The sequence below is a fragment of the Macrosteles quadrilineatus genome, unplaced genomic scaffold (assembly GCF_028750875.1).
Source record: "Macrosteles quadrilineatus isolate MER2022 unplaced genomic scaffold, UCM_ALF_1.0 Scaffold_2__2_contigs__length_208266976, whole genome shotgun sequence".
NCBI lineage: Eukaryota > Metazoa > Arthropoda > Insecta > Hemiptera > Cicadellidae > Macrosteles > Macrosteles quadrilineatus.
The window spans coordinates 189,171,123-189,285,721 of record NW_026542595.1 but is presented as its reverse complement, the minus strand read 5'-3'; the positions used below and the strand labels follow the sequence as shown (position 1 = coordinate 189,285,721).

At 34.2% G+C, this 114,599-nt stretch overlaps 1 long non-coding RNA gene across 1 annotated transcript; it reads right to left on the bottom strand.

Annotated features, from left to right (window-relative positions):
• Positions 1 to 7,812: 7,812 nt before the first annotated feature.
• On the bottom strand, positions 7,813 to 105,304 carry LOC128987527 (uncharacterized). Its single transcript, XR_008490246.1, has 5 exons — positions 104,775 to 105,304; positions 80,095 to 80,126; positions 46,056 to 46,112; positions 20,584 to 20,634; positions 7,813 to 7,921 (listed from the first exon to the last, which is right to left on the bottom strand). It is a non-coding gene; the product is annotated as an uncharacterized LOC128987527 (long non-coding RNA).
• Between the last annotated feature and the right edge of the window lie 9,295 nt (positions 105,305 to 114,599).

The following is a 114,599-nucleotide window of genomic DNA, read 5'->3' as shown; positions in this document are numbered from 1 at the left end:
ATTTTACCAACCAAACGCGAATATATACGTTTTTAACCCCTTGGTATACGTTGCAAGAGGTCACTTATGAAATAAATCATAAACATTTTACTAAACTTCATTAGTAGTTTTACTTGTTCTTTGCGCCAGAGTTTAAGGTTAAAATTATAGATAGGAATCTCTTAGCTAACCCCAACTCTAGTTCGGTCAATTCAGGTTAATTTATGATAGTACTTTTCTCATTTCTCATAATTTACAATTTATGGAATAAGCTATTACCATAGACCTGAAGCCGGGACCAATTTAATGTTTCTGTAAAAAAATGAAATGTAAAAATATAAGCCCGTTAGCATGATGACTGTTAATTATTATAATTTAAAACCATCCGATGTTGATGGAATTTTGGTACAAACGTGTGAGCCTCTTAATTCAAACTATTCAAACTGAATTCGGGAACTAGCATGTTCGGACTAAGGGTTAGGGGTTATATTAGGGGTTTTAAGGTAAAAAGTTGTTTCCTGATTTTTACCATTAAAACATAAAATTTTGCAATTTGGTTCTCAAACAGTTGTGTATAATGAAAGCCAAGTAATTTAGTAATTAAGTATTTAGTTGATGTATCTTTAATGGTTTTTGAGGAAATAAAAAAAACTGTTAATTTAAAATGTTTTCTTATAGAGAATAAGTAAAAGCTTGCTTCTTTATCGGCATATTTTAATAACATTTTGAAAAATGTTTATTTCATTATGAGCTATTAACATTTTACTTTAAACTACATTATTATTGTATCGGCAACCCTAGGATACTTATAAACCCTAATGTTATTTTAAATTTACATTTGACAAGTTTAAGGAAATATATACTATGGAAAAGCCAACCAGAAAATGGAAATTCTCTTGGTCTGCAGGTTTGCTGCAGCGTGGGTATTGTTTGAAAAATTCCACAAACCCACAAATTTCATATTAACCTATCTGGCAATCACCATACCACTAGGTTAGCTTTATAAACAATTAAATATTACTGTATTTTAGTAACAACTTGATGACCTAACAAAGAAGACTGTTTTCATAACGCTTTCCTTAGTACTTAAACAAAATTCGAACATTGTTACTGGAGCTAAAAATAACAGATATGATTTGAATAGTAATTTTAATTTTAGATCACTTATAAAGCTTAAAGTATTTAAGCTTTTGTAAATGCTAAGCTTCTTTAGATTCTCGAAAATAAAGCTTCTTTAAATCGTTTCCTAAGGAATCAGCGCAGCAACCCTTTCCCGTAAAACGAAACGTATTCTAAATGGGACTTTATGACGTAATAAGAGGAGGGAATGTTTAAAGCATGTTAATCTGTGCAAAGCACCCGTTGCTGGAAACTGGGGACATTAAGACAAGGAATGGATTGTAAGACAATTATAAGGAAATTGGAACGCTCTCTGGAATACTTTGGACCTTGTTCGCAAGATTCGACGTCTTAAAGCAGAACAGTAAAGGGTGGATTTGAGCCTGTTAACTAAGATACCGGGTTTAATGGTCTAATTTTATTTCCTTACTGTAATAAAAAATGCCACATTTTATATTGAAGTTTTATTAGGAATTCTAAGAGTTGGGTATGTCTGCAAAAGTGTAAAGTTAGTAGTAATTACTGGAGTAGGCCAAGGGAACATATTTTTCATGCCAAAAATAAAACTAGCCTAATATCTACAGATCCTAATATGCCGATTAAGTTTACAAGTATTAAATCTCCACAAAAATTGGCATTTATTTGAAAAGATTATCTCCATGTGTTTTATCTAAGTGAATTTGTCTATGTTCAAAGAAATTTATAAACATTTAATTAATAGTCATGAAGATTATAATTGAAAATGTTCCTTAGATGTATTATGATTATAAAGTTTATTATTATAAACACACCGCATGGACAGTCCTTTGGAATTCTGTTTAACAGACATCAAAATGCATTATGCAGGTTTGTAACAACTATCATACATATTATTATAATATACAAAAATGTTAAACGATAATTCAAGGTAGGGTAACCCATGAGACTAATAATTTTGTACAAAATAATTACTATAATATATATATATATATATATAGGGGCTATTGCCCCTAAAAGCCACTAGTTGGCTTGTGGCTATTATACACAAGGGTTCATGCTATTATACAAACTAAACACGTTCTTTGAAATAACTAAATTTTGTCGTAATTATTGACAAGACATTTTTACAGTATACGTTGAAAAACATTTTGAGTCGTTGGATCTTGGTCGTTGATATACGAAAGTGTCTTTGAACTGTCAAAAAATACCACTTTATCTTTGAGACAAGCTATATCGAGTAGAGTTGGAATGAATATTTAAATTGTTCCGTTTAGTTTTGTGTTGTACATAAAAATGGTTATAAATGTACTAAGTCACTTGGTACCTTCCGAGCACGGTAGCTCTGTGGTAGAATAATTTCCAGGTGGTAGGATATGATACAGAAGACATTGCTCGTTCTAGGTCTTCCTTCAGTGCTGCATCACTTTAATATATACTTGCTAAACTATATGAGCTACCGTAAAGGTTACTTGCCGTCCCCATGTATTGCCACACAAATAAATAATCTATGATATGGAAAGATTGGCTAAAAAAACACGAAATGATGTTTCTCAAGATAGCTTCCTTCATGATTTGTTTTGAGACATTATTCACAAACTAGTAAATTAAAGTGATTAAGCCCTTGGAGCATAATTTAACGAATACATAAATTTCGTCCTTCATGCGATTACGATATTTATCATCATCAAAATACGATCACGTAAACTTAGCCTACAGTACAAGATTTTTTTCTAAAAGTATCTAAAGAAGTATTTTGTTATGTTCATGCACTCTCGCCAAGTCGAAAAATGTTGACCAGATTAATGAGTTGTAAATTTGTCAGAGTACGTTCGAAATCAAAGTTTGTGAAGAAAAATCTACATACTTTTACAAAAAGATACTTTACTTTCCATGTAGGGTACTTTCTAAGTTACTTACTTTGGGTTTTCAGTAGTGGACTGATCTTTTATGTATCTTTGTGGCTATCTTGAGGGGGACGGTAACTAAGGGACATTATAGCCTAAATATTATAAACGAGAAATGTAAGCAGTATAAAAGCATAGAGCTCTAAAAAAAAATTTGGTTCAGTGTGAAATTCAATTATAAATAACTACTTGGTCAAAATTAAAGTAAAGCATCTTTTAGTAAAAGTATGTAGATTTTTCTTCACAAACTTTGATTTCAAACGTACTCTGACAAATCTACTACACATTAATCTATCTGTTACCAACATTAAACCGAAATATTTCCCTCGAATGTATGAAATTATTGTGAAATCCAATACAAAAACAATTAACAATTAACAACACGAACTTTCAAGATAATCCTTAAAGATATGATTAATGTAATGTATGCCAAACAGCTAATCGTCAAAACAAGATCCATCAAATTTGAAACAGAACAATTATGACAATCTTTGTTACATTTGTAATTCATGATTCAATTAAAACGGACTGGTTGAGCAATTAGTACTCCTTAATCTGATATTAAAGCGGATTTATTAATTTATGAGGTAATCTATCACAGTAGCGCTCCTGGCGGCGGAGGAGCGAAGTAGCGTGATTCTGTCTCATTAGGCCGAAATCCCACATCACTCACACAATCTGACGGCAGCAAGTGTTTTATCTGTTGTGTGCGTGTCTACAGGGACGCAATGGTGTCAAGGGGAAACTGAATTTCCCTGGATGTCTAAATTAAAACATCATTGAATTATATTTTGAAAGTAATCAGGTAGCATTGGTTTCGTAGGATTCTGTGTTAATAAATGTGTCGAAAATGTAATTTTTTTATTTTTTCAATGCGCAACCTTACAAGTAAAATATAGACGAAATTTTAAGCGAAGGTAAAATTTGGGAGGAAAATGTTGGTAAAACAACTATATATTGATTTTAATATTGTATAAAAACGAAAATATTCATCCTTTGGATCATCTGAGAATTTAAGGGTATGTTTCATCAGAATTAACAGATAATTTGTTTGATATTAATCTCTTAAAATAAAAAAAATTACCCACATTATATAAACTAGATCTCTTTTTGTTAACGATTTCTCTCTCTCTCTCTCTCTCTCTCTCACGCATTCCAACCAACGAGTAAACACGTTACACACATAATTATACACTAAAATAAGAAAAACATTTATTTGATATGGGTGAACTTAAAGGTATTTGGATATGAGAAATACACCAACACAAAATTTAGGTAATACAATAAATTGGGGAATGGGGAACTACTTGTACTTGTATTAGGGATTTTCCTATACTAGAGAAAAAGGTTTCATTTATTCCAACGAGTTCACATGATCGGACTTTAGAATGAGCTTTTATAGGGGTGTTTTGGGAGTAAAAATGGGGGGTTTTAATTTTGTATTCTCAACACATCATATGTTCCAATTTCTTTGTAAACCATTTTCTAGAGCTTAAATAATTTAGTATATTTGATTGTTGTTTCATGTTTTATACGGAGAAAATGTGATAAAACTGCAAATTTTAGATTTCATCCTATTCTTATGGAGTATAGGCTAAGTAAACTGTTTCAGTTTGATTGCTTATGACTTTTTTTAACAACATTTCATAAACTAATTTATTTCATCCTTGGTTACTATAGTTCACTATAAGAAATCTGATTACTTTCCCGGTAGCATGAAACCAAAGTACTTGGTCATCTTAATGTTATTTAAATAGGGATGTTACATTTTAAAGCAATTATTCAAGCCAAAATTCGATCGTCAGGCGAATGGTGATCTGCGGGTTTGCTGTGGTATGGGGGGATTTGTCATATGCCTTTTGGTGGAGTTAGTTCTCTAATGGAGAGAAGATTCTTCTCACTTGAGACAAGTATTAGTTTTGTTTTCTAAATATGTAAAAATGCGTCTTGAATTTTCTATATAGCTGAACATTGGTGATTGGTGGGATTCAAAACCGGAACTGCTAGACAGAGGTCTCTTGCTTCAAACTTAAAACAGTTTCACACTGTTAATTATGATGTTCAAAGCCAACGCTACACCATCTTATTCCCACTAATTCAAAAATGTTCCAACAGTCCCAACAGAACTCCTCACCGTTGGTCACCGCCAGTGGTCAGCGGCGGCGCAACTGTCAAAAGAACAGCGACAGAGACAAGTACTTACTAATTACCAAAATAAATGGCGGTTAATGTATGGTAATGTATGGGAAAGGAAGCGGATCGGCGCTGCTATCTATGCTAATGCAGAGGAAGGAAGTGGTACATATTTCTTGCAACAACTGGTGCGCTCTGTCCTCACGTGGTCCAATTATTGTCTACTAATCCAATTATTGTCCACTGGATCGTCACAGGTTGGACACAGAGTAATTAAAAACCCCGGATTGGCGGGAATTGTGTTTAACAGAGCATTGTGTAATTTGTGGACACTTTGAGTAATTGAGGTTCCATTTTGTGTCTTGGAATTACTGCACACAAGTGTGTACTGTGATTAATTAATCTATATATTGAAAACTGGAATTGGATTGTCACAGGTAGGACAATGAATACACAGTAATACAAAAATCAATTACAAACTCCTGGTCAGGCAGTACGATTTCTAAAGGGTTGTTTTATAAACCACAGTCAATGAATAAGGTGTTTTATTTTATGCCTAAAACTACTATGTATAAGACATCTGGTCTACCAACATGGCATCAGGTGCATGCATGGTAATTAAAAACTCTCAGTTTATCGGGAAATATGGGTGAAGGAGTGAATTGTATCAAACATAGGTGTTACGGCATTAACTATAAACACAGTTGATGAATATAGTTTTTATTTTGCACCTGGAATCTCTGTGTAAGTTAGTGATGTAGGCAACGCTCCATGGATTATAAGTTTGAGAAGACCGCGGAATTTTTTTTAACATTTCTCTAAGCTCAAGCAGATTGTTCTATGAAAATTGTTTATGTTATATTCTAGAAGTAAATCATCTTTCACCTCATATTTTTAGCTACGCCAAGGGTGGTCAAGTAATACACATGTAAGACACAAGTAATTCTTTGTCTCATTTAATATTCATAGTTTGTAATGTAACTCTACAGTATCTAAATAATCATCGTATCTGTTTGTGATTAACTAAACATGCGTCTTCCAAATCTCACATATTCAAAGAAATATTTTGTTAATGCCAGTAAAGAGTATGCAGCTTTATTCAATTTACAATACAGTAAAGTTATAACTATACTGCTATTTTTCTGGACCAACTAAACAACAAATCTGGCATTAAATTGAAAGTTATGGATTAATTAAAGTTAAATTGAAATATTCTTACCAATTAGCCTGGGAAACATAAGCTTAATGTTTTTAGACAAGAATGTAAACTTTATTATTATTCTTTGGCTTGAGAATAACACACAGACAGTTTAGTAGTTAATTCCATTTATTGATAGTTAATTACCATAACAAAAAATACAGCTTCAATAAACAAAATAGTTTCATAAATGAAAATATTTAATCATGACACAAGTTGAGATAGAATAGGTTACGAATTTACACATGTATACAAATATTTATATTTTAGTAAATTACTATTTCTTTCAAAAGTATCGTAAAGATACTCTATTGAAGAACTTTATTTCCAGCATCCCCAACCGTAGCGTCAGCGCGATGTGCTACAAGCGTCAGCAGTTCTATCTGCTCAGCATGATGTATTACTCCATCCATCATACCGACGGATGCTGAGGCTACTCTGCTGATGGATGGACGGACGAATTGAATCCAAGGGTCCGCGAGGGTAAGACGCCATCAATCCGACGTCTTGGGTGTCTTCATTTGTTTACCAACCCTTGTGTAACAGGTGGGATGCGGTAAATAAGGGCTCGTCGGATTATCGGGTTGTAGACCTGTGGAATACGTGGTGGTTTGGGGGAGAATGTTTCATTGCGGTCATTTTATGTTGGAGTTTATGTTGGCAGTTTCTGTCAATATATTTGAATTTTGAAATTTGGTAGCTTGTCTTTAATTGTAGTTTTGCATTTTCAATATTCATTGGAATGAATTATGTGTTACATTTTGTTCAATTATTTTTTTATTCCCAGAGACAGTAGAACTGTATTGTATTTTTAGGTTTGTTTTGACGAAAGTCGGTACTAGCCACAAACAAAGTTTAAAAAATAACGCATATATTAAAATGTAAAAGGGGTTGGTTTTTCCAAGGATTCTTGAAATTTCAATCCTTCAGAATAAAAATCATGGAAATCCGTCAAGACTAATATTACAGATAATTATATCTAATTAGTGTTGACTTTGATAACATATTTTTTGTGTTTTTCTAAAAATTGTTATATTACAATTTTTAGATTTTTTTTGTAGGTTGTAACAACCACAAACACAACTAAACAGATATTTTATTTATTTAAATGTAGAGCCATTTAATTAATCTTATACAGATTCTAAAGCCTTATAAGGCTTATTTAGATTTTATTCTTTTAAGGTGCTTGAGTAATATTAAAGACCAAAAATGCCTCAAGTTGGCACTTTAAACCTGTTTAATAACTATACCATAACTAGAAAATACTGGAAACATTAATCACACATAATAATGATATATCATTGTGAAAACTTTTGGATGAATTCAAACCATTGAATCCTTTATTGTAAATGTTCATTTTAATGTAACGAATGATGGGAACATTATTCCTTACATTCTCCTTATACTATATAATAAATAATGTAACGTTGTACAAAATACAACATGAGATTATTTCATGAACATTTGTCTATGTATGGTGTCGGAGGAATAAAATACACATTTAAAATATATAACTTTATTTGTGCAAAGCCATATAAACTGTTTAATCTTGGCTCGTCTAGCGGCTTGCGTCTCTCACACCCCACTTGGCTTCTCTAGGAACCTGCAACTAAAAAAAACTCGTGAGACTGCAGCAAATAAAGTAAAATAGATTGGCTTGTGTCACTCTTATGAATAATAAAAAAAACAAAACGAATTCACAGAAATATTAGTTCACAGATATAACTACAAAGGTAAATCTTGCTCTCTAATCATAGTCCTGCTAATTGGTTGTAAAGTTGCCTAACCCTTATTTATGGAAGCACGGGAAGTTTTTGTTAAAGACGATCGTTCTACAAGTGAAAACACCAAACTCTAATAACGTATTAAGTTTTTCTTTATATTTTGGTCGCAATTTCCCCATTATTTAGAATTACAATGGTTAGTTTTAGAACCTAAACCTCAACAATAATAAAGACAACTTGCTAGTTACCATGGGTTTTTAACACTATGGTTACACCATAAAAATAATATTGGTTCCCTCTTTAATCTTGAATCTTTAACTTATTAATTAATTTGTTTGTGTCTGTATGGCGCAGCTTATAATTTGACGGCGTGTCTACTGGGCAAAAATATAAAGACAAATTCTTCATTTCAGAAATAATTTTGTTTGGAGCTGTTCCCAATAAAAAAGACCATGGTGAGCATTAATTGTTGCCAAGGTACGTAGACCAATCAAAGGTTCTATATAATAGTTCTAGAATAAAAATAAACTGAGATGAGCCCGAGACAGACAATTACTAATTAATGTTTTTACACCCATTTCGTGACGAATCCAAACTTGAAGGTAAATCTCTTGATCAAGCATTTTGTTGTGTGTAAGCATGTATAGACTATGAAAACCAGAAAACCATAATAGTATCAACAGGTAGAGGAGAAAAGCGCATTTTTGGCTGAGTCTCATTCTGTGTGTTTGACTCGAACCACAAAATTAGCTACATCCATTTCATATAGACCTGTCATCTTAAAGCATAATATTTTGGATACAAGGCTAGACATCCTATTTGTCCTAATTTTTCATTGATATAAGAAACATGATGGAATGAGCTCTTGACAGTGCTCTACCATTCTATATCCTCTCTTGAATTCGAATCTTTGATTAATAACGTGACATAAACTATGCTATGGTTAACGCTAAGTTGTACTCATAGTTTGAATAAGAAATTGGTTCATTCGACAGATTAGTAACTGACATCGACATATTCTTTTCGGTGATTTAATTCAAATGGGTCAATTCAGTTTAAAATTTGTTACAAGTTTAAAACGAAAATTGAATAGCCACTACTCTCCAAAGTCAAAAACCACATAAACCAAAAATTCAGTACCTGATTCGCTCTAATGTGTGAACACTACTTAAACCATAAAACCGCCTCAGTTGACAGGTGTCTACAACATACCCCTACAACTACAAACACTATTGTTGACAGCGCCTATGAAACAGTTAATCTATTATCTATGCGGGAATGCCCATCTGCCCGGTCAAAACCCACCCGCATCAGCCCAAAATCAATTACTTGCAGGTGAGCGTCCCAAAACGTAACACCTTGGGGCAGCTGTGTCGCTTTTTGCACCGGATTATATGTTACAGTCGCGGTTTCGGGATTTCTATATTAGGCCTGGCAAAAACGGAACATGAATCACCTGTCTCGTGGTTAACTTAGCTTGTTTAACATGCAGCTGGGAAAAATTTACGAATTAGCATTTGAGTGGCCACTTTGTATGGTAACATGTATATTAGTGATTATCGAATATGTTCTTCGAATATCGTCTTGAGTTGAAAAAAAAGTTTGTAGTGGTGATTTCTTTTGAAGTAATGAATTTCTTCTTTTATATTTTCAGAAAGCTTTTAGTTTGATATAAATTTCACTGAAGAATGTTTAGTTCAAGTAAGGATTACTTCTTAGCTTAACATTTTATGAGTTTTATAAGTTTATGAGTTTACTCATTGTGGCACTAGAAACCTTTCAATGTTTTTGTTTAACTTTGACCTCATAATTTTAGACGCAAATAAGGTGCTCATTATATGCCTTGTTTGTAGCCAAACTTATATCGTTGAATTTTAAAATGTAATGTTTATATCCAATTTATACGGTTGGACACATTTTATGTTTGTAAGCAAATGTATATAGTCGTTTTTTAAAATGTCCTGTTGGTGGGCAAATGTAGTTGACCATTACATAAACGTATATTTCAATTAAAACTATTGCTAGTCTAATCATCTGTTAGAATGTCTGATTAAATCTAGTTTAAAATTGACTAGAGGTTTTTTCTGTGGTTAATATTATATTATTGGCATGGTAATTATTGTAAAGATGTCATATCTTGACGACCTTTAAGCATAAACAAATACACTGAATACCTCTAGTAAGAAGTAGAGAATCGTCACAAACATGTCCAATACCAAAAATACTTATTTATAGTTTAAGGTTGACTTAATATTTAAATAGATGTTTCCTGTCGATCTAACTGATATCAGTAACTGTATTTGTTACAATAAATATTCTATATATTTCTACGATTTCAATAAAACTAATTGAATACTTTCTTTATAAGTATTGAACGTGATGGTAATATTATATGGATGCAATATAAAATACACCTTCAACAACACAGATTCTTACAGTTCTAAACTTTTAAAAGAGGAAAAGAATACATGAAAGATGCTACAATAATGATGTGGTTTGACCATTAGGCCCAATCGGGAACCCAAATTTATATTTATATTATAATTATGAGTGTAAGATTTATATCTTACACTCATAAAAATTGTTTTAAATAATCATTTAAACTACACAAATATATTAACAGTATTTTGAACCGATCCCCAAACCGTTCCACGACACAAAAACAGTTACAGAGTTAACCGCGGAACCGGAACGTTTACTGAGGTAGTAATTAAAAATGGGACCAAGATTAGTGATAAGCAGTAATTAGAGGAACGGCTGATAGCTGATGATTATGTACAGCTGGGCTGATTGACCGTGGTATGACAGGACTGATAACTGATCGTTCCAGTCACAGTTCCGCCAGCGGCGCTTGTAACCGGTCCCGAGCACCTGCTACTGCTGCTCAGGTTACAGGCGGTACAATGTTGCAAGGAATATTAGGAGTAATAGGGATTGCATTTCAGTATTTATAGATATTCTACAGATGATAGACTGACGTTTAGTCCAGGGGTAAAATTGGTTTGCCTGTTTTGCCAAAACAGGACAATCAATTCCAGTACTAAGGGGTCCGGATGGGACTGGCTGTCCTGCGTTCGCCTATGGCTGATCGTCTACCACCGTCAGAATATTTTACAATCTCTAGCAAGTAGAACCTGGGACTGATCAAGCAATTCAAACAATGATTTTAAACAATTGCAATATAGTGATCACCTAAGTCCTATAAAGGCTACGGATCGGTTCATGATACCCAGTTTACGGGCAATACAATCTTGCTTCAAGAAAGATCAGAAGACTAAAACTTGTATGAATTTTATTATTTCAGACTATAGATTTGAGTTAAACAAGACATACTATTCCAATGTTGAGGTTGAAGCCGGTTTTAGTATTAAAATTGAAATAGAGGTAGGTCTGTAGCAGTTGAATTTAGCCATGAACAGAATGCACAGGGATAAATTACTAGTGTAGATTCCTCTCGAATATAAAGCTCAACCAACTTTTTAACCATGCTGCACCGAAAATATAGCTTATTGCAATTTGTATAGTATCGTTTGTGTCACATAAACTATCGCAGTTACAACTACTTACTCTAAGAGTGTTCTTTAAAATATTTTAACATTTAATATAAATTGTATTTTAAAGATTTGTCTAGCGAGAAACCTTTTTTCTCAATGAGGTACTCGTTACCTCATTAAAAAGGTGTTAAAGTCTTAAACTTTTGCGATTTCAAACAATCGTAGTATACTCAATAGATCTGTTTTTCCTGAAAGTAATCCTATCATTAAAATATTAAAAATAGCATTTTGTACAAAACAATTCAAGACAAGATCCAAACCAAATAAAGTTTCAGGCGGTTTAATGGGTACTTAATAATTATCAAAAATGAAATATTCAATATTTAAACCTATTTAAAATATCCCAGATTTTAAAAGCTACAAGATTAACCAACCCTTTGACTCAGTCTTGATTAATAGCTTGAGAGGAATCAAGCAACTTGTCAATGGGGAGTATAGCGTCTGATATAAACATCCAAGCCGAGGCAATTAAGGGAGAAATCCGCGCCAAAGCTACCCGACTCAAAACTCATGCATTTTCATCGACTTGCTAATTAGAATTAACAAGCTGCAGTACTCAAAGCGGCCGGGTCAAAGCAACCTAAGATTTCGAAGGGGAGTTTGAGGGCAAAGGGCTGCGAAACCTCAAACTGTACAAACACACCGACATCTACACCATGATTATTTCTGCAAGATTATTTCACCGTTTGGGCTGTTTTGGTTAAGGATGAAATGGGTTCTAATTTTGTATAAGTACAAATCCTGTGTATTTATGATATTATGATAAGATAACAATTGCTTGCATGTATCCATTCACTGTATGGTATTAGAAATCAACAGTTATCTTTTTTATACTTTGAGAAGAATTTAGGTGAATACTGGTATCTAAGGGATTTATGCACACGGTGGACATAAGGACTTTATAATATTGTTCAAAACTACTGTAACTTGTAAACGAAGGGCTATTCGTCTTTCACAAAAAAGAGTTATGTAGCTGAGTGGTTATAGTGTTGTCCTGCTGACATAACTAAAAAAAGTCGTCGGTCTGATTCCGAGAAATGTAAGTAGCTTTATGATGGTTGAAAACTAAATCCAGCTGTTCTTTATCATTGGGCTAAGAATCAGCTGATCGAAGTCAGTAACGTTTCCCAGATGATTTAAATACATTCTACAGCTGATATTGGTGACAAAAAGACGCATGTCATCACACTCTATTCTACACTCACTTCGTCCATCATCCACCTCCACAAAACGTCTGCAAAACGTTCTTCGCTGTCCCTCCAAAGTAGAGAGCTTTCATAATGTATTTCACAGCTATATATACCACTTATCAGTTTCTTGTTCATAATTACAATGCTACCTACGAGTCTGCTAGCTCTAGCAGGAAGATTGTTCAGTATCTCTATACACGTCACTGATAAACTGATAACATTCTGCTGTCTGAACCTGCTACGTCATCACATGGAGTGACGTTTCCGCTGACACGTTTCCACGGCCTTCATTGTCCCGTTTCTTTTTTGTGACTTTGGAAACAAAAGGAGGAAATATCCGAGTAAAACTGTTCAGCGTTTTATATTTACCTACGCTGACGTTATATTTATGATGGTTATTTTCAAAATAATTGGTTGTAAAATGTATTATAGTATCTGGACTTTCCATAAATATAAGAATTGCACAAATAATTGGATTGAGCTCGGTAGCTAGTTTCTGGATCCAAGTTTCGCCGTCCTTAGACAAACCTTCACGTAGTAGAACAAAATCTATGAATATTACGACAGAAATGCATGAATCATTAACATTAACAAATTACGGTTATGGCCAGAAAGTGAACATATTTGTATTATATTTCAAAGAAACTGTAAAAAATTCTAAAAGCAATAATGTTGGTTATAAGTTTGTTTTGAGTCAGTGACGTCATGATTTGTTTGTGTTTATGATCCATGCATGCCGTTTCTGTTCTGATATCCGTGGTACAACCTTATGTGTACTTTGGTAACAAAATTAGTTGCTGGTGTTACAATTTTTATTTGTAATTATTTCCACTATTCTTAAGTCTATTTCTTCATTCAGTTGTGCGCTAATTTTGTTTAAATAATGAACCGAGTGCAGTGATAATATAGGAGTGATCAAGATAAATTTGTCGATTTGTGAGTTACAACAATAACTCAGGAGTGATTTCTTAAACATGTTTTAAAATGATAAACAATAATCCTTGGAACAATCTCTCAATTAGTTAACGTATTAAAAACATTTATTAATAACGTGTATTTTTTTTACTGTATAAAGTTCCCTTTAGAAAGGAATTACGACCTTAAAGGGCAATTTATGAAATAATGGATAGTTTTGCGCAAGGTTTCTGGTCATGACGAACATTTTAAGTATATGGTTTATGGGGGTGTGACTTTTAGTTTTCTCAAAAGTTCATGGGTAGTTTGGGATTCATACATGGATAATACACATTTGGTTGATTTTTTCATTGAAGCTATTGATCATAGCTGGGTCCAGTTATGGACATCAAAAACTTCTGGTTTTTCAAATAATTGAACTAATAACCTTCTGATCCACTATATATTCTCAGCTGCCCAGCTAGTTTCGAATAAATCATGTTTTGATTTTATGATCAAGAATCTTTTACTTGAACTCTTCCCAAGTATAAAATTAACTTTTCACAAAAGTGTTCTAACACGGCCGCACAGCAGCATTAACTGTTAATTGCACCAAAAAGGTTTTTAGCTAACGAAATGAAAACTGAAGTCTTACAACCACAACTGTGAAGTACAACAATTAATCGGACAGCAGAACGCTTTGTCCGGTGTAAAAGCCACCATCAGCCATATCAGCTGATCTTCTTATTAATATCACTAATTAAAGAACAACCAGCTGTCTTACAGGTGGGCTGTAATTGTTCCTGTGTGAGTGTGTGTGTGTGATAGCGTGTGTGTGTGCGTAGGCTCGCTCGCTGTATACCGTACGTACAGTCCCGATACGTAGCCTATACTGTCGTAAGATACTGTACAATATTTATGAAAAAATCATCTTAATGTACAAAGATGTTACGTATCAGGTAAGTTAAAAAAATTCATATAGAATAATATGTATATATTTTTTAACAAGTGTATACAAAAGTGTGATTATGTTCAAATAATTACCATAGATTGGACGTATTCCCTTTACAGATTTATCACCCTTATGGTATGTTTAATTTCGAAAATGCTCAGGGACTTTTTACATTAATTACATTATTTACATGCAACTTATCATACTTGGAAATGTCATTTTCATTTTAGCTAATAGTAAGTTATACAAGAATAAAAGGTAAATAAGAAGGTATATAATACAAGGTAACTTAAACAGCATTAACTAAAAAAAGTCAAACTTACTTTTGCACTTTGCAAAGTTGTACCTAAAAATATATTTTTATGCTTAAGATGAGAAAGTTGTTAATATTACACTTAAATCGATCGAAGAATTAACATAATACATTCAAGTTCATAAAACGTCTCCTCAACAGAATGGTAATATTTTCTTCATTGGTTTATTCATCCATTCATTATTTATTTAATCACGATTGTAAAAGCCCTGACAATTCATGAACTACGATTTCCACCATTTTAGTGGCATCCAAGCGAGTGTCTTTAAACATTTTTCCTCAGCTCGTGTACATTGCAGGGAAAATCTACGCATACTGTTAGAAAGATATTTTCCTTTAGATGTGCAGAGTCCCTTTATAAATTAATAGGCTAAAAAATAAGCACAAAAAATGTATTTACAAAAACATATAAAATAGAGACAAAGCTACTGAATTTGTAACAAAGTCACTGGTCATAAAAATTTATTACTATACTAAAATAACATAGAATAGTAATATAATAATTATTAGGAATAGTAATATAATAATATTATTATTATATTATATATAAAAATTATTATTATACGCTACCTCATCAGGGGGACGGCCGCTAGGTGTCATAAGAGTATCTTTAAGGTTAGCCTAGATCAATATGCACACATAAAAATAAAGGTATTTATTAGTAAAAAACAATGCCGCAAACCCGACCTCAAACGGACAACCGAGTCAAAAATGGCAACATTGCGATTAATTGATAAAATATCAACAATAATTAAGGTAGATTTTTAAACATTTTAAGAGATAAAGATGAATGAATGAATGAATGAGGTGCTCCGTTATCTTATCGGTTTAAAGGTCCCTTATCGCTACGCGCCATTCATTCGCGAAATAGTCATTGAGTATTTAAATTTATCTCTCATGGAATGTCATTGATTTAATTTAGACTTTAAAAAATCATAACTTCTGAATGAAACATGCTATTGGAGTCGGGTTTTCGCAGTTGTGTTCAGCTAAATAAAATCTTCAAACTAAAATGTATTTTTATATCATAAAATAATCCGGATATTTAAAAAAAATACACAAAAATACAGATTTATCTGGTTTTAATCCGTATAAAAGCTAATTTTAATTTTAGCTTTTACTGCAATTTAATTATCTTTTCCTTATTAACCAAGCCATTGCCAAACTTGTTTGAATTATTTTCCTAATGTCTCTTTAAGAGTCGTTAAATGAAAACAATGTCTGTTTGCTAAATATATTCCAAACGCTAGTGAAGGAAGGTTTTGGGAAGCGGTTTATGGGCGAAAAATTATTGATGAAAGCACTCATGAAGTAAACTACTGGAAATGAAAATTGTTATTGGGCTTATGAAATTTCAAAGCAAGATATAGAACTACACTGGCAAATAAAATAATTAGAATGTAAAATTATAAAAATATACAACGAAAAAGGAAATACAGTAGTCTTTACGGGCATTAAGAAACGACGCCTTCAAATATATAGAGGCAATAGTGGTACTGTATCCATTTTGCATTTTACGCCTTGAATATATTTTAGCAATTAACAAAACTCATGAAGGGACATTTATTTGGAAACGAAAGTTGTTTTATGGTATCAAACTATACTCATCGTGGCGTGAGTTCTGAATTACTGATGGCAACACATGAGTGCACTGAAATAAAACACAGCTTATATGTGGTAAAAATTATTAAGTATTATTTTTGGATGAAACATTTCTTCAAATGTTTCAAAGAGGGTATATTTCAAGGAGTTATTAAATATATACTTGAATAACAAATTAAATATAATAAATAAAAGTGAGAATGTCATTAATAAACGTAAATACTTCCGACGCAGCTAAACAAAATGTTTTCCTAGATCCAAGCCGCAAATAGCCTGCGATTGTAAAAGAACCACCAAGTCGGTAAACAAATACCAACAGATTATTTTAGATTTTTATTTTCATTTTAGATTTTCTGCTATGAGGAACACAGAAGATCTGGCTGGTTAGCAACAGTGTGAAAATGCACATTGCTTCCGGACTTAGTCCATATCAGCACAAATACGATATAATAAATTTTCCTCGTAAATAGATTAAGTAAAAATACAAACCTTTGAACTGTTTTGACTATTACATACACTAAACTATGTTCGGATGTTATCTAACAGCTAACACTGATCTATGTTTGTACAGATAACCTGTAATAGCGCTGCGACACTCAAGATCTAACCTCTATTGTATTCCAAAACTGCCACAATGACTAGCCTTGCCGCTTAGCAACAATGGTCGCGACCTTTGACCTTGAACGCCTGATAACTGATGACCTTGATGATAAGACTCGGTCGCCACCCGACTACAACACGGCTGTCAGCAATACCACACGCAATGGAGTTTTGTTTGATGTTGAAAATATTTCTCGTTTCCACACAATTCATCAAGTATGCTGAGATAATATTTAACGAAATGGCTAGAAAGTTGAGTTGTTGGAATACTACGGATTCCTTTTACTACTTCGTTCGTGTACAAATTTCGTAGAATATGCTCGTGACATATTCTACACAGGTCATTTATGCAAAAGTAATTTCGCGTTTTCTTATTCATTGGAGCTGGGATTTGGAGCGTCGATGATTTAGATTTTGAGGTAGAATTGAGTATTAGTTCGAATAGTTTTAATTTCAATACTAAGAAAAGAATATAACAAGAGCTATAGTTTTCCTACATTAGCCTAAAGATGTGGCCATTTTTTCAACATTATAAACAAACGAAATTCCTACACACTTTCCAAAGTTGCACACGTGTTTTTCCTGAACTACTGTATTTTATTTTACCAAACTTCAGATTTTTTCTACCCCCTACATAATCAGATGGGGTGGTCTTGTTGCACTATTATCGTCTCGATGCTATTAAACAGACATTTCTTTGTAAAAATGTTTTTATTATTTGACTGCTTTCGTATGTCTAATGTCTAGCCTGGAAACAGTTTATTTTTAAGAAATGTTTATGTTTGAGTCAAACAAAGGATCATTGTGAAAATAATAGCAATTATAATGCTTTAAAAAGGCAAATATATACTGTTCTCCACTTAAAGCGCAAGTAGTTGACTATTTTTAAACATTTCAAGTGAATGCATTAGCGAGCTTCTTCATGTCGAAAGTATTTACCTACGTAAGTATATAAAATAGACAAAATATATTGTAGATTGGACTCGCTTACGTCCTAAACGCTTTCCCGATTATTTATCTTTAAATACTTTATACAGTGGTTTAATTCAATCAAAATATGTAGATTTATCAAAGTAATCCAACACTAAGACGAACTAGCATGTAAGTAGAAAATCCAGATCCAAAACCCCAACTGATAAAGTCATTAATTCCCCCACACAATTTCTAAATTCCGAACAGACGTAATTGAGAGCAAAAACCAAAGCGTCGCCATTCCCATTGTCCCTGTAAACAGACTCGTCGCGGCAAAAACTGTTTAATTGGTTTATTCTTAGTTGTCGCCATCGTTTTGAAACACTGACACTTTTTATTGGCCGCCATTTTGCGGCCGGCCACCTGAGCGTTTCTGTGGTCTTTGTGCTGGAGCAGTCACCGGTGTGTTCGTGTGTGTATCGCTCCGTTGGCTACGAACTGTAACCCCCCCCCCGCCCCTCTCTAAGAGCTATAGTCCTACGGTTGCGGCCACCCGCGAATTTCATTTGCAGCTAGGGGTAATTTCATTTTTACTATCCGCTCCACGGCGCCGGGCGGGAAACAGTCCGTAAAGTCGGTGGTTAGGTCGCCATTACCAAACTTACTCACGGCTCGTTACTTCGGGAAGGTAGAATGCTCCATGAATATATGGAAGTGTTTAAGATTTACGGGAAATAATTCATCTTCAAACATTTTGGATGGAGTAAACATGAAAAAATAAAGTACAAAATTTGATAGCGGAATTCGAAATTAGATATGGATTTTCAGTAAAATTTAATTCACAGTCTTTTAGTATGTATTACAGGTATTTCAAAAGCTTTGCTGTAAAAGGGGGGTCTCTAAGCCGTGGCATTACTTAAAAACTTAATCAAACACCAATTCTATTTTGAAAGTAAAATTAAATTCCAATATTTCATGGATTTCTTTTCTACCCTTTTTGTTGTTAGAGTTTCTTACTGTTGTATTCTAATTTCAACCATTCTTAAGTGTTATATTATTTACGACAATTAACGTACCCCCCCCCCCAAATACTACTAGTTAGGGGTAACTAGCTCAAACCCCTAAAGCTTTTGCGTGTGTGTACGCCAGTGGCATTTTTATATTTTATGTAAGTGAACGGGCCAAATTCTTGTCTTGGTACTATCAATCGTGTAAATTAGCATCTTAAATTGATTGCCCATTAAAAAATGGCATCTGGATCCGGATTTATCTGGCAAATTTCACAAGCGACATATAGATTTTAAGCCAGCAATATAGCCACTTGACCAATCACACAAATGTAGTTCAGTATTTGTGGTTAGAATATTTTATCCTCAAGCCCTACTTTAACTAATCTAAGTCCTTATGTTACTACAGTAGTAATAATTAACATGTTCAACTATTAACCTATCCCTAATATTCTTGTAAGTTTATTGACCTGTTAACCTAACCTATCACTAACCTGCCCAACCCTAACCTCTAACGGGTTAGGATGCCACGAGTCAGTAGACGATATGTAGAAGCGCACCACAATCGCGGGAAGTGACAAATACGTGGCAATCAAAGTGACAAACACCACTACAAAGAAGACAAAACCTAACAATAACCCCATAGTAATGATCTACACCTGGGAATCAGCTGATGACAATGTTTGGGGGGAGGGGAGAGGCAAATGGGACACTTGTGGTGATGACACACATGCAAATTGGATCTTGAAAAAACAGATTTGCTTTTCAAATGCGCTGAGGCGAGGCGCTCGCCCGATTACGGTAAGCTGAGAATCGTCATTCGTAGCACATACGTATGTGATCTTATAAGTAAACATTAGTTGTGGCGGATTAGGAATATTTAAATTCCTGGTCGTTTAATTTGTGTGTGATATTCTCCATAGTGGTGATTTTTGGGTGTTTCTAGTTAATTTTACAATGCAGATTCAAAAGAAGAAACATAGCAGTAAATTTGCTTGGGAATAAATAAAATATCATCGTTTAGTTCACGGTTGTTAAGTTTAGGAGTTTTTTATTTCACTAATACAGATTCACCCCTACTTTTTATATAGTATCTTCGTAAATTATCTTTGGTTTAGACACGTTTAGCTTGGCCAGCTTTTATTTCATTTCTAAATATCATCCTTAATACCTCGAGAGCTGCGGATCACAGCCCTGGGTTGATACAAAACGTGAATAGAGCCATACTAATTGGGGGTACCTGGGTTAAAGGTGTATTTCTTGAGGAATCTGTAATTACCTTCTTAAAACTAGCGAATAACTAACAAATTGTTAAACTGTTTTGTAAAGTTTTTCAAAGAATTAAATAAACCGATTGTTATTTTATATTTTTTAAGTGTAAAATATGACTGTAAAAAACTTAAACGACTGTTTTACTAACACACTAAATTAACCAATGGTTATAATAAAACTCTAAAGTATTAATCAGTACTTCAATTTATGCTACGTTATACTTAATTACAAATTATAACTGTTCAACTTACTTGTTTTACCATTGTTGAATTTTTCAACTTGAGAACATGTTCACTGCCCATCTGAAACAAAATTATCATGGTTTTAGTACCACGTTATTAATGGCTTACTTTTTCTCGGTTTTCGTGAACGAAATTCGTTTCACAATATTCAATATCTTCTAATGTAATTAACTACTTTAGATTAACACTGTGAAGTATACAAGGTAAGATTTAGCATAACACCCTGTACAATCCCACATTCAGAAGGGAAGGACAGGATAATACTATGGGAACAAGACAGCCTCTCCATTGTAGATAGAAAAGCAAAGCACCTTAGCGGAGCGGTTTATGCATAATATATAGAGATGAAGCAGTGCTGGGCTTATGCAAATACAAAGAATGTAGCCCCAACCCTGGTAATGAACTCTTCAGCAATTTGGACCGACAAGGGTTCGTCTTGTCTGGTTGAGATCCGTCTTGTTAGACCAGACACAAGACGGGAGAACACTAGATGTTCATGTTGTGATAGGAAAGTATTTAGATGATTGTTTGTAAACAGATTATTCTAAATAATTATCAAAACGTACATAGCAAAATATAATGTATGCCTTGCAATTGGAAATCTTACTCAGTGAATCTTGGGAACATTTTTTTCATTAGTTATCTTTAGACTGCTTAAAAATGTCTAGAGTAATACCTATTTACAAAAAAGGTGAAATGAAAAATAAGGAGAAAATAAAAATATTTTGTAATATTATAATTAACATGAAAGCTGCCAGCCCAGCTGACAGTCCTTTGGGCTATGCTGATATAGTACAGTAAAACAAAACAAAATGATATTAAGGTAAAAAACGCTAGAATAAGTGTGATTCAAGGTTGTATGTAGATATTTTCTTTGTAGATTTACCTTATGGAAGAGTTATTTATGAAAAATCTTATTCTTTTGTAATGCATTGTTTTAATGAAAATAAAGCACTGGTTTCATTTCATTTTCATTTCAATACAGATAAACGAGAATCAAAATCCTTGGCATTCAGCTAGCTGAAGATACCGTAGATTGTACAAGTTTCTCCTATAAGATTTAAAGCGTTCACCAGCCAGGTTGAGGTTACACGAATCAGTGACTTCAAAGACCCACTACCACTACATCAGTGACATGAATATGCAGATCATAACAGGTCTGGCGAATCAATACTGATAACTACACGGCAACTCTTCATATAATGTATATACAGTGCATACTGTCTAGGGAATAAACGGTATAAGTCAATGCTGCACCTATTACAAGTGAGTTTTAGTATGTTACTAGAAGATTTGTTTAATCATTAGACTAATGTATTTATTTTCTTGTTAGACAAATTAAATGTGCTAAATATATTTTATCATGGAACCTGGATTAGAGTAAATTCTCATTATTTCTGTCTTGATCTGGACAGCAAAATTGGCTTTTAAAAATTACGTGTAGCCAATAAAACTAAAATTATTTTTAATAGGGTTTCTTCAGTGGTAAATTGTTTTTTAAATCTCATAAATTTACTTACAACAAGTAGGCCTACTAAACGGAATACGAAAAAAAATTCCCTTTTTAATGAAATAGCTTGAGATTAAATATATACCAAAATTTGACACATCAGTAAAATTTGCCAACTATTAAGACGCACTTTAAAATCAAAAATTTCTTGAATTCCTTTTATGAAGGGATTACAGTTTTTGTTCATTAACTTCCTTTGTTTATCGTTGTACATTTTAGTTGAATTAGAATAACCGTGTAAAGCTATATAGTTGAAGGCATTAGATAGTGTTAAAAATACTTATAAAACTTCTATAGTTTATAATAAACCGTATCGTGGAATATTTAACTAATTAGTACTCGACCTTAAAAATAAATGCATTGTTAGGGATTTGAAAAAAATAAGTTTCAGTATATATCTCCAATGAAGAATTCAATCAATTCATTACAGTCATAGTTTTGAATTTTCAGTTACAATTTTTACTTTTTCCTTTGAAATCTAACATGTTTCATAATACAGAAAAAAAACATGTTCCTTTAAATTTTAAAAACCATCAGCTAAACTTTCGACATCTTCACAGACAGCCAAAAAACAATCCAGAAGAGGGTACTGGCTGACTTCCACCGCTCATCATAGTTACCACCCAAAATTACTGTTATTATATTGTTTTTAAACCAATAAAAGTTTCTCTCTTTTTACAAATCTTGTTTTCTTTGTTATTGTTGAAATTATATTTACTGTTATTGTTGAAATTCATATATTATTGTTATTTTAAAACTCATATATTTATTGTTATTGTTGAAACTCATATATTTTTGTCGTTCATTTATATTTTCACTTACTATTCTTGTTTGTTGTTCTTGTTCATTGGTTGTTATTTAAAGTTCTGCTTTGTGTACGTCTATTTCGATACTGTTCAAATCAAATTGTATTCACTTACTGCGTGTCATTGTCAAAAATTATTTTGTATGTATATGTTTAAGTTAGATTAAGTCATCTATACAACATGTTGTAAATTGGTTCTTGACCGTTGGAAGGTAAAATAAAAAATAAAAAATAAATGGAATAAAAGCGTTGCGGCAGCTAATCACCGATTTTCCTGAGTGTCAATTTCATTCATGACCAATTTTCACCCACGGACCCAAATTTGAACCCCTGTATTCGGGCTCGGTGGTAACAGCATGTTATTGGAACGGCGAAGGGAGGATAAGCAAACAGACAGGATCAGCAATAAGAGAGAATCTGCATTGGGTGAGTCAACCGAATCGTACGATACACTGAGGGTGGAGTACCACAGGGGAGCATACTGGGGCCAGTGCTTTTAATATTATGTTTATATTTATGTCATGCTGAGTTTGCCTTGTATTGTTTATGCTGTACAATAAATAGAGGAATTATAACCCTTTAGATTTTGAAGATCGAATCAAATATTGGTAAAGTGATAACATACAGTGTGTCCATTTAAACAATGCTAAACAACGTAAAAGGAGTATTAGCATTGTTTAAATGGAGAAAAGTGGTCATACATTACGAAAAACAACACGTTTCTCTGTTATTATTTATACAATCTTAACAAATAAGGTATTATTGAAAACTTCATAAAATTTACAAACTTTTTTGTCTCTTGCAATTTGTTTGTAAATTTAACGGTTTTCGTGAAATTTGGCATCAAATCTTTTAAATGGCCGCCATTTTGAAACGGATAATGATCTTTTAGTATAACTCCTAACGATAATAGGTCTTAATAAGGTTAACACTTTTGCAAAATATCAAAGCTGTATCTCAAACCGTTTAGGAGTTATTAATGTTTATGTAAAAAACACATAAATGCCGTCAGTCAGTAAACTAGACACCACAGACCCATGTTCCTATGGTGAAATGTGTTTGTCTTGACCTAAGGAATAACGCTATATACAAGTGTTTAGAGAGTTACGGGACACACTGTATTACATTTTAAGTGGGAAAGGATGACTATTTATTTAAATACAACTTGTAATACCCAACATTTAGTGGAAGCTGATTCCAAAAGGTTATTGTATGGTAAATAAATACTGTATACCCAATCTTCCTACAGTCAATAAAACTATCCTATATATAAATTGTAAGTGGTCACATTTTGTAAAAAAAATTAAACGATTTCCAACTTAATGCCTTTTAATTTGCCGAGTGATTTTAATGTACGCATCTTTGAAGACTGTAGGAACAACAAAGTTAGGATGTATTATATCCCTGATGATTTTATTTTGCTAAAGCGATACAGTATCACTGATCTTGTGAAATTATGCTATCCAATCATCTCATGCATCACACAATAATTATATTTCTTCATTAAATTTAAGTTAAAATGTGCATGAATTTACTCAAACAAGTCATCATAATCTTTTAAAAGATTTCAATAGCTTAATCTTCTCTACAAGCAAGAAATGGGTTTTATGTAATTAGTATGTACTAAAGGTGGCTACTTTCTGATGCAGTCGATGGAGGTGGGAAATGCCTTTTACCGTACTACATAAACCGTATTTACAGTACTGCAAGTGAATACATTGTGAATATATTTGTGATGAAATAAAAACGAAAATTAAATCAAATTGAAGAAGTTCCAATCACATGTTTTATATACAGCGTGGAGTATAATAGATAAGTTTTCACAATCCATATTTTTGGTCAAGTTTTCGACCACTGGATCTTTAGTACCTATTATAGAAAGCGCACACCCATGTCACGTTGAACAAACGGTACATTAAGTACAGTTTTTATCGTACTCAGTACTTTCTCCCCAGCTAACCCTAGCGTTCCACTAAATCTTACTCCGGGTACGTGGACAGCGCACGTCCAGCAGCGCGGTTCTGGAGGGAAGGTCGTGACTGGCGGGAAAGGTTCCGTTGGTCCGAGACGCACGGAAATCACATTTGGCTCTTGTCTGACTACTGTCTCACAAGAAGACTAGAATACAAACTTGTTATAATTGTGGTAATACGTGTTTTGAATTTAGATCAACCTACTGGAAGACTTTGGCTCACTCTTGGCTCGTAAGGCAAATAAAAGGATTCGAGAAAAAACCTCAAGGGTTAAGAGTGATGTATTTTTAATCCCGGAGCATAAAAATTCACAAAAGATTACTAACTTCCATGTTTTATATCGTTTTACATCCAACCCATTTTCGAAGGATTTATTTATTTTTTAGGTGATGTTGTTTTACGCCTTTATCATATATTTCAACTCAATATGTCTATATTCAACCATAATAAGAGCTAAAAATCTCAGGGACAGCAAAGGCTACGAAGCAGTTTTCGGGGTTGATGTTTAAAATACGATGAATAGTTATTTGTGTAACTAGTTGGCAAAGTGGCCTACTACACCTATTTCCAAGCGTACACGGAATACGTGCATAATAGAACCTTATAAACCGTACGACAAAGTATAAATATGCAGCAATTAGCAGCTTTCTGTACTATAAACAGTACAATGACGCCAAATTTGTCGGGTGAGTGTAGGAAAAATGCTTTTTCACATAAAACACTAATACTATATTAATGTCTGTTTGCATAATTTAATAACTCCTCATAATCTTACTTTAGGTTATTAGTAAAAAATGCAAGAACTTGGTGAAAAGATTGCTAATTTAATAATGAAGCCCCGATAAAGAGGTAAGAAGTGAAAAAAATACTCAAAGTACTAAAACGTCAAGTCCGACAGTACAAGTGGTAAATCTACCATAAACGTACCAGGAAGGTAAATTTTAAATAAATCCATTTTCCATCATGCCATCACAGAAAACGTACTACTATTACGTTTTCTGTGATGCCATTAACATAGCTTACTCGTATTCACCGTATGGATTTATTATCAATCATAATATTCTATTATTATTATTGTTAGATATTTATTATTGTTAACTATTGCTAGTTTTGAAAAATATATATTTAATGATCTTTTTCTTTTTGTAAACTATCTATGCCATTGGAAAATAAATAAATAAATGAATTGAAAGGAATGAATATTATGTTAAAACTAAAACATTACTACCTGCACAACCACACACAACCTTTGTCATTTAATTCTATTTTGAACTCAGCCACAAAATCAATATTCTGTGATACAACTGAGCGATGATTTATTAGAAAAGGTTGACTTTAGTTATTATGTTGGTGTATTTATAGGCCTACAACTTTTAGAAAATTTCCCTCTGCACTTTATACACACAAGTTTATCAGTGGCCATACTACAGTACATATCGCACACTCTCGTGTCCTTGTATGTGTCTGTGTGCGTGTTCGTGTTGTGCGTAGGCCGGAAGTTATACCGGAAGACATTTCCATATTATCATAGCCACTGTCACATATAATGTACATATACATACATTAACGGTAGGTATTGTGTCTGGGGTGTTTGCAGGAAACTGACCCCCGCTGACCAATACAAAGAACACTGCAGCGGTGTAACTCGTTAAGACCCAAAATAAGTTAGGGGAAATTATCCGAAACGTATAAATGTCTAGTGGAAAGAACACAGCTTAAACCTAAAGGAGCAACACTACATTTTAAGAACAAACTTATTGTATGTTTTATTATTGATTGCACTTTTGTAAATCAAAATCTTTGTACAGCAAGTCAAACATATTTTTTATCATAGGTACTTATTTTGATTAGTCTTGTTTTTCTCAAACCGTAGGTATATTCTCACGAGAGGATTAACATTTCTGCATAACACCTTTTAATTACGTTATGCAGAAATGTTATATTTGTAAACGTGATTATCTGCATTAACGTGTGGTAATCAATTCCACTTCTGGAGTTGAGAGATTTGTCACTTCTTCAAAAATGTATTGATAATCCAAGCATCAATGGAAAGGTTTTTCTCAATTTTTGCAGTACGGTACAATGTTGTAAATTTATGGACGTGTGTTTTATTAGCGTTCCAAAATATATTTAGACAACGCTACTTCATTTATGGTTGTTGCGCAACTATACGTACACAAACTGGCTTGAAAATGAATCGTACAAAAGTGATGGTTGGATGAAATGGATAGGTTATCTTTATAACAGACTATATCCTTGTCTTTTTATCTGGTATATGTATCAAAAGTCCAATGATCAGAAACATTGAGAGTGTTTGGAATTGGTTGTGCAAAAATACAAAAACAACAATTTCAACTTTTATAAACAATCTAAATTGCTTGCTAATAATTATATCATTGAAAATTTATCAAGCAATTATTTTCTGCTCTAGTTAAAAGGACATTTTGCTTTCTTCTTATACGTTATCGTCTTGAATGCGTAATACAAGTTTATATTTCATAATTTTATAACTAAGTACTGTAAGCAAACCTAATTCCTAAATCATATTTGCTCCTAATAACGTAATGACAATATTATTCGGGTTGTAGAACGTTGGGTATTATAATATTTTATTTTAGAGCAGCGAGGCATTTTTACGTAATTTTAAAAAAGCAAAAAGTGACATAGGCGATCCTGCCAAACCGACGCTTCGCGTCCAAGTGAGCTTCCGGCGTCGCGGCGCCTGCTCTATATAGTACCACGTGACTCATCCCTTGCATCCCATTGGTCCAGAGTCCACCAACCCCAGCCAAGCGCGGCTTACAACAGTCTCATTGAATTGATCACGGTCTTACTTATATAATAATGTAATTCCGAAAAATACCGGGCGTCCAAGATGTTTCTCCACACAAATTTGAAGCTCTAAGCTCCCTCAATTGCGCCTGATAAGAATTTTTATTTATATTTGACAAAAATGAAGCAATTTATGTCACGTACGTAGTTTTGAAGTTTAATTGCAATTTTTTTACATACGAGGATGTAAATTTGGAGATTTTAGGTTAAATGATTTATTTTAAGTTTAGTTTTTTGTTGGATGAATGGAGTTTCATACATAAAACCCCGAATGAAAAAGTATTATAGGAGTTAAAATATGTCCGCACTATAAAAGTAAGAGGTACGTTTATAAAAAATAAATATATACACGATTACCTCTACTTTTCCAATCAACGATAAGAAATAAAAACGTTCACTTATATTGTATTTTTAACGTATTCATAGATAAATAAATGTGTAATACTGTAGAGTAATATTCCATGCGAAGGAGAAAAATGTTTATGTTAGGTTAACTAGGACAATTATTTTTATTTAGATCTTACATTACTAAGAATAGTCGGGCGAACTACTTGTCCCGGTAATTTTATGACATCAACTCTCAAAATAATATAATATATGAATTTGATGTTATATATGCGTTTGTATAAGATATTCGCATTAATATAATTGAGAAAACAACTTAATAACTCGTTTATTCAACCAAAGTAACAAATATAGATTTGCATTATTTATTTCAAACAAAATATATCTTTACATCTAAAATTAAAATAAAACAGTTGTGCTTCAGTCAAACAAGATTACGAGTGACAACCTTTCAAACTTAATTAAAATTAAACCCATCAGCGTCACATTCACGGACACTGTAGACACTTTTGGCCAAGAGTAATTTTTTACTTGCTTTTTGAAGCGGACCAAGTCCGGCTCCAGCTGAAGCGGGGGAGGAAGATGTAGCCAATATTCTCATGGACTTTAGAATATGAACAGAAGTAATTTAATTTGTATTAGTTTCACTTCGAATCATTATAAGGTGACATGTAAAATCTAACACGATTTAATTGATTACAGACGGATGCTTGATCAAGATCTGTACCAGTATTTATAGTTCTTCAATCCATCAGGGATGACTAGTTTGGCTAGTAAAATCCCATTATTCTATTACCTCCTTCTATACTTGAGACCAGTTTTATACAGGATTAGCTGCGTCATTATAATAAATATATATTTACAGAAGAACAATGTTCTTAACGAATTCACTCTTTATTCTGCTGTTTCATTTAGTTCCACTCATTTAAGCTAACTAATTAATTTTGATAATATTATAAAAGAAATACCTCTATTCCAAATTTAATAAACATTTTAAGTAATTTCGTTTAACAAATTCTTCGTAAAAGTATTTAGTTTGCAAGCTTAACATTCGTGTAATTAATTCGCGAACTTTAAATTTTCCCTTGTAGGTTTAAAGACAGAGCAGCACTCTCTGTCAGAACCAATAAAATTGGAATGAAGGAAGAAAAAAAGAATGCTCACTTAAGATTGAAAAACTAGCGGACAAATGAACAAGGAAAACCTACTATTTTAGCGTAATCCTTTTAGAACTTTTTGTTTTATGATGATAATTAAAATATATAGGGAACAATATTTGAATAAATATAACGAAATGGGTTATAGAGTGTTGTTGAATCAAAGAGACAAAACAGCAAATTAAAAATGAATGATTAAAAATTAATTCATAATTTTACTAAATATATTTAGAGTTACCATTTGTTTGTAAGCTAGCCTACTGATTTTTCAAGATAGCTTGCCATACATTTATTATATTATTAATTTATGTAAACTGTTCTATTTATACACATATTTACTTATTTATAAACTAAACATAATTAAATTCATATTGTGTAATAACCTAAATATTATATTCTATGCCATAATTTTATATGATTTTAAGTTCATCGTGATAAAAAAAATGGGTGAAATGCAAAAAATAGTTTGAGCACCATTTCATTCAATTTATTTAGGTTAATCATAGTTTACGTAAGTCTATCGCTAAATTATCTAAGTGTGTGTTATCTCTCAATCAAGTTGTACTATCTATACCAATAAATAGCCTATTTGTATCATATTTATGATCAGTTCAACCTCAGCAGTATACTTTTTCAATTTGAAAATGTTAACCCTTTCCATCCCCACCACTGCAGCTCACAATGGAAGCCATGCCCAAGGTCAGTGATAGTTACCATGAGACTCACGTCTGTAATGTAACATACGCGCTTGTGTGTGTGTGAGTGTGAGAAACGTGTCCGGCATCACGGTGCTGCGTCAAATCCTGTCAACTGTACAGCCATCTAGTTGTAAAATTTTACCCATTCTTTTGAAACTGCATAAATATATTTCACCTTTTTTGAGTGGGTGTTGTTGACACTTTGTTTATTTGAACAGTGTTCATTTTATTTTATAAACTATTTTGAACAAGCATTAAACTATTTAAGGGTTTCATTTAAAAAAATAGCTTAAAATTGTATAAACGTGTTAATTAAGGAAGTTTTAAATTTATCACTTGAAACTATTGAGATTAGGCTAAACGTTTTTGAAGACACATATCATGAATTCAGATTAATACAGAATACAGGATATTTTAAAAAGGTTTTAGAAAACTATTTGCTACATGGTTTAGTTTTATAGGAATTTATTGTGAATACGTCATTTATTGTATTTATTCACTTGCCAACGGATAAATTTACGGATTTATTTTTATTGTATTGTTATATTATTAATATTATTATTTATATTCACATTTATTTATAACATTTAGTTGATTTATTAGGTACTGAAATTCACCTAGGAACATAATCGCCGGTAACCATTTCTTGACATAAAACAAAATATTTAATCTTTATGAGTAGGCTACATACTCTTTGAGCTTGCAAAAGCACAATATTGATTATTTGCAATAAATTCATAATAACCCTAAACTGTGCAAAGAACAATGCAACAATGCATATCAGCTGATCGATATTGAAGTAAAGGAAGCAGGGCTGTCAACTTATAAACTTGTTTTTTCCCTTAAACAGTGTCTCTCTATTCTAATACTTGTAATTTAGGTTGCGCTAAAAAAAAATACCTGTATGTGGCAAGGGGGAAAACTGACAACCCACTAATGTTATAAACAAAGCAAAGTGGTATGCTTGTAATAAAAAATACAATTTAAAACAATCCAAATTGTTGATATTGTAATGATTTTTTATATTCTTGAAAATCTTTGGACAGAGCGCGGCCCTTGAAAATCTTGACATTAAAGTTGAAGAAGGTAAGGTGAATAAAACAATGGGAGCTCGTGCAACAATGGAAGGGGGTGTGGGTGTAGGTGGGGGCAGGTGGACTCGACCAATCATATCGCGCGCTCAGGTGCCTGGCAGCCCGCCGAAACAAAATGGTTGCCGAGCGCCGCTAGTTGCTGTCTTGGCCGCTAGGTCGCATCCACAGCGCTATTCCTGGTTTCTTGCTGTATGAGGTTGAATTAATTGGTGTGTACGACCTCGACAAATTTGTTGGTTGATATTGAATTTGTTTACACGTATTAAATTATTTAAGAACAATTTGTATGGTTGAAAGCAAAAACAAAGGCAGTTAACAAAAAATTTAATTTTATTATATAGAAAATGTAAGCATAAGATTTATCTTACCGTAGGCATAATTGATGTTTTGGCGAAACTGAGTCTTATTCTCATAAATTTACCAATTCCATAAAGCTACCATTCACATTACTAAAATTATCAGAAAATCAAAACTAAATGGAAAATTGTCCGTTCAGTACGTAAAATTGCGAAAGAAAAAGTACCGGTAACCATTAAGTCTATCTATTAAATTTGTATACATAGCAATGATTGCACTACAGTATTATCTATGACCCTCTTTTAGGCAGATCAATGAAATAACTGAAGAGTTATGGAAAAAGGTAATCAGTATTGATCGGTTGGTGAAAAATTTTAGATCGTTGAAAGTCCATAAACCTTTTTGAAGCATAATAACCATAAGAATACTGTTTTTTATACTAATACATATTGAAATGAAAACTGTTAACTATATTATGATTAACTTAGAAAACACTATATCACATTTAACTATTTATTCAGTTTGATTGTAAACGTGATTACAGTATGAATTTGGCTACTAATTGAAACAATGGTTTTGGCTAACTAGAAACTTATGTAGCTAAGCTTTATGTATGACTGAGTTGTCAATCATTGTTTTAACATGAATACTATATTTTAACTCTAAAACTGATCAATTTTACTTCAGAAGACCAGTGTTGAAATTTTCAAAAATTTTATTTGGTGAAATATTTGGCAAACATATTTGTTTTCTACGATGAACTTATTGTCAAAGCACAATTTAGCCAGGGAAATTAAATAGTAAATTTTTACAGTTTCATAAAAATTAAATGACATAATTTATACACAAAAATCGATTTATAAATATATTTAGAATGGATAGTTGTTTATAACTGACGATGGATCTATGTATTGTATAGATTTGAGATTTGAGATGTGAGTATCATGTATCTGAAATCTAAGTACGATCTATAATTACCTAACAAATAACCTTTACAATAGTTACTGTTGCTCAATATTTTGTGGCTATTAGATACAACATGTAACATACCATATATTCGCTGTAAAATGGTGTAACCGTTGAGAGGAAATAAATAAATAAATAGACTAATCGAATTAAAGTGGATTTGATGGATAACAATTTAAAATATAATTATAGTTTGACGAAGACACTTAGATAATAAATATATAAATAAAATACTGAATACTAAAAATATTAGTGCCCCTTAATAATCTTAAATATGTTATTTTAATTTATGATATATTTATTTAAATAAATATACTTTTATTAATAACACCAAATATAGCAAAAAATAGTTTTGTACTTCACCTGATAAAAGTAAAACTTCCTAACTTGTACTTTTTAAATATAAAATAAAAACTAAGCCATGAGAGTTTTCCATTTCATTACACGTGTACAAACTAATTACCTAAAAACAAGAGGTTAGCTTAGAATCGTTTAAATACATGGAAGCACTGAACAATTATGGTCGTAATCAGTATTTCCTTAGTAATGTTGACTATTACTAAAGGCTCTATTTGAACTTTTCTTTCTATGCATAATTTATTGTTCGTCATGGCCATTGTTTTGCGACTGATCATAAGCCTATCCGTTTATATCAGCATTACGAAGACTATCAATGGTAAGGTTTTGGAACTTAACATGCATACGTTTAGTAGTACCGAGTATTTATATTTCTAAAACTCAACACAGTTGTAAATCAGAAACCTAGTTAAAATTTCCGATTTTAAACCAAATTAAATATTCCTCGAAGGTTTTTTCTGGTTCTTGTGCCTCCAAATTCGCATCATCAAACTATACTCTTTCATTTCTGAGAAAATTTACTACAGGAAACCAATAATAGAAGTGTATACCTCTGTGTTGTATTTTCTTTTATTCTGTAAAGTAGTATAAAATGAGTTTAAAGAGCAAAACTACTATCAAAAGGCAAAAATAGAAACATAAATTCCAACTCGTAACTACATAAATTTATTTAAAACACTTCAGTATCAAATCAAACAATATCCAACAATTTACAAATCCTACAATTTCACAAAAAGTATAGAAATATAGAAACATCAACAACGCCCAATAATAATGAATCTTTTATACTGTTTATAGCCGAAGTAAATCCACCTTTCAAAACAGTCCAAGGAGCGGCAATAAACCATAACCAATAACACCATTAAATCAGCCGAACGACTCCACCACTGTGATTTAAACCCGTATTTATTTTCCAGAAATAAAACAGGTGCGATGGAATTATTAGCCGCTGTTACAGCGTGGCGCGGTAGCCGCGGAGATAAGAAAAAGAACAAGGCGTTCTGAATACATTATAACCGGATTAAAATATCCCGAGGAATATTTATAATGGAGTAGATATACGCGGCGATTCATTACTGAATCGAACGTGAAAATGAAAATATTGGTGCATCAAACGTGGGCGTTGGAGGGGGAGCCAATGCCTCATGAATATGCATGGAGAGCGAACGGCGACGAAATCCTCACAGCAGTGGCGGTGACTTGACGTCTGTTGTGCTGTTCTGATCGTTTATTTATATCGGGCCCTTTGTAAAGGCGATGTGTTTTAGATGGTGTTTGAAACTGGAAATCCTCTATGGCGGAAAAGATTGTTTAGTTTGATTTTCTTATTACAAGCTTAGGGATATGATTTATCTAGCTATATTTGTATATCATATTGAGCGATTTTAAACCAACTGGTTTCATGGTGGTTGATAACAAATATATAACGGATTTTAATCTATCTGAAAATTTTTAAAATTTGTGTTTAAGCCTACTAAGGTTTAACCTTTGACTATTAATAAAACTATACATTCCATTCCCATGTTAAATTTGTAGCCTGATTTTTTATAAAAAATTTCGTAGTTGATGTGAGCCACCGATAGATTGCACTGATCTTAATTACTAAATTCTGTCGAATAATGAACTTATTTACCAAGTCAAACTAAGGTAATGGCTTATGGTAAGCTATAGCAACTGTTAAGGTCAGAGGGAAAAGGTATCAAATAGAATTTTAGACACTAGCGCATTCTGTGACTGGCTCGAGGTGTACTTCAGAATCCAAAAGTCAATGGTTTAACACTGTTTATTTAGGCTGAGATTTATTTTGTGTTGTTTTGAATTAAAAACTATTAAGATACTAGAGTGCGCATAATATGGAAAAATATGTGAAAATATATAACGCACACAAAAAGGGTGTGTTCATAGTAAAAACCCACATTGACTGTACTGTATTTAAAAATAATATAAAACACGTTTAAATGCTTAAAACAAATCAATAAACCATAGGCCACATATTCTGATTTTATTAATTTATACGTGTCGTTGTTAATTATTATATTAAGTGATAATTTGATTTATTATTTTGGCAATACACACCTAAACAACTATTAAAGGTCTATATTCCTATTTTATTAAGAAATAATTACATATTATATAATCTAACCTATATAATTTAATTGTTGATGAATGTCATAAATATTATTATTAATTGAGTAACGCTTCAAAAATAGTTGCCATCTATTGTTTTTAATTTTACATAGTTCTGACTCGAAACATCGACATTCAAACTAAGTACTGCCACTTATAGTTTTTTACTTTAAACTACCGAATGGGAATTATATTAGCTATGTGAATCATATAACCTACAGTATGCTTATTTCGATTTATAACATGAACCAACCATATTTAATTATTTTTTGATTATATGTAAAACATGAGAATACTGTAAACTTATTTACATTTATAAATTTTATTTGAAACTATTTTATACCTTTTCAAACTTATACATTTTATTTTAAACCACTGTATGCTTATTTACATTTATATATTTTTATTTTAACCTAAACTGTATCCCTATTCATATTTGTAATTTTGTATTTGTAGCTACTACATAATAAGTATTCAGACTGATAATGTCTTATTTTTGACTACCGAACATATTTCCAGGTTAAACTTCTCAATTGGAACTAGTGAACACATACAAAGGTTTATAAAATAGTAGGCTTCTTAAAACTGTTAAATAGAATGTTTTGTATATGGCTTCTTATTTTTTTTAAACAACTGTATGGTAATTAAAATTTCGAACTTCTTATTTGAAGATACAGTACTAAATAAATATTTATATTAAAAACGTAAAATTTGAAACTGCTGTTCACATATTTAATTTTAAACCAATTATTTGAAGCTACTAATCGTTTTTGATTTATAACTTCTCATTTGAAACTACAAAATACATATTGAAAATTCATAATTCCTCGTTTGTGCTTTACAAGTATTTTATGTAGCAATAGTTTTGTCAAAACTCAAGGAAATCAAGTGCAGTATATTTATGCTCAAGAACATATTTCCGGCGAAGAATATAGAACCTCTCTTTTGCATCCCCTCTCGAGTCTTGGAGAGCAAACAACAAAAATGTCGCCTTTGATAAATTGAAGCTGCTGCTAAAGACAGCGTCTTTGTCCACAAAAACTAGAGTCGAACTGTTCAAAGCACCAGGTAATTATATACAAGTGCTTTTGAACAAAACGTTTTTAAATTGGTGAAGTTTTGTTTGGTAAAGTGTGTTATTCAATATAAGAAACGTGTCATGTAACTACTTTACATGCCAACAGTATTTCTCTAATAGGTTTGGAAAATAGTTCAATATAAAAGAGTTTGGTAAAAGTTTTGATTTATTTTACGATTTGATGGTACATAAAGTCATGTAAATATACGTGAATTTATTTAAAGGCGATTGTTTCATACAAATATTTTTGGTTTATGTAATTGGAGTAAAAATGTTTAAATACTTTATACATCCTACTAAGCACGAAACCCGACATATTACTATCAACAAATTAAAAATTGAGTTTAACCACCTAAAACCTGCTAAATAAAAATCTGTACATAATACATTTTTGCAAAATTACGTTTCACAGCTACAATAACTCTATTTTATGAAATACTCTATTGCCAGATTTAGTAATTGTAATTGATCTAACAACAAAGCCTTTAAATTTAGTCACTACTAAATTTTTTCAACCTCCTGATGTAGTTAAAAACAAAGTAGCAAAATACATTAAACGACTTCAGAATTAATCATACTTTTATTTGTATTGGTAAAACAAAAGAATACTTTGAGGTTTATCTACTTGAATACATTCTTCTTAATCTAAGTTAGTTCACAACCATTTAAAGAAATATGTAAATGTTAATCTACAAATAATTGTAAAAGCACTTTAAAAACTTTGCTACAAAAAGAGTTTGATATTCTAAAAAGTTAAAAACATTCACCCGATTATAGGTTAGTTTTATTAAATAATTCTATCTTTTATTGGAAAAATCAATAATTATTATTGAACAATTCTATAGTACAGTAAACCTAACTCATTTATATCATTAAAACTTTACTTCAGCCTTTTGCTGTGTAATTTCATTTAAATTTAATAAATTCAATATACGCCAACAATTAAAACAACATATTTTAAGTTCATGCATTAAAGTTGTATCTAAGCTAAGACTTCTTATCACATTAACGAAAACAACTTATTTTGTCGCGTTTCGTGTTGATATCGACTGAATACTTCTCTCTTATTTAAGGACACGTATGGGATCATCCGTTGTGGCCTGGTATAGTGAATAATTGGCTTATACAACACATTTATTCACAATATTAGTGCCGTAATTGTAGATAACAACATAACAATGTAATTTAGTAAACTTTACTGGGAAAAAATAATTTCAAATTTCCTCTTAGGGAATGCATACGTTTGCCTACCCTTATCCTACAATGGTTCACGCACACGCCGGTACAGATCACACGTATTTAATTGGTTACCGATGAGAGGGAGGAATGAAGTGGGGGGGGGGTGGGGGGGGTGCTTTGAAATATCAGTTACTTAGCAACGGGACGCTCTGCCTAGAACAGCGAGGATCAAAACGTGCTTTGCAACTGCCTACGCGTGCGTTCGTTGTTAACAAACAAAACAAGATCAAAGTCAACTCTATTGCAACTTTAATTGTTCGTTTGTATATGATCTAAAACATATATTTAAAATCTATGTAGCAATAGATATTCGTAATTGCGATAAAAAAATGCTTTCGATTAAACATTATCCATAAAAAAATGGATATGCTAACAATTAACTTTAAGGTTAGTTCCGTCCGGTCCAGGTAGTTAGGGGTTTTATGTGTACTAATCGGTTCTCGTCATTAAACTTTTTCAGAAGTATTTTAACGACATTTGGTTCATTAAAAGATCCAATCATGAACAATTAATTGTCTTTTCTCTGGTTTTATCAATAAAACACAAATCATAGCATAAAAAAAACGTGACTAAAGTGAAACCTACAAAAACAGTGTCAGACATACAAGGTGAGAAATTGATTTATACAAACAAAGTCAACGATTTTACAGTAAGACAAAGCATTACCAAAATACTCCAGAATGTATATAACAACACACGTCTGCACTTTGGAAGTTAAACGATATGTGTATACAAAATAAACGTGAATTACATTTTTTATTAGCAGATTCCTGGTGTCTGGAACGATTCTGAACTGCGAGTAGTTTTATGATTTAGTTGTAGTATCTAATATTGCAGTTACCGAACTCCTCCATAAAAACCTGAGAGCTTACACACCAGACTATGTAGATTTACACAACTAAATGTAACGTAGATATCCTCAGATTAGAAAAATATTCATTTTCTCCTAAGGTAACAAAACATTTTGTTTAAATGTTCAAAGCTGTGAAGGATAACATTTTTTAGTCTAGTTAATGGAAGTGTTTTGACTATACTACGTTTCCGAATGAAACGAAACTTCTCCCAAGTGTTAAAAAACAACATAAAACGTTAAGGTAGGTTAGGTTAGGGTAGTTAGAAGTTAAGTAAGTGTAGATGAAAGATTGTCACTTAAAGTAGTGTAGTCATAATACACCAGAAAAAGTCCTTAAGTAAAATTAAAACCAACAAAACAAGTCGTGCGAAAAAAATCGATTACGATAAATGATTATTTTTGGACCAGTAAATGAATTACATCATAGTAACCCTCAAGCTTATACACACTATGTAGTTTACACAACTAAATGTGGCCGTCTACCCAGCGTCCTTCCACGTCGTTTGAGGCGTCTGATTAGATTAAGCGCCGCGGCGCCTAACCGAGTTACCCAGCACAATCGGGTTATCATAAATATATGTAGGGTCCCCGGCTCTAACAGGCTCTTGTGGTCATTTGAATATCCCCCTCCCTTGATTGGCTCTTTTTGGGCCCTAATTTGTTTAGGGGACGCGCGATTGTTCTCTTCTCTCCGTTTTTGCTTCCGGAAGATAAAGCGATTTGGGTTGTGCAAAATTGTGATTTATCTGGTCTACGTTTTGGGATGGTTGAATTAGGTTTTGTTTGTGTGGTGGTGCAGGTACTAATTAACAGTTTTTGTGTGAGATGTTTGGCAAAATCATTGGTTTGTTGTTATATCGTGTTAAAGGTTGTTTTCGAATGTGAGATTATTTTGACTTTGGAGACTAACTTTACAGTTTAGATACCTTAACACGATCTGGAATATTCAGCATATTTCTAAATACACTCGTATACATATGATGGAGAGATAGACAGGTTTAATTTTTGTTTCAAGAGAACACAGCTTAATAAGATCAACCTAAACATTTAAACAGCAAACATTTCCCCTTACGTTTTTTTAAATTCCTCACTTGGACATTACTTGTGAGCGGAAAAGGTTTGTTTCCAAATTTAGGGATAGAAGTTTCTTAAAAAGCTTCTTGTAAAACAGCACACACGATTAAATAACATAACAAAAACCTCCATGGGAGGTTAAACTAACCCATTTATCAAGCCAATAGGCCTACAAGTTTTAATTTTCTCATCCAATATTTACCTGCATACCCAACAAATTCAAAACCAAAACAACTCCGACACGCAACAATACTAACCACTCGTAGCGCTAATGACGAAAGTAAACAGTTGAAAAACTAAATTGAAATCAATAAACACGAAAGGTGGTACCCCTGCGAGTGATTTGTCCAATTACCGACCTGGTAATCACCATTTCTCTCCAGTTGGTAGTTGGTACTGGCTTGAGTTGGCACTCCTGTCGTGGCGACATGCTAACCTCTCGTTACTCTACTAACAATACACTTGTTTTATACTCTATGTAATAATCCGCGCCATTCCCGCCTAATGAGGCGTCCAAACCACGTGGTTTATGCGGTTTCCGATATTCGTGTTCTGCAGGACCGTTCTCATTGGTCGAGCGGCGATGCGAAGGCTGTAAAAGGAGTCCGTAATGACCTTTGGGCTTCTGAAATGTCAAAATCGGAAAAACGTGATTCTGCGGTGCTGTAAATCTCGCTAAGTGAGACTGTAAACATTGTTATTTTATTGGATGTAGTTTTAGTGCGTAATTCGGAAAACGTGAGTAAATAACGAGAGGGTTAACGGTGCTTTACTTTATTTTGTATCAACGTCAGAAGCAATATTTAACTGAGAAAACTCTATTTAGGGAAAGCTTTTTAAATGCTAATTTTTTGTGCGTGGAAAAATTGGAAATAGTACTTCAGTAACGCAAAAAAATAGTTGTTGTGATACACCAGCGTTCTCTCATGGATGTACTGGTTTTGGAATTTCTTCTGAATTGTTCAATTAAACTCTCTACTTCGACTTCCAACACTTTAAACAAATCATTTCTTGCTTCCAGTCGAAGTACACACGCTCTGAGATGTAATGCTGGAAATGGGGTTCTAATAACCAATTGGCGATTTAAAAATCTGCCATAATCAATGGGATTTTAATAACTGGCCTGGTTAGTTAAGAAGCTAATCTTAAGTAAGTAACAAAGCTAAACAGGGCTAATTATCCCAAACTCGAATCAAATTAACATTTTTAGGTTTATATAATTATAGTTTATATAGAATATGGTTTAAATTTTTATAAGTCACCATCTCACAATAAGGACAGCTACAACAGTATCTTGAAATACTTAACGTTGATGCTAACCTAGCTTTTTATTAGGTACATCAAATTTCCTAATGAGTTCTACTAAACAACAACTCCGTATGCAACTCAAAGTAACATCCATACAAAATCACCGGGTAAGGGCAAAACAGTAGCGAAAATTAATACGAAGGTAGACCGCGAAATTACAGCCATCTCGGCAGCGCAAAACGAAGAAAAAACAGTGACAAACGAGAATACGCGTAAAATCTACGAAGATAACAATCATAACGATAGCCAATAATGGAACGGGGTAATTTATAGTGTCAGACAAAATATGTGCCATTAGCGTGGAAGGAGTGGTTGGCTACCGGTGTTCGGTGGATGGCTCATCTATATGCTACCCGTGCCCCACTGGCTCATTATACCGACCAATAATTAAAATGTAAAGTGATTAAACTCGGCCCGCAATGATATATAAGTTAATTACCTGGCTTCCTGCAATTCGCTTAATTGATATTCGCTTCGATTCTCCTATTCGTTTTGTGGCGGGTTTCAAGTTGTCTGGGTGACCAATTTGATGAAGAATTGTTGAGGTTTGGTCTGAGTTATTGGAGGAGGTGTTTTGGATTTGGTTAATCATGGGAATGTTTTGTTATGTGAAATGAAAATGGTTTTATTCTTTGACTTTACACATCGAAATTAGTATTGATTATTGGTTTGAATAGACGAAGAAACAATTTTCGGAGCATCGTGTTCTTATCAGTATTTTATCAAATAATTATAGCCCATCATTGTATAAATTGTAGTCGTTGTTTAGTTTATTTTTATATTTTTCGTATAAACTCAATTGGTTGCTTGTTTATCGTTATAGACCAACCTCGAGCACTGTACTTAATTCATTATTTCTTGAGGAAACAAAGAAGTCTTTACTGATATTATTTTAGAAACTATTCTTACATTTACTACGTTCATCGCAGCTAATTCACTAAAACAATAATATTTAATTTCGTATATTCATTAGTTTGTGATAATAGATGAGGCTTTTACTGTTTTATGTGTTCTCACAAATCTAAAGAGTCAGTGCTCCGTAGCTACAAATTATTCCTCAATTGCACTGTTTATTTAATTTCGCTTGTCAATTACAAGTAACATTTCATAATACTAATTCTTTAATTGTAACAATAACGTTTTAGCAGTCACTTACATTACAACACAATACGAAAAAGACCAGTTTAGATTCCAGACAGGTATTTGTCAATGATCGCCCGTGTGATATGATATACGAGCCCACCGAACCGCGTATTAACAGCTGATATTGAAACTCGGTGAAATAAAGAACAGCTGATTTATCGTCGGAGTGTCAGCCACAAAATAATGTCTCCGATAAATTGTTCTTTAAATACCTCGAGAGGAGCAACCGCCACCTGCGCAGGGACAATAAAGTGTCAATCGATGGGAGGAGGTTTATTGTTGGGGGGAAATGAGTATTAAGCTAATTTCATTAAAATTTACTACAAAAATGTTAGTAAATATAATTTATTTGGTTTAAGAACTCGTAAAAATCGATTTTGATTGTAGTAAATAATCTATACAGCATGTATTTATTAAAATTGGGTTAGTGAACAAATTTTCAACCGGGTGGGAGATTACATATGTTTACAAGAGATACATAATTTTAATGTAACTGGGTGTTACTACAGGACTAAATTTTAATTCACTCCAAGCGATTTCGTGCCTCCAAACAGTCGTAACACAAGTCACACCGAAATAGGACATATTTCTCTTGACCGTATCTGCATGAAAAGAGTAGCCAGTAGTGACTTGATACTCCATTCTGAGCTGTATTACAAAGCTGCCATCAAAAGATTTTTCAATCATTTGTCTAATTACGAAAGGCGACAGTTACGGTATGTATCTGTCTGTATCTCTGTATCTCTGTCTGTATGTCTGTATCTGCCCTAGTACCAACGTAAAAAGATTGAAGTCTAATAGGTCTAGTTAGAATGTAAATATTGGGTTAGCATGTACCGTATTAGGTTTGGTTCCTCCATGCATTTTCGTACCAAGTAAATATTACCAGATACCTATACCAACTTATATCTTCCCATTGGACATTGTTACTATCGATTTTTGTATTTTACGCGACCAGACCGTCCAATAAACTTTTCGGACCTATTGTTTAGGATAGAACAATCTACGTTAAGATGGATTTTAAGAATCGAGAAATTTGCGTATACTTTGTAACGGTAAAAACCATTTTAGATATTTTAGTACCTAGTATTAGTCTTTCCTATTACCACAGACCAAGCCCATTTAAATTTATTATGGTTTGAAATAAGTGTAACTTTTGTAAATTTGTAAATATTTTACTTATAAAATTTTAGTAGGCTAATAATTTGTATTTTATTTTTAGTCCAGATATTTAAATGGATTGTTCTTTTTTTGTTTGTTCTGTAAATAATATACACGATGTTTTTGTTAACGATGATTAATTTGACCAATTTTTGCTCACTTGCCCTGGAATTTTGAACATTTTGTACGTAGAGTAATTAAATATAAAGTCAATTTTGAAGTCTGAAGTTTTGTTAAAATTCCTATACTGCTTTAAGTATTGATATAATTTTGTATTGCAAGTCATAAAAAACATAGAAGTTTGTCGGCCATTTTTTCCAATTTGAGGTGTGTGGCTAACTGTTGTATGAAACAGAGATTACAGCTAATTTGTCATAGCAATCTGCGGTTGTATACAAAACTAATATTTATGAGCTTGGTACTAAAGTTCAGAGAGCTCATAAGCCCAGTAATATGAATGAGTGAGTATTGTAGAATTTGGAACGTATATATTCACAGTCACTCTTTCTAGCGGACTTTTTAAAACTTCTTATATTAGTGGTTTTTAAGCTTCATCTCCTGTTTTAGGTATATCTTTTCTCTTTACTTTCCTATAAATGATAAACATAACATAAAGTATAGCACGATTTCAAAGTTCAAACACAAACTCTCAGCCGTCAGGGCTGTGAGAGCCAAAATTGACCACTGCGCGGAGTTGGACATGTGCCGCGAGGGATCCGAAGTGACCACTGCGCGGAGTTGGATAGTCGGTTTTGACAGATTTCTGACCACTGCGCGGAGTTGGGATAAGCCCATCGTAGGGCCCTGGACTAACCACTCCACTAATGTTAGGGGGGAGACATTTACGAATCTAGTACCGAAAAGTTTATTTTAAATATTTCCACATCTAGTACTGTCTTTCCTTTTTATCTAATACCAACACATGCGTTTTCTATAACGTCAGACAATATTGTTTAGGCTTACTAGGCTGGATCGTACTCCGTTTAGTTCTTCAACACATTTCCGTATCTAGTAAATATTACCAGGGGCCAATACCTGTTTATTCGATATTAACTCGATCGTGTCACAGTTCGTTAAGTGGTTACCGTGAAAATTTCGGACCGCAACGTTTAGGCAAAGTCATACTAGGTTTAATTATCGACACTCTCGTACCTAGTACAAATTACTGTATAGAGACCGATGAAAAGTTACTTCACAGGTTAAGATAAACCGTAGGGTCCGCGACACCGAGATATTTTCGTACCTAGCACCGTCGTATTATAGACCAATACCCGGGTTTTCTATATCGTATCACCGATCTTGTCACAGTCTTCCTACGCGGCCGGACCGTCCCATAAACATTTCGGACCGTATTGTTTCCACGCCGCGGGCTGGGGCGGGACGAGCACGACACCGCGACAAAAATTATCTCCGTATCGGCTTTTTAATTCATTCACTCATCCCACGGGCACGGGGCATTATAATTACATATTATTATATTGTAGACCGTTTTATGCACGGTTTCAATTTTCGCGGTTGATCAAGCCTTGGGCGGGGACGGTTTTATTTTATTGGTTCTCGGTTGCGTCAGTCGTCCGCTAGGAGCGTCTTTGTTGGGAGGATCGAGTTGGGTGAATAGGAGAATGTATACAACCAATCATTTATAAGGGTTAATTTTAGATCTTAAAAGATTGACAAGTTGGGTAATGGGATTTTCAGTTTGTCATCTGAAATAGTTTAACGCAAAAATCTAAATAAGTAGTTTTTCAAGTAAATGATGTTTTATTTTTGTTTCTAGCTAGGTTTTACTATTAACAAAAACATTTTTTTTAACAACTCGAGCTCAGACAACTGAGGTCCACGATGGCAAATTTGTCTGTAGACAAGCTAGTTTAAAGGCAGTATTAAGAAGGTTTTAATTTGAAATTATTTATTTAGTTTCATACAACTTTATATCAATTTTTTTATTTTTCAAGCTGTACTTCTTTGCAACTTTTGGTCTTTTATGTTTTGGTTACGATTATTGTAGAATAACACTGATTTTGATTTGATTTTCACTTTTAGGATATAGTATTCTTGGAATAGGAAGGACTATTTCTACATTTTATGCGTTTTAAATATTTTAGCTAACGTTTTTTTTTCGTAAAAAAAGTAAACACTTTTTAGCGCTTGAAATAGATCTTGGTTTGTTTTGTTAGTATAATACAAGACGTTATGCAACACTAATTAATATGTTTACTGTAGATGTTTACAGGGAAATAAGTAGATATTAAATGTGTTACGATGGATAATTTCTACAATTAATTTTGTCAAAGTGTCTAGTACAAGTTACTGTCTCGTTTAAACAGTATGAGTGTAAATATATGTTTCAAGTGTTATTAGACGAATTTTTATTTATTCTTCGTAGTTATTCATACTAAGAAGTATTTGTTTCTGGTATATTTTTTTATAATAGAAAGCTAATAAGGAACACGAGCTTTTGACAAACCCGTAAGTCGCACACCTATCAACTGAATTTGAAAATAAAAGGTCTTTATGAGGAGTTTCTTTGAAAAATATCAGTTTGTGATAAACCCTTCCTTTAGGGCACGAACCTCAATTACAGGGCCAATATTTTAATCACTTTAAAATATTTATATTTAAATCCGCCAGCCACACATTTGTTTGATTCATAACTGTCTGTTTACTTTTCTCATGAGTAAAACTTTAGATTCTTAAACATTGTCTATGTCAAGATTAAGTTATTAGTTATTGATTCTGCCTCACATGTTATTAACAAATACAAGAAGAGATCTTCAATATAATAAGCAAGTATGATTGAACTTTACCTCTATTTTCCATGGTAAGTATGCAACTGTATGTAAAAATACATACAGTAGCTTTAAAGAACCACATTCATATTCACTTCTGTATTTTCACCTATTTGCCAAGCACAGACAAAGTAACTACTGTAGTAAAAGTGTTCTACTTCATATTCTACGAAGTCAAGTTTTTGTACAATTGTATGCATACGAATAAATAAAGAATATAAAAGACAACAATGGAGAAATAAAAGTATAAAATATAAAAAACGTGTATAAATCAATTTTAAAGTTCTAAAAGGATTTATACATCAGCTGGATGTTCGCCACCCGCACTGGCACTTTGCCCCTTGTTATTGTCAACTAGGGTTTATATCACTTCACCAACAGTTTTAAAAAGGTACGGTGTGAAAATTTGTATCAATAGGTTTTTCTAAGTTATGTAAACCCAATTATTTTTAAAGGGGTTATCATAAAAAAAAGGTTAATTGTTGAAGATGCCTCTTTTGGCCTGTTCATAGGGGCCTTAGGCATGCGTGAAGATAATTAAGTAACCAATATAATACAGTAGTAAAGTTAAATCAAATTTGAATTCTACCGATATTATGTCTCATAGTGGCATTAGGTTTGAACAATTGTGTTGACATACAATTCTTTGGTGGCTATATAGAGTTTGAAACTTACATTTTATTTCTCGGTAACTACGAGGATTTTAGTTCGAGGCGATCTAGGGGCGAGGACCTGAAATCAAAGACATAGTAAATAGTAATTTGCTTGAGATAAAAATGTTGTATATACTCAATAATTGTACTGCAGTATACATAGAGCACATTAAATATTATGTGCTTTATGGTAGTATATCAAAGTTTATTCAGGCTTAAATAGCTTCGGTATGTTATTTGAAACCTTTTTAATGAAACGCAAGTCGAGTCAAAACCATTTTGTACATTTGTTGAGTCTAAACAAGATCATTGTAGCCTATTAGGCCACCCGATAATGTTTCCAAAATGTTATATTTATTATTTCGTCCCATTTATAACATATTCATATCTATGTTTGTGTAGACTATTTTTAAGTTTTTAATCAATCTTATGAGATTTGAAAATGGAGTTATAATACTCCGGAATTAGTGTTCAACTGTTATAGACAGGATTGAAGATGACAAAAGGTACTTAGTTTATACTATAGTAGGAGTAATTCAACAACCATTTACTCTGAGATTCTTCTCCCATGACACAAAACTATCATCCTCGATCCATCGTAGACAAGCGAGTGGTAAACAAATCGTTAGCAGGGTAGGATAGGTTAAGAAAGTGTTGATCAGGTATGTGTTATAATGATTGGGGGGGGTACATAGAGGGGTGGCTCAATACGGGGGGGGGGGGGTGACGCCGGCGCCCTGAGCAACGCCTCACCAGCAGTAGTGCACCAACCCTCGGTAGAGTTGGACTTGGGGGTAGAAAATATATTTTCATCAAGAAAAATTCCTATTTTAATTTTCCATTTACCCTCTTGTACAATGATCTTGTACGAATTGTTTTCAAATGGCGAATAAAAGAACGAGAGATACTCTCAGACTACAGATACTTTGTCTTTAGTACACTTAGTAGTTAGTATATTTAAAAAATGATTTAAACATGCGCTTAGCTCTTTGATTCCTTGTAAGAGTCTACATAATAAAATGAATCACATGAAAAAGAGTCAATGGGTTGGATAGACCTGCCTTGCATTTTATAGTAAAACACGACATAGTTCTACAACTCCTTGTTAAAACAATGAAATTGACGCCCTCAATGTTTAAGCTAACAGTTTTAAAGCTATATGTATTGTTTTACTAAAACTATTGTTTCCGAAATTTAACATGTTCAGAAAACATAAAATACAAGTTACACGGATTTAAAACTTTACCAGTATATCGTTTGTATTATTTTATTACAGTTCATATAGCCCTCGCGTTAATGTTGAGTACGGTTTACCAAATGTACTGAGTACAAATTGTATAAAAAATGTTTAATTGTATTATAGTAATTAATGATACCCAAATTGAAAGATTTAGTGTCAAAGTATACACGAGTTAAAAAAAATAACAAGCTGAATAAAATAAACGAAAATTGTACATTTTACACCAATTAACTAATATTTATTTTTTGGAAAGTCCAAAATTTTTTAACATATAGCCTAAATAATCGTCTATTATTAACTATCATCATGCACCCTTAGGGGAAGTATAAGAATCACAAGACGAAATCATGGTAAATTAACTTCATATATGAAATAATAAACATAAATTACTATGCTCGTGCTGCAAATATTTAGTATAAATCAGTTTTTGAGCAAGTATGAATACACCTACAACAAATATAACATCATAAACATAAAACAGCAAAAGCACTCGAAGACACTGACCTAAACGACCCAAACACAACCAACACGCGAGTACAATCGACCAAAACCACAACCAATCACGAGATCGAACATGGATTCACCTACAACAGGAAAATGTGGAGAATCTACAAAAATCCAGTTTTGTAAACAATGAATAGGAAAGTGAGTCATGCCAGCTCGGACAATGCTGCTCCCTACGCGCCCCCTCATGTAACATTCATAAGATGCAAAACAGCCACCCCCCGTCCGTGGTGGCTTAAAGCCGAACCGTCGAGCCGCGCCGCATACCTCCACACAGCACGGCGGGGGCTGACAGTGCGGTGTAGAGCAGGTAACGTGTGTATGCCTGATAATGTGTGTAACGGAGAAAAGTGTGTAAAAGGTGCTGATGGTATGGTATAACCGGGTGATGATAGTGAGGACAAAAGCTGATAGGAGGTGATAGGAGGCCTATTAGGAGCTGATAATATGGTTGATAAGATGGCGAAATGGGGATTTTGTAGAAAATGGTGGGATTTATCAACTGATGACCTGTGTAAAAGGGGATAATGGTGTTTATAGTAGTTGATAACGTATGTAAAAATATTTGATGATATGGTATACTGGTAAAAAAAACTGTACAACATAGTTGACACGTATACATGGCTTTTAAAATTATTTAAAATCTACAAAAATTAGTAAATAACAAATTCAACATGGTGACAACATGTATAACAATTGCTAATAACATGCCAAACAAAAGCTGATAAAGTGTATAGCCATACTGATAACGTGTATAACAATTCCTGATAAAGTGTATAACATTTGCTGATAACATGTATAACAATTGCTGATAACGTGTATTATAATTGCTGATAACATGCAAACAAAAGCTGATAAAGTGTATAAAATAATGTATAAAAATTACTGAAAACGTGTATAACATATTGCTGATAACGTGTATAACACTGCTGATAACGTGTATAACAATCGCTGATAATGTGTACAGCAATTCCTGCTGATTACGTGTATAACAATATCTGATAACGCGTAAAACAATAGATTATATCATCAAGTATATAACAATACCAGGTGTAAACAATTGATGTTAAACCCGTTGCTTGATTTCAGAAAAAGTGTTTAATTCCGTAAACTGTACTGTGACTTAATATGCAGGTTTTACTCGTAACAAATGGTTTGACAAGGTACAAAGCTGAGGCGGTATTGGAGCATCATGTAGCCATTTGTCCCTCATCGATCTAATGGCGAATACAAGAGGGTAAACGAACGAACTTCGTGTTTCGGAGAAGGCAGTTTGTGTAGACTCTAGTATAATACAACACACCTGAGGTTTAAGAAAGTTAATAATCAACACTTTGTGTAGAAACGAATTGTATTTAACATGTAAAATATGTTAACAAAATGTTCATGGTATCAAGTGCAAAGTCGTAATATGATTATACCCACAAGATTTTAAAAAATTTTCACATTTTCTTATAACGTCACGAAGATAGGTGTTATAATTAACAATTAAAAATTTGTACTTATAAATAAATTTAAAAAAATATTTAACTAAAAAAAACAACACATGAGTTTTTATAATTTATAGAACATTTATAGAAAATGGAGCTATGGAGCTGCCCATGTTTAGATATTTTACTCTGTCCAAATTATTTTTTATTTTTTTTTGTGTGTTGATAGATCCTGTATTTTACCTCTAGCAGACGACAACTCCGATCTCACGTCTCGACAACAGGGATCGTCATTTTGGCGGGAGTAGTCCACGATTTTGGCACCCGAATTCACATTTGGCCAGGTTCGACCCCTGTCCAACAACAGTCAAGATGTGAATAGAAATTGATAATCTTGTGTTGAATCACCACTATGAATGTTTAGAGATCAATATTTTAAGAATGAATGAAAGGGAAAACAATGGCTACTACTACTTCATTAAAAACGTGTAAATATTAGAAATAAAGTAGGTCATTAAGTAAGTGCATTACAAAATACCCAAACGAATATGAATAAGTTGAGGTGTGAAATTGTTCTACCACATTTTTTGTATTAGCTGGGGGGGGGGGGGGTTAGTTGGGTTAATATGCACTAAGAAAATTTTACTAAAAATGTTTTTCTGTTGAGATTAAAACCATAACCATAACGACAAACGTGAAAATATCGAGTAAGGCCCATCCAAACGTTTAACAACGAACGTTTTACCATTGATGTTGGATCCTGCAGATATACTTCACACCCAGTTATAAAATAATATAAATAAATAATATGATATAATATATAAATAATATGAAGCCTATGTTGATGCGTTAAACGCCCGTTTACGTAAGCATGCTGTCCACTTATAATGTTTGTTGTTATTGTTGTTATAATGTTATAATGTTTACCTCTTATTATTGATTATATTTACAGTTCATGTTTTACTTTTATGTTATAATACCAAGGGAAGAAGCAATGGTGAAAGAAAACACCTTTTATTTGTTTGAATTCCTTTCAAAGGTAATGGAATAACAGAGAATAAATAAATAGTAAACATCAGCATACCAAGTAACCAGTCAAAACTATACATTTAAAGCGTCCTCAGCCAAAATCGACAAATCTACGAGGGACTAAGTTCAGTCTGTAGTTTTACGTTACATTGACAACAGCATATATCTCCGATCGTATTTAAGCATAGAAATTAAAACCCCAAAAATCAACAAATATGTTCCAAATTTAGTTTACATCTAAGATGAGACGATTATAAATGTTCTCAAGTAAAACTTTTAAAGATAAACATTAATGATCTCCTTTTGTACTTCTGATTGAAAACTTCATAAGCTTTCACCTAGGAGTAAAATTCTCAATATATCTATACTGTATGTATCTATCTTATATTAATGACAGCTTTTTCGTGATTAACAGAAACCATAAGTTGAATGATGAGAAGATAGACAATAATCATCACAGGCTTTAAATAAAATCGCAAAATCCAACAGAGGTACATTAATCCTTTACAATTCAAAACTAATGCTAGGATGGATAAAACTATAATCAAATAAACGCAACGTTTAAGCCAAATTACGTGACGTTTATTTGTCAATTTTAATACAATTTTGGCAAATCTAGTTAATTATGAGTTACTTTATAACCAACAAAGTGGGAAATGAACTATTAATCGCGGAATTGGACGAAATAGCGCGTTTATCTGTTTCATTGAGGACTAAACTGCCCAATTAAACCAATTATTTTAGACTTATAGCTGTCAATCCGTTTGGAAAAATTGTTACACATCATTTTATTGAAATGAAAATTTAAAATGTGTGCGTTATATCTTGCTATTGAAATCCCTAGAGATATTCCCTTAGATACTATCCAAGATGCTGAAAATATTTTTCAGGTATGTTCTTATCTAGTAGGCCTAATGCTTGACCGTATTGATGCCTTCTTCTTAGCTGTTGTTTTATCCTAAAAATTACTACCTAGAACGATTATTTACCAAAATTCCGCATGTTCTCCTACATTTCAACCAAAAGAGTAAAGATCCTGCTATAAAAAGTACACTAAAATAAAAAAATGTTTTGGTAACAGCAGCACATTCATAACGCATAAATACACGGAGATACGAGAATCAAGCGAATATCAAGAGAAACTTCAGACTTTTCAATAGGATGAGAGGTCTACCTTTAGTAAAGAAAGGCTAAATAAAAAAGTTTCGATGAATGCAAATCATGTTAAAACTATAATATGAAACTTTTTGAGTTAAGATAATGTTATATATTTATAGTAACAACGTTGCAGTTACAAATTTGTTATGTCCATTACTTGAATTACTATTAAAAAATGTTCGAGCATTTATAAGAATTCGTAGTGATGGGGGTTATATTTTGCAATGGTCAAAAGTACACAATAAATATACAATATCTCTAAATGGAAACTATTTGTTGAATCGAATGTAATTCAGCTGCATTGTATGGAGCCTCTACGTACGCGCGTAAAGTAGTGTAAACAATTACAGTAATACATTTTAAGACTCTAAAAGAAAGACTGTATTCACATAATAATAAATCAAACGCTATTTTAGATTTTTAAAATGCTAGAAGTATTTAGGAAATATTAGGCTACCATTTATTACCAAACAATTTTTTCCTGATGGATGGTCCTTTTAAAAATTAGGTATCCTATGCAGCGTATTTTGCTAAATGGGACTCTTCTTAAAATATTGAATTGCTATACAAAAGTAGATATCCAGATAATACAAATTACAAGTTACACTGATAAACGCTGTTTAAGAGGTCTCTCATGTACTATGCTAATTTTGTAGTTTAAACGACGACCATTTTTGGATATACAGTATAATATGGATTACAATGAGTTGTCCTCGTATTTTAACTCGATAAAAAGAAGGTTTATATTTTATTTATAAAGAAAATTATATTTTATACCAGCGCATTCTGTCAGTTGCTCCCTACGTCTTTTTCTCTAAAAAAAAACTACTGTACTCATCGAAACTAGCTACAAATTACTTTACTATAGAACGTCTATTTCACGAGTATCTACAATCAAAAGTACCTAGCATTTGCTTCTTGTAACCATAAACGGTCCAAGTAATCTTGGAGTTAAATCACAAGTTGACAAGAGGCGGGTTATTGAATTGAAGCGTAACAAGGAAAAGTTGTCGGGTCTCGGCAGGAGCGGAGACGTGTAAATAGCGTATAATTGTCCACCGCAGCGTCCTACTCGAGTTTAAGCGACGACAAATCTATTTCAGGCGCTGGGGCGGGGGGGGGGCGTCGACATCGAATCACGGCGTCGAGGCGTCGGGAAGGGGTAATATAGTATCGATCGTCAACATGGCTGCCGACTATGGCGGGGCGTCGCGCGGAGACTCAGGGGTTGGTACTGCTGGTGTTGCGGTTAGGCTGGTAACACTGATTGGTGTTAAGAGGTTGGTATTGTTGGAGGTTATGGGGTTAGGGTTGGTAGTATGGTTACGAGGTTAAAGTTGGTAATGGTAAGAACTACTAATTGGGAGGACCATGGTTTGGTAGAACAATTTGTAATTTTGATGGTTAAGGGGTTTGAGGAATGTTTAAGGCTATGCTTAAAGTAAATAGGAAAAGGGGGAGATCACATAAAGATTCCTAAAAACGCATTATCATTTAACTTAGAAGATTTTAAATGGCCACCATGGTTAATTGGTAAAAATTATTAATCTAATACTTATTGCTGTTCCGTCACTACTTATGTACTAAAATAAAAGTCAATCAGTTAAGGGGGTTAGGTATGGATACATTTGTAAAAATCACTTAAACACAGACAGAAAACAAGGAATTTTAAACCCATGTATGTAATAATTTTTCATTGCTCTGACCTAAGGAACAAATATACAAAAGCGTTCCAGAGAGTTTGTATACACCCTGTATAACAACACTAGTACGATAAAAATAGAAAAACATCCCCATAAATTCAATAAAAACGTGTGTTTCAAGATGTATTTTTAAAACCCTCAATACAGAATAACCATTTTCAAAAATTTTCAAAAAAAATATTTTTTTGTGCTGTGGAGTTTTTTTTATTGTGCTACCACTTTTCAATGCATCTTTTCATATAATTATACACGTAAAAACTGTATTGCCAATTAGACTTTCCGAAAACCAATCATATATTCCAACTCACATTCAATGAGTTTATTACGCAAACAATAAAAACACTCAAGGTAAAAAAGTCCATTTGTTTGTTGACACTTCACAAAACTACCCCATTGTAGTGACGGCGTCTATCTACGATCTGGGGGTGTGCGGGGAGGAGGGTGTAGGGTGGAAGGGGGTGAAGTGTTCATCACGTGACTTTCATCAACAAATTTCAAACGGCTGATTGCTTATCACAGCTGATATGATTCAGTGACTTGCTTCTCGTCTAGAGACCCTACAGCTGATTCGATGTCTGAAGCTCAAAGAAACAAAAAATATATATTTCTATCCTTGATTATAAAGCAGATTGAGAAAGAACAATTTGAATTTCATCATGGTTTATTATTTTTTTCTCTTCATTTGACTGTGTTGAATAATATAATACTACTAAAGAATATTACATAGAATATTAATCAGTGCTACTTATGAGTTTTGTTGTAAATTAGTTTCAAATTTGTTAATTGCTAACCATCCAGCAATACAAATATTTAGTTCCTCAATGGATATACTATAGGATAGAGTAAAAAAATATATTATATTACTGTAATTAAAAATTAAAATTTGTGTTTTTTTTATCCAGTCATAATAAAAAAATAAAAAAAATGAAATAGGTAAACCTATATCAAAATGAAATTGTTCTATTCAGACTAAAAAAAGACGAAATGACAATAATTAGCACACATGATTGAATGTATACAAAAAAATATTTCTCACCAGGTTTTATTACTGTATAGTGTGTACCATGGGTATGATCTAATTTATTTATGCACTGCATTATTAGTCTTATTCAATGTGTGTAGTCCAACTTCTGTTGGATAAAAATAAGGGATACTGTAAAAAAAAATTAAAGACCTCTTATAATAATTTTGAGTGGCGTGATTTAAATTTTACAAGACGCATGCAATTCGACAATGTAACAATAATTGCAGTTTTTGAATTTTATACGATTCAAACACACTTTGATAAATTACACATATTACTAATTTTCGCTGAGCTTACCACAATATGATATTCAAAATATAAACTCTGATGACAAATCAGTATCCATCAACAATTCGACGCTGCAGATACGCCACGTTATGTTGTGACACCGGATGTCAAAATGCAAAATGGATTTTCCGATTGGAAGGAAAGTAACATGTCAAACCAGAAAAACTGACGTTGGGATCAGAAAACAACCAGTAGGTCATAGCATAAGCTTGGAGGTATATTCCATGTTAGTATATTTAGCAATTATGGTAATGTTATTAAAATGTGTTTTGATAACATTATAGTTTTAAAATTGTTTAATATGATAACGTTGTACATTAATATTTTTTATGAGCTTAACTTCCTTAAATATTAAGTATAGTGGAACCTTGATAGCAAAAGCCTAAAAAGTCATCCTTGATGACAAGTGTCGTTTTCCAATCCATTTCAATTTATTTTACTGCTAACCACATGTGATGCAAAAACTCGATAACAAGTCAACCTTGATAGCGAGTATTATTTAATAAGCCCTATGAGAGTCTTCTTATCGATAATCTACTGCATATTGACTATTTTTCAGTTCTAATTAATCAGAAACAATATTTAATGTTGAACTTATTGCGTCTATAACTTATATATGTTTATGTTAATATTTATTTATTTGTTTGTTGTTTGAGTTATAGGAACATAGCCGGTTATTGTATTAATTGGGTCTTCTAACATTTTTTAGATCTGGGAACCTCTAGCCTAGAGAACGGGTTCAAATCATGCCAATGAAGAATGGCAGGAAATTAAAAAAAAAAATAGATAAAAGATTTTTTCACGTGTGTTAACGCAGTAACCCAATGATTCGGAATCCTTTTATTCTGAGGACACATCTAAGAAACCTATCGAAAATCGAAAAAAGAGCAAGTCAACCAGACAAAGATAAGTTTCCATGAATCGGGGAATCTTTTTTACCGAAAGCCAAAACTTTTTTTTTTTATGCAAAACTTCAAAAACAAGGTACAACATTTCAATGATAACAAAATGTTTTCTTAGTTTTTACATAGTCGTCATTCCTAAACCACCTCCGTAAAACAAAATAATTACTAAATCACAAAAATCTTACAAAAACATTTCACTTCCTGTTCCACAGAGGGTTTTGAATTACGGGATTCGTGTGAACAAGTACATTTTTGTAAATACCGTGTCACCCGCAACGAGGTTGTCAGAATAAAACAACGCGCTGATGTCGGTGACATGGGGTAGTTGGAGGGGATGTTTTATTATGAGTCGACTGTAACGCAAACACAGGCAGGTCTGGGAATACACTGTCTGGTCCCGTATTATTTAATTCAGGCTGCTGTAAAAATTGCACCTCTACAACATTGTTTGGTCGGGATTTTCAGGAGCTGTAAAAGACAAGGGAAATCTGTCAGTGTGAATTTAATTGTCGATTTAAGATGTAGACAATTATATGTTTGTATTCTGTCAATACATACCAAATCCTAACTCTACCCTCCTTGTACATCCTAGAAATAATGAAATTCTTAAAAAGTGACCCCCCCCCCCCAAACCAGAAACAACTGCCATAACTACAAACTCAGAAATTTACAGACAAACTACAATCTACAACCACACAGACTCACTAAAACTAGCAGAAATCCAAAAATAATAGGAACTAAAATATTAACACATTGCCAAACAACCTAAAATCAATAGATTCAAACACTCTTTTCATAAAAAAACTGAAACAATACTTAATCAATAAACCTTACTACAGTCTAAATGAATATTTCGAAGACCACACACCCTACAACAATACATAACAGAACCCAAAGAAGAAGGAAAAAGAAAGAAAAATGAATTTTGACGATTCCCTGGTCTCAACGACTAAGGTAAAAAAAAAACATTTATTCATGCATCTTAAATGGGAGGGGGTTATTATTCGGGTGATATTGAAATAAAACTTATGTAAAGATGGAAATCACGATGGATTTTAGACAACGTGAAAGGGACGAATTAGGCTTTCACTAAAAAATTGTGGTTATAAATGTACTAAACAGGAACACTCTCGCAAATTTTAATTCTAACGAAAATATGTATTTGTAATTGCAAACCTACTCCAACGCATTTTTAACTACAAACCCAACCACGTGGAGTAACATTGCCCAAGTGCAAGTGCACGGGATGCGTCGACCCACCGCAAACCTATTGATTCCCTTCCCCGCCCATGCATATTCAGCGAAGACGCACCCCCACCCGACCCGGAGCCCTCAAAACCAACCCCGCCGTAAATATTGTTTTTATTTCACGCAGTCCTCGTTACTCCAAAATACACCGGAAACGATGTTGAAAATGATCCGAAAAAGGTTGTCGTTCTGACGTGTTTACATCCGGTTATGTATGATTCATGGGATCGTGCGTTTGGGATGTTATTTTGGGGCAATCGTGCTTTATTGGCTGGGGTAAAAGAAGTAGGGGGCTTAAAAACTATTGAGTATTTTTATGATGGTAAATTATGGTGGGGTTTGTATTAATGTTGATATAGTCTTTTCCAGGGAAGTCGTGTTTTTTTCTTATAAATCAAGAGGTAGTCTTCACTGTTATTACGTACCGTTTCTACGTGTGTAGTTGTAAACTTTTTATAAAGTATAATCGTATTTTTCATCGTTAATTGTTGAACCAATGATATAACATAAATCTATGAGTTTTTAAGCATTTTCTGGCCATTTTTGAAAGTAAATATACTTGGAAGTTGTTAGTAAACGTAATATTTTCACTTTAAAACTTAAAATATATTCTTAAGCCATACAATGGATACAACATCTACATTTTTATGACGTACAAATACACAAATTACCAAAATACTAAAGACTACCTTATCTCAACTTTCGTTTAACTGTTTGCGGTTTCTAAAACCATCAAAGGCGTATTGTAACACTTTATGGGCTCAGACAGGTTGCAGTAACTCAAAACATTTTACGAAATATTTCTCAACACCAGACTTTTATTGGTGAACAAAGTGCTGAGAAAAATGGCGCGCGAGGTAACACAAAGACCGGACATGGGTATGCATTTAATCAGGCGTCATGACCAAACATAACCTAACTTCCGGTGGCAATGATCAGCTGATGGCGTCAACTGTGGATTGAAAGCGCGGGAATTAATCACGGCTGTCTCACTGCCTTCCACATATCGTCGCCTCTCTCACAGCTATACGAATCATATCTGGCAAGCGCGCCCGCCCGTTCTAATCTTCTGGAATTGATCGAGTTATCTCGCTTATAGATGGGGCTTCTTTTCAGGGGATGTCAGTAGTGTAACGACAAATGTTTGATTTGTTTGTTTCTGAAGTATACAGAAGTGTCTTCCATTAATCTCTTGATATTTTGTAGAAATGGTGATTATGTAGTTGAGTACTTAAACTGTTTCATAAGTTTTTATTAATGTTAATGGTTTGATTTTGACACATGATTATGTCCACCCAAACACTTTGTAAAGATTATGGAACAAAAGAATCTTCTGGCTGAGCAGTTTTAGCGGGTATAGTGCTCGCCTTAAAATCTAAAGGTTGCTGATTCGAGTGTATATCTGTAGCCCTAAATTCGAGGTGTCGTCCCGGTTCCAAATTTCTTGTATCATTAGGTTATCAAGTAATGATGAAACTGATAAAAAAGTCATTGTTAAATAGTAACAAGGCCGACGTTCATCCTGTAGCCCTCAAAATCCCAAATGTAATTACAAAAAAAATCCAAACATAACTGGTTTACGTCTGTTATCACTAACTACATCCGCTAACTAGTTAACAAATCAGTTCAAGCTACCCCGAACTCTATATTACACCCAGGCAGGAAATGACCCCTAAGCCCCACATCATTGCAGCCGTCCAGATAAATGAAGAGTAAGCTAACATTCGTAGTGAGAACATTGGACGTTGATGAGTCACGTGACCGTCCCAATGGGGGGGGGCGGTGGGGGGGGGGTAAGATACAGCGATAAGCCAAGCATTCGATCCGCCCTAAGCCAGACAGATGACCGATCAGGGTGTGACAAAAATAAAGGGTTTACGCGGCTACAAAGTCGATCTGTAGGGTGCGAGGGACGCCCGACTGCGCCCCCCTGGTGACGGGGGTGACCGATGAAACGGTTAGAGGATGCCCAATGAGGCGTCCATGGACACACCCGGACAGGATACCAGTGGCGCCGGCAAACCGCGGGTAAATAGGGTTTGAATGTTAAACGGCGCGGGAGAATTGCGACGAATATCATGATACCCGTTAACTGTTTATACAGGGTGATTGATATAAGTGTGCCAGCCGTTTTATTCGAAAACCATAAGAGATATAAAAAAAAGTTAAATGTTAAGCCTTGGATTTTTTATTTAAAAAATTGTAGTCAAGTCGAAAAAATTATTTTAGCCACCATTTTTTCAATATGGCCACCAACTTTGATTTTTCTTATAGAACACCCTGTATTTTATGATGTATTCCTGTAGAAAATGTAATTTGAAGACGATTTTATTCTTGTGATTGTTTTCATAAACCTAACCGTTTCAAAGATAATAATGGTTAAAGTTGTGAAATTTCTAATAGTTTTCGAATAAAACAGCTGGCATGCTTGCTTAGGCCAAAACTTTAACCATTATTATCTTTGAAACGGTTAGTTAGGTTTATGAAAAAATCACAAGAATAAAATCGTCTTAAAATTACATTTTCTACCGGAATACATCATAAAATACAGGGTGTTCCGTAAAAAAATCAAAGTTGGTAGCCATATTGAAAAAATGGCGGCTAAAATAAATTTTTCGACTTGACTACAATTAAAAAAAAAAATCCAAGACACTTAATATTTAACTTTTTTTGATATCTCTTATAGTTTTCGAATAAAACGGCTGGACACTTATATCAATCACCCTGTATAACATTTATATATAAGTTTATATGGGGAGTGGGAAATGACAATTGTATTACGTATTTACTAGATCAAGAAAATAGTGTTATGGTTGGGCGCTACACAATACCCAGACTGCTGGTTTATGGCGATTGAATTCATTTATCGTTGATTAAGTTTTATTCATAACCATGTTAATTTTGTTTTTGGCATAACAAGTTGTGATTTAATTTGATTAATCTACATGATATTCGTATTGACAAGTGATGTTATTTTTACAGTACTATTATTTGAGTTTGATCAATCTAAATGATGTTAAGAAATGTACTACATTCTTGAATTTGATGATACTTGCTCTTTAATATTGCAGATTTTCAATATTATCATTGAATACATAAAATTAATGAACTAAATTGCATGAGTCGGAATTCACACATAACATAGTTTAGAATTAATTATTAATATTAAACACATAATAAACTACGAATACGACAGTATTACAGAAATGTCAGGGGTAGGTAGGCAATGTGGATACTGTATGCCATTTGCCTACTTTATTTATAAAGGCGCTCCTACAGTTGATTTCAAATTTGTCATGACAAGCTGGTTTGGATTATCTCCACAGGGTTGATGTTATGTTAAGTATGTTGCAATACTTTTACTTATTACGACTTATTTGATATTTTATACATATTTAACAATAACTATAATTGACATAATAAATATTTGAGTTGCTTTGTACTAGCTTAATAGTAGGATATGCAATGTCTATTTGACATCACTTACATTTTATCATGGAAATGTTCTATTCATATCGTTAATGCTTAAATTATTTAATAGTCAAATAAAAACACATATATTAATTTAATAACTAGCACAAATCGAACTTAATACTATGTGACTAGTTTTAATATTTAATAAAAATTACATTTCTTTTATAGAGAAAGCCTTAATTAGTTTTCAGTCTCGTAATTGTGTAGTAATGAATCAAATTGAGTGTTATTCAGAAGGTCATACCTAATTAATTCAATAGTTTTATAAAAGTAAAAAAACGTGAAAAATATAGATTTTTTACTGATAGTGGTCTGTTGTATAACAGTATGTAAATAAATCAATAAGCAGCTATAATCTCTTTGGTAAAGAGACAATCAACAATATACAAATATCATCAAATAATTTCTGGAGCACTTCTCGTTGTATCTAGACTTAATCTGTAACTATTAATACTCACTCGAAAGGTTAGTTAAATTGAAACCTCGGAAGACGTGACCTTTTACAAAATCGCAAACACGTAAACCACCAATCAAGAAATTACATGATCAAAATCAAAATTGGAGAAACCATCTGGTAAAACATGTCAGTTACTAATAAACTACTTGTATATTCACAGTTTATATATTTATTTATTTACTGAAACTCCATTTTACATGTTCATAAAATGATGACAAAACTTTACATTTCAGGATTAATACGTCTCATACATGAAGACAGAACGGAAAAAAATACTTATATAAATATATAAATATCATACTACAATCAACAACAATATATGACAATATAACAAGTTCCCTGAGTACCCAAAATCAAATCAAATGCTTACCCCTTAATAAACAAATTGAGATATTTAAAAATGGACCTGAAAGCACAGAAATACGTCAAATAACACTTATAACAATCTATTTACACTTCTACTGTTAACTCACAAAACGGTAAATACATATAAAAGATGGTAAGTTTAAGTGGTGATCGATTTCTATTGGACACATGACAATAATCAAAATGGCGTCCCTTATATACTATTGTGTACCTTAAGTACCGGCCAGTAAGTTTCTATAAGTACAACTGGAGGCAAAAAATTAAAATTTGAATTATTATGATGCTAGAAAATAACTTACATTATTGCAGCATAAAATAAGTAATCGTAACATTCAACAAAAGGGAAATCCAAACGATGAATACGCGTTTACATTGTTGTAGCTACCAGTGCTACAATTCTCTTTTTCAACTCCGAAACCCGAAGGTCTTATCGGACCTGTACTTAAAGGGGTTTGGGAATTCCAAGCACGGCCGGAGAGGAGCGCTACTGGCGGAATCAAACCATAATAAATCGCAATTAGGCAGAGATGTATCGTACTATCAGATCACAGCCGCCCACCAATTAAGCCCCAATCCACCCAGCAAGGCTTGGCCTTAGGCCTAGCTGGAGCCTTCGGTCCAGTGTTTGGAGTCGGTGGCTCGCAGGGTCTAAAATGTATAATTTGTGATTGAATGCTCCTTGTATTTAATGCCAATCGCTAAAATATAAGTCTAAAGCTATGATTTAAACGTAGATATGCAGTTTTTGTGGTACCGAAAACGAGTGTTCTGGTACGAGTATTATTGGTACACGATCTTTAGAACTGTGGAACATTTGAACTTTAGGCGTAGAACCCTCTCTTAAAGGTTTATTTGACAATGATTTTTTGAGTACAAATATTTCGCATAGGCCTCCAAGAGATGTCTGCTTCAGTAATACAAGTCAACGATACGATGACACAAAGTCAATTGACTTATATTTCAATTGCAAGGTTTTGTTTAAAAAATAAAGGTCAAAACGTTGACAACTAGAGTATTATCTTTAATTATAAGTAGCTATCATAGCATCGAACACCTAAAAGAAAAAAAAATATAACCTCAACGCTGCACTCTTTCTGAGATGATCAAACAATTCTCTGACTAAGAAGTTGTTCTAGACAGTTTGTCTTCCTTAACATCTAAGCCAATGGTACAATAATTACAAACTAAGTAAAACCGCCATGTTTCGATATTTTTAGTGTCCAAACCTATAGTAGCTGTTGATTGAAGTTGTTCAACTGGTGCCAGACTATCTTTCACAGCAGTCGTCACTAGATTGCCGATGGACTTTGTCCAGTACTGCCTTCAGTATACCGTACAGACCAGTGGGACCTAATCTACACAATAATAATCTACACATTGTCTTTATGACAAATTACCCTATTTATGAGCAAAAAGCATACATAAATAGTAAATGGTGTTAACACAATTTATTTTCTACATCAGTAGATGTGTCCAATTATAAATGGTGTCTTGCACTTGAACTCTACATATTGGTGAATCAATTAGCCAATTCCAACTCTCTTCTTGGTGTTGGTGAGCCCTCTTTGGCACTCTGGGAAGTCCAAATAGTCTACACAGTTTTATTGACACTAGAATGTTCCCATAGCCAAGGAAACAGTCAGTTTCCGTAACAATAGAGCCAGATCAAGGTGTGATAGCAGTAGCGGTACACAATTACCGTGTCTGTTTGTGGTTTGTGTGTTATACTTATTTAATTGGCGCAGTTCCGGACTCCCGAAGGCAAAAACTGTACAAGTTTCACAGAAAGTGGAGATAGTGTCTGCGTCTTATTGTTGGGCAGCGTTTGATGTAAAATAAAATTAATGTAGAGTAAAATTATTCACCACCAAGTTTCTATTTAAACTGAGGTCTATTGTGGTTTTACCATATTACTATATTAGGTACTAATAGGGGTGAATACGCAAAAGGGGATTATTGCAACGAATATATGAATGAAGAGACAAACTTTGTTCATTGACGAAGATAAGCCTACTTTTGAATAACGACCATTTATTAAAATTGCAATGATCAAAGGGAGCTGGATTCAGTTTTGAACCCTCAAAAATCTGCTGATATCAATCACGTCAATCTAATTATTAATGAATAAGATGGTAAGAACAAGACGAGTCAATTTCCATACACAATTTATTAATGTAAGGTAAGGTTATGAACTTGTGTGTCTGGTGCATTCCAACACAATTATAAACTACTGTACTCAATATGTTAGTTATATTGTGTGATATTGAGTTGGTGTGTGTTGTGATTATTGTTACGTATCGTAACTTTTCAGACGAAGATAAGCTTTTGGTCTTTACAAAACTAAGAAGGTCGTGTCAAGGCTTCCGACTATCGTTATTCCATGCTCGACAAATAACATAACTCTTTTTTAGTGAATGAATATAAAGAGGTCTTTGAGAATCTAAAAAAAAAAAAACAAACTGACGAAGTAAAACAAGCTGCAAGTACCCTAGTGTTAGTTTGGTTGTTTTAGCGAATTTCCCATATAGGGAATAAGCTATTACCGTAGTACTCATGGTAAGACCTGGACCCGGGACCGATTTACTTTTTCGTTTTGAGGTCCCTAGAGACCAAAAACACCATCCGTTCAAATTCATATATATATATATATATATATATATATATATATATATATATATGTGTGTGTCCGTTAGCGCGATAACTCAAGCAAAAATCATCCGATTTTGATGAAATTTGGTACAAACGTGTAAACCTACGTTTATTCGAACGAGTTCGCAAACCAGCATGATCGGACAATGGGAACAGGGGTTTATGGGGGGTTTTATGGGGTAAAAATTGGTTTTTCCCATTTTTGACCCAAAAAAACTTAAAATTTAGCAAATTCTTTCTAAACCATTTTGTAGAGCTTAAAAAAACAAATCATTTAGTATATTGAAGCGTTATTATGCGCCTAATGGTTACGGAGAAAATTAAAAAAATCTGTAATTTTAAAATTTCCATGTTATTCTTATGGAGAATAAGTAAACTGTTGTAGTTTGCTTGTTTATGAACATATTTTGATTAAATTTAGAAAATGCATTCATTTCATACTAAACTATTACATTTTACAAAAAAACACCTTTGTACCCTCCCTGTTGCAGCAAACCTAAGTAGGCCTACTCTTGAAACTAATGTATTTAAATAGGGAATAAATGTGATATTTTTAAGGAGACATTTGAGTTCAAATCCAATCAGGCAAATGGAAATTCGCTTAGTCTGCAGGTTTTCTGCGGCGGGGGTATTTTATTGTGTCTCTTGATTTATACATTCATAATTTTACTATATGCATTTTAAAGTATAATATCACATTGTACAACAGAACGCGAACGAATCAACTACTCGATGACGTGTCATACTTCATTAATTCCAAAAATATCCCCGATTCTATCGATAGACCAATAAAACTGTGACAAAACCCGGAAACATCTGTCGCTCGGTGATAATGAAGAGAGAAAATGACATTCCGGTTAAAGGGGAGAGAAAATAACCACCCAATACACCCTTTCACCAATGGGCCCTTATTAAAAGTCACTTTGAGGGAGCGCCTCCCCTCCCCCTGAAAAATTCCAAAGATCCGTACCAATTAAGAGGCACCGCCAAGTATTTGCGATTATGAGTAGAGGACAAGTGTAGGAATCTTCCCAATTAAATAACAACCTCTCCCTAACCCGTTCGACGTCTCGGGATCGCTGGATTTTAATGGTCCTTCGAGCCGTATTTTTAGCTTGTTACGCCCCCTACTTGTTTGGGTTGACGTAAAAGACTTGAGGTTTTAGAAACGAATTTATGGTTTGAGCTAAACAATCACAAATTTTTACACAATGATGGCTAATTTCATAAGTTTTTTGTATGTTAGAGAGAAAGTTAACTCAATTTCTACAGTTATACTGGGTAACTTTTAGTTTTGTTTTCATATAAACAAGTATTTTTAGCATTTATTTATTTTGAAATATAATTAATCATTTTTAGAGGGAAAATACATTACTTCTGCGTGACAACTGGTTGAGTTCATAGGCAGTGAAAACAAACATAGAAGCATCAATAGTACTAAGAACAAGACATAAGAAAAATTACCTAAAAATAAAGAATTTGTATAAATAACAATGCAATATACTTTAAGTAGCAAGAACAAAGTAACAACAGTATAAACTCTAGTAACAAGAATAAATAACAAGAAAAAAAATTTCATACAAAAATAATTAATACACGAAAAACAATGTCGATGAAAAACCCAGATTTAAGGAACAAACTGATTAAGGCTGCAATCAATTTTAATTAATTTCACTTTTGTAAAAATGTTATTTTAAAACACTTTTTTATAATACAGATATTGTTCTTGCGATATAAATCTCAACTGAAATAAATGCTGAGAGATTGTATCATAGAAATACCGTCACACAATCTATGAATTTCAAAAATCTGCTCAAATGTTCCTCTAATGACACACGATAAATATTTATGTAAATAAAATATTTTCCTTTAACAAATAATGCTTCCTCCAAAACAATGTATTAGTGAAATATCGTCTCCCCAACGGCCCGTGGGCTCAAGTGGGACTTTGCGTCTCTTTGTGGGGACCTGTGCAGCAGAGGTGGGTAGGTGCGGGCGTCCACCTATCGAACCTGTAATTATATAGAAAGCACAGTGCAAACCGCCGAAGATACGTGGTTGTTACGATATATCGGGCCCCCCGCAGTCGCCAGTAAATATCGTGGCCAAATGTGTGGTTATCTGTGTCATCGGCCTCCTCCCTGCAACGTCCGTCTAATTTGTCAGACCCGCAGAACTCTCGCAGCCCACCTCAGAATGTTTGTCTTTGTGAGATTTCATTAGACTATGAGGTCAGAGACGGGCAGTGAATCTTCACATAGAAAGTTTACCTCAAATTACAAGGATATTTGGTGCCTAGTTTCGTCATCAGATCAGTAAAGAAGAGTCTGACAGTAAAGAACCATGTTGATTGACCATCTCCAAATATACAGATCATCTCGTCGTTGTTATATGCCTTGAGGTTAGTGGGAGGAGATCAAGGGGGAATTTTGATTTAGATATTTCACCTCAACATATACAAAAAGCTGTTGTCTGTGGTTTCTCATCAGACTAGGAAGTCAGAGAGACACGTTGAGTTTTCACACAGATCGTTAAACTGGACCGATATTTTGCGACTTGTGGTTTTGTCATTGGATCAGTATAGGAGACCAAGAGATAGACGATCTTAAAATATAAGTACATTTGATCTTGGCTGTCTCGTGGATTGTCATCATTCAAGGAGAGAGGATGTACTAATACACCTTCCGGCTTCCGTATTAAAAAATACACTTTTAAATACAAAAATAATTATGTATCTTGTGTTTTGTTTTGTATTAAAGTTTGTAAGAAGGCGATTAGTCTATTATTAAGAAGGTGATTAGTGATTTTACTAATTTTAATTCCACGTAGATCCACGACCTCAAAATATACAGATGATCAGTTTCATCTTTGAGGTTCGTCAATAGATCATTAAGACAGTTATAAGGGTACATGTTAGTATAGACTGTTCACCTTAAAATAACGATAACGTTTGTTGAGTTTGTAATGTGTCATAAAACCAGTATAAGAGAATGACCAAAAGAAAATATTCCTATATCAAAAATGTATAGAAATATACAGATGATAAGTGCTGTCTTTGTGTACCTATCGGAAAATACTCTGAATATAAAATTGATGTTTACGGTTTTTGTGTCTTGTGATTAGATCAGAAGAGCAGAAATATTGGACGTAATATTTTTATAGATTGACAACCTTAAACTATACAGATGTTGTTTCCTGTAATCGTGGTTTATTTTAGATCATTAGGGGGGAAAGAAATACGAGTAAACTTTCCAAGCTGAAATACAACTATATCAATTGCCATTTATCGTTTTATACCTACAATTAATTTATTCTTTTATAAATTTCAACTGTGCAAATTCAAATATAATAATGCAATCGTGGATTTTATTGTATACGTATTTAATAGCTATTTACCTTACATGTGTAGTAAGAGCGTTTTACATCACGGTGAATGTTGTGCAACGAGCGGAAGCGAGTTGCATAATTAACCTAAGTGATGTAAACACGATTTTGCGTAACTTGTAACATACAAGATTTTACCTGACCCGACAATATACAGGGGGTTACGTACAATATTTTTCATTATCCATTTCACTCATCCTCTAATAGTATCGTTCTTTTACAAACAAAAGCTGGGTTAGGAAAATACCTTAAAGCATAACAATATCATTCAAGCGCACAGCTGATTTCTAGCGTTGAACGACGTTGGCCCCACAGAGGTATATTTTTTTAAGTTGAGCACTCAATGTTATTTAAATGGGTTTCATTACTTCACCGAGTGAGATTTTGAAACTTTACTTCACTCGTGAAGTAAAGAACTTGATACATCACGCTTGGGATAGGGAAGTTTAACATGGAGGGTTAGGTAAAAATTTCAAAAATTGCAACTCCAAACCCCAAACATCAAAGGCATTTCCATCTCGACCTGCCCCTCATTTCACCATTACCCAGAAGTCCCTGGAGATCTGGACTAATGACAGTTGAAATTTTAATCGCGATTCGGACGTGTCATAATTGATAGAGCATCCCCTGACGACGGCGCTGGTGTTGGTTTCACCCCGGGGTTGTCACTGTTGTATAGGGCGAAGGCACGCAACCCCCCCCCCACACTACTACCGGGGAATTAAGTGCTGGAGATGGCTTTTAGTTATTTACTACTCTGGGATTGATAGTTTTTTTGGAGATTTTAGAGGATACAAGAAAAAATGAATTTATCTGATTTTGGTTTGATTGTTGTATTGCTAATGTGTAATTACTGTAGACTATATTTTTATTAACTATTTGAACAGATGATTCAGTGTCTAATATACAACGGTTAACAGTTGTAAGTTACTGGTTGATTTTGTAACAAGTCTTGTGTTGAGAGTGTCTGATTCTCTCCCAATACTTGGGATCAAATCTTGCTAAGCGCAAATAGCTTAATGCGATAATGTCGCCTTTGTTGTTCGAAGTCTATGTTAAACGATGAGGAGAAATGTCTCAGTTTTGTAGAATTTACTTTAAAAATCTCAAAAGATTATATTTTACTGTTTAATTGGATGTACTGTAACAGGATATTTCGAATAAAACGGTGCTCCTCAAAAGCACCACCAAATTTAACTGTAAATTCTTTTATACAAGTTACTATGATTAATCTACTTTTTTTAACAAGTAAGTTATTTCTTCTTTAAATATGATGCAAGTATCTATCAATAATGTATGTTTTTGCTCCTAACTGATTATCTAGTGAAAGTTTTCATAGCGGAATAATTATATAAAAAAAAAATAGTTAAAGTCTATGTTTTCTACCTCACGTGAGATTTCCATGATATTAAATTAATATAGCCTAATGAATAAAAATTTTAGATTTTAATGTTTGTAATTTTATCATGCCAGTTAGGTAATATGAGTAAAAATTTCTTTAGTAAGAATTTTAACATAAAATGAGGTTACTAACCTGTCGTCAATCAATCCTCTATTGTCTTGGATGACTAGTTTCGGGGTTAAAACCCCATTTTCAAATCTCTTCAGTCTTCAAAAGTCAAACATATTTTCTTGCATAAGCCGTCGTCAAAATTACTTCACACATACACATAAACACACACGAAAACATTTATATTTACAAATCATGTACATGCGCGTGAGGCCGGCCAAGGACAAAACCAATTAAGAATTTTAGTATTGATATCCTCATTAAAAAAGTTGAATATTTAAATACTAATATGGTAATACTCATTAAGTTATACATCCATCGCGTATTGTTGTTTTTTCAAGTTCTTCATCAATAGTTAAACTCTTCATTACGATAGAATAAGACAGTTTTAATTAACCTTAACTGTATATTAACATTTCACAAACTAGTTATCAAGAAATAATTAATAGTTTCAACACATAAAAACTATAGACTATTATGATATCGGAGACAAGCAATTACCTTAGCGTATTAAATTATGAAAAGTATTAATGGTATAAAAGTATAAAAACGATGTCCAACAATTATAGGAAACTAGACCAACCAATTAGATTGTGCAGATTGTTTTATAATTACAAGGTAGTTATAATTTGTAGTTAAAACAACATAATTTCCAGTATGAATAAAAGAATCGTACAAGTCCTCGAAGAATGTCATAGCATCATAAAAAATTTGATTTAATAATACCAAGACCTTTTAATTAAAGATTTCGTTCCAATGACGACAATATCTTAGTAGCGACGAGAAATGTGTGAAATACATTGAATCCTAAATTTTTTTTAGAGAAACGATATTTTACGAAACTTTAACGAAAATTTAATACTAAAGTTGATAATTTTATTGATTATTAACTATTTATTGGCATCTCTGTATTACGTCTAATTAAGTTTGCTTAGTGATGTTCACCACATATTAATTTTAGCACGTTTAAAAATTCAGTTCAGTAGAAATTAAGAATCTATATACAAATATCGAAATCTGTTCCCTCGTTGACTGTGAAATGCAACGGTAGTAAGAAGTGTGCGTGGTAACTAATCCTGAATTGACACTGAATATCATAACTGCCGTAAAAGTAGTTTGTATGAGTAAATAAATCTCAAGCAAGGAAAATCATCATTTCAATTTTAGTTTTTACCATAGTTTTATCATGAAAATAAAAGATGAATGAAATTCTGTAGGTAATCTCCCCAATTTTTTATATCTTTATAGTCATGTATTGTGTAAAACTTGTTCTTAATATAGGCCTACAACCTTTTGAATTGCATAGGGTGGGGTTTTCTTTTTAATTTCACTGTTTCCCTGATTAAGTTTCACTGTTTTCAGAGATGATTTACAGATTAAGTTCATCAAGTTCAAAATAAAATGTATACCAAACTGAAATAATGACTGAAATAATGAATATTTTTCGTTAATCTTGTTGCTTCCTATAGATCGTTTTTACTACTAATATACTCAACTAGTTTAATCTCACCCATAAATCCTGTATTTTACCTGTCAAAAATGGTGAATCCATTTACACATAAATGTAGAAAATCATAACTATAACAAATAAATAATTCGACATTATCAAACGCATATCCCACCTCCTGTCAACTCATGGGACATCCACATCAACATGATCAATATTTCCCATTTCCGACCCCAAAGACAAACCAAAAGCTAATGAAGGGGCGTTGTCGACACACGTTAGCGTCAACGGGGGTGTTAAAAACTAGGAGAACCAGAAAATAAAATTTGTGCCATGAGAGCGCGTCGGGCCGAAATGCCCCGGGGACCCAAGGGGTACAAAGCCCAATCTCCCGACATCGCTTTAAATTTAACGCCTTCAAAGGAGGGTGTTGCTATCAGTACATCTGATGAAGATAGGGGCGGGCGTCCGTGGACAACTTAATTTGAAATTATGTCAAAATATGGCCATAAAACAAAGATAGCGCGTCCCTTTTTGGCCCTGCATGTGCTCGGGTTTAATTGAATTTATTAATTGCTTAATTGATGGTACAGATAATATAATGGTGGTAGTTCCGGACGACATTAAGGAAGGGGCTTGATTATCTCATTATGGGCCGGGTGGAGGTGATAAATGTGAAAAATCATTTAATTATAGGGTGTAGTTAGGGCAATAGTTATATAATGGTAGGGTATAATATTTAAGTCTTAATTGTGCTAACTAAAGTACTAACGTTTTGAATTCATCCCTGAGTTTTAAGATTATAGAAACAGTTTGAACCAAGTTTTTTTTCACATAGCTGTTTAATTTAAAGTGGCTTGGTTGTTGAATTCAGAATTTGTACGTATTCAATATTCAGGTTGTTTAGGTGGACCAAAATGTATCTTGTTGATTCATGAAACTCATTAATTTCTATCTAATTAAAGTGTTACATCATTGTCATTTTGATAGTTTTTTTGTAATCTCTGTCTGACTATTTTTTGTATTGGCGACATTACGTCTAAAACCATGTCAATCTCACCTAAACCGATCAAATTCAATACAATTAGTGGGGTTAAAACGTCAATCTTTCAGTTCATAATTTCAATACGACAGCGGTTCATACTTGAGTACGAATGTTAAGCGGACTATTAATGCAAGAGAGTACATAATTCAGATGATCTAGCTTTGTGTTTAACCAACCGTTTCTTTAGCTAGGGCTTTTTTTAACGTTCCAAATATCAAAGAAAACTCTGGTTTAGTTTCCAACCATAAAATAACTTAATGACTTTTTCAGCATAGTTTTGGCAACAGGATTATCAGTTGATAGCTGTAACTACATAGATAATAGCGTACCAAAATTGTACTTTTAACACAAAAACAGGACCGAGTAAAATTTTACAAACTAACATAACCTCGACCTGGGGCACGTGGTCTAATCGCTTCAGAGTGTGTAAATTAACCCGCTACATTGTACACAGGGCAATACCAGTGTGAATAAAACATGTAGCTGGACTGATATTATCTCAGTGAAGAATTATGTTATCTGATTGACAAACGGCTGTCGTCGAGCACGATCAAGTCTTGGGCTAGAGCCAATCATTCATTTCCCTCTGCTGCTCACATTTGTTTAGCATCCTTTCAACAAGATAAGTTCAATAATTATGGATTATTCTGTGGGAAAATGTAAAAGGTTTCGAGTGATTTTCGGTAGTTTCGATGTCTTAGCACTAGGGGAGGGTAATGTGTAACTGAACTCAGTCAATTTGTTCAAAATGTTCAATTTTAGTCAAAGAGTGATGGAAATTTCAAAAGACAAGCTAAGGTAGGCCTACATTATTTTACTAAGAAAATCTTTCCAGGACACTTGAGGTCTTGAAATTTCATGAGTAGCAAAGATAGACTATTGCTAGAAGGCATTCTCCCCTTTAGTAATGGAAACTGTTGACTCTTGGTCTTCGAAAAGCTTCAGACTTGTTGAAGGGACGAAAATTCTGGCCGAAGTTATGGATGCATTGCAACAGTCGATCTCCGGGACAAGCTACAATTAATTCATCGTTAGCTTTTTCTGGTACTGTATCAGGAAGTTCAACTCAATCAGCCACAGCTAACGTTCTAAAGATTTTTGCTGAACGATCACCACGAAACTCAGCTGGTATGGGTGTTAAAACGCTGAAGGTGAAGAGAAGTTTCTCTGAGCTAGAGTAATTCCCCCAATAAAGCACATTGGATCAGCTTTACTTTTAGATTGGAAGAATTTGATAGCTTGTGAACACAATTCAGTCTTTCGCCGATTGCTCTTGGATATGTGATATATTAGACACGGTGGTACCAATCACATTATAACTGTACAGCAAAATATTTAGAACACACAGGAATATGCTAGAACCGATTTGTAGAATCTTTTTCATCCACGATTATCCAACTATTTAATAGCTCCGATTCCAACAATACTTTCATTTTCCAGACTGTGGTCGTTTGTCACTTTTAGCGATGCCAGCGATCCTAGACTCGGTCGGAGTCATCGACCAGTCGCTGAAGAACTAGAAGTCGTCGGATTCCAGCGACAAGCCGCCGCTGCTCGCTTTTTGCCCAGCGACATCCATGGTTTAATTGCTGATCTGTCCTTAGCCACTTCCGGAACAACTTCTCTGACAGACGTCCAGACAGCCTGACAGACGCTGCCAGACACTTCTCGGCAATTGTCGTGTTTGTTTGGAAACTGTGTAATGAACCGTGCTAGTCATTGTGGGATTGGAGTAATTATGTGGTAATTAATGTTGAGATTATTATTTTGATTGGCTCTTATTTGTTATGCATTATGTCTTATTTACGATGTCATCTACATTACATGTATAGTACGACTTTTATGGTCAGACGACTTACATATGAACAAAATACCAAAATGTACATGTGTCAAGTAAAATAGCTACCCAAATTTTGAACGAACATGTATTTATTTATAGATCACCCTTTATAGAGCCTTATACCATATAAGCTCTTTATTACATGTATGCAGACCAATTCACAAGGTAAACTTCAAAAGCACTCATTGAATATGTTGTGCTCTTTAGTTTGAAGACTCCAAGACCAAGAGATGTTAAATATGATATAGAATTTCTTTGATAATGGTCGTGATTAAAGATTAGCATACATTTGTAGGCATGACTACAGGCACCTATGTTGTAATTAGTCATCTGCGTTATTGTAAAAACATACAGAAGTTATAATGGTGACCAACTTGTTAGTAAAAAAGTTGAATATATTCTTAAAACCAGTAGTATAGAAGAATAGATTAACAATTAATGTTCTGGTAACTTAAACTAATGTTCTAGTAGACTTAACAAAATATTTCTGTTGTATTGTCAGTTATGGGAGCATTATCTGATTTCCCATGCATAATTTTAATAATAAATATCGTGATATTTCAGTCCAGAGAGCCGAAACCCCCTGGACTGGGGCTGTTACAGTACAGTATTTTAATAGTGCTCTGTATTCCAGATACATTCATTTCCTTTGATGGCACATTTTTTGGACATATTTGTTTGAATGGGTATTGATGGTAATCTTTAGAAATGGCCTATAAATTCCTATGACTTCAGTTCCAAGAAGCAAACATTGTGTTGTTCCACTAAGATACTGAGATAAGTGCTATTTTGTAAGAATCATTTAACGATACACAATTTGAGTTTAGCTCCAACACTGTTAGAAGACTCGGTAATGTAAAAATTTGAATCGCGATCAATGTTAAATCCCTTTATATTTAATACTGATCCAAAATAACTCACGTAATTAACTTAGTCTAATAAAAACTAAATAAAAGGTTCGTTTGTTACCAATGCACTGTACAAAACCTTAGAAATTAATAAAGCATCAGTACATAACACATTAGCTACCAACTATACTCTTTTCTCAGATACAGGGAATGTGGCGGTTGGTAAGGAACGTGTACACATTTTTTTAATGGCTTGACACAAACAAAATCCTAGAACCACAACATATCCAAACGTCCAATTTCCAGCGAGAACCAACGCCGACAGTTGAAGCGTCAAGAGCCGCGGCGCTTTGGTGCGTTTTGACTAATGTGGCATGTTGACGCACGTGCGGCCAGGTACACCCTGCCATTCGGCACGGCGCATGGCACAGCGCACAATGCCATTACCGCCGTTTCAACAGACAAGGAATCCTGAATGGTATTAGTGACGGAGTATTAATTGTATGGACAATACCCCATGATTGTGGCCGTTAGTTAGCCTCTGTCCCGGGCGTTCGTGGACCATTAGGAAGCCGAATGGAAAATGTACGGAACGGATGCGTTTTAGAGATGTTTTAAAGTCTGTGTGTGGGTTTCACAGGTTAGTAGACAAATTAGAATTAACTTTTTTGAGTTCGTAATAGCATTGTTCATTCGCTCAGCAAGGCCCGTTAGATAAAGAAATGGTTAAACTAGAAAAAACTTAGTCTCTGAAGTAAACTAATTACACTTCAGTATAAATAAATTACTGTAGTCGCATTTCCTATTAACTATTATACGGCTGACCATACAAACAAGGTCATTTGGCTTGAGAAGGTGGCCAGCGTGCTAAAATACCAAATATATAAAGTAATTATTTGCTTCTAGTTTTATATAGTGTTTTATTATGTTACATGCACAATTGTGTATTTACAGTGACTCACATAAGTAAATCGTTTAAAAATGTTACGAAACCTAACCAATAATTTACCATTCCTATCCGACCAATGTGTCATTCACGATTTTGAAAACCTCTTAAAACTATTTCTAATATAGTTCACTTATATGTAAAATAGGGTTAAGTTTCTGCTACACTATGTTTACGTGTAGAAGACAAGATCGATATATATCTTTAGTTATGTATTCCGACAAAAGAATATTCCAAGCCATTCACTGTCCTAGGGCAGAAAGCCTCTATTAGAGCACAAAGGACAGCAGAAGTGCTGCGAGAGCTGCTTCAGTGCTGTAGAGTAAGCAAGTACCCTCAGGGAGTCGGCGGGAGTTTCCCCCTCCCGTTCCCTCCAAAACCACCCCCCGTAATCAGATTACCGGCTAGTTTTGGCGGGAGATCTCTGATAAAGCTTGTTATGCTGGTCCGACACCTCCGATGAAATAGCTATTAAATTACGCACGTTGGTGTGCAGGCTACTAATTATAATTGTACTTAAATAGCATGTGAGTGTGGAAAATATGATCGTAAGTTAACAATGGAAAATGTTAAAAATGTAAAATATGTCTTAAGTACCATAGGTAAATTGTGTAAATAATTATAGCATTAGGGCATTGGAAAATATACTTATTGTATATTAACATAGAATGAGGTAAACGTGAGCAAATATTGCAGAAGCCGAGACTACACAGTACACATAGGCCTAATACCCCTATAGATTTATCACCCTTATATGTTCAACTTATTATAAATCAATTGTGAGCTGTTTTTTTTCTGACATCGTCTTGTTTTTAATGTTTTAATATCCACTATTTAATCGTTGTATTTTACAAACCTAAAAATGTTAGACCAAAACAAATTATTGTTTGTTCTATGGCATGATAACCAATGAGTACAGGTCACAACGTAAAATTTATACTAAAAGAATATAAAGTCATCAATCTTAAAATAGGCTTATAACTTTACATTATAAGAAACAGATATAGGAAAGCTTGAAGCCAAACAGGTTCAAAGTCAAAAGTAAAATTCAACCAATACGACAATGCGTTACTAAAAAAACTAAAAAAGATTAATTTAGTAGTTGGTAGCTCGTTATTGCTGGTAAATCTCTTAAAGGAAAATATTAGTTCACAGTTCATTTAACAATCTATATTTTAGATATATCGAGTAGCCAATATATCAAACCTTTACATATAAACTTAACAAATATCAAACCGCAATCAAATGAAAACCTCACGGCGAAACAAAAAGTTTCCAACAGATGGAGACAAATCACACCCGGTCAACTGCCGACCCCTCGCAATATGACCATCTTTTTCGAATAACCCGCGCGCCTAGGGATGGGCTTATCCCGTCAAAACACGATACAATCCCTCGTATCTTGACAGATCTGCCTCGTCATAGACGTCCAAGGGGGCGTAATCCCGACGACCCACGACCATGACTGGTGGGCGATCATAGAGTCATTAGGGAAACTTGGAAGCGAGGTATCGGTAACTCATAGGAGTCGTGTTGATGGATATTACACAGTTGGCCCACTATATTTGTGTATCGTAGAGAACATAATAATTATTGAGCAATGTTTGTAAAATAAAGTTGCCATGGTTACATGACTCTTTCTTCAACTGGATTTTATGTTTCCATGGATACTATACATTTGTAATCTTAGAACATTGTTACTGTCATACAACTTATAAACAAAACAGAATCATTCTATTCAATTTTGTCAAATTAAAAATTGAACTAATTTTAGCCTTTTAAATAATTGTTTTCTGACTTAAAGTGAACTATTCAGAAACTTCTAAAGAGTTACGACAATAGTGGTTTTAAGTCACTATTGATAGTAGTATTTGAGGAAGAATTCAGTTTTGTATAAAATCGTTGACTATTTATGGAGATAGACATCCTATTCCCGTAAGCTGCAGCCTGTTGTCGATTTGAGCCATCGACACAGCACAATGATGTCAATTAATGGATTCCGTAAAATACGCTAAAATTCTATTCAAACTTAACTGAATCCTTATTGCAAACTATAGCATCTTTTGAGTCATAGTAACAATAAAAGTATCAACATTTTGGAGAACTTTTTTCAGGATATGAACATTTTTGTGCACTCAATGAGTGGCTCACAACCGATGTTTTTATTGAAATAAAAAATGGCTACAGCTGGTCCTTATGGATATCTACTCCGATTCCCAAAAGGCAAACTGTTCCTACAGATTGGTACTACATACAAAAAATACTTCTCTCGACTATCTTTTCCAACGATTCCACATTTCATTACAACAATCAATAAAACTATCGAATTGCGATATCATATTGCACAACGCCGTGGGTGGAAGAGTCAGAGGCAAATGTCAAAAAGGGAGGAGTGGGAAGTGAAAGCGGAGGAAATGGGAGGACGGAGACATCGTGACCGGACCATCCCCCGGGCCCAGGAGGGGGCGAAGACCCGAGGACGGGGATAAGTCACCCGAGAGGTCGTGGTCAGAACGTAGGTCGAAGTCGTAGGAGGGCCGGAGACAATGGCTAATGTGTAAATGGTCCACAGCTGGAGTTTGCCATCCTAATTTATAAAGTGTTTTAATTTATATGTGTGAAATAAACTGCATGTCAGCATAATCCTTATAAATTTCCTAATCATCCGTCTGACTCGAATCGTAAGGCAGTGGTAAAGTGTATGTCTTGTTCTCGATCTTTCATACTCTTTCTTTGAGTTCTACCCCCGGGCTTTCTATGTTTCCATGATAATCCTATGGGAATTATTTAATTGATTAGTTTCCGTGAAATCAAGAAAGTAACATTGTTTATATTAACAATGTTCATCAGCTTTTTACCACACACTCGATGTTTGACGCAAATCAGATATTTGTAAAACTATGTCGATTTGTTCACACGACAAGGATTTGATTGTTTTATAGTGACGCGATATATTATATTAGCAGATATTTAATCTCTATTATAATTTGGTACAGTAATACTATTTTTGGAAGCATTTTTGACGAACGGCAATTTTTTATAATTTTTGGCTCACACTCCTTTGTGAAGCACGGATAACGAATGGGTATATGTTCAATATTATAAATTGTATACTTGATACTTTAAGAACGTTATTGTAATTGGGATAGTATTAAGTAAAAAGCTGTGATATTAAACTTAGATTGTACCTACATAGACCTACTATATAGGATGCTGAAATACATGACTACGTTCAAAACACGCGTGAATAAGAATAATATTTTTTATTAATGGATTTACCTAACACATATTCTAAATAAAATAAACTAAATTTTATGCTTACAAACTTGATACAAATTGGATCTTTCCTTATATCTTGACCCACTAATATTGTTGTACATGCATTTGTTAAGCTTAATATAAGTAAGGTCATAGTTTCGTGTCATAAACAAAATGAAGCTCTAGAGCTCGGAAAAGAGCGGAAACATACTTTCCAAACAGCCCATGTTTATTATACACAGCATGACAAAACCTGAACAAATGTTTACAATACAATGAGAGAGATTGCAGTGATAGAAAATCACAACAAAGTTTTATAATGCATAGTTAACAGTTTAATAAAACAATTAAATATATTCAGTGCTCTTTAATGATGAAAAAATTGTAGCCAATTAATAATAAACTATTTATTTGCGTAATCATCTTAAGTTTTCTCTCGTTTGTGAAAATGTCCCGATCAAAACTCAAGTAGTCCCTACGTATTCTGCAACGAGTGTAATTTGATTTAAATGGTTGTTAGTTACCATGACTATGTATTCGTACGACAGTACTATAACCTAACTATATTTATAAAAATATACAACATTACTGTTATTTGAAAATCAAGATGATACAGATGTATTTCATTTAAGCATAAAATAAAGTAAAACTTTGTTTTCAATGTGTAATTACAAATCTAAAAATATTTGACGGCAAAACTCTTGGATTACTGTACAGTTTTTAGTACATTCCAGGAAAAATCCCAAGTTAAGCGCATTTAATGTTCTCAAATAAATGTTCAAACTCTGACTATATCTCTTTGCCTTCATTACTGTTCTATAACCAAGGTGATGTAGGCTTTTTAAGTGTAATTGAGCGGGCTAACTAAGTCTCTATATGTATGGTAATACAGGCCCGGGATGCGCCTAGGGCAGTGCGCCCGCTGGGCACCACCCTAGCAGCTTTTTGATATCAGATAGGTCTTTGTCGATATCAAATAGACGTCTGCTGCGTGCGTGATATTGCATGTGCAGTTGCATAGCTTAAAGTGGGGTTTTGCAGCAATACACATCGAAAATAAAATACAAATATTTTCCATCATTAACTTAACACGTAGTGTACAGATTCCCTTCAAACACATGGTAAAGACGCAGAATAGTATGTATTATGGAGAAAATTGGAATTTTAATATAAAGTATTGTAGAAAACATTAGTTATAGTATCAAAGTTTCAAAGTAGAGCAGGCCTATAAAGAGAATCTCATTCTACACCCAGTAGCAACGGTCCTCCCACAGAGCCAATACTAAAAAGCACCACGTAAATTTACAACATTCCGGAACTTCGTACGAATAGAAGAAGAGAAGTTTGTATAGTTAAACTCGTTTAAATCTATGGTTTAGCTCAATCAAACTTACAGAAGGGTGAATTAATTGACGAAAGTCTAAAATCAAACTCAACAAATTTATATTTTGTGATCTTGTTTACGTTGCTATTTTGGGGACCAATTGCTTACCTCCAAAGGTTTCACCTCGAAGCTTTGGTAGTCTTTAAGTTTGTCCGAAAAAAAATATACATAATAAACAACATACACACAATTAAGACGGGTGAATTTTAGATTAGATAAAAGTTATAAAATACCACTAGGGATATTTTAAAAGTCATGAGGTGTTTAAAGGACTTTTCTATTCCTTATAGCCTACATTCAACAAAAATTCAACTAAACAGTTAGCATTTTCAAATTTAATTGATTATAAATTTTGTAAATTTTTTAAGTTTAGCAGGAATTTCCTGAATAAGCTACGTATATCAAAACAGTTTTAGATTTCACAGTCTGTAAACCTATCTATAGGCCAATCTTCAGACTATAGACTATTTTTAAATTTAAATCTCAATAAATACAGTCCATTCTTTGTACATCTAGCCTGACTAGGGAAAACATCTGGAAACTCTTGATTTTCTTGAATCGAGTATTCCAAACATCATAGACTGCACAGCCAGACTAAAGACTATAGTCTATAGACCATCACCACCCTACAAGTATGGCCGTAGGGGCCTCTTGCTCCAACAATCAAATTTGATTTGCTCGGCCGCGGGGCCCGGCCCACTGTGCCAATTATGTGGCGGGGCCCGGGGCCCTTCGGACGCGGGTGGGAAAATTGCCCCATCGTCTAAAGTGCTCTCCATTTTTTTCTTTGTAATAAAAGATGAAGTACAGACGTCAAAAATAGCCTTTTAAAACTAGACTCGATGCTTAAAGGGCATTTTGTAGCTATTATTGAGTATTTTGATAAATTAAAGAATGATTTTGAATTTATTTCGTTTTACTTACATTATGAGTATTTAGTCAGGCATAAACTCCTCCTGTAAAACAAACAATAAAATTAATATAACCAAAAACACCAGTGTTATTTATAATACGTAAGATAACAACTTATATAATAAAGAATAGTTTACTTTAATCTATTTGTCATGTCAAAATGAGTAGCTGCACCCATTTAAGTTGTAAATTTGAGTATCTTTTAAAATTATTTGCTCTTTATTTTGTTAAAAAATGTTAAAATATATGTTTAGATTATAGAGTGGTACACAAATAAATACAATTTTGAATAAGATACGAGTTCTCAAACGATATTTACGTGCATACGATTATCAAAACCTATATAAAGTCAAAGACAAGTATTGCAATTGCTTTGTGTTGTCATGATAAAATACATTTAGAAAAATCATAGCGTTTGAAAATTAATTTTGTAACTCAACACGCTTAACTGTATTTTTGTGACATTCCTTTGAATCAAGTTGTATCAAAATCATTAATTTTTTACATTTTAATATCTAAAGAATGTTTTATATGTTATATTATGTTGTTACAAATTATTATTGATTTTCGCAGGTATTTGTATACAGAGACCTTGGCATAGAGAGCTAAAAGAACTCCGGATAGAACGAGAGGGTGAGATGGAATCAATACAGGAGGGAGGAAGAGGGAGAGATACGCGCTCTGCATGTTAACTGGTGTCTGGCGACCATGGTGTTGTGATTGGAACACGTGACAGTGTCGTCAACAATTAAACAGCTGAGAGATTGGCTCTGATACAGCGGAGTTGTTGACACTTTGTGGATGTTAACTGGTGTCTGGCGACCATGGTGTTGTGATTGGTACACGTGACAGTGTCGTCAACAATTAAACAGCTGAGAGATTGGCTCTGATACAGCGGAGTTGTTGACACTTTGTGGATGTTAACTGGTGTCTGGCGACCATGGTGTTGTGATTGGTACACGTGACAGTGTCGTCAACAATTAAACAGCTGAGAGATTGGCTCTGATACAGCGGAGTTGTTGACACTTTGTGGATGTTAACTGGTGTCTGCCGACCATGGTGTTGTGATTGGTACACGTGACAGTGTCGTCAACAATTAAACAGCTGAGAGATTGGCTCTGATACAGCGGAGTTGTTGACACTTTGTGGATGTTAACTGGTGTCTGCCGACCAGGGTGTTGTGATTGGAACACGTGATAGTGTCGTCAACAATTAAACAGCTGGGAGATTGGCTCTGATATAGCGGAGTTGTTGACACTTTGTGGATGTTAACTGGTGTCAGCCGCATGGTGTTGTGATTGAAACACGTGACAGTGTCGTCAACAATTAAACAGCTGGGAGATTGGCTCTGATACAGCGGAGTTGTTGACACTTTGTGGACGTTAACTGGTGTCTGACGACCATGGTGTTGTGATTGGAACACGTGACAGTGTCGTCAACAATTAAACAGCTGAGAGATTGGCTCTGATATAGCGGAGTTGTTGACACTTTGTGGACGTTAACTGGTGTCAGCCGACCATGGTGTTGTGATTGGAACACGTGACAGTGTCGTCAACAATTAAACAGCTGAGAGATTGGCTCTGATATAGCGGAGTTCTTGACACTTTGTGGATGTTAACTGGTGTCTGCCGACCATGGTGTTGTGATTGGAACACGTGACAGTGTCGTCAACAATTAAACAGCTGAGAGATTGGCTCTGATATAGCGGAGTTGTTGACACTTTGTGGACGTTAACTGGTGTCTGCCGACCATGGTGTTGTGATTGAAACACGTGATAGTGTCGTCAACAATTAAACAGCTGAGAGATTGGCTCTGATATAGCGGAGTTGTTGACACTTTGTGGATGTTAACTGGTGTCTGCCGACTATGGTGTTGTGATTGGAACACGTGACAGTGTCGTCAACAATTAAACAGCTGAGAGATTGGCTCTGATACAGTGGAGTTGTTGACACTTTGTGGATGTTAACTGGTGTCTGCCGACCATGGTGTTTCCTTTCCTTTCTAATATTCAATTCATAAAGGTGTTTGTCTTTTTAATTTCTAGTAGATGTAGGTAATAGCATCGAACAAATGTTAAATACTTTGTATATTGCCTAACAATGGTTTACAAGAACTCTTCCCCCGATCACAGATCAACAGTCTATCCGGGGGAATAATTCCATGTAATATATTGTTCTATTACTGTACCATTTAATTTTTGGAATAAAAGTATTTTGATTTGATTTGATTTGATGGTGTTGTGATTGGAACACGTGACAGTGTCGTCAACAATTAAACAGCTGAGAGATTGGCTCTGATATAGCGGAGTTGTTGACACTTTGTGGATGTTAACTGGTGTCTGCCGACCATGGTGTTGTGATTGGAACACGTGACAGTGTCGTCAACAATTAAACAGCTGAGGGATTGGCTCTGATACAGCGGAGTTGTTGACACTTTGTAGATGTTAACTGGTGTCTGCCGACCATGGTGTTGTGATTGGTACACGTGACAGTGTCGTCAACAATTAAACAGCTGAGGGATTGGCTCTGATACAGCGGAGTTGTTGACACTTTGTGGATGTTAACTGGTGTCTGCCGACCATGGTGTTGTGATTGGTTCACGTGACAGTGTCGTCAACAATTAAACAGCTGGGAGATTGGCTCTGATACAGCGGAGTTGTTGACACTTTGTGGATGTTAACTGGTGTCTGCCGACCATGGTGTTGTGATTGGTACACGAGACAGTGTCGTCAACAATTAAACAGCTGAGAGATTGGCTCTGATATGGCGGAGGTGTTGACACTTTGTGGATGTTAACTGGTGTCAAAACAATGCAGTGTTGATAACCAACAGTCACATAATTATTTTAATATTGATTGGACGGATGATAAAACCACAAAACGTTGCATTTTGAGAATGAATGTTAGGGTATTTTAAAGAATAATTTGTAAAAAATATCATTGAAATAAAGTCTTTGGGAGCACTTTTAGCTACTATACCAAATTAGCACTTACATCTACTGTGTTCAATTTGTTTATGCCTCAACTTAATTACACAATAACCAACTAGCACTCACCAACTAACTTGTTTAGTTAGTGGCGTACCCCCCAATCTGAGCTGTCGAGTCGATTTGCGTGCGAGGGGCCTTGAATCGGAAACAAGTGACCCTTAAACTCCCCCCCCTGGGGTCATTCCGCTCCTATCCGCAGGGTAAACCCACTCAAAAAATTTCGCTTCGTTAACAATTTTGAGACCGTTTGACAGCTGTCAGAGCCATGTTGGGGTGTAGGGGCCGACATCACCCCGACATTCCTTGTGTCGCTTAAGCGGTTTAAAAAGTGAAAAAGAAATATCGGTCGAAACCAACACCGTTCAAAACACTAAAATATGACGTGTCAAAATAAGTGAGAAGTTTTTGAAAGGCGGGGTCGTTTTCCATGCTGTATGCATCTCAGGGGACCGAGGTTGGTTAAAAGCAGTGAAACTCAATGTTTCAATGTTCAACTGTTGGATTTTGATAAGTATACAAGGGAATGTTTATGTTCAGTGATCAACGTTTGTTTACCATTAAACACCTAAACCGTTTAGTATTGTTGATGTAACTTGTCTTCTAGCTTTTGGATTAAATAGCACTACAATTATCATTCGATTCTGTTGTTTGCTAATTCAAACTCTAAACCTAGTAAGATTAGGGTTTTTAGGCTATGCTATGTGTTTTGATGGAGGTCAGTGGTCTAAATTAAATCAACATATCAGCAATTTATGGCGGACATGTTTCGTTGCAATGCAACATAATCAAAGCTTGCATCACGTTAAAACATCAAAATGTAACATTAAAAAGTAATTTAAATCTCTTTACGTTATGTCTTAAGTTTAAATGTATTTTGTGTAATTCACTTTATATTGTTAATTTTTGGTGTTTTTACTTGTTGCAAGCTCTAATTATGTTGCGCGACGAAACGTAGCAGCTATAAATTATTGAAATGTTTAATTAATTTGGACTACTGACAATCCATAACGCAAAAGTAAAATAAAAGCTTATTTAATTAGCAAGCGTTATACATGACATTACAGTATTCAAACTTTTACAGTTACTGCAATCACTTTTATAATGGTAAGCGATCTAATAATCGTAGTGAAGTAGTTTCAGGCCATAAACAGAACGAGAAGTTTTTTAATCCAATACTGTATTCATCTTGATATTTCATATGGGTTTATGTGGAAGTAGAACCTTATAAGCATTAAAAAAATAACTAAAATTGTTTTTGCAAATATTTTAATGCAGAAAACAAACACTTCGTACCGTTCTTCGTTTTTGACACAATTGTAAATATTCCACAAATGTATGAAAACGTACAAATAAAATAATTAAACAACTTCAATGTACATCAGCGTACCCGGAACTACAACCCCAACTGCAATAAACAATCAAGATGACTTACAATGTTTGGCAACTTTAATTACAAAGAGCCCGAGGCAGACACAAAGAGATTTACACAAGGCGATCCCATTCGGGTGGCGATAAAATGATATTTTCAATTAAGTCTCTTCACATATTACCTGTATAATTGCCCATTCTGATCGGCAGTCGGCTCACGCACGGCTACTGGAATACGTAATTGAGCAGTATAAATTACCGAGTGCAACAAATCTCGAAATTAATTTCCCAAAACAAAACCGCATCCTTGATCGATTCGCCGCTCGCGGGAGTTCGTAGCGAGGAGAATCGGCGATTATGGTGGCCTTGAAATTCCGAATTAACGGAGCAACGCCTCGGGTCGCCCACGGTTCAACTTCATAGTTTAGTGATGTACCTCAAGTGATGAATTTGTGTGGAAAACTCGTGAAAAATTAATTTTTCCTACAGTCACCCGACAAAGTTTGCTTCCTTGTACTGTTTATAGTACATAAAGCTGCGAATTGCTGCATATTTATACTTTGTCGTATGGTTTATACTTTGTCGTACGTTTTATACTTTGGCGCACATCAGGATCCCAACGACTCAACACAAAACAGCGTGGTTCAATTATGCACGTAATCCGTGTACGTTTGGAAATAGGTTGGCAACACAGATAATAATACTATGAGCAGCTGATTGACTATTATAACTACGATTTAACCTGTCATTTCGTGTTTATAGTTTCGGTATTTCTGAACTTTCTGGACTTTTCTTTTAAACGTTTTTAAAACATTACTACGATCTTAATAAACAAGAAAATACCTTTAAAGCATTTTTTTAGGCGCGGAAACCACTCCAAATTACAAAAACATACGGAACTATATTCTCAAGTCGCGGAGCACATTTCTTGCCGAGGAAAAATAGCGGAGTGATACGGACATGGTACTAATTTCTCTAGGGCACCTATTTGTGTTGCCAGCTGAACCTAAAACATGATGTATAGTATTTGAAAGACTAATTATTTATATGCTTTATAGTGACTGTAGGAAAAATATAATGTGTAACACGAGTGCAAAAGGCCTTTGCTGCACTCGAGATCATTCCGAGTGCAGCAATTCGGAATGTGCAGTACTCGCCTGCGGCTCGTGCGTAAACATTGCTCTCGTGTGCAGCAAAGTGCCACTTTGCCCACTAGTTACACAAATAACTATTGCCAATCCAAAGACACATCTCCCGAAGACCTTTGCTGTGCAAGACAGAGAAAACTGCATTGCAAACGTATACAAGGAAACAAATTAACATTTCGACACACAATAAAATGTTTTAAATGTAAAAAAAGGGGTACCAACACTAAAATGTACCAATAAAACCATGAAAACGTAAATACCAGTATCTTTCGTTGTTGGAATTTAAAAATTGAAGAACTTTGCGTGTATCAGTTTATAAGGGTCTGGTAATACTGATTTACAGTTGTGTAGCTAAAATTATTTTTTATTCTCCAAACCCATTTATAATGCCTTAGCAGTGCTCTATCAAGTAAAAAGGTTTCTGTCAATTTTCTTCTTAGATGTCTAACAAAACTTAATGGTGGACTAACTAACACAAACACAAATTATCATCATCCTTAGTTTCTTTAAGGACAGTTTATAAACCATCGGAATATTTCAAAGGTTTATGAACATAAATCGAAATTACAGTACCTAGTTTAAGTTCAAGTAGTTATGACAATACACACAACCCATAGAAGAATTATTTAACACAATTCACATACGATTCATTTTCTTAAGTTTACAAATAAATTGAAAATTATGCAGTGTTTTTTACTGTTAAACAGCGTTGAATGTAGTCGTCGAGTCAATAAAGCAGACCAAATGATGTCAATATAAGTGGTCTGTCTGACATAAAGTCTAATATATACAAACAGCGTTCTCGTCCGTCTGCATGTTAGGGGAGACTACCCCAGTGCGGCTGGACATTTCGGAATGCGTCTCCGGACGCGAGACAGGTGTCATTTTCAAACTTTTATTTTTATTTTGTTTTTACAATTGGAAATAGAAATACGCTAGAAATAATAGTTCAACGTTGCCAAGTTGCTAACTTTGTGAGCTATTTACTGTAGCTTGTTTGGTAAATACAGTATTACCATTGAAACAAACAACAACGACAGTTTAGGATGGACATCCCAGCTTTGCACCAGCTGTAGCCAAAGCTTATGTTGTATAAGAAACTTAATTAAAATTGATTTATCAAACTCTCTTCTTAAAAAACAACTTTTCTCATCTTTACTTGTTAATCAACAGTAAATTTATGAGGCACAACCATTTTTGTTTTACCTACCCTATTTACAAAAAACCTTTCTTTGAAAATCACTGAACATTGGCCTATCACTCCTATTTCACTTTATTTGGTACCAAATAGTTGAAATGTGATGTTTGTAGTTATTTTAAATATTTCCGGTAGTAGTTTGAAGTGTATAATTTTTAACAAGTTTAGTTTGTAATAATTTTATCAACGCAAATCCTTGTATCTTTGTACATGTAGCCTAATAAAATATTTAAATGGATTTGAAAATTGCTGGAAAATTAGCAAAGCAAAAGCTGGAAGATTATTAGCACTACTATACTCCAATTGTATGCTCGCTACGGGGGAGCGAGCTGGTCTAGTGGTTAGAGCGCGGGACTCCATGGGTTCCCGTTATTATTTTATATATTTTTGAGATATTTTTATGAAACTTGGTACAAACTTTAATTCTCCAGGTATAAACATTCTCCGAAAATATCTTTGATCAGGCTCATTGAGTTTCAAAATGCCGACCATTTAAAATTTTGTTTTAATGGCCGGTTTTCATTGAATTTTACTTAGGAGAAGGTTTATACCTGTAGACTTAAAGTTTATACCAAGTTTCATAAAAATATCTCCAAGGGTTTTTGAGTAATTAATTATTTTCAAAAAAATACAAAATGGTGGATTACGTTAAAACTAAGCCGAAATCGAAAAAAAGTTATTCTACATTTTCGACTTATTTTTGCATGTAGAATAATCTGAATCTCCATAGCCCGCTCCCCTTTACTGAAACACCCTGTATATAGTACTGTATATATTTTGAAACAACGATTACGTGTATCACAAACCTTTTTCTTTCAAGAGGTCTTACGTCGGCCAACGGAACCCCGCGTGCAATAATTTCCACCGACACGCCAGCCAGCCATAAAGACAGTCCATTAAGGCTAAGGTCCGATATACCAAGGGTCGATAAGGTGGCGTGAGCGGCGAACTGTCTGACCTATAAATGTGATACAATCGCCATAGTCCAATTAGCGAATTTTGTACGGGAATGTGTTTTACATGTCCGGCCAATATGATTTACACGAATGCCTCAGGTTTCTAGGGTAATGCACGCCTAATAAACTTTAATAAGTGCCATAAAAGTGGCAATTTTCGTTTGATTTATATTGCCATAGTTGAATATGTGATTATTTAAGACATGCGTTAGTTTTTTTTAGTTTAAATTGATTACCTTTTTGTAAATGGCCTTCATGATTTTGGATTTTAGTAAGACATTGGGGTGTCAAATAAAAATACGTAATATACGATCAAATCAATTTTTTCATTATTGGTACTAATATTAAGTTTACGAAGGTTTACTTGAAGGTGTTGAGTCTAAAACTGATGTTTCATCGAAAAATAACTGATCTCGTTAAACCCCCATTCTTTTGCTCAGTAAAACAATGTCTGAAAAGTTTCCAATCCATATAAGGCCAGTTTATATACAAAGTTTATATATTAGGTATGTTGCAGATTTTAATATACACTGTATGCAGGATTATTTGTAATATTATCATATATTATATACTAAAAACGATTCACGTGTCTAGTCAAAGAATACCATTTTGAGTTTAAAGACAAACAATCCAATCAACCACAAAACCAATTCAAGCCACATTAGCTACTCTAACCTAATGAACAAAAGATGTACATCCTTATTACTCATAGTTCATGGTTTATGATACTATGAGTTACCGGTTGAATAAGTCAACGAATACGAAGATTATAACAACCATCAAGTCTACCATCTACCGACGAAACACATCTTAGCTACAACGACTCCACAAAGACACATAGTCAAGTAAACAAAAATTGACATACGAATTCCTAGGTTGTGATAATACATGATTCACATTTGGCAGAGTTCCAGCTAAAGTTGACGAAGATTATTTCAAAACCTCCACCCCACAACAAACACACAAACCCATTAGAGCCAAATTATCTTACAGCCTCTATCATTGTAAGAAAACGTTTTTGCGCTTAACATGTCAAGATCGCAATTGAAATTTCAAACAAATGTGATCACATGACAGTCACTTACTGCGAAACTCCCGCGGAATGTGTGAGTCCAGCCCTCCATTACTGCAGCCGATCAGCTGATCCCTCGCAGGAAGACATCCATCCATCCGTCCCGGAGATCGCAAATAAAATTAAATCAATCGTCACCGGCCGGAATGTGATTTATGTCCGGTTTTTCTCCACCCGCGGACACTGCTTACAGAATCGAACCACGCAACTAATCACATCCTAAGATACGCTGGCGATTGTTCCATTTCATCTCGCAGGACGCGAGACGGCGGTTTTTGCGTTCAGACAGCTGCCTCGTTACGATACTTACCGGACCGACGGTTTTTGCCTCCGAAAAGTCGCGGGTAAATTGGTATTTTGTGTAAATCAGGGAGAGGAGGTATGTAAGAGAGGATAGTGTGAGGAGACTGCTTTGAGAGTGGTGAAGAAAAATAATTCAGGCGATGAAAAATATAGTAAATCCTTATGGAAAGGAGAGAGGTCCGAATCGTCGGGATTTTATTAAATATACTTGGTACAAAGATTTTCATGGGTAGGTTTCGCTGCTAGTACATCGATGAATACATCAATTTTTCATTTAGTCCCAGATTAGCCTCTGAGGGTACCACTTCACTGCAAGGAACATTTGGCAGTAAAAATCATCGTTATTCGGACAAAGTGTTTGACGGCGAAATAAACTAAATTAGGTACAGGAATTAGGTAAATTAGGATTGTTATTAGGTACAGTATATGGTTGTTGAGAATAAAAATGAAGTTTTTATACACGAAATAAGTGTTGTTTTGACAATATTCTTAAGCCCTATTATTAAGCAATGTGAGGCCACAAATAGTACCACCTTGAGGAACATAAAGAAGGACCTTTAGGCAAAGCGTCTAATAAACTGCGTGGGTGAGAGATGACTTGACTAACCACGAAGTAAACACCTTAAAGGGCGTACTTAAAAGTCAACCACTACTGAATAAGGAGAGAACAGTAATTCTAAAAATCTAAAATGAGGATGAACCCCGTATATAAAACCGCACGATAGGAAAATGATATAATGGTCGAGTTGCGAGGGTGTGTGTGTGTATGTGGTCCGGTTGCTGCTCCGGTAGCTGCTCACTTACCATTGATTTACCGGTTATGTCAGATAACATCGGGAGCTAACACGACGCTATTTAAATATGGCGACCGGTCGACAGTAGCGCAGTCTGCCGGCAGATGTATAAATATACAACCGGTGGCGCCCTGGCGGCCGAATGTCTACTTACTCATCTCTACAAGCTACGGTTTCTTGGGAAATCGTGTGTGAATGTATTAGCGCAATCGGTTTGATCAACATGTGGGTTAGATTTATGTTTTGTTGAGTAATTAGTGTTTGGTAGTTACAATACTTCAGTTTCATACTTTTAGAGTTTATCTACATACCGGTATTGTGTAGTTAATAAACGGTTGTGGTATTCTCTTAAATCACATTCATCAAATAGTTTCCGTACATATTCCGCGTTATCACCAGGCTGTACTTAGACATTCGTCCATCGTAAACATTTTAAGCTAAATGCGTGTACTTCGATAACATTTTACGAATGAGGGATATAAGAGGGCCGAATGATGTTTAAAATATGAACATATATATATCCTACACTCTACATTCTGAGGATACACATTTGGAGCCGAAAGTACTAGAAAAATTATCCAAGGCCAGGGACACAGTTGACGGCAAAATCGCCGGACTACAATATTTACATCTAATCTTCCAGCAAAATGGATATAAAACATGTATCTATTCATATTTTATTCCAATAGTAGTAAGGTATCGAAGAACTCATCAAAGACTTCAGAAAGAAGAAGTCGCACTACAGTCTAATTAACTACTTAAATTACTTATTAATTACAGCGTTAGTAAGCCTATAGGAATCACATACTGTATATTTTTATTAGTACGGTTCAATTTTTAAAAGGATGTAGCTCGGTACACAATTTACTGTTAAAAATCCAAAGTCGTATAGTATTCGGTACGTCTAAGCATAAATTAAAGAATTTACCTACGACTGTTTTTTAAAGTAGCTATTTCAGTTCAGTTCTTATAATTGAAAAGTTTCACTTAACAGGTTATAGGTTAGGTTAGGTTTACTTTCATAACAGCATAGTTTTTCTCATAACAACACGGGCAACGGACCAATGAGGTTTAAGGATTTAGAGAAAATAAGTAATATTGTAATGCTTCGAACGTCAACTAATCAGCTGATCAGCTGATCAGTTGACAATTTTAATTGTTGATCCGACTTGTTCCTGTTGATACTCGCGTATTCTTAACCTAAGTTGGTGGAAGTTATGGAAGGTAGATTAAACTGATTTAAAAATGTCAGTGAAAGTGAAGTTAACGAGATGGAAAAGAGAGCACAAACTTTTTATAATATTCTATAATATTCGATGCTGAGATCTAACTGTAAATTAACTGTTTTACTATAATCATTCAGTTGTAAAAAAATGCAATATTTCCCTAATTGTACCTGATCAGTAGCCTATTTATAGTAAGAATGAATGATGCTAGAACCTATTCCCTGAAAAAGGTAACGTATTATTGAACGAAGTTTTACAATCACGTAACAACATGAAATCAGCTGATTAAACAATAAGTCGTTGCATCACTTGCAGTGGCAATGACAATAAACGAAAACATAACCTCTCTAAGAAGTTATGAGTAGTGATTGTTAGTAATTAAAAACCAGATTGTCAGTAATTAAAAAACTGTCGTAGGTAAAGTAGTTTGCGCAATTCGCGTTACAAACTTAACGCAATCGTTGCGTAAAATACTATTATATACTCTTTAAATGGTCTTAGTATAAAACTATTTAGCCCGAAGAAAGAACTAAAACTCAAAATAGAGAGAGGTACTGAATTTTAGCATTATTTTATTGGTACAATATGTATTAAAATGTATACATTTTAATACAATGGGTAAACAATATTCTGGGTTATTATGAATATCACAATTAATAAGTTATTTAGAAAAGAATTTGTTTATATTCATACTTCGATTGTATCCATACAATTCTTCTAAGTATGCAGAGTGTGAATATAGACCTGAGCGAAGATATAACTGATAAAAATATTATAACAGTTGTATTATTTAGCTAATATTCGTGTAACCTTTAACACGGGTACTCATTGAATAAATAAACTCTGGTTATAGCTTGTTTATATGATGTAGCGTAGAACATAGACTGCAATGAAGATTTGAATATGGCTTATAGAATGTGTTAATGAGGACCTTGGGAATGTTGAATGAAGTCTGATGGTGAATCTGAGCTGGGAATGTGATTAATCCAGATTTGGCTGCTAACAATTCATTCATTGGGTGAGTGTATTTTTTTTTCGTTTTTGTGTTCATTCTATGAAAGTTCTTGTGGAATAGTAAAAATTTCTTTTTTAATTCTTTCCAATGGTTCCATATTAGTTTTTAGCCTTTCACCACTCCAAGATGACAAAATATTTAAAATATTTAGTAAATTTCTGACTGAAATATGTTCACCTATTTAGGTAAAGCTGTAAACAATTCAAATTTGTAGGATGTAGATGGAAGTAGGCATATGGCTACAAATCATTGTTATTTGGCCCAACGAATTGTTTAAATAACAAATGACATCCGATCTAACATAGTTCTAATGTTGTTCTGTGCTAATATCATGCAGTTCCACACAAAATGTTCAACTCAGCTCCACGCTTATACCCAAGCAGTTCTGTGCTAATATAGTGTAATTCCACACGAATATTCTACTCAGTTCCACTTTCATACCTAAGTAGTTCTGTGCTAATATTGTGAAATTCCACACGAATATTCTACTCAGTTCCACGCTTATACCCAAGTAGTTCTGTGCTAATATCGTGTAATTCCTACGAATATTCTACTCAGCCCCACGCTTATACCCAAGCAGTTCTGTGCTAATATCGTGTAATTCCTACGAATATTCAACTCAGTTCCACGCTTATACCCAAGCAGTTCTGTGCTAATATCGTGCAATTCGTACCAATATTCAACTCAGTTTCCACGCTTATACCCAAGCAGTTCTGTGCTAATATCATATTGTGAAATTCCACACGAATATTCTACTCAGTTCCACGCTTATACCCAAGCAGTTCTGTGCTAATATCATATTTTGAAATTCCACACGAATATTCTACTCAGTTCCACGCTTATACCCAAGCAGTTCTGTGCTAATATTGTGAAATTCCACACGAATATTCTACTCTCTCAGTTCCATGGTGGAAGTAAATATTTACTTCCACCATGCTCAGTTCCACGCTTATACCCAAGCAGTTCTGAGCTAATATCTTGCAATTCCAAACGAACATTCTACTCAGTTCCACGCTTATACCCAAGCATTTCTGTGCTTATATAGTGTAATTCCACACGAATATTCTACTCAGTTCCACTTTCATACCCAAGCAGTTCTGAGCTAATATCGTGCAATTCCAAACGAATATTCTACTCAGTTCCACTTTCATACCCAAGCAGTTCTGAGCTAATATCTTGCAATTCCACACGAATATTCTACTCAGTTCCACGCTTACCCAAGCATTTCTGTGCTTATGTAGTGTAATTCCTATCCTAAAAATATTCTACTCAGATCCACGCTTATACCCAAGTAGATCTGTGCTGATATCGTGCAATTCCTACGAATATTATACTCAGTTCCACGCTTATACCCAAGCAGTTCTGTGCTAATATTGTGAAATTCCACACGAATATTCTACTCTTTCAGTTCCATGGTGGAAGTAAATATTTACTTCCACCATGCTCAGTTCCACGCTTATACCCAAGTAGTTCTGCGCTAACATCATGAAAGTCCACACGAATATTCTACTCAGACCCACGCGAACACCAAAGTATTTCCCTAGTATCTACGCAGTCTACCACTTCGGCCTCTGCGCAGGTGGCGGTCGCAGACGTCTATCGCTGATTCATTCTCTTAACTGACGTCCAGCATTCCTTCACCTTCCATTCACAATCTACCCATCTTATGGCCTATTGTCCCCTGGAAATAGATTCCGCCGCGGACATCAATTTTGACTGTAATGTTTTACCCATCCGGAATACTTTATCTAATGGTCGGTGAAAATCGGTCGGCGGCCCTGTCCTGTGTCGGCCGGCCTGTCAATCTCCACGTCTGTCCCTGCGTCAGAGTAAATCTGTGGCTCGTCCTTTTTGCGGCAAATCCGCTAAATAAATCCGCCAAGCGGGAGTCGCTGTCTAGGCTGGGTTTGGACTAATGAGTGGCCTTTCATCTCGGGGCCTACCGCAGAACGGCGGCAGGGACAAAGCAGCGGCTAAGTGAAACTCAAGGTGTAGTTAAAGTGGGAATAGTATTCAAGAGTGGAGAAGTGCAGGTAAACTTGTGAATAAAAAATGAGTGTTAGTCCTAGTCAGGGTAGTGTTAGTCTGAAAGTGCCAATACTGGTATAAATACTTAGAAAAATAATAAACATGTGTCAACAAAAACGAACTAAAGATCTTGTTTTTAAGGTGTCATAATTTCGCCAAAGATCTGTACAGAAATCAATAGTCTTTTTCCAAGTTGACGTTTTGACAAAGTCATAAATAGCAAATTGACGAGTCTTGACCAATATAAAGTATCAGTGTTTCAAGTCAGCCTAATACAAATCCAATAAACATTTTCTATAATTTTATTAGTTTATCAGATCATATAAAATCACAAACTAGCTATTTTAAATTCACATTATAATTTTAACTTGTTTGATACACTACAGAATGGCACGAAGCAGTTAGTAATAGATTTGCAATGACAATTTTCGTCCATGTTAAAGGTTACAACAGAGTTTTTTTTACAGAATAATTTAGGTTACTGTATAAACTTGTATTGAACTTATTTACTGAGAAATCTGATATACCTCTCACACTATTCAGTACCAACAACCCGCCTGAAAATATATACAATATGATGTATATACGTACAAAATGCCTATACATAACTCATTTAGTCTTTCTAAATATGCAAATACACAACTCCTAACCAACATTACAAAAAGCTATAAAATTACACATCAAACCTATTATCTACACTTTGAACACTGTCAAAACAGAGTTTCTACGGAGGTCCTTCTGCCGGATGCTGTACCGAGTCTCTCATTAAGACAGGAATGTTAATAAGCCCATAGATCAGGTGGCACCGCCCTCCGCTACCGCGCTACGGCCAACACTGGTAGCTGGTACTGGTACTGGTAACTGGTAATGGTAACTGGTAACTACCCACACAATAGTCTGCTAACTGCGAGGTATGCTGTGAATCTTGTAATCTGCTCATTTTCCGGGTAACAGCTATTATAACGAATTAAGATAGTGAAGGGGGAAATGTGGTAGAAGTAGTACTATAAAAGGATGGAAAAATTATTATTTGGTCTACTGGTTCTTGGGACTGTACTGGAGGTATGCGTTCAAATATCGTAATTTGCAAATATTTTTTTAGCAATGTGATACCATCGTGGTTTAGTGTTTCCCTTATCACTTTTCCACCTTTTAGCAATATGGGTGTCTATAAACATATGTATTTTCCCTGGCGTTTAGGGCACTCCCATTTTGCTAAGGGTATGAAAACAAAAAAAAATTTCTCTCAAACATTAAAATTTTACTCTGAATTTCACTAAAATCCATAAGAAATTTACCCATGGCTTTCTGGGGGAGTATGTGTATGCACGAAGTTATACGTGTATATTTAAGTATTACATATGAATAGGTAAGAATGATTTATCCGTGCTTTTGTCACAAAACATTTTTACAAAACAAATTTACGATGGATGCACTAAACCTTAGAATGTAACAGTTTACAAGAAAAAAAGGGGATTCATTACTTAAGTCCAAAAATCATATTGCTAGGATTATTCCCAATAAATGTTCAGATAAATCAATTGTACTCTAAAATCAATGACGCAGCATTTCACTCATGATAAACATGGATAGCTATATCTTGTCCAATCCTATACTCTAATAAGAGCTACTTCTGTTTTTTTTATTTATTTCAAAATCCAGCTGAAGGATTTAGACTATGGTTTGGAATTGGGGACTTGAATACCTAAAAACCTGATTGTCGAAAGCCATTACCTCAGAAAAACTCATAATTCACTGCAAAATTAAAAATTTTAAATGTTAAAATTAACCTTATGGGTTGCCAAATAACCATATTGGTTTTACAAATAACAAGGAAAAAGTAAACAGCCATCCATAGTATATAAACATTTTGACAAAATATAGTGCAAACGAAAAGTACAATTAAAGTTACAGAAGATTACTCGACATAAGGAAAATAGTTTCCATCGAATACTGATATATTTTACATTGCTCTCTCCTACCAAAACTCAATCCTTCAAAGAATTGTTAGCAAACCTTCGTTAAACGGTGAAATAAGTATTTAAAAATAGTAATATTTATCTTATGTACATGTAAATCCTATACTCTAATACGACAATGACTGTTTGTGGGGTTGCTTGTAAAATTTATCTCGAAATCCAGCCGAAGATTTTAGACTTAATTGTGGAATTAGATCTAAGAACTTGATTGATGAAAGCTACTATCTCAGGAAAACTCGTATTTCGCTACGCAACTCATTTGAAATCTAAAAAATTAGCATGGGCCTTATGGCTTGGCAAGTAACTAAGTTGATTTAACAAAATAACAAGACAAATGTAAACAAAATACTTGTGACGTGCCATTCACAGTACACTAGAAAATAAAAAATACATTTAAGAGGGGAAACACTCAGTAAGAATTATTGAAGAAAGAAAAAACCCAGAAGTAGAAAAAAATTGAACTTATAAAAATATTCAAAGAAAGTTAATTATGTCAGGAATTTTAATTTGCATACAATTATTATTCTGAGCTCCAATGAAAGATCAGAATCTCAATTTCTTCAGAAGTCAGCGCAAACGTGAACAATTAATTGATACCATAATAATTGATAATAAACCTTTTTTCTTTCTTTCTTTAATACTTTCTTCTGTTTTGGGTAACATTATGAAAATTAGGAAATACTTCCAAACTGTTTTTTTTTTTTTTTTTTTATATATATTTCATCTGCTGTCATAGAGGAGCGTAAAACATGAACCATGGGTTTTAATGACTTAACTCAATTAAGATCAAATGTGTTTAATTCTATTTTGTTTTTTTGCTTATCTTAACATAGCAGAGTTTCTGCGATTGAATGGCAATGGAACCTAATTACTTTAATGTTGAACCTAATTAACCACTACCAAGCAATGCTCGGCCCCCGTAACTAAACAAAATACCCTTTGTGTAATTTAGCTTTCAATAAGAGTACTAGAATATTTAACGCTGACTCTTCCGGTAATACCTCAATCCTTAGTCTTTTTATGGGAAATACAAAAATAATAACCCATAATAAGTCATACTTAACATTTTACTTCAAACTCGTTTATGGCCAATTCTCATATACAATGTTTAAATATACATTGAGAATTTGATACATATTAAAGCATTTGATCATACAAATATATATAGCCTAGAAGTTTCGAAAAAATATTTTTACCTTGGGTTTATTACCGCCATTGTATTAAAACACAGTGATTAATAGAATGATATCAAGCTAAAGTATAAGGCCACTTCTTTGAATACGACTTTACCCTAAAATTCATGATTTGCGTTTGGGATCAAAATAAAAATTGTGTTTATTGTATTGAACTGATAATTAATTATTCATCAATCCATCTTTATGGTATTAATGTCGCGAATAAAGCTTATCCAACATCTCTATCTATAAAAGTGGAAGTATATATGTATGTATGTATATACCCTATGTACTCCGAAACCACTCGACAGATTGTAATGAAACTTTCAGGTCTATAATCATTATTCAAGGATGGCTTTTGTAAAGTTTGGTGCAGATCCGTGTAAAGAGCTCTGCCCCAGAGGGTTTTAAGGGGTCCAGACTTTTGTAAATACAAAATAAATATAATTTAAAAGCAGATGTTTGATTTCAACTTTTTTTAGGTTTTAATGAAATCACAACATTCTGTATTAGTAATGATTTAAAAAAGTGCCACAATGTTTGCACAGAATGCAGCAAAGGAAACTATTTTACTTTTGGATAAGTCCAAATACATTAAACCCCAATCGCAGCACACCTGTGCACTCAACAACTTTTAAATTCTCCTCTATTAAATGTGTAAACATAAAAGGTAAAACCCTCTATCAAAGTATCATAAACAATAAAAGGGAAGGCAATGACTTATTTTTATCTTTTGTTCTATACCCACACAATCTGACAATAATTATTAAGTGAATAATAATCGTGCGTGCTCTCTCAGGTATTCAATTGCCTCCAAAACCAACCAAATTACTGTCATTAAAAGAAGGAACTCTAATAATATTAATGCGAAACTTAAATCCTTACCCGCTGTGCAACAGAACCACACTGACGATTTAAAAACTGACACCAAACTTGATCGAAGCAACAATCATCGGTGGTAAGTTTAAAGGAGAAAAATACCCTTTCAATTCAAACTACTACAATTTCCTTTGCGCCTTGCTTTCGCAATCACCGTTATAAGGCACAAGGGCAATCCCTGACTATCGCTGGTTTAAATTTAGAAAATGCATGCTTTTCACACGGACGTTGCGTGCTCACGTGGTGGTAGGTACGCCTAAAAACTAATATATTTATACACCTGATAAAAAAGTGAAAAACATTGTCTATCCACTGACAGTTAATCAAGTAATATAAATATTCTATTTTAGTTTTTGGTATACATTTTATTATTTATCGTAAAGAATAAATTACCATTTAAAATAATAGTTGTTAGCGTGGCAACGCGCGCCGGGTAAACTGCTAGTAAAACATATTATTTGGAATAATTAATTTACGTCAGATTGAGTACAAAGTACTTCAGTCCAAATAAGTATTACTTATGTAAAAAAATATTAAAAACTGCTGAAGCTAAACAAACCAAGAGACAGAAACGTTTGATCCATTGGATAAAAAACGTAGAACATGTATTGGTTTCTATTGTGCCGAAAACAGAAAAACAAAATTTCCCGTCTGAGGTGGATACAATGGAGCGGTGTCTTTACTCTTCAGATAAATCTTTAGATATTCTTCTTGACTTTTTACCCTTTTCGGCCCGCCGCTTTTTCTTCTCCGGTGTAGTTTATTTATAACCCCTTATCTCACCACGTGTGCTGTACACTGTTTAGAGGTTAGTCTGTGTAGCTACCGGTCCTCAAACCTTCCACGGTAGAATTGTATGTATATTGAGAAAAAAAACCGTAATATAAACTTATTCAGCCTACTATAATGCAAACAACTATAAGCCAATCGGAGAAACAACCTTAGTACCTATTTCTCTATTATTATAAAATGTATTTACACCGTACCTTTTTCAACCAGCCATCAGCGATAAGTGGATGTCTTTATTTACAAACATTCCTCTGTTATAAATTGATTTTAATAACGATATAGGTCAAAAGCAATAAAAAGGATATACAAATACACCACAAAAATGCTTGCTTACGAAAACATTGAAGCTAATTTCTTGCAGTAAATAATTAACCAAATTTTAACGAATTTTCTTAAGCTACTGGTTGCCGTTTAAGAAACACCACCGCAATAAAAACCGATTTGAAGACTCCCATAGAAATCTTTCAGACAACTAAATATTTATCCTATAAAGAAGTACAGTATTTGTTATCCTAATCATCAAACATTATGCTGAATATGTAAACCAAACTTTCCTTTAGCTCCACCATAAGAAAATAAATAATTAAGTTGTCTATAATGGCGAGGGTTCATAAGTTATTAATATTTTTCAGCACATCTCTGGTTCGAAATAAAACTCAGAATAAGGTAATTAAACGTAAGTATACAAGTGTTAGTAGAAACTGCACACAAATAAATCATAAAAGCTAATTGTATTGGAAAAAGCGTATGGTAAACTAACTTCACAGCATTTTTCCTGTTTTATTATAGATGGGATTTAATCCAAGAATTTAATTTTTAATACGACTCTCTGCTGCATATACCATAGTTAGAAGTTACTTATTTAATTGTTTTTTACCATATGTATATATATATAAAAAAATGTTTTTGTAAATGAAGTTAAAAGTGTATAAATGATTTTTTTCTGTTATATTACTGTACAGTTGGAATTGTTTTTTGTTAAGGAGAAGGTATTTATGTAGCCAACCAAACAGACGGTCAACATTGACCATTGTTTAATAAGTGTTAGATTTTTATTTTTACCAGTACCTATGTATTTTAATTTATGTGCAAGTTAGTGTTGTATATGTTGCACATATGGAGGTAGACTATTATGTAATTTGTACAATAAAGCACTTTTTTCATTCATTCATTCATTCATTCATTCTGTTTTATTAGCTTTGTATTATAGTCATAGTGCCCAGAGATATCACAAACTAAAAGAAATATGTTGTAATATTTTTGCTTTGTACACTTTAACACTCGGATTTGTCGAATTCGCATTTTGGTATGCCAAACTTTCTTTTTAAAAATTACATGTTACGTTGCCTCAAAGGTAATTTGTTAGTAATTCTATCAATTAATTATCTTACAGTGTTTTATTCAAGCAGGAATTCTCATTTATTCAACCTTTCAAACAACAGTCTTTGAAAACCCTTTACAAGAGCTTCAGCTTCAATGAAAACTGAATCACCTATCCCAGCATACCCAGAATTCTCTAAAATCATACGTCAGCAAGCAATAATCGGTAACTTTTTGACCACAACAATCAAGAAGACTCAGCATCCAACACATGTCATAAACTATATGGAGTCATAGTGGAAAAAGCTGGAACCATCTGACCGATAATGCGATCTGAGAAAAAGCTGTCCGGCTCCTGCGGGCGTCGGCTGCCGTTTACCAATAAACAAAGATGGCGGTGATGTATAAGATTTATCGACTCGATTATTATTAGCCACGCCGATCCCCGAGGCAGAGACTTTGGACTGCTCCAAAGTCGGGTAATGATACCTTAGGCTGATTGATTCTGTAATGAAGGATTGCTGGATGGGGTCCGCGATCTAGCTTCACCTAGAGGCTAAAGGAGAGTTGGGCGAAAAGAGAAAAAGGCGATACCGATTGGTCTGCTTCGGGAATTAGAAAAAGGAGGGAAGTGAGTTATAAGTTTTGAGAAAAGGGTTCATTGCCTATATTTAGAGTTACATAGGTTGAAGAACGCAACCAACATAACGAACTAAAATATGGCCCATACAGGCAAAAAGCTTTCAAATATTGGTCTTCGGGGCAAATGGCCTTTTCGTGGAATTGATAAAAATACTGGGCTAGTTTTTGGTGTCTTGAATTGTGGAACTACTTTCCAAAACACTCTACAGTAATCCACCAATGTTAAAAGTATTTGGCACTTTTGTTTTGAATACTGTACCTAGTTCCACCAAATTGGGAATTCCATGGATGTCAAAGGGCGTAGATAAAAAAAATACTGTACGTGGATAAAATTTCTAAAAAAAATTTGTTCTTTTCTGTTTATTAAAATTTTGGTAAATGGTTTTATTCCACGAGACCTGTTTGTTGGTTACTAGATTTACCATAATTTCAAAAAAAAATCCTCATAGTGCTAATAGTATGGTTAGGAAGTGTGATGGTAAAGGAGTATAGTCAGTAGAGTTACTAGTGTTAAGTTCAAGGCAAGGTTACGGCAAAGTAATTGAGAAATCAAGGGCAATGCCTTGTTGTGGCTAATTAAATAACTTCGCTCGTTGGAACAATTGCATAATTGGCTAAGCCGGAGATGCGGTTGACGGCGCCCACACTCGCGCGCTGGCTCACAACAAAACACAACACAACACAATACAACGATACCGCAAACACAATACATAACATAACTGGTTGAGATGGTGATACAGTCGACAGTACACCACTCGTGCGCTGGCTCACAACAAAACACAACACAACACAATACAACACAATACAACGATACCACAAACACAATTCATAACATAACTGGTTGAGATGGTGATACAGTCGACAGTACACCACACTCGCGCGCTGGTTCACAACAAAACACAACACAACACGATACAACGATACCACAAACACAATACATAACATAACTGGTTGAGATGGGAATGCAGTCGACAGTACACCACACTCGCGCGTTGGCTCACAACAAAACACAACACAACACAATACAACACAATACAACGATACCACAAACACAATTCATAACATAACTGGTTGAGATGGTGATACAGTCGACAGTACACCACACTCGCGCGCTGGTTCACAACAAAACACAACACAACACGATACAACGATACCACAAACACAATACATAACATAACTGGTTGAGATGGTGATGCAGTCGACAGTACACCACACTCGCGCGCTGGCTCACAACAAAACACAACACAACACAACACAACACAATACAACGATACCACAAACACAATACATAAAACTGGTTGAGATGGTGATGCAGTCGACAGTACACCACACTCGCGCGCTGGATCACAACAAAACAAAACACAACACAACACAATACAACGATACCACAAACACAATACATAACATAACTGGTTGAGATGGGGATGCAGTCGACAGTACACCACACTCGTATTCTGGCTCATAATATACAATACAACACAATCCACACAATACATAGAACAAATTCATGACATATATTATTATTCTAGGCTACGATACCCACTAGCTGCTCACAACACAACATTAATACAATACAATGAAATACTATATGATATATGGTTTTAGAAATGCTATGAATTGTTTTATTATTTTTTTTTTATGGGATTTTAGGTATTAAGTTCACTTTGGGTTTAAAGGACAGTCATAAAGTAATCCTGATACTAATTTGTCGGCAAAAATAAATAATTGTTTACTTTATTATCTAGTCTACATGCCAACGTTGACACTAGAAAGATAAGAAATATTCGGAAACGTGTGCCAAAATATCGTCTTACACCTAAGCTTGTATGTTCGCACTGTAAGTGAAGTTTTGCCAAAACAATTTTTTTCTTAAGCTGCAAATGTATGTACCAGGATGTATACAGCTCCTTATTTATTATATAATTATCTTTCAATATACACATTTTCATCATTTAACCCGTTTATAGATACATATTTTTTTATTCCTTCCCCACCCATAGTAATTTTTGTATATTTCAACAGTTGTAATCCTTATTTTTAGTGTTTGAGCCTACAATTGTGTTTAGAATCCTTTGAATACAATTTTGTAGAACTAATTATGTCATTATTGAAAGCTATTGATTAACGTAGCTGTAAATTATTTATTTGTTTAACGAAATAAAAATAAATATTTATTATGCACAGAATAATATATTACACCCCAGGTCCATCGTGAGCCTTCAGATGTTAAGAAAAAGAATGGATTGTTTACAAGAATTAACCTAGATCTGAATCACACTTTTTATAATTCAAATAGTATATAAACAATGTGTATTCAGTTGTGTTTTCGTTTCACATGATGGACGTTGCATTTCATTATAATGGCTGAATCTTGACTATGTTGTTACGAAATTCAAGATATTTGAACAAACCTATAATCCTAAAATATTCTCGAGTGCATAGTGCAGTTTATAGGACTGTAAAATGAATTAGGTAGAATTTAGTGCAGTGGCATTTTTATCCATTTAATATTAGCCAAACTTGGAAATGTTTTCCCATGAATAATAGCTACGCTGGTGAACAAAGCTAATCATTTTGTGGATTTCCAACCAAAGGTTTTAGAAGTTTTCAGTCAACAAATTTTGCCATATTTATTGATGCACAGAAACGATGATAAATAATAAATAAGATATAGTTGAAAATATGAGTAGAAAAGTTAAGTAGAGGATAAAGATATACAACACTATTGATATTGATATTGTGCAGCTGGTTTTAAAGTTTGTAATTAAATACAAACAAGCAAATCCAATTTTTAAAAACCAAAATAATTTTATTTACTTGAGCTATTTTTTCCATTTATGGAATTTGAAAGAGGAGTAACAATAGTAGTAGCCCAAGACTTGTTGTGGTTCATATCAGTTTATCCATGTCAGTCACTAAAGTAATATGAGATACATATGGTAGACATTCATTTTAAATTTTCCTATATAATCAGCAAATATATTAAATGGATGCATAGAACACAAATGCATTATATTACAAACAAAACTTGATTAAATTTACTAAAAGCCTATTATCTCCATGTATAGCAGAATTAAATTAAAGTAGGCTATACAGTATTACAATTTAGAATAGCCTAAATAATCAACACTCAGTGCATTGTAAATATGTCAAAGGGATGTCAGTGAACAATCATTAACAATAACGTCATGTTTGTAGAAAGGTTTATCAAACTCGAGCTTTAAGTTTATAAAACCAAAAACTTTACAAGCATAAATAATATTAAGATAATGTTTAACTGCTCGTATATTAAAAGAGGTTTTCCTTGTTTATGTAACATTAGAAAAATAACAAGAATCTTTGAATATTAGTCAATGCTAGAATATTTATGAGAGTTAATACAAATTTGCCAAGTTAACGTACTAAAGTAATAATTTACAAAGAGTATGTATTTAAAAGCAAAAGTAATAGTAAAGGTAGATTGAACTTCTGACTTTAAATTGTTAAGTCAAGTGCATGTGAAATATGTTTGCATACAAATATTTCAAATTAAAAATAATATATCAACTTATAATCATGAAATATCATTTTTACCTACAACTCATCATAAACCCTAAAACCCCATAACTTGTGGACAATAAAGAACATAAAAAGTTAACAAAGACCAAAGTAAAAGTTTTTATTTATTTCACAAAAATTTTCCAAGTCCCAAACCGCAGTGTCATCCACTAAAATCATGATTGGAGCCAGCTCACCTATTAGATTTCCAAAGGCATACAAATTAAGCCATTATAAACAATGTCACGTGGTCTGTGAACAATAACTAGGCTTACCAGTCAGCTGGTCTGTGACGTCATTGCCCCGCCCTCCAGCGTGCGTGGGCTCGCTCGCACCCTGTCCTGGCGTCGTCTGCTTCTACTCCGGGCTAGACCTGCTCACGACGCGCTCCTCTTCGGTCCGTGGTCTCTCCTTCTGGGACGTCGCTGGAATCGCTACGAACAGGTGATTCGAGTTGCGTGGAAGGTAAAAAAACATGTTTGACACAGTTCTTTCACAGCTCCCGCGTAATCTCTGGACGTTTTTTGAGGTTAGAAACTTTATTTTTTTCGTTGTCCAAATCAGAAACGAAAAAATAATGTTTTGAAAACCTTCAAAACACGTGACTCACACGTTTTACCTTCCGCGATCGTTTCCGGGGGAACTTACGCAGAACTTGAAATTTTGACCGTACATAACCTCAAACTGGCCAACATGGTGGTCCAAATGGCGGGAACGACGCCACGCGGCCACGTCGCAAAACTATTGCACTATTTCCCTCCAAAAGCGTCAGCCATTGTGTGAAACACGTCCTGAACTGTGTGGTGCCGGCGTGGAACTGACTCCCGGACTCAGCTAGCAGGGCTAGACAGCCTTTGCATGTTAAAAAGGACTTGTGTATGCAAAAGTATGAATGAGATACAGTAGAGGACGCGCATTAGCAATTGTAATAAGGCGGGAGAGAGAGAGAGGGAGCGCGCAGACACTGGCTGCATACTAGAGTGAGAGCGGAGAGCGCCGCGGAGTTCAATGGACCAACGTATCACCTGTTATGTTCTACAACCTTGCCGCGTTGATTATAATTTTGTAATTGAATTGATAAATTGTAAGCAATGTGCTCAGTATTTCTAGCGATTCGTTGAGTGTATTGTTTTCACGTTAGTAAATAATCTGTGTTTTTGTTTATTTATGTAAATTAGATTTACTAACAGCCTCAATGAGTTGAAAAGAAGCTTTAAAAAAAAACGAAGATCTTAAGTTAAAAATTCACGGTCGTGTCAGATAATAAAATAATAAAAACAAAAACAGCTACATAAACAAAAAACCCTTAACTTATTACTAAAAATAAAATTGTATTCTTATCAAGTAAAATCTAGCGTTATTTCTTCATCCTATAATTTTTTTCCTAGTTGACCAAATATTAAGGTACGTAAAAAAAATAATTGATTGTTTTGTTTATAATTGTTGAATTATTGTTTCAGATTATTGGGAAAATGTAATGGAACATTTTTTTAGTTAGTCTTATCACAATGAGGTAAATTTAATTAAAAAGTAACTACCAACACAGCATATCCTTGGTGCTTATGTATATATTATAAGGGGTAGAAAGGTAGTGTAAGTGAAACTATAATTGCTATGTAAATGCTCCCTTCCACCGTATCTTTCCAACTTTAAAACTACTTAAATAAATCACAATGGAAATTTTGATAACAATTAATTACAGTCCCACGCAATAACAAAACAGTAATCACAAAGATGTAAAACATTACTTCAAAGAAGAGAAAAACGTTTAGTGTTCATAAACACACCTTTGAAAGTAACGCATTCTTGAAATTTTAAAACATGTAAGCTTTTTGCAGTGTCTAAACTATGGTCAGCAGAGAGATTATCACGTCACCCTTCAAATCTTCTATGGATACTAAGTTCTTGGATCTCGAATAACATCTATTCTGAACCCACATATAATTTCTACCAATTAATGATCCTATACAACAAAAGGTTGACGTTCTATTTTATAGTAACAAACCCATAGTGATGGCAGTTTTCTTATAACGTAACAAAATCCAATGGTGATTAAAAAAACAAGTTGGTATTGATTACAGAAAAAACTTAGAACGTAACACGTTCCTTGATTGAAAGGCTTTCGAAAGCTCAAACCCGAAACCGAATTCTAAACCCGATATAAGGATTTCCGCCTGATGCGATCTCCAAATCCCCAAAAGCGGGATGACTTTGAGATGCGTCGATCTCGAGCAATCCATCTCCGTTGTTAATAGCTGATAATCCGACAGACACACCGACGTATTCACATTCCTCACAGATGGTAGAAATCCTCCATCAGATTAGGGGTTCATTAGTAGAACTGATTTAGGGGACGACTCCGCCACTTAATTGACCAGCCAACACCTGAACAAGAAACTGGAAGTATAGTGAAGTTGTTTCAAGTTTGGGCTTGACAAAACGGTGTGTAGATTCCATGATCGAGAAAAATGAAAGAAGAAATCGTCTGTAGGGTGAAGGACGTCTTAATCTGTTCGTTGGATAGTTCAATATCTGGTTCTGTTTCGTAATGATTTTTGGACTAAATTGGGCTAGGATTCCGTTTGTTGAGATATCAGCAATTTATTGCGTCTCGAAGTAGAACGCTTGGACAGTGTTTTAGAATGATATAGTGTTAGTTATATTGGCGGGATCTTGTTTCAGTCTTACCTAACCAACTTTCAAGTTTAGATACTGGTAGTGCATTACGTAATCGAATAATGAAGCCCCCTAAAAAAATGATTTCTCTCTATCAGCAATTTATGGTTTTCAAAAGAGTTTTCAATAAACATTGCATGCATTTTTTAGTTCAATTAGATCAAATAAACAAGTTTCCAGTCGGGTACCACTGCTACTGTCGGAGCACATGAAAAGAGCCCGAAATGTTAATCCCCAAAAAGGTTCACAAATCTTAAGCATGGAAAGAGCCCGAGTCTCCACAGGTACCTGAGGAAGAGGACGCTGACTCGTGTTCTGAAATAGTGTTGTGTTTGGTTGGGTTAGGTTAGGTTAAGTTAGGTTAGGTTAGGTTAGGTTAGATAAACAGACTATTTCTTTTAGTAATGTAAATATCTTTTAATAATCTGTATTTTAATAATGTATCTTTTAACAGTATATCTTTTAATATCGTAAATAAATTCATGTATTTCAACTGTGTTAATGGTTCTTCCTCCTTTGAATACCCGTTGTGAAAGTTCTAGGAAGAGTCTGGGCTCTTTTCGCACCGTCCTGGGAGGGACCTTGGAGGTCCGGGCGCTTTTCAAGCGTCTGCCTGAGTTTTTGGGCTCTTTTCATGTGCGCCCGCTACTGTAACTCCAAATGACCATTACAAATTTCGACTTGAAGGCATTCACCAACTCTGTTAAGAAAACAATCACACTTTTATCTTCAATTAAGAAATTCACACAGCTATTATCCACTCAACGTGTATTCCTGGCCGTACACCACTGGTTCAATATTCCAAATTTGTTTTCATCGTCAGTTCACGTCAACGCCTCCACTGACTCGGACCGCAATGCCCCCTTTGTGGGGGTGTCATCTCCCTACGTGACAAATCAGCCCCACGGGGCCTCAAACACTATCGATCCCCTAAGTGAATCTTTTATTATGTATTTATGTTAACGAACTCATGACGTCACAGAGGCCCCACCTAATTAGATTCTATGTGGATCATTTTCGGCACAAAACAGCGCTGGGGTCCTCCCCCTCGACGCTGCGGGACCCCAATGATACGTGTTGGCTATTGGGGAAAACTATCGGCTAATTTATATGTGATATATGGACTAGTGGGAAAATATCACACATATGGCAACAATCTAATGGAAGTATTCAATGAAGTAAATTCTTTATCGCTTTCAATATTGCTGAAGTCACAACCAGGATACATCTAGTAATTTAAGTTGGGACTAGTTCCGAATGATTCTCTTGACTTAAAATACTGATACTCAGAAAATGAGTCATACAGTGTACGATTGCTACTTACCAGCATTACACGTAAGACAGGTAAAACAACTTTTATAGTTACATTAACAAGAATATATTTGCCTTTTAAATTATAAGATCGATGTTTCTGTAAATGTTTTTTACCAGTTAGGCTATATTTATAACTGACTCAGACCACTTTACAACACATATAATAATTTTTGACTCACATCTTATTGGTTACTTAATGGTGCTATAAGCTCTATATACCCTTAGCCAGATTACTCTAAAACAGTTTAGAAACTTAAAAAATGAATTATGGGAGTACAGTATTGTTGACTGGTCTTAATTTGGAAAGATCATTGTTAAAAATGAAAATTGAATGTGTAGCCTATTTTATGAGAAAAATCTCAAATAATTGTTTCAACCAGCTTTCTGCTATAAATAGTTCAGTAACAAAACTTTTTTTGTTATATGATATCAAATATAAAATTGAGTGCGACCTTTGAACCACCAACTTCTCTCAATGTTTATTTAAATTAAACATTAAAAACTATGCTTGAAAGCTATTCAACCCGTTTGGATATAGAAATATTAAGTGGAGTACATTATTAGCTTAACCTATATAGTTTGGTAATTAATCAAACAACATTTCAACGTATTGGACTTTTGTAGTTTTTTTGACTAATCTCATCAAAATGATGAGCCAGACAGTCAATGGAGAATGAAGAGGTAACCATCGCCTGTAAACCATCCTGCGTCACAACAGTGAGTTTATGTACGATAAAACTGGTGTAAAACTAACCATCAAACCAGACACTGGCCCTCTTGTTATGGCTGCGAGACTGGAGTGGACTGGACTGGACTGAGATGAGGTTGCGAATAAGTAGGATTAGTCTGAGAATCTTTATGTACGTTTTGCAGACTGACGAACTGAGGATGATATTGTAACAATTCAATTTTGACTATTAGGTGTTTTAATGACAGGTCTACAATAAATAAACAAATTTAAACAAATCATGAGTTTAAATACTGTATTCGTATTTTTCATGTATATGTCATATAAAATATCCCAGGAAAAGGTTCTTTTATTTCCATACTTTAATAATGGGCTTTATGGTTTCACAATTTTGAATTTGACATTGAATAGTCGTATAGTTTCTTTAATGTTAAGGCCAAATCAGTTCTAAACATTGAAAATTCTTATTTTGTTCATTTTCCCCTTTTTTACCTTTTCTGGTGTATTTCGATAATATCGATAGTTGGTGTGTTGTGTGTTTGTAAATTGTCTATGTACAGGTAGTTTATTGGGAGCCTAAACAAGTATGTACAGTAAACACAAAATTATTTAAGTTACCAGATTTTACAAGTAATACTTTTAACTTCCAAACCAATAATGATTGAAAATATGACATAGTATACTACGGAAAATTCATACATTGTCAATATCATTTCTACCACAATCGAGAAACGATTCTCCATCACACACAGTGTGTTTGATTTCATAAGTGAATATATTTATTTATTCAAGGTGATAAATGCACTTAATGTTATGATTTAGTTTTGAAATTCAAAATACATGTACAGTGGAAGGATATTGGCAGTATACTCTATTCATGTATACACACTTTATAATTTGTGTCGACATAGGGTCGATATATACTACCTCTTTTCAGGTGGCGTATTTATAAAATTAATATTAAGTTAACGTCAACAAGTAATAACCATGTAAGAATAAAAATATGAAAGAAATGTTACCATTTCACAATTATTCTTACCATTAATCCTAACTTCCTAACAAATGATTAAGTCCCAAGGGAAAGGCACAACCACTAAGTTACCACACAGACACGAATGTGTGGTTGCATGTGTATGTGAGTGTATGTATTAACGTGTACGTGCGTTTGTGAGGGTTGTTGCGGTGGGGGTGAGACAAACACTGCCCGCTGAATCATCATTTTTAATGCCTTCTTCAAACAAGTTCACCTATCTGCATACTCTAACTCTCCCTAGGCTGCTGATGTGGGAAAACTTTTAAATTTGAAATTGTTTATTCTTTCTATTCAGAAAATATAGGTGGTTGTTAGTTTATATTATACTTATACGATGTCCTGGATGCCTGTTGTAAGTTGTAGATGAGTGGGATGAGCGCTGAAAGATGACATTTTGTTGTTAAAATAATTAGTTGGTTTTATAGTTAGGATCTTATGCACAGGGATCAGGCTTTTATTAAAATACCCCCGCCACAGCAAACCTGCCGACTAAGCGAATTTCCATTTGTCTGAATTGATTTTAAATTAAATCTATAACATTATGTTCAACGAGTACCTAGAATTGCTGCTACAAGAAAATAAATAAAGTGTAGTTTTTAGTAAAATATTAATAGCTTATTATTAAATAAATACATTTGCCAAGTTTGATCAAAATATATCCATAAACAAGCAAACTACAACATTTTTCTCCATAAGAATAACATGGGAATTTTATATTTACAATTCTTTGAATTTTCTACGTTACCAATTACCGTATAAATACACTTTGATATACTAAATTATTTGTCTTTTTGAGCTCTTTTGGTAAATTTTATGTTTTGAGGGTCGAAAATGAGAAAACACAAGGGTTTAAAACCCCGTTCCATGGTGTGATAATGCTGGTTCATGAAATCGTTTGAATGTATAGGTATTAACGTTTGTACAAAATTTCATCAAAATCGGATTATTTTTGCTTGAGTTATCGTTGAAATGCAAACACTGTTGAAATCAGTTTTGAAATGAGAAAGAAAGAAAAAGAATAAGAAATAAGCTATAAAACATACACTACACAAACAAAAGATACCATTGAATTGTCTTCAACCCATGAGGATGACAAATCTACGAAATCGTGCAATCTGTGACATAACCTCGATACACAGTCCATATTATTGCCTGCAGTAGATAAATCGCGAATTAAAAAAGGCAAAACATCGCAGGTAAGCCAAGCCTGGGGCAGCACAATGCTAGCACGAAGCTGTAAATTTATTAACAAAGAGCAAATTTACAATGGGCGGCGGCTGGGCTCTTGTGTCTGCCAGCAACAAGATACACACTCAGATACGGCTACTGTGGAGAGTATACACTAGAGAGGAGAATACTACGTGTTATGTCCAGCTACAAGATACACACTCAGATACGGCTAATTTGGATAATATACACTAGAGAGGAGAATACTACGTGTTATGTCCAGCTACAAGATACACACTCAGATACGGCTACTGTGCAGAATATACACTAGAGAGGAGAATACTACGTGTTATGTCCAGCTACAAGATACACACTCAGATACGGCTACTGTGGAGAGTAAACACTAGAGAGGAGAATACTACGTGTTATGTCCAGCTACAAGATACACACTCAGATACGGCTACTGTGGAGAGTATACACTAGAGAGGAGAATACTACGTGTTGTGTCCAGCTACAAGATACACACTCAGATACGGCTACTGTGGAGAGTAAACACTAGAGAGGAGAATACTACGTGTTATGTCCAGCTACAAGATACACTCTCAGATACGGCTACTGTGGAGAATATACACTAGAGAGGAGAATACTACGTGTTATGTCCAGCTACAAGATACACACTCAGATACGGCTACTGTGCAGAATATACAATAGAGAGGAGAATACTACGTGCTATGTCCAGCTACAAGATACACACTCAGATACGGCTACTGTGGAGAGTATACACTAGAGAGGAGAATACTACGTGTTATGTCCAGCTACAAGATACACACTCAGATACGGCTACTGTGGAGAGTATACACTAGAGAGGAGAATACTACGTGTTATGTCCAGCTACAAGATACACACTCAGATACGGCTACTGTGGAGAGTAAACACTAGAGAGGAGAATACTACGTGTTATGTCCAGCTACAAGATACACTCTCAGATACGGCTACTGTGGAGAATATACACTAGAGAGGAGAATACTACGTGTTATGTCCAGCTACAAGATACACACTCAGATACGGCTACTGTGGAGAATATACACTAGAGAAGAGAATACTGCGTGTTATGTCCAGCTACAAGATACACACTCAGATACGGCTACTGTGGAGATTATACACTAGAGAAGAGAATACTGCGTGTTATGTCCAGCTACAAGATACACACTCAGATACGGCTACTGTGGAGATTATACACTAGAGAAGAGAATACTGCGTGTTATGTCCAGCTACAAGATACACACTCAGATACGGCTACTGTGGAGAATATACACTAGAGAGGAGAATACTACGTGTTATGTCCAGCTACAAGATACACACTCAGATACGGCTACTGTGCAGAATATACACTAGAGAGGAGAATACTACGTGTTATGTCCAGCTACAAGATACACACTCAGATACGGCTACTGTGGAGAGTAAACACTAGAGAGGAGAATACTACGTGTTATGTCCAGCTACAAGATACACACTCAGATACGGCTACTGTGGAGAGTAAACACTAGAGAGGAGAATACTACGTGTTATGTCCAGCTACAAGATACACACTCAGATACGGCTACTGTGCAGAATATACACTAGAGAGGAGAATACTACGTGTTATGTCCAGCTACAAGATACACACTCAGATACGGCTACTGTGCAGAATATACACTAGAGAGGAGAATACTACGTGTTATGTCCAGCAACAAGATACACACTCAGATACGGCTACTGTGGAGAGTAAACACTAGAGAGGAGAATACTACGTGTTATGTCCAGCTACAAGATACACACTCAGATACGGCTACTGTGGAGAGTATACACTAGAGAGGAGAATACTACGTGTTATGTCCAGCTACAAGATACACACTCAGATACGGCTACTGTGCAGAATATACACTAGAGAGGAGAATACTACGTGTTATGTCCAGCTACAAGATACACACTCAGATACGGCTACTGTGGAGAATATACACTAGAGAAGAGAATACTGCGTGTTATGTCCAGCTACAAGATACACACTCAGATACGGCTACTGTGGAGATTATACACTAGAGAAGAGAATACTGCGTGTTATGTCCAGCTACAAGATACACACTCAGATACGGCTACTGTGGAGATTATACACTAGAGAAGAGAATACTGCGTGTTATGTCCAGCTACAAGATACACACTCAGATACGGCTACTGTGGAGAATATACACTAGAGAGGAGAATACTACGTGTTATGTCCAGCTACAAGATACACACTCAGATACGGCTACTGTGCAGAATATACACTAGAGAGGAGAATACTACGTGTTATGTCCAGCTACAAGATACACACTCAGATACGGCTACTGTGGAGAATATACACTAGAGAGGAGAATACTACGTGTTATGTCCAGCTACAAGATACACACTCAGATAAGGCTACTGTGGAGAATATACACTAGAGAGGAGAATACTACGTGTTATGTCCAGCTACAAGATACACACTCAGATACGGCTACTGTGGAGAGTATACACTAGAGAGGAGAATACTACGTGTTATGTCCAGCTACAAGATACACACTCAGATACGGCTACTGTGCAGAATATACACTAGAGAGGAGAATACTACGTGTTATGTCCAGCTACAAGATACACACTCAGATACGGCTACTGTGGAGATTATACACTAGAGAGGAGAATACTACGTGTTATGTCCAGCTACAAGATACACACTCAGATACGGCTACTGTGGAGAATATACACTAGAGAGGAGAATACTACGTGTTATGTCCAGCTACAAGATACACACTCAGATACGGCTACTGTGGAGATTATACACTAGAGAGGAGAATACTACGTGTTATGTCCAGCTACAAGATACACACTCAGATACGGCTACTGTGGAGATTATACACTAGAGAGGAGAATACTACGTGTTATGTCCAGCTACAAGATACACACTCAGATACGGCTACTGTGCAGAATATACACTAGAGAAGAGAATACTGCGTGTTATGTCCAGCTACAAGATACACACTCAGATACGGCTACTGTGGAGATTATACACTAGAGAAGAGAATACTGCGTGTTATGTCCAGCTACAAGATACACACTCAGATACGGCTACTGTGGAGAATATACACTAGAGAGGAGAATACTACGTGTTATGTCCAGCTACAAGATACACACTCAGATACGGCTACTGTGCAGAATATACACTAGAGA